General features: G+C 41.9%; 7 protein-coding genes across 13 annotated transcripts; 5 read left to right on the top strand and 2 right to left on the bottom strand.

Moving 5' to 3' along the window:
• Positions 1–11,707: 11,707 nt before the first annotated feature.
• ngfrb (nerve growth factor receptor b) lies at positions 11,708–40,427 on the bottom strand. The gene is made up of 6 exons (XM_076759029.1): positions 40,108–40,427; positions 36,271–36,412; positions 30,638–30,994; positions 18,683–18,920; positions 16,936–17,096; positions 11,708–16,010 (listed from the first exon to the last, which is right to left on the bottom strand). Exons 1-6 carry the CDS (start codon positions 40,141–40,143, stop codon positions 15,667–15,669), a joined length of 1,278 nt encoding a protein of 425 aa, XP_076615144.1. The 5' UTR covers positions 40,144–40,427; the 3' UTR covers positions 11,708–15,666.
• A 9,207-nt stretch (positions 40,428–49,634) lies between these two features.
• Positions 49,635–59,844, top strand: slc4a1b (solute carrier family 4 member 1b (Diego blood group)). Its single transcript, XM_076760738.1, has 18 exons — positions 49,635–49,703; positions 51,080–51,126; positions 52,050–52,230; positions 52,670–52,805; positions 53,640–53,712; positions 53,909–53,951; positions 54,104–54,288; positions 55,193–55,403; positions 55,524–55,727; positions 55,816–55,964; positions 56,047–56,241; positions 56,414–56,662; positions 56,774–56,863; positions 57,202–57,368; positions 57,458–57,699; positions 57,815–57,984; positions 58,347–58,520; positions 59,001–59,844. Exons 3-18 carry the CDS (start codon positions 52,074–52,076, stop codon positions 59,079–59,081), a joined length of 2,526 nt encoding a protein of 841 aa, XP_076616853.1. The 5' UTR covers positions 49,635–49,703; positions 51,080–51,126; positions 52,050–52,073; the 3' UTR covers positions 59,082–59,844.
• A 460-nt stretch (positions 59,845–60,304) lies between these two features.
• LOC143339189 (nucleolar transcription factor 1-A-like) lies at positions 60,305–65,594 on the top strand. Of its 4 annotated transcripts, none has more exons than XM_076760286.1 (17): positions 60,309–60,466; positions 60,570–60,637; positions 60,793–60,968; positions 61,182–61,259; positions 61,683–61,838; positions 61,941–62,008; positions 62,112–62,190; positions 62,403–62,440; positions 62,905–63,046; positions 63,186–63,227; positions 63,310–63,369; positions 63,483–63,532; positions 63,640–63,829; positions 63,923–63,970; positions 64,069–64,125; positions 64,409–64,477; positions 64,565–65,594. In XM_076760286.1, exons 2-17 carry the CDS (start codon positions 60,604–60,606, stop codon positions 64,604–64,606), a joined length of 1,329 nt encoding a protein of 442 aa, XP_076616401.1. In that variant the 5' UTR covers positions 60,309–60,466; positions 60,570–60,603; the 3' UTR covers positions 64,607–65,594. The 4 variants fall into 4 exon arrangements, with proteins under 4 accessions (XP_076616400.1, XP_076616401.1, XP_076616399.1 ...); XM_076760284.1 differs by having other exon boundaries at positions 62,400–62,440; XM_076760285.1 differs by having other exon boundaries at positions 60,305–60,637; positions 64,565–65,521.
• Positions 65,595–65,623: 29 nt separating this feature from the next.
• Positions 65,624–69,583, top strand: atxn7l3b (ataxin 7 like 3b). The gene is made up of 9 exons (XM_076760283.1): positions 65,624–65,884; positions 66,393–66,439; positions 66,554–66,677; positions 66,790–66,922; positions 67,170–67,341; positions 67,683–67,783; positions 67,881–67,903; positions 68,017–68,062; positions 68,591–69,583. Exons 3-9 carry the CDS (start codon positions 66,627–66,629, stop codon positions 68,668–68,670), a joined length of 606 nt encoding a protein of 201 aa, XP_076616398.1. The 5' UTR covers positions 65,624–65,884; positions 66,393–66,439; positions 66,554–66,626; the 3' UTR covers positions 68,671–69,583.
• Positions 69,584–70,509: 926 nt separating this feature from the next.
• On the top strand, positions 70,510–80,702 carry smarcd2 (SWI/SNF related BAF chromatin remodeling complex subunit D2). Its single transcript, XM_076760783.1, has 13 exons — positions 70,510–71,079; positions 72,860–73,062; positions 74,609–74,651; positions 74,754–74,876; positions 75,525–75,644; positions 76,405–76,500; positions 77,041–77,142; positions 77,239–77,400; positions 77,903–78,000; positions 78,231–78,366; positions 78,490–78,612; positions 79,174–79,275; positions 79,356–80,702. The coding sequence occupies exons 1-13, from the start codon at positions 70,927–70,929 to the stop codon at positions 79,407–79,409; spliced, it is 1,515 nt and encodes a 504-aa protein (XP_076616898.1). The 5' UTR covers positions 70,510–70,926; the 3' UTR covers positions 79,410–80,702.
• Positions 80,703–81,247: 545 nt separating this feature from the next.
• Positions 81,248–85,422, top strand: psmc5 (proteasome 26S subunit, ATPase 5). Of its 3 annotated transcripts, XM_076759138.1 has the most exons (12): positions 81,248–81,318; positions 82,110–82,181; positions 82,282–82,351; positions 82,451–82,548; positions 82,635–82,691; positions 82,909–83,139; positions 83,506–83,632; positions 83,745–83,935; positions 84,611–84,709; positions 84,796–84,906; positions 85,001–85,087; positions 85,253–85,422. In XM_076759138.1, exons 1-12 carry the CDS (start codon positions 81,295–81,297, stop codon positions 85,304–85,306), a joined length of 1,221 nt encoding a protein of 406 aa, XP_076615253.1. In that variant the 5' UTR covers positions 81,248–81,294; the 3' UTR covers positions 85,307–85,422. The 3 variants fall into 3 exon arrangements, with proteins under 3 accessions (XP_076615253.1, XP_076615251.1, XP_076615252.1); XM_076759136.1 differs by having other exon boundaries at positions 84,796–85,087; XM_076759137.1 differs by lacking the exon at positions 85,253–85,422 and having other exon boundaries at positions 84,796–85,184.
• Positions 85,420–104,724, bottom strand: LOC143338606 (MAGUK p55 subfamily member 3-like). Of its 2 annotated transcripts, XM_076759134.1 has the most exons (20): positions 104,515–104,724; positions 95,954–96,106; positions 95,106–95,224; positions 94,855–94,932; positions 94,627–94,707; positions 94,019–94,156; positions 92,893–92,974; positions 92,274–92,359; positions 92,091–92,165; positions 91,083–91,279; positions 90,897–90,961; positions 90,314–90,331; positions 90,019–90,060; positions 88,662–88,727; positions 88,265–88,423; positions 88,049–88,129; positions 87,222–87,315; positions 86,953–87,061; positions 86,321–86,440; positions 85,420–86,208 (listed from the first exon to the last, which is right to left on the bottom strand). In XM_076759134.1, the coding sequence occupies exons 2-20, from the start codon at positions 95,988–95,990 to the stop codon at positions 86,029–86,031; spliced, it is 1,827 nt and encodes a 608-aa protein (XP_076615249.1). In that variant the 5' UTR covers positions 95,991–96,106; positions 104,515–104,724; the 3' UTR covers positions 85,420–86,028. The 2 variants fall into 2 exon arrangements, with proteins under 2 accessions (XP_076615249.1, XP_076615250.1); XM_076759135.1 differs by lacking the exon at positions 88,662–88,727 and having other exon boundaries at positions 104,515–104,706.
• Positions 104,725–105,660: the final 936 nt, after the last annotated feature.

The raw sequence follows: 105,660 nt of genomic DNA, 5'->3' as shown, positions 1-105,660 counted from the left end.
TGGCAAGTATGAAGTACTTTTATTGCTTTGTGTCATTTTGACTAAATTTTCTCATTATGGTTTTGTTTTCTGTAGTTGTGTCTCTGCAAATTACTAAAGAGCAGGAGACAGGTAATCATGGTGGAGATGAACTGGGAAAGCACCTGTCAGTTCTTTGCTGCCTGAACAGAAATCCTTTACTGGAAAGATTTTTTCCTTTGCATAGTTTGTTTTTCTTATTGTTCACGAGGCCTTTTGTTTTGATAGGACCTTTCTTGATGTAGACATATCCGGCCATCTACTATTTCTGTCCAGAGTAATTAGATTTCCCTGGTGAATTCTATACTCCTGAGAAGGCGGGACGGTCGGGGGACTGTAGCTGCAATCCTAGAAGTCATGAAATTGACTCAGCAGACCATGTGTGAAAAATCAGCACTTTGTAAAGTGAAATATACGGACCGTGAATTTCGTTCATGCTGTGCTCTTTATGGATTTACTGTGACATCTTTACTGTCCTGAAAATTACTTCTCACAAGAGTGAAATTCATGCTTTTTAATATTGTGTATCTAGTGTACCTACAGTCTTATGTGTGTGTCTCTTTCTTGTAACATTATTATGTCCCATTAAAACTGAAATAAAACCAAAAAATCTAATCATATCTTATCAGCCCCTCTTCCCAGCTATGGGTAAAATAGCTATTACGTTATTTGTATGTGGTCATGCTTATTCATCAATTAATTTCAGAAAAGTCCATTATGATAAAGATGCCATAATTGTGAATTATGTTGTCTGTGACATGCTGTTTCCATCAGCCTTCCATTTGAAATATTAGATCAGAGGTTTACCAGAGGGCTTCCTCTTGCCATCTGGTTCTGCTGTCACCCTGCTTCCTTTAGTCGCTTAATAAGCTTCTTGGCGTTTTGCTTTTTTGTGTGTCTGTCCTCTTCAGAAACGCTGTTGCCAAATGGCAGAAAGTGGTATATAAAATGGGCATCTCATTCATCAAGAAGCCCCCTGGCTGCTCTCACCTGTTTCATTTTTTCCGGTCCACGCTTCATGGTGCAACTTCAGGTAATGCGTTCAGATCACAGTTAAGATTCAGGCCTCAGCTGAGTAGCCTTAACTCTGGCTGCGGGAGTCTGATCACAAAATGTTGTTGGGACTTTCATTGAGATCTGCAAATTGACATTTTTGGAAATACACATTGAGAAGATCAGTGACTGTATGGTGAATATGAAGCTAGTGCCATGCAGCTCTTTAGCTTAGCTTAGCATGAAGAAAAGCAAAGTGTAAAAATGATTATTATTTTGCCTAAATATGAAGGAACAAATGTACATGTGCATTGAAAAAATCTGAAATCTCATTCCCAGTTTTCAGGTCATGTGGCCAGGCCAGATTACATGCACTTTTCTCAGTATTTTCAATTTACTTGAACTGCTTTTAGCTAATTTGCCTACATACTCTAATTAAGTTTATCTCAGGAATTAGAAGGCCAGAGGTTGAGGCAGTGAGTGATGGACTGAACAAAAGATAGAGACAACCCTCCTGTTTTCATTTTCCTCTGTGCCACCATATTCTCTTACCTCCACCCTGCTCCACCCCACCACCATCACGACTTCACTCCCTCCAACAGTGACCATGGGCTGTTTATCGACTGGCTTCTTCTTCCTGTTTGTGGTACTAAGAGGCTGAAATTAGATCTGCATCGCTGAGGATTTGAGATAAATTGGGCAGCGGATCGGTCCTAACTGAATTTTCTCTTGTTTTCTGAGGGGGAAGAGGACAGTTCCTCATGATGCAGCAGACAGGATAACACCAGATTGACACAGACAGGGATGGGGTGAAGGTAGGACTGTTGTATGCTGCAATTAATACACAGCAGTTGTGTATGCAGAAATTCACAAAGCATTTGTCATTATTTGCCATACATGTAGTCTGAACAGCTCATTGGGATGAGGATGTTCCCACTACTGCCAAGTTAGGGGTTGTCTACCTTTGGTCCATACTATGCAAGGTCTCCTCCTTGGGTGCATGCTATCCTCCCCTGTTGCTCCTAGGTTGGCCCAAATGGCTGTGATACACAGGGGTAATCAGCCGCTCCCATTACAACTCCCGGGGGAGGGGGGTTTGCTCCTTAGCTTCTTTGTATGGTTAGGAGTCGGGGTGTGGATCTCAGTCTTTTCACTATCCCACTTTGATCTGACTCCAGTCCCTGACAGCTGATACTGTAGGTGAACCTGACACTCGGCGCTGCCTCTGTACAAATCTGGAATGGGAAGAGGAGAACGGGTTTGAGAAGAGCAGGGCTGAATGCCAGACTATCTGTTGTTTTGTGTGCCAGACAGACACAATGACCCTCTTGGTTAAACTCAGCCCAAGAGGTCACATCCCAAACTGAAGAGGAGGAATGCCCTGAGGGTAAACAAGTGCCTCTTGATGGTTTTGTCACTTTCATCTCTTCACATGGGTGCATAAAATATGGACATGATGGTGATGTGTGATTGTGTACCAGCCTCTCTATAAGAAAAGGAGTCTTTTCCTTGAGGTGTGTAAATATTGTGGACAATATCAGGCCAATTTGTAAAAGCCAGAAGAGACAAATAAGAAGCATTTCTCCCTGGAGATTTTTCATAATCCAATGACAACTTCAGATATGTTTGATGGACAGACAAACAGACATACAGTCTGGGTCTATAAAATCTTTGTCTCAATCCGTGGAGAAGGGGAGGGTAAAGAGAATAATGGGAAATGTGGGAGAAAAGCAGAATAAAACATGATTTACTCAGACAACATATAAACCTGTATCAAGGCTTGTCTCACACTGCAATCTACTGTACGAACTAATGTGGATCTGTTCAAAATTAAGTTTAAGTGAGGCTCCCATGCAATAGGTCTGCTATGTTTGCTGTTCAAGTTCCAGGTTTAGTTCAGATCTTTGTTATCCCTTAAATTTGGTTTAAGGAATACTTACAACATACAAGAGGACATGGGGCATTGAACAGTTACAGCAAAAAGATGTTCATTAAAAGAACCAAACATTGGAATGATTAAGTACTGCTAAGCAGTGCAGTCAACAGCAAATCAACACATTATGACCGCACTTGGAACAAAGGAAAATTTAAACCTCTTGCTTTTATGCTTATGCAGCTGTATCTCTGCCCAGAAGGGAGAAGAGCAAATTCCTGTCTGGTCAGAGCTGGCCAAGATCAACTATGACTTCTGAAAAACTCGTCTGCCACAGATAGCCTCTAAAGAAAAGGCTGTCAAATCTAAATGCACAAGAAGTTCAGAAGATTTCAGAAGACATCTGTACAACAGAGAGAGAGCTTAGCATTTCCTAACTTTGTCCCGAATCTAATTTCTACAGTTCTATTCTCAGCTGTGTTTTTCCAGTTCTCCACAGGTGCTACAGATGGGCCCCAGCAGCATTAGCTGCAAAGCTCTGCTATTGGCTGAATGGTACTGAGCCATCAGCAATCCGAGCCTTCCTGAATTAAACTGAGAGAAAAGCCTTTTAAACAGTGGCTATCCCAAGATCTCTTGGGATACACAGGGGCGTTCAAAGACATTTGTTCCCTGTAGTTTTGTGTGACAAATCAGCTGTCTCTCAACCTTTCACACAGCAAGGTATGCGTTTGTCTGTATGTGTATGTGCCTAACCAAGCTTATCAAACGTCACTGAGGTGCTTTGGGTTGGACTTATGTTTTCTTAGAAATACTTAACAGCAGGCCTGCCACTCTCAATTCACAGGATCCCTAATGCAGTTTGCATACATCACAAACAGACAAGCTGCAACACATTCTGCCTCAGGTAAGCTCTAAAACTGATGTTGACCGATTGGGCCTCTGTCTGTCATCACAGACCGTGAACATACCAGAAGAATACATGGAAAGAACCTAGAAATGTACATCTGTGGGATTCTTCACCATGTTAGGTCACATTTAGGTCTTTGTAACCATCACATTTTTGAGTATTTTCACATCCTACTGGAAATTTTGTTACACTGAATGATTGCATGGTCCTCAGTTGGTTCAAATCTTTTTTTTTTATTTTTGCATCATTAGCGCATAGGCAGCAGGCCAGGAGAGTTGTTTTTAACCTTCCATAAGAGAGTTTGGCGTCTCTAGCACAATGCTTTCTTTATTCACAGGAAGCTATTAGAAAAACTCTTGTTTAACATGGTATCGGTGTCTTTATTACATAAAAAACACAGGGATGAAGTACCAGAACCCACGGGCTCTTTCTCTAGATGTCTAGATAGATGTGGGAAAGGTCCATGACATACTAGCAAGCTGTATTATCTTCTGCAGTACAATAATCTGCTCCCGTGTCCTCTTCCACATCCACAGTGCAACATTACATCACTCCTTTATTTAGAGGCCATATCAATGTGACATCATGAACATCACTCTATACCTGCATTCACCACAGAGACGGGTCGCTGGGATGAAACTCAAGCCTGTATATTATATGAGATGCAGAACATCAGTGCTTGTCCTTGGCTATTCTGAAGGCTAATCACATTTCATGAGGCTGAATATGGGGGCAGAGTTCCAGTTTCCTGTGTGCTCTGTGCAGAAAACACAGTCCAGTTAGCAAATATAGTGGACGTCTCACAAATAACGTCTCTCTGTTGGTTAGCATGTTTTGTGTGGGTGGCTGTGTTAATCTTAATGTTGGTGGGTGAGCCGAGGGATGAAATTTGACTTGACTTGACTTGTTTTGGCCGAGACTGGATTACCAAGAGGACTAAGAACATATAAATGTGTGTCAATACAGTCAAAGAAATAATGCACGAATTTGATTTCTTGCTAAGAATGAGCAGAGAATACCGATACCACTCTCATGCCTGCGCAGTAAATATGAACCTACCACCAGCAGTTAGCTCAGCCTGAAAAGAGGCTGATTTAAGGGTAAAAGCCGCCTGCCAGCACCTCTAAAGCTCACTAATGAACATGTCGAATCTCATTTCTCGTCTGAAAGTTTAAAAACAACACATTATGGTTTAGCGGGGAGTTATGCATGACTTTTTCTTGGCAAAACTTGCAGGCAGCAATTTATTTCCATTTACTTTACTGAGCCATTAAAATGACTCTGCAGAAACTTGCATGAAGTCAGAATGACAAACATATCACCAATAGTGTGAGACAAATGTAACATCTGAAGATAGGCGGCCACCGTGGCCACAATTCTAATGGCACATTGAATTCCCCAAGATTTTCTTCAGTCAGTTGCTTTAAAGACATCATCATTAGGCACCCTCATTAAGATCCAGTGGAATGGAACCACAGGCAGCAAAAAATGTGTGTGAGGTCCTTGTTTAACCTTTGTGATAGAAACACTGAAATATTTATGTGTGTTACTGGCCAAGCCTGTCCCTTCACAGAACAGTTCCTTTGTGAGTAACCTGCATCTGCAGTTACTACAGTCAACCAATAATTTAAGTTAAGGCCGTGTGTTGTGTTTGCTGCCACGGAAGAGAAAAAAAAACTCCTATTCTACGCCTATGCTACGATCGCCTTGTCCCATTCTTTACCGCAGAGTTGTCCCAGACTTAAAGCTAGTTTAACTATGAGCCAGAACCACAGGTCCCCCGACTGTGGGTCGAAGCCAGATATCTGGCAAGGCAACAGATGCAAGAATGTATAATGTCTGCAAATGTCAGTAGCACAGCAATATCGACCTACAGTTTGCATACATTAGCTAGCCACATAAGCTACTGGCCAGACCAGACCAAGTGCAATAAAGGGTGTATAGGCTGTAGCTAAAAGCTAAAAGATGCTTTTTAGTCCTTATAAACACTGCTTTTGTACTTTCCTTCTGAGATCTTACAGACGTGCTTGTGCTAGAGTACCTCTATTACCCCTCCATGATGTAATATGATTTTGTAATGACATCCCTGGAACATAAACAATGTTAAAATATAAAGCATTTCATGTTAAGTGGTTACAAGGTTTCAAAGGCAGTCTTCTTTGACAGCCGTTTGAAATGTACAGCTGGCTCAGGGTATCAGTGTCAGTCACACAGTGTGTTTGTACCTCTAGGTGCAGATCAGGCTTTGGAGGTATCTTCATTGTCTTTGTGCAATTGTTACTGTACTGTAGACCTTTTTTCTGTTGTGACATGAAGGCTCTGTCAGTTAAGGTGTCTCACTTGTCAGGTCGGGCGAACAAAAGAATCAAAGGGAGGAAGCACGTACAAAATATTTACATGAATGTGCGATGGAGCAGGTTAACGTTTTGCGCAATGTGTTCTGCCTGACTGTTGTTGTTATAGTGAGGGATGGATGGATTTCCTCTTTCAAAACAGGGTGAGATTCTTATGAATTCTTGTAAACATGACAAGGAGCAATGTGTAAACCGAGCCTGTTCTGCATGGCGGCTGAATACTTTCTGATTGCACAGCTGATGTGCATGTGCCAGACACCTGGTAAACAGACGGGATACATAAATAGAAACAGGGAACGTGAGGTTTTGCATCAAATGCCATTAAATCAGTAATGATTTAATGGCATTTCCCCCTGAACCACCCTCTGACAAACAAATAAATGCTTTCCTGTTCACCGCAAAGCCACAGCCTGGAATGCCTCACCAGTTAACGAGCTACCGAAAGACGCTGTGTGAATTGTGTGAATGTTCCTTATTTTGTCGCTTCCTACTAAACACATTAAAGCTTCATCATCGCTGAAAATGGAACAATTGTGGACAATAAAAGACTCTCCGTGGCACATTCCCGTCATTAAGCTTTAATCACCTGCTTTCAGGCTGCAGACAAATAGTTAACTGGATTGGAATGTACTTTTTACCCCATTTGTGATCAGTTTGAGGCCACTGTAAGGCCGGTTCTGTCTTATTTACATCACATGGCGGTGTAACAAAAGAAGCGAGACAGATGGAGAAAAGACTTTTCCAGGGAGGAATTAGAGAGAGACTCTCAATCATGCTGCACCATCTTTAAATAGGAGAGAGGAAAGGAGAGGAGGAGGAATTGTATAACAGACTGATGTGGAAGGAGGTGAAAAATTGCTCTATTATAGGCCTAATAGAATTTCCCTTGGCCCCAGAGGGAGGCAGAATGGACTCTCCCTCCATCCCACTTTGCCTCTCCATCCCCTTCATCCCACCATTTGCCCTGGCCAGAGATATAATTTCATCACTCTTCACTTAATTGTGTGCATCGCTGGCAGAGCCTCACTCTCTGTTCCAGCACACAGAGGCAGGTGGGAGAGGAGGAAGAGGAGCGGAATAATAGAACACAGTGGGAAACCACATCACTTCATTTTGATAGATGGACAGCTTGTAAGCGCGATGGGTTACGTGGTCCCCTCTGAGTAGCCATGTGTAAACACAGCAGAAAACACTGAGCGGGATCTCCCTGTGTCACGCACCAGATCATTCAGGATAGAGTGAAAGTAAAATATTGCGTTTGGCTTAATCAAACATGAAATACAGCTACCGTACCCATAAGACCAATAACACAATCCATGCAGACAGAATCATTGCCTTTGTTTATGACTGAAGGGAAAACAAAAGTGGACTGATGAATTAAGTGTGGACAAAAAGATAACATGAAAATTGAGTTTGCGTTGTTTTAGTTCATTGAAACAGATCAGATATCTTAAAGAAAAGTACAAATACTACACTGTGAAAATACTCCTGCATTCCAAACCTTACTTCTGTACAAGCATGCAATTATCAGCAAAATGTACTTAAAGTATTAAAAGTAAAAGTAAGTTAAAATAGTTCCTGTCAGTGTTTTTATATTACAGTACTTATGTTTGGGTTTTTTTGTTTTTTTTTTGATTAATAGAATTGCTGCTTTAATGTGTGCATTGCATTTTACTGTTGTAGCTGTTTAAGGTGGAGCTCATTTTAACTTCTATATATACTGTATATATATGTACTTTGACAAAGAGCAATGCATCACATTCTACTAGATCATCATGTTTGTAGCATCGTGTCAAGTAACATTGTAAGTTTTAAAACCGTGTAATAATGCTCCAGTGATTTAATAATGCATGTCCATAAAGCTGTGAGACAAAAAAGAAAGAAAGAAAGAAAGAAAGAAAGAAAGAAAGAAAGAAAGAAAGAAAGATGCTGACCTTTGTCTTCTGAGGAGATCAGTCACTGCTTCCCTGTGTGCCACTCTGGAACACCATTTTGCTACTTTCAAAGGTTGCACCTTCTGTTTGATCTCCTGTTAAAAGTCCTCCGTGACCAAAGAGAACACGTGTGCCATCGTCTGGAATGATCTGCTGACGTGCTACAGTCAGTCATAGATCATCATGAGCGTCAGCTGAGATCCTCAGAGAGACGCTCCTCTCTTGGTCATAAAGATGAAGATGCTCCTGACTTTTGACCCCAGTTACCTCAATGATTGCCTTTTTAAAAGAACACTGTGCTGACTTGCATGGTATGAGACACAAAAGGCACGGAGGTTGGAGGATATTTCTAGTATTTCAGGCTTCACTACTTTCAGGCTCAACACAATTCAACAAAACCTACTGCTTATAAAAACAAAAAAGTGGTGAAACACTGGGTGAGGGTTATATTCTGACACAACAAAGTCCAGTCTGTTAAAGGTTATCTTAGCTTAGCACAAAGATTGGAGACAGTCAAGTTGTTTGTAGGGATTAAGCAATAAGATATACAACAATGTGCTAAATAGGGAGATTTTGAAATGCAGGTAGAGTTAGTATCTGGACTTTTTAGCTTTGATATTTCCTGTTTTATTTTGTAGCCTTCCCTCTTGTGACATAGTTTACTTTACTTCCCGTGTTTTCCCACCCTTGTGATTGTATCATTGTGTTCACCTGCTTTCCTTGTTCCCTGGGGTTTCCTGTGATTTTTAGTGTTGTCCCTGGTTTCCCGGTTAATTAGTTAATTGTCGTGTTTCCCTGGAACTGCTCTCTTGTTTTTGGTGACGTTTTGACCTCACCTGCCTCACCCTCCTGCAAGTCCTTTGTTTCAGTTCCTGTTTTCTCAATGGCCACACATCTCAACAGGTAGGCAGATTTTGTTACCTTTGCTAACTGTTTCCCCCTGTTTCCAGTCTTTGTGCTAAGCTAAGCTAACCAGCTGCTGGGTGGTTTATATTTACCATGCAGACAGGAAAATTATATCAATCTTATTTATTTCAGAAGGCAAATAAGTGCGTTTCCCAAAAATGCAAACTATTGTGTTAAAGATAGATTGAATATTTAATTCTTGGTTTTGACTCAAAACTGGGATTTTGCACTGATGGAGTCTTGCTTTCATTTTAATTCTTCTGAGATCTGGAAGATGAACTTTCAGATTATTTTGTTGTGCTGTTTTTTTGTCCGCCACCAGTGGGAAGGTCTTGTCATGTCAAAGGTTTTACAACCTCTCATTTCTAGACAGTCCTGTGGGATCCTGTTTCCACGTCCTCACTTTATCCCATTGGTGATTTGTAAAGTAAATAGCATGTTATCCTGTGGCTGAGTCATTAAACTGACCATAACATGAGGTAAATTAACCGGCAGGGAGGGATATTAACAAACATCTACTTTTTCCCCATTCATATACTTGAATGGCAGAATTGCCACAATTTTCCTTTTTTTATTTTTTATTTCTTATAAACCGGTTTCTGTAGATAAGCAATAAAACGTTATCATTTATTTTGTTTCATATGTTTTATATTATCTTCTTTCTGTCAATGTCTTTTCCTTTTTTAAAGTGAACTGAGAAAAAAACTTATTTGATCAACCTAACTCTCTTTCACGTTGCTTTTCGTATTATTTCTTTCCACAATCTCAACAGAATAAAGGGCAACAGTGAAGCTCATGTTTTTAACATCAAATGTTAACCTTGCAGCAAAATTTAGGTAGCTTTCACATCCGTCTTTTTTTATGAATCACATTAAGGCAATCACTCAAGAAGTGCCTCTGTAGGTTTTCATTAGGGGTTCACGATGATGTGAATTTTCTATTAACGCAAAAACAGTGATTAGAAGTGACTCCAGAGTCGATGGCTGGCGTCGCTCTGTGAAGACAACTCTGTTCAACGTGAAGCCAAAACTCAACTGGTCACCCAAACTCAACATGGCCTATCCTCTTTCACACCGCATGTCAGTCCTGCACACATGGTTCCCTTCACACATCAAACATTCCTCGCTAACGACTCACTGGAGGTTAGCAGCAGTTAGCTGGGGAATGTGTTTTCCATTTGAACGGTGGTTCACTTAGAAACTGATCTTGGGAACTAGGACCAGGTCAGAACATGTCGATGCCATTTCTGATCTGAATAAGTAGAAACAGGTCAGTCTGGAGTGAGCGTGTAGGCATGTTTAACATTATTGATAATTTACATCAAGTTTAATTGGACTGGGTCTGAGCAGGAAGTTTGTCTTCCTCATTATCGAGTCATTTCGAAAAGTTTGAGTGTATTTTAATTGGCAATAGTACAGACATTTATTTTTGGTGGTATATGCTATAATCTACTTTCATATTACATGTATAGTGGGTAGTAGGGTGGGTAGTGTGTGTGTATATATATATATATATATATATATATATATATTACTGCTGTATATTTCATATACTTTGCATTTAATATTATAAATTAAAACTATATGTGGCAAATACTTCTATTGTAATGTGGCTTTTTAGCTGTTTCCTCTTTATGCGGCTGTAATATAAATTTCTGAAGTCTTATATGAATTTCTGTGGACATCCATTAGAAATTTTCCAGGACAAAAACAAAAACATCAACTAATCCATCACAATATTTTCCCTCTTGTAATCCTACCACTGAGTTAAGTCCACAGTGACGTTAAAGTATGAAACCAGTGGGAACCAATGTGAGAACATGTGTCATTTCACGCACCATTACCTTGCCATGTCACTCACCAGAGTAAGGCTAATTGTGTTGACAGGCTGTTGGAATCTATTACTGTAGTATTGTGTTGCTGTTGCTCCACTGACCACACGCAATGCCATAATTCATGCAGTCAGTTTGACGAAGCTAAAGAGGAACTAGATCATCCGAGTTTGCCCTCTTTTCAGCCCCCTTTTCTGTTCAATCCCTCCTTGTGCTGCAATGGTTGAAGCTGTCGGTGGGCTAATCAGCGTGTCTCATTTGGCAGGGATTACATGTCAGAAGGACTTTAGTGGCCCTTGAGGAAAATGCGCAGGCTTGCTCCATCCTGAGGGCAAAATATGTAATAATTCAGGGCTGTTTCAAGACCAATGCCCACTGTGATTGTGTTGGAACATGCATATGTATGAAGCCCCAAAGTGTACAATAATAAATAAATAAATAAATAAATAAATAAGACATAAATAATCCAATGAATAAATTGTATAACACACATGAACCAATACATTGTCAAGCATATTGTTATGGGAAATGTTATTTCATCATCCTTATTTTCATAAGACATTTATTGGAGGTCATTTTTCATTATAGAAATTTTATAGAAAGTCCATTTTTATTTTACAATGGCATTTATTTATTTCCCGTTGGAGGACATTTTTTGTAAAGTGAGGTCTGGTCCGCACAACTTCAAAGGGCTGTTTGAAGGTTAAGACTTGGTTTTAAGGGTTATTTTAAAGTTAGGATTAGGTTAGGCTTAGTTGTGATGGTTAAGGGAATGCATTATGTCCTGAGGGTCCTCAATAGGACAGAGTGTGTGCGCGTGTGTCTTGAGATTGACCATACGTTCCTGTGGAGGCAAGTGTGTGCACTGTTGGAGAAATACAGAGGATGAATGGACTTGAGCTTTATTATTGGTTTTACTGCTTGTCTGACGTAGGAATTTAGCAAATTCACATTAAGAATAGTACAGTATATGTATTAGTATACAAGAAACATTCTGTATTTTTCACATCTGTACATTTCAGTCCGGGTGCACTGTCAGTCTTGTCATATCGGGGCTTTTATTTTTTAAAATAAACTTATCCTTTCCAGTCCCCCACCCCACCCCACCCCACCCCACTCTCAAAACCCAATCTGCACCGTTACTCAAGTACAATGTCATGACATTTTCACCTTCAGCTGGGTTTACTGTGCATGCAGTTCAAAGTTTGGTCACTTTGTCAATTAAATCTCTCATATCTGTGAAACTAAGTGAACACTATTAAAGGAAAAAGCCTCCAACTTCAGTCGTAGTTTCTGACAGGAGGACAAACTTTGAAGATAGTGAAAGGGCTTTCAGGGAAGGCCATTAATAAGTGTCACAATCCAAAGTAGAGATGGGGCCCTACAGTGTGTCAAGTGTCCTCTAACCAAGTAGCCAATAAGTAAAAAACCAGAACAGTCATATAGAAAACAATTTTAACGTTTCAGTTAGTCTGTCTATGTCACAACAGCAGATCTCACAGACTTCAAATCCTGCTGGTGTGATTTTGTCAGACATTCAGGACACATGGGAACTTGTATTTCTCTTTAAACTAAACAGGTTCCTTGAGTTCGAGTGTCAGCAGAAAAAATTATAATGGTTATACACTGTGCATTTAAACCAACAGTCTGACATTTTGGGAAATGTGCTTATTTGGTTGTGTTGCAGAGAGATAGATAAGAGATCAATACCTCTCCTATATCTGTCTGATAAATATACAGGCACAGTTAGCTTAGCCTAGAATAAAGAGCGGAAACAGGGGACTACAGCTAGCGTGGCTCTGTCCAAAGGAAACAAAATCCTACCAGCACCACATTATTTATGCTACTGGACAGAGCCAAGCTAGCATACATATTCAGGTACATAACCCCCTTTAACACTTTTAGCTCTTTTCTTCTTTTTTCACTCTTTATGCTAAGCTTAATGGCTATAGTTGTATATTTGTCAGACAGATATGAGAGCGGCATTGATCTTGTCATGTAATCTCAGCAAAAAAGAGAGAAATCAAATTATTTCCATGCAATTAATGCAAAGAGACTGACTTAGTATACAGGGCACTCAAATCATAGTGTGTAATGTTGTATATCTGAGTTTGGTGGCAGGTGGTGTTTATCTAATTGGACAGTTAGAGCAATTTCTGATAAGTCTGAAAGGTATTTTACATTTGTGTTGCCTATTCCTGTCCTGTCTTAATGATGCACTGCATTAATACACGTGATGCTGATTAATTTGCCAATTGCACCAGGTTCCTGACAAAGGCACCTTCCTTCCCTTTGCTCTTCTCACACTTTTAAACTTGGACAGCATTCATATATGGTAGTAACAATGTCCCATTCATATAGATATTGTACATTAGCGCCTTTGAGGCTTTAACTAAAACAAAAACTAGAAAATGACAAATTATTTACAAGTTAAAAAAAAAAACAACTAACGGAGATATACTTACAAAAACAGTTAAAAACAAAAAATGTACAACATCAGCGGACACCTGAAATAGTTCCCAGGCACTTGTGATGCAAAACAGACACATAATTACACATTTAAGTGCTACAATCTAGGACAAGAAGAGAACTATAATACCATTTACAGTTGTTATTTGGGAATTAAAATACAACTCTTGGAGTAGAGCGAGAGTACCTTCATTTAAAGTAACACTACGGCATGAAGCTCAGTGTGCTAGTAGTTAGTAACAATGTACAATCTGTGCCCAAGAGTGGCAGATGAAGTTGGTGATATAAGCAAGTTTAGCATCGTAAACTATTTGCTCCTTCAAATATTTTCCCATGAGCAAAAAGAAAGAAAACAAACATGTGCTGGGGTCCTCAGTTGGCAGCCTAATAACGTCAACATAATAAAATACTTGAACATGCTTTGACAAATTCAAACCAAATGGGTGCAACACAGCACAAATGCATGATTGCACTTAAACAAGCTGATTTATGCGAATGCAGATTCCTGGGTTTCACCTTTACATTTAAAGTAATCCAAAACTTTTCCGCTTTCCCTTGGTCTGAATTCATCCCACATCCTTTGACTTATGTCTCCACTGACTTGCCTTTTATCCAGAGGTCATTGTTGCAAACAATGAGGAAACAAGACACCCCTTTTCTTTATTCCTCTGGCCCGTTTCCCTCTCTTATTCACCCGTTTGAAGGATTGTCAGTCGCAAGAATCACCGCTTTGGATAAACACAGTGTCTCCTTTTGAACAACTACAGATTGTTCAGTTAATTCTACAGGGTGCAACAGTGAGTGTAATATTGATGTAACACAATCATTCAAGTTACCCTGAGAAACAAAACTAAAAAGATAGAAAACCCTGGATTTTTGTTCTGAATCCTGATTATTCTGTTTGTTTGTTTTTTTCTTGGAGACTCTGCACTTTCTGACAATGAGTTGCTAGTTTCTGCATGCTGTTTACTGTTATTTCACCATCTATAGCACACATTGCAAATTATATGGATTTTAAATTTACTTTATATCGGCTACTAGAGATTAAACAACATATGGTCCCCGCATGAGAGTGTTCCACACAGTATATGGCAGGATCTGAAGCTGTCTGTGTCTCCTACAGTGAATGAGAGTGTAAATGTAGATGTGATCTGTTTGTGTGTGTGTGTGTGTGTGTGTGTGTGCTTGTTTGTATAGTATATGCATGCATGGTTACATACTGTAGGCCTATGTGTGTATGTATGCACAGTATGTGTATATCTTTATTTGGTGTCTGCCTTTGTACATACAGTATACATCGTTGTTACTAGGTGACTTGAGTGCTACATCTTTCCCTTTTCTGGGTCAGTATGAAGCAGCCTGTGTGGGATCTCCTGTGTTATGCAGATCGGCCTGACCACATAGAATAGTGTCTCATGTTACCTCGGTCAATGACCTTCCCCACAGAGTCCAGCCAGCAGTTCTTATAGCACTAGTCTGCAGAAATCTCTCAAGACGAACCCGAAGGTGAGATAGAGTCCACGTGTGCTGCAGCTCAATGTCTCAAATCTAATACAAGTATTTAAAATAAGTGTAAATAGCTGGACGTAGCTTTTGTTTTTGCTGAAGGAGAATAAGTTCATTTGAAATGCGTCCACACATCCTTCCTCAGGTTGTCATATTCGTCAAAGATCCAGATACGCTGTGGTATGCAGGTGTCATCGGGTAGCGGTAACAGACATATGCCATTTGACAACTTAAATTCAAAAAACATGGCATGTCAATAATGTCACTTTTCAGGTACAGTCTGGAGACAGTTACTCCTCTTTGGTAGCACAGACGTGTAAAGTAACATTTGGAGATACAACACTGGCTTATGGACGCTGTGAGAAAAGGACACACTGACTAAGAATGAAGAGTAAGTTGTAGTTGTATCTGAACGAAAGAGCCAAGTATCCACGATAAATTCGGTTCGAAGGCCATTGCTGCTTCAGTGTTAAAGTCAAGACGGTGAGCTGAATGTGTGGAAAGGCTGGAATGATTCTAGACTATTTCCCTCCACATCGGCTTTACATGTGTGGATTTTAAAATGTGAAAATGACTGTTTAGAAGCACATCCTGATGGTTAAGTAAAGGCTTTTGGCTTCCTTTGACTGATTTGATTAGGTATGTTGATATTCATTTAAGCTTTTCTCTGATTTCCGGCATCTTCCTGTCTTATGCCTTTTTAAATAAACATGAAATAATTGTTCAGGATTCATATTTGATCAACACTGTGACTGCTGGCTCCACGAGGGAACAGCTTAAAGCATTCATAGCATGAATTATGTGGAATGAAGGAGACCATTGAAGAATATGAAGGTTAAGGTTCGGGTGTTTTGCTCACTGTTAAGCTTAATTCACACGACAGATGTGGCTGTCGGCTTTGCAGCGGTGGGGCTTAGCACCAGACTCTGGGCGATGTCATCGCGGTTGATCTTGCGCAGCGCCGTGCACAACGTGTCGATGCTGGCGCAGTCCTTGCTCGCCCAGTCAGACAGGAGCGCGCGGACGGGATGCTCTTCCTGCCGGAAGGTCGCGATCCGCTCCTCCTCGTATCCCAGGAGGCCTGCCAGGTTGCACCAGTCGCTGTCGTCCATGTGGTTGCAGTCGTCTCCTTCGCTGCCCCTGAATAGCAGCTTCTCTACTTTCTCTCTGGTGTGGAGAGGAAGGAGCAAACAAGGCTCCTCATCCATGGTGACAACTGCAGAGGGAGAAGTTCGGGTCATGTCATTATTTGGATTATATCATGTAGCTTTAAGTATATTTAGCTTGATGTGGTGTTGATGTAACACTAATTTCTCAATCATAATTCTCAGTATGATTACATTCATCTTGTCATACATATCTGAAGTCTTTTGTAAATGACTATTGGCTGCAATTACTTGGAAAAAGGAAGTGATGGAGTATATATTTCCTGCAGCAGTAACAATGGTTTGTTTGGAGTAAATAACCGGATGAGGAGAGACAGCCTCTCTGGCAGACAACTTCCATTACAGATAAAACCAAGGAAAAGATGCGCCTTTGGCCACGCTGTCGAAATGTCTCCACATACCACCTACTTATTACCGCTGTAAGACTGTTCAGACCTCAAGAGACAACTGCCAAGTACTGTTTTCTTCTGCTTGCACCACTTTGCGCGCTTCCTTTGCCATTATCTGGCCAAGCATGTGGTTTTAAAAGTCCTGAAGTCTCTCAAACTGGTTTGTCAGGGCAGGCCTGGAAACTGCCAGGAGCATGTGCTGCCAAAAAAAACACTGTCGCTCTGTCAGTGTTGTAATCCTTGTTTGCTGATTTGCTACAGTAACTTTGAAAGGCCATATTGAAGGTGGAGTTGATGAAGCCACCAGATGGTTCATTGCCAAGGGCAAAAAAATTCTTCTTCTTTTTTCTTTTTTTTTTTTTAAATGACACGGCGGGACAGTTGAGGGTGCAGTCTGTGTGTACATTCACAGAAACGCAAAACTCAATCAGACTTATTTGTGGATTAGTAGAAACACATTACCAGAGAAATCCAGCACCAGATAAACACGCCCCATTTAAGTGTGATAGTTTGATAAATGGGGGCTATTGTATTTCTTGGCGTTATGGGAGTGGCCTCTGTTTAGGTACAGGCATGAGTGTGTTACCTGTATGTGCCTGATTCTGGGCCTGCTGCTCCTGCAGACTTTGGCTGTCCACAGAAATGCCGCTGTCGCTGTGCAGCTTCTCTCCCTCAGGTGACGGCGTCTGGTTCTGGTTGGCTGTGCAGTTGTTGGCTCCTTGCTTGTTCTGCTTACAGCTGTTCCACCTGAAAGGAAAATGAGTCATAAGAAAAGGAAAAACTGAACTCCAGGAAAAAAAAAAGTATGGTAATTAATTAATTCTGTAAGCTTTGTTAAGGGACTGTCCTCCTAAGAGTTTGAATTCAAGTGAAACAGACCTCTAACTGCTGTAATAATGATGTCTTGAGCAAAAGAGTGAGTCAGTTAGCGTTATTATAGAGTGACAAAGTCCATATAGGAAGGAGTTCAGGGTGGATCACCAGGTCAACAAAACATTGGACTTCTAGCTTGTTTTTCCAATTCCAACCAACAGTCAACACTGATTTCTTTTACCCATGACCACAATCTTTGCTGAACTTTAATCAAGTCTTTATTATTGTAACCATGATGACGAAGGTCCCCTCGCCTTAATGGGACTCTTTGGTATTTTTCAACGTGGACCCTGTTTTCCCACGGTTTTGTGCTTAAGTGACTAATGCATTTCAGTGATTTTGGAAATTTCTGAAACCAAATCAGATGTGATAAATATCAGGAGAGGAGTGAGAGGGATGTCAGGCATCAGAGAAGCAGCAGGGCAAACATGTAAAGCCAGAATACTTCCACGTCTAACTCGGTGAATTAAGGGTTTATTTTGGCCAAACAAGGTTTTGTGAGTAAGTAAAATTAGTTTTTGCCAGTTGGGTGGATTTGGTGAGAACAATATGAAGGCTGTTGAAAAAAAAGAAAACCATTAGCCAAGTGTTGCCATCCATGAAAACATGACAATACAAATATTGAATAACTAATTAGGATATTAATATTCAAATGCCAGCAGTGACTGGTAGGTAAAACATCATCTATTATTCAGTGAGGCAGTTAAATGTTTAAAATGTTGCTGTTTCGGTGTTTGCCCGCGTCTGCTCTGATCTTTATTGAAGTCTTCGGATGCGGACTTGCAACACTTGCCCTACAACATAGTTGGATAAACATATTGTACATTCAAAATTGAACAGTTGTTGGCTGTCTGTGGAGGCACTGAGAGAGGAGCAAGGGTTTCAATATATGAGAAGAGAGTAAACAGACCATATTGTGGCCCACAGGACAGCAGAGTGCTCTCATCCAGAAAAGCAGCAGATGATTTCATTAAATATGAAGCTGCGGAAATTCAAAATCTGATTGGGTTTTGTTGTCCGTATGCATTTGTAATGAGTATCAGATCCCTGTCCCACTTCCCTTCAGCTGTTGACTTTGACATTTTTTTTAAATAAACTTTAGTCATACAAATGGAAAGGGACAGGGTGAAAAAGATGCAAACTGCAGACATCAAACCACCTGGCTGGTGCTTTGTGCCAGGGGTCTCAACCTGAGGGTCAGGCATACCCCTGAGGTCCAAAGATAAATCTAAAGGGTCACAAGATGAATTAAACTAAACTACACAATCACATCTTTTCTGCTTTTTTTCTTTTTGAACTATTAGGATACTTTCAGCTCTTCAGTCCTCTGAAATCCATCCAATGAAACAATATGAGATGTGAAAAGCAACTCAGACTTCCAATATTGTAATCCAGCAGTGGGTCATCAGGTGCCATGATTCATGGTTTTGTTCTATACTTCACCTGGTTTCTGTCCTCACCTCTTGAAGATGATGAAGGCCACGAGGCCAACCACAACTGCTGCCAGGATGGAGCAGTAGATGGGTATGAGTTTGTCATTCAGACCATCGTAGAGGCGCTCCTGGGAATCGCCGTTAGTGGTAGTGGTGGTGGTGGTGGTGGTGCTCTCTATAGGGACTTCTGGTGGGGGGCCATCTGGTGAAAAGTCATCATAGGGGGGCATGGAGAAGAGCGTGGGAGACACTGAAGGGTAGGTAACTGTGAAGGAGAGAAATTTTATGAGCATCCTGAATATGTTAAAACAAAGCAACAAAAGCTATTTACTCTGCATTCAAAGTTACTTAAACTTATTAGATTTTTTTGGCCACTTGATGACGGTAAAAACAAGCTATAAACACATCACTCTCTTTTTAGCTCTGTTTTTGGTCTCCACCAACTACTGAGGAAAATATCTGGCTCTTTAGCTGCAAAATGCTACATACCAGGTCATCGCTAACATTGCTAACAGCTTCAAGCTGTGGCTGGAAACAACACTGATCTGTGAGAATGAACCAAAACAGTAAAGTTGACGGTCGTGAAACCAAATAAATGATCTGAAAGATCATTAAAAGCTCCATAGAGCTGCAGAGTTGGGTGATCATCTTCTGTGTGTTTATCACTTTCAAATTACACATATTCAAGTTGTTGATTAGCGCAGCTTTCATTATTGCAGCCAGGCATCAGCTCAGAAAGATGTGATCTTTCCAGACGTCTGCAGCCCACTCCTCATCACTGCTGAAGGCAAGAGGATTGAGGCTGCATTAGCTACTATGAGCAAAATGAACCTGGTCCTCCAACCAAACTGGAGTTGCTATGCATACTGTTTTTTGGTGTATATTTGCGCTATTTTTTTCAAGTGTCTACTCAATATATAACTAAATCAAATGCTTCTCAAAGGCTTTACAATGGCACTCATCGGAGAAAAACTCCTCCAGGCCAAAGGATGCCCCACTATGAGCAGCAGCAGATGGAGAGACATGTTGTAGACTCTTTGCTACCCTGCAGGTCAGAATATTTTCAGCTTGAACATATGATTGGAAAATGGGGTCCAAGATTTAAATATGGCTACAAATATCTGCTTTTTTGTATCCATCCATCATAGCCAATATAACCATAAATTTCTCTTGTGCTGCAACACCCAGCACACACCCCCGCACACATTACATCCCACTTCACTCGGTCATTTCCCCTCCTCCCTAAGGACCCATTAATGAGGGAAAGAGCAAGTTTGTCCATCCAGTCCTGCCCACTTTCCTCCAACCATTAACGCCAAGCAGAGACGTTCGCTCCTCACCGCGGATGTGGAAACCTATCCTCGCCTGTCACTTACTTACAGTTATTCACATCATCAACAGGAAATCATCCCGTTGGTTTCCAAGGGCTCTAAATACCTCAGGAGAGCCGCTGAATGCGAGGCGGCCATTTTTCACTAATGAGGTGAAAACATTTTTAATGAGAGCTTACTCAGATGGATGCATGAGCTGCTGTGGGGCTTTTAGCTGAAGGAATTTTTGAGGATGTGATAAGTTGATAAGTACTTTATGGCAACACCAATATACCAAACATCCTATTAACTTATGATGCAGGATGTCCATCAATCTTAATCCTTGCTTTCAAAAGCCATTGATTTTTTTTTTTTTTACTAAGAACAAATGTTATGGCAATGATTGTTGTACTACTCTGAAGCCAAGCAGGGAATATGTTGCTATTTCACTGTGCCAGTTTTATTTGTGACATGTGGCAAGTTGTTTTGTGTGTGGCATTTTTAAGCATCAGTGCGAACCCAGCTTTACACTTTGACTGCCGGGTCAGTGAAGCCTCCTCCTGCTGGGTTCAATGAGCCATGTGCTCCGGTTCAGTGACCTCCAGGTGCTTTCAGCTCACTCAGCACACCATCACTTGCTCACAAGTGGCCGAACCACAAAGTCTCCTCACTTCACACCTTCTCCTTCCTACCTGTACTGACTTTTAAGAAAGTTAATTTATGTAGCACCTCACCAGACCTCTCTAACCTGTTTCTCATCTCTGCTTCAGGCAACCAGCTTGAGGCTACATGGGCCACCACTAGATTAACACACCTGAATCTTCAATTTAACTGGTTTTGAGAAGGAAGATGAATGCATGGAATAAAAGAGACAGTATCTCTGGTTCTGCTGCATCAATTTTGCTCTTTTTTCTTAAACTATCATTCATGAGAGATGTAATAGGGGTGCAATGCTAAATGGGCAGATTACTCTTGGTTAAAATACAGATATATTGAGCTAATGTTTGTGAATAAAGAGGCTAAGACACACAAAGCACATACAAACAAGCCTCTGGTGATGCACTGCAGCATATCATATTCCTTCCCGTCCTCTTCAACAGATAGATACACACCACCATTACCACCAAGGCTTGTCTGTCTTTCTCTACCCGACTGTTTTTGCCCCCCATCAACGCACACACACCCACACACTCGAAACCAGACACCATTCACTGACAGAAATCTTCTTTGTCCAGCACAAATGCACCCCCCTCTCCACCTCTTTATCCTTCAATCCTCTCTCTATCCATTTTACCGCTGGCTACACTTTTCCTCACTTCTATCAGGCATTTCCTTTTATGTCAGTCAGTCACACGTTCATTTGGACGGCGCTGTTTTTTTTAATCTCACTGGCTCTTTTTCATCTCCTCCTGAGCCTCTCCACTGATGGTAAACACAACATCATTGCTGTCCAACCTTCCTGGTTATATTGCTTTATTCTTTTTGTTCATTAACCATTTATCTCATCCATCCATCCTTCCCTTTACTCAACGTCTCTGCATCATTACTGTGCTCGCCCTCCCTCCCTCCCTCCATGATTAACAGTTAAAACAGGGCCCTAAGTGCCTTTACTGAACCACTAGCTCAACTTCTCACATTGGATGGTCTGGCCTCAGAGGGGAGTGACCTTCTCCTGCTGAGCTCAGCTTGTTTCCACTATGCAGAGAGCTCAGTGATTGCTGGACTGCTGCTCTTAGTCAGAGAGCAATCATGTTGAGACATTTTAATGATCAACTCAACAACGATTCCCTTACGGTGGACCCTTAAGTCATGAACTACTTGCATAATCCTTTTAAGAGGAGAAAAACTAAATGATCTAAATCCACGAAAGAAAGAATAAAAAAAATGTTAAATAAGTAATATAAGTTTTGGAGATGCATGGTTGACACAGACATTTTTTCCTCTATTTTTCATCTATATTTTCATAATTTATATCATGAATACTTGTGCTATATCTCATACAGCATATTCCTTATCAAGATGACAATGACACGTCCTGAAATGGTCTTCTGTAACGCTCTTTCCAGCATCAACACCCAAACAGGACACACTAAACCTCACAGATGGTATTCCCATTTTAAAATTACAGGAGTGCAACCTTGTAGGGTGTGAGTCCAATTCAAAGAACAAAAATGTTAGCGGTCAAAATGTGGCAAAAGCTTGTCATTAAAATCATAAAAACTGAGAGATGTGGAGCTGTCAAAATTACAGGTTCAGCCAACTGTAACCCCTGTCAACAAACCATTTATTGTCGTCATTGTTCAGCATTATTTGGTTGTTAGTGAAATTACTGGAATTTTCCTTCCGGCTTTGTCTGTTAATGATTAACTTGTGACTGGAAATCCGGGTGCATGTGTACTTACTAGCATTAGATGAGTAATTATATAGAAAGAACTCGCTGCTCTGCGCCCCCGCATATACAGTGTGTGTGTCATTTGTGTTCAAAGAGAGTGTTTGTGTGGGCCAGCAGCCACGCCTGAGTTTAACTCGTCATTCCAACCTCTTGCAAACAGACATGCAAACAGGTGTTGCCGCTGTTTCAACACCATATACTTTAAAGGCTGACTGTGGAGTTAAACAGAGAGGAAAGGAGGGGTTTCCGACACAAGCTGAGTTGTTTTTTTTTTTATTATATATCATTGCACCTGAGTACAGCCATGACTGCTGCCAAGACCTGCCTGACAAAACCTGATATCCTAGACATTTTTATTGTATTTTTTTTTATAGTATTCATGTTGCAACAACGAGCACATGTGAAGGAATAAATTAAGATAATTGAAGAATGCCGTCACCCCTGTTTTGTTGATCTGTTTTCAAAACTTATGTTTCACTATCTCCTCCCTCTTTCTCACACTTTCTCTGTTCTCCTTGAGCCCTCGGCTCGGGTCCTACCTCACATGACCCATCTCATTTTTCTGCCCACGTGCACCAGACTGAACACACGCCGCTGAATGTGTATGCATGTTTCTGAATATCTACAGGGCGTGTGTGTGTGTGTGTGTGTGTGTGTGTGTGTGTGTGTGTGTGTGTGTGTGTGTGTGTGCGCCTGTTCTGCGGCAGAATGTGATCAGCACTCGTAGAGGTCAACCAGAGAAACCTGAGAGTGCAGAGGAGTAACTCCATCGCTTTTATCGACCGGGCCACATTCTCAGCATCTGTCCCCTCTCTCCACTCTCTCCAGCTTTCTCCATCTCTCTCTTTACTGCAGCTCCTGTGTGCTGCTCTCGTTGTCATCTATTTTCCGTTATACACTTCAGTTGTATACGGTGTTTTTGCTTAAATTCTGGGTGGCACTTTCTTACAAGACACCCTGTATGGCAGCTGTAACAAATGTCTTTATGAACGGTAAATAAATTCTTTAATAATGCTTCATAGATCAGTTATAAACCATTAATAAAATCATGTTTCAGGTTGCCAGGTTGTGGAAAAACACTTTGGCTGGTGTGTCTGCTTCTCATTTGGTAATAATGCAGCTGAATGCATGTATTAACAATACTATTAATGATTGTTAATCACAAATAAGTCAAAATAAATTCTCTGCAGCCCCTTTTTAGAATGTAAGTGGTAAGAAGTCAAGTCAGTCAAAGAGATTTTGCACAATCTGACACCTCGTAATTTTTCTTATTAATGGCTTAAATGTAACTAATCCATAAAATGTTCGTAAATGATTTATTAACCATTAACAAAGCCATTAGTTATAAAGTTTATAGTGGGTGCCTTATTAGAAAATGATACCAAATTTGTGCAAAACGTGCTACTGTTCTTCACAAACTGGTATACGTTTTTCTTTTTCAGAATCATATTTATTTTAAGACATATTAGTGCAAATAGACATATAGATATAAAGGCTAAATATTAAAGATAGTGAGCAAGTTTAAATAAGATCAGCCTATTAGTGTTATCATGAACATAACGTGGTTGCACTTACATACTGTATGCCAGCCACTTAACAATGCAATATAATATCTGGAATATTAGTGCCTGTGAAGAATTTTGAAACACATAAAAGTACAAAACCAGCTGTCGCTATGACAGAAATCATGCAGCAAATGAGCCAGCAACACAATACGGCATGAAATTCCCTTTCTGCCACAGTGTAGTAATTCAGCTCTAGAGCGCTATGACAGATAAAAAGACAAAAAACACTGACAGACTTGACTTGGCTTGGCAGACACACAATCCCCTCAGTACATACTGTAAATCATCGCAAGGACAAGACCTTGACTCCCCAAGCAGAGCTTCTGCCGATGAATGAACGGCACGAGCGAAAGCGCTAGTGTTGTGGTCACCCTTGGACCAGAATCGCCCACTCCTGCCAAATCACCTCCAAAAATTTCCCCTGGAATGTCGAGGGGTAAATTCCTGAGGGGTGGCAGGCGACTCAAGGAGACTGAGTCACGGCCACAAGGGGTCGATTCTTGTTTGGCAGCTGAGACTTTAAAGCTTCCTTCAGCTTTACAATGCCCATACTGTGTGGAGTCGGGAGCAAAAGGGTTAAAGCGAGAAGGTCAACTGCGGCCATAGAGCCCAAGTCAGTAGAGATATAAGTCAGGAGATGTGTAGAGACCAAGCTATTACCACACAATGAGTGACTGTGCAATACAAAGACAGTGAATTGTTTAGTCAGACTGGGATTTAGGGCTCTTCACAGCTATTGATATGGAAATGCTTTGGAAGCAGGAAATCAGAAATGTTGATGGCATTTTTCCCTTCATCGTTTTCCCCATTTGTCTCCATCTCTTTATCTGCCTGTCAGATGCTTGTTCAAATTGACCATTCATTAAGCCCCTCCCACAGACACTGATTGTCCAATCATAGCTGAGCAACCACATCTAAGCATGGCCAAAATTTGGAAATATCCACGTTGAAGTGGTGTGTACGGGGCTGTAGAAAAAGTTTATCCTTTCAAAAACCAAAAATACAAGACCAAAAGCTGAGTGATTTTTAAAATTCTGGCTTTGAAAAGAGTGAGAATAGAAGATGGCACCAATTTATAGAGCTAACAACCTAATTAGCGAGCTATCTACAACTGATCTAATCTGCCAGGGACAGTTGTCATTTCAGTGGATTAAACTGGCAATCGCTGCCCTAAAGTCAAAGTCTTCCTCAATCAATCAAGGACCCATTGTCTCAAAGGTTATTCTGCCTTTTATTTGGTAAATATGCCACTCTTATAATTTTAAACTGCATATGTGCCGTGATAGGACAGAAAGCACAGGGCAGCCGGGCTTCAACTGCACATGCATTCCTCTGTTGACACAAACCATGAAAAGTTTCATTCTCATATTCTTTTCCCCTCCTTCTCTCCGTCTATCCCTCCATGTTTTCTCTTCCTCCGTCTTTCTGTCTTGATTAACTTGAACTGGTCTGGCCCTGAGTGCTGTGCATGGGGCTGGTTAGCAGATTATGCTTTGTGATTTCTGGAGGGCAGCCTGTCAATCGTTAAGGTCAACCAAACTCAGGAAGGAAACGGCTCCCTCCTCCTACTCACCTATCAATTCAATAACCAAATGCACTTGGTCCAATCACCCTCCCCCCCTCTTGCTTCCTCTTAACCGCACCCACTCGACCTTCATCCTTCCAATATGCTGTCTCAGATTGGTAATGTTCAATAAGTCATCTTATTGATTTCAATCTGTGTGTAGGAGCATGAGTATCGGTGCCCGTCTGCATACATTTGGCTCTGTGTGTGTGACTCATATTTGGGTATTCCTGTAAACTTCCTTTTAGTGCGTGCGTGTGCATGAGTAATATAATTGCATGTGTGCCGCAAACCTCAACCTGTCGCCCCTGCTGCCACAGGACTAGAAACCTAAGCTTTGGGTGATATGTCAGCCCACATATGTGCAGTCAATCCTGGGTACAATCTCAGAGGAACGGGGTCGAAGAGTGAAAGCCTCTGTTCCCCACTGCCACTGAGTGCTCACAGCCAAAACCTCAGGCTGATACGAACAAGCAGAAAGCAACCTGTCGAACCCACGCGCTGCTCTTTCAGCTTTAACCTTGCTATGAAAGGGCCTTGTCACAGTGTGTTAGCATGGCTGGCCACTCCTATTGATAATGCATTTTCAGATAATCTCTCTCTAGGCTTGACAGGAGTTACCCTGTTAATAATCCTATTATTAGCCATTTACATGCCAGTTTCTTATCCAGCCTTGTCCTCTGTAAAGCCAACCCCTCAATAACTGATAGGATAGCTACCCTAACAGAGATTTTCTGCCTGTGTGGTATGACTCTGTGTGCATGGGACATAATAGGCTTTTGCAGGTGTAGAGGATATTTAGCTGGAAAGCAAATACATTGTCATGTCATTTTGCGACACTAGATACTTTAATTAACATTTACTCATATATACACATAATTTATAGGAGACAAGGTTGACCCATACAGTACTGGTTTGTCTTACCTGATGTATGACACAGTAGATGTCACTTAGAAGAGCCGTTAATAAGAACACTAATCAACTTCAGTTGTCTTCCGTTGTTGTGACCCCTGAGGGGATTATGGGGATTATGCCGTGTTGTTCAGTGCACATCCCCAGGGGGAAACTCATACCGCCTGATCTTCCCACAAAGACCTCCTCCACATACAAGCCTCCCATGACCTTCAACCTCTGACCGTGCTTGGCGGCCGGTAGAAGAGTGGAAGTCATATCACACTTCTTTAGATAATCATCTTGCCTTCAAACCCTCAACTCTGTGGGTCCAGCCTCACAAAGTCTGGTCAGTATCAGCATGTTTTACCATCAGAGAGAGAGTTTTTTTTCCTTGCAAGACTCAAAACAAACCACTAATCCCTTTGGAAGTGTGGAAGGAAATTGGATTTTCACCTCACATAACAGCTGAGCTTGTATCCACATAAAGGGATGCTGAATCATCACAAGTGAGAATTCACCTCTGGCCTAAACTCAAATATAATCTGAATAATAATAGCAGTTAATCCAAATTTCTCTCTAAAGGCAACCTACAGTATAGTCAAGGTGATGTTCTGATCCCTCCACTCTCGGTTCTCCAATGTCTCAAATTACGGCTTGTCTTTTGATGGGAAGTGGCCGTCTGTGTGTCCCTCCACCCTCCTGACCGTTCATCCTTCAGGCCTGTGTCGCCTGACTCCAAAATACTAATGGATATGGACGTCTGGCAGCTCTAAAGATTTGCAAATGCTGATAACGCTTGTGCTTCGGTAAAAAGATTACATTAGACATAAAGAGCCCATGATTGGGTTAACGTGGGGAATAACATATGATGATGAAGCCCATACACTGTGGGCAGCGAGCTGTCATGCCTGGAATCACAGCCAGTTCACATTCATCAAGAAGTACACTGCGTTAATTATCTATGGGAGGTTTTAGTATTGGAGTTCTGGCTCCTTATATCTTGATCTTGGATGAATCATCTCTCCAGCCACCAAACTTCTGTCTCTCAGACCTCAATGGAAGATGTTGAAACAGCAGTGGTAGAAAAACATGAGTGCATGTTGTGTCCACCTCTGCTCATCAAATAACCTTTCCTGTCTGTGTATTTCCGCTGGTTCTTATAAAGTTTGCATTAAACCACACATCATGTTTTAATCACTCTGTGCACGGCCAAAATGTACAATGTTTACTCATTACATATCCATCAATGAAGAAGTAAATACTTGACTACTCAACAGCAAATGTAACAGTTACACTTTGCACGACATTACTTTTACTTAGGCGCTTTCCAAGCCTCCCCTCTCACATGTCTAATTTTCTGTGTTGAACTGTGGTTTAACATACAGCTAGTCTTTTGAGAAAAGCTTCAGAAGCCACATTCCCACAATGAAGCTGTTCAAGCGAGCTCGTGCTTGAGTGTAGTCTTAGTGGCTAATATTAGAAAGTCATCTGAAAAAAGACAACTTTTCAGTTTCACCTTTGATTTGGTAGAGGTTAATGTCTTCATCATCTATACAGTATCTCCATCAAACACACAAACCAAACTCTCCCCAAACTGTCAAAGTAGTGGATCTTCACTGGGATTAGTAACTGTAGTGTAGTTAATGACACAATGTCAAAATGTAGGCTCATCCCTTCCACTACTAAGTACTGCATTCCTGGCCAACACTGGTGCTCACGCTAAACATTAAACACAAAACCAAAGGCCCGTTTTGTCCTTATATTCAAACAAGATGGCCTCGTCCACACAAATGTTGACAGAAAAGAGAAAGGCAGAATTACTTTTTTCATTTCCACTGTGAACCGAAAGCGAGAGGAAAAAGGAACAGGCCTATGGACATGCAGAGGATGCGGATAATATGCCCTCTGTTTTACAGCAAAGTTCAGATTTATTAATATCACAGCAAACTCTCAGTGAAGACTGCAACATGTAAAATGCTGTTACAGTAATATCAAAACAAGTTCACCACGGTTTGTTATGGTGATGGCAGCCATAACTGACATGCATCTACTTGTCCAGCAGCCGGATCATTGATCATTCAAGCAATGAATCTTGCATCACAATCCTCCCATTCTCAGTGGTGGATGAGGTTTTCAGATCATTTACTTAAGTAAAAGTAATAAAACCACAATGAGAAATACACCACTACAAGTTAACGTCCTGCATTCAAAGCTGTACTTAGGTAAAAGTATGTATTAGAAGTAAAATGTACTTAAAGTAAAAGTTTTTCCTTTTAGTTTTTCCTTTTTATGAGATCAGAAAAGCAGCCTGTTTTCAGCTGTGATCCTGTATTTTACAGCTAATCAAAGGGGGTATGAAATAGTTTATTTAGCTCAAGAAGTAGAAGGATTTTCTCTACCCAAAAAGAAACACTTCATCCATTGGTTTGTCAGAAACACTCAAATTCAAAGTCAGCATATTTGCAGATAATTACTTTCCACTGAACAGTTGTAATCTGAAAAGAAACTAGTAACTAAAACTGTCAGACAAATATAGTGCCTTAAAAAGTAGTCCACTTTCCTCCAGGATGTAGTGGAGTAGAAGTATAGAGTTGCATAAAAGTACAACTACCCTGAATTTGTACTTTAGTACAGTAGTTGAGTAAATGTAATTAGTTACATTCCATTAATGCTGATTCTTCAGTCTGGGTGTTGGTGACATACTGGGGCTTTAAATCAGGTTTGATCTGTTCAGTGTTTGTTCAGCTCAAGCAGCCGACTTTCACTGATGTCTACAAGATCACGACCTCAACGTCTTTCAATGACACAATTCCACCGGTGTGGCTTAAGTTCAGAACTCAAAGCATAACATAAAAATAATCAAAGCAGAAGAAAATGTCACATAAATATATGGAGGACAAATCTTTAATAGTCTCACTGTCTGTTGTATTCATTACTAGCTCCTTCAAGTAGCCCCATGGGCTAAACTGAAAGCCCTCGCAGGCCAAATGGGATCATGGGAGAGGCACAAAAGCCTCCCTTAAGCCTGAGACTTGCTCTGTCTTCAGCACTGTGATAACAACATCCTTCAAACCGCTGCCCTAAAAGACCGTCCGGCTGATCAACAGAATCCTTTTATTGTCATTTCACAAAAGCGTTGATTTAATCTATGAGGCATCAGGTCATTGGAATGAGCAGTGACTGCAGTCATAAGGAATTCATGATTTGAAGTGTGATACCCACAGGGTGCAATGATATAAAAGAAATTCAGAACCCCGTTCAGAGATATGACCTCCTTCTAAACCCTCAACATAGAAAGAGTGTGGTCTTTGTATCTGTGGAAGGGATGAGCCTGTGAAGACAATGAGACCAGCTTCAGCGTGGCATTTAGGTCGATTGGCCAACAATGTGCACAATGTCGTACTGAGATGATCTGATTATATGGCTGACAATGTGGATGTCCAGCACATCGCACTGTCCGGGCAGTGCTGTACAGCGAATATGTGCCCACATGGATTCTATTGAGGCCACTGTGACCCCGGGCCATACACCCCATCATTCAACTTTACTGGCTCAGCACAGACGTTCACGATAAACTTGCCAAGTGTTTAGATAGGATCGTCCCGCAGCCATTTGCTAAAAAGCTGAAAAATAAATCTCCGAACAAGTGAATTAATTGTCTCTTTAAAAGAAGAGGGTCACTTTTTTTCCCTTCTCAGAGTAAAACAATCTCATGAATGCCTCGCCTCACAAGAAGTTTAGCGTTTTAAGTGTGTCAAGCTTAATAGTCCATTATTTATGAGCCAAACTGCAAAAAGAAAAGCTGCTGAAAAAACAGATATATTAGAGATATCCATCAATATCTGCTGTCACTTCAATACAGTGGAATGAATTAAACTTAGTGTGGCACTGAAACATGACATCAGTGATGTGCCTCAGAAACAGCGTCCTTGTTACTCTAGAAAATGCACCAACAGCAGTGTGAGAGGGGTTTGTCAGTCATATCGCATCCTTGTTTTTTGTTCCATGTTGGGTATAAATGGCAGCAAATGCATGTGAGAAACAGTAAATGAACCTCTAAAGCTCAAAGAAACACTGGACTTTCTTACCTGATTTAGGCAAGAAGATTGATGTAACTGTCAAGTCTGTACAGTAAATATGAGGGTATGTATTTCCCATACATAGCAAGCCGAATTCACGTGTGTAAACATGTCCATACAAGAACACTGTGACGTGATGTACACTTCACAATGAACCTGTGGGCAATCATAGTCTTACCTTGACAAATGGTGTCAGTGATAGAGGTGCAGGGATGTAATGTTTCCCCCTCATCACAGGTGGTGCAGGGGATGCAGGGCTCCCGAGAACTTTCCTGGTCTGAGTAAGTGTCCCCGTTGCACTCCTCGCACACCGTGTCGTGGTCAAAGTCACAGCTGTACAGCATGCCCTGGCCTTCAGGACATTTGGTGCAGGGTTCACACCGCTGTGACAGCTCATTCAGAAAGAAGCCATAGTTGCACACACAGGTGGCATCGTTGGAGTCCGTGCAGGGCGCCTTCATGCGGCGCAGACCTGTGCACACTGTGCAGGGCTGGCATTTCTCTGTGTGACTGAAGTTTTCTGAGAAGGTTTCACCTGAGAGGAGAAGGCAGAAAAGGGACAACTTTGTTATCTTTAGCTATTCATAGCCACTCAAGAGCATTCACAGGATATGCACAATACTGGCTGGATCTCCACCGTTCGAAACAAAAAGTCAGAAGCAAGAAATCAGTTCTTCTTTTTCGATTTGATCTTTAGATATCTAAAGTATCTTTTGGCTGACAAATTTACATACATCACATATTTTCCTCAAACGTTTTGCATACCTGAAAAATTTCCTAGGACAGATAAATCCGCAGAGGACACAATCAATATTGCATATTTTATGGAATTGTATTTCGGCTGGATAGAGAACTGGGAAACATACTAAATTATGCAACAGACCTATTTGTAAGAGCAGCTTGTGTGTGTGTGTGTGTGTGTGTGTGTGTGTGTGTGTGAGTGAAAGACTGTGAAAGTATGACCTCAAAAGCTATCACACACTATGTCTAAACTGTTGACAGGCTTATTCCTTATAACACGCATTTTATTTAATTTGAGGTGATGTAAAGTCGAGCTGGAATGAATAATCGATTACTTCATTGATAGAAAAATCATCAGCATCACTATGCCAATAATTGCCGAAATCTTTTAGTCCTTCTGGCAGCGATAATGGCAAATATTCTCTAGTTACAACTCTCAGTATGATCTTGGTTCTTAAGACATTGTTGTGCCAATTTTTCTGTATTTTGTTACATTTCATAGACTAAACGATTAATCCAGTAACTCAATGTTACTGACTCAATGTTGGCACTTCCACATTGGCTTCATTTTACCTGGAAGTTCCCCCCTGGCAGCCATGTGTGAGTCGTGTTGCTCATGCATCTGTGTGGCTGCTCTAAGCTGCTAACATGGGCAGCGAAATGAAAAGCAAGCGGTTCCACCCTGCACACACACTCCTCACACAGGCCGTGCGTCCCAGGTGTGAGTTACTGCACCTTATTAAAAGCTCTTACTATAACTGTGTTCTCCAGATCTCATCGTTGTGTTCCTGTCTCAGTCTGTCTGCTGAGGCGCCGCTTTGAGATTCCTTTGCCTACACTAAAGTGGTGCTGCAACCATTGATATTAATAATCTGTTGATTATTTTCTCAACTGATTTGTCTGCAAAATATAAAATTGTGAAACATGTCCATCATAACTTTGCAGAGCCTAAAGTGTCTTCATCCAGCTTGTTTTGTCCACTCAACAGTCCAAAACCTAAACATATTCAATATATTTTCATAGAAGAAAAAGAAAATCTCTAAATTTTTACATTTCACACACTGGTATAAGAGAATGTTTGGGATTTTGTCTTAAATAGATCTTAATTTGTCTACTCTAACAGAATTAATCTATTATCAAAATGTTGCAGATTCATATCTATTTAAGCTCTAAACTTAATTAAACTGAACTAAACTGCGTGTAGGAGACAGGGGGTTGTAGACCCTTTGCAGCTCACTGCCTCACAGCATATCAAGTTTTCAGTCTGCGTCGCTGGCCCACCAACCTCGGCGAAAGCTCTGATGATGCAGAGATTAAAACAGAGATGAGGAGAGATATCCACTGAGACAAGTGGGCAGACGGCAGGAAAACAGAGACTGTGTCATTTGAGATGGATTGTGTGCAGTTTTGTCCTAAATTGGTGGTGTCAAATGTGGCCTTTCACATTTTTGCTTAATTATGTCTTCAGGAAGGGCACAATCTATCGTCCCTGCCTCATATGTGGGCCTGTCGGTGGCCAGTCATACGCTGTTGTCCCTCCACCATTACCCCATTATCTCCTGCAACACCCTCCCTCTCCTCAAACAGACACACACACTCAGACTCTCCTCTCCCCCTCCTCCCCATGAGTGCTCTCAGAGCCATTATCATAATGCCATGCATCAATAATGCAAGTCAGTACATTAATAACGCTAGCCTGCAGCATGGAGGAGGGGGGCTGAAGGAGGGGGGAGGTGATGGAGGTGGAGGGAGGCGGGGGTGCAGACGGTCTTTTCCTGGCTCAGCATATCATGTCATAACAGTACTTTCGCCTCTAGTCTAACATTCAATCCTTCGCTTTGTTTTTGACACCCATAAAAGGACTCCTGACTTTAGCCGCTCAGTGTGTGTGTGCGTGCGTGCGTGCGTGCGTGCGTGCGTGCGTGCGTGCGTGCGTGCGTGCGTGCGTGTTGGGTGCATGTGTGGGAGTTTTTTGTGTCTGCTTCCGTGTGCGTGGTTAAAAATGTGTTTTCCTGGACATGTTTGTACGTGTGTGTGTGTGTGTGTGTGTGTGTGCGTGTGTGTGTTTGTGTCTGAACCATTAACTGCTGGCTGAGAAGTTCGCCTTGTCTCCATTCCAGCTGTACAGCTGTGATCTCTCTGTTTCATCTCCACTCATCTGTTCATTCATCCAAACTCCTCCATGTGTTTCGGCTGGCCGTCCTCTTCTGCACATCAGCCAGGCCCCTGCTAACTATCTGTACTAAATGAAGCCTGAATGCTGTTTGGAAACCACAGTCTGTATCTTTATAAGTGGATGCTTGTGCACATTAGGTGCTATTAACTGTGGGCTACATGCCTGAAACAACACACGTAAAGACATACTGTATGGGAGTTGATGTTGAAAGAAAATTATTAAGAAAGATTTTCATAGATGAAATGTTTCTGTTGCCTGAGTTTTTGTTTGCACCTCAAAGGAACAAAATGAGTGTAGGTCAAATAAATATTTCTGTGTTTATAGTCTATGAAATAGATGTTAAAACAATAATCTTTTGGTAAAAAGTTCAAACCAGGACACTGAGAATCTCCAGCAATTGACTGTTTTAGCTGTAGCTGGCTAGTATAAACTAATGCTGATGCTAAAACTCTGTCAGAGGGTTGAAAACTCTGTACAGCTGATTTTTTAATGTTTCCGGATAATCTGACTTAAAACTATAATGCTATAAAGGGTATATTTATCACGCACTTGACAGCTACATACATAATATGCACAGTACATACATTAAAACATAATATGCTAAAGGTGCATGAGTGTAAAATACCCCAAATTCAGCACGGTATGAAATGCCTTTGCAGTAACGCTGGGTCAGCTTACCACGGTAGGTAGTAAGCTAGTTAGCCAAAAATGCTAATATTTGCAGCTAACTTTAGAAGAAGAAAGCACAATTTTTAATCAATTCTTTACACTTGTGCTAATTATTTTTTGCTTTTGGAGACGGTAAAAACAAAAACACAAAAACACATGGTTGCTAAGCCATGATTGGACAATCACTGTTTCAGGGCGGGTTTTAACAGATGGTCAACAGGTAGGAGAATAAATAACCCACTGATGGCTGAGACATCAAAACAAGTTGTTGTTAAAATGCCTCTGCAAACACACACACAGACACACGAACTTCAGCTCGATCAGCCTGCATTAGTGATCTAATCGATATGTTTGATGTGTTCTTAAAATATCATTATGATGTTATATGATAGAGAGCTATCTACGTTGCATTGCTCTTTTTCCATGAGTCAGAGCAGAGCCTGTCTGGCCTTATGGCAGTTTTGAGAGCCTGTCACAGTCTGTGTTTGTTCATGTCTGAACAGAACAAGCATGGTGAGAGTGAACATTATCACACTGAAAACCTGCACGTTGTGCAACAGAAAGCAGCAACCTCGGAGACTCAGCTGGTGTCGTTAATTAAAATCATTGCGAGCCTAAAACATCACGTTTTCACAGAAAATAATGCATCATAAGAAGTCCATGGCTTAATGTTATTATACGAGGCAACATTATGTTTTAAGATGTATAGAAGACTTATAAGTCTTCATCTGAAACACTTATAAAAACATACATCAAAACCAAAAAGCCCTGCAAAAAATGCACAAGTAAATCATTTTCTCCATGTCCACATTCTCTGTGACTTCTCCCATGACCTTAAGTCTGAATCATCTTCTGAACGTGGGGCTCCTTGGCTCATGGTTTGCCATCCTTCACTGACCCATGGAGGTTTACAGCTACTTCCTAGCCTGGACGCAGGATAGCCAGAGAATTTATACAAGGAAAACTCTGGGAACAGCATAGGAACTGGCTGTGGACCAACCCTGCTCTCTGCAGGCTCAAGCCGACCTTTGACCTTGATAGAGTTACAAAAAGCCTTGAATGTGTTAAATTTATTTTCCCAACACTCAAGCAGAAATTTACCTCCCACACATGACCTTAAATATCCTCCTGAGCCCTTCAGTCCTCAGTCATGTTTACCAAATCAAAGTCTACACTTCTTACTTCTTAATCACTGTGACATAACAACTTGTCTGATGCTCTAAATATCTTCCACTGCAGTTTTCTGTCCGCAACAACATTTGGATCTGCTCCCACTGTTGTATCCTCTCAACATCAATGTCCTCATAAAGTCTTGCAGTCCAACACAGCTTCTCTCCCTAAATGGTCAGGGCCATGAGGAGGGCAGTGATGCTGGAACACAGTTAGGTTCTTTACTCCCTAACATGCAGCTGAATCAGTGTAAGACTTTACATTTAGGCTATAATCTGCAGAGTATTTGTTTATGGTTTTCAAATGCAGTGTCGAGTACCCATTATTTTTCTTCAGAAGTAACCTTTCCTCAGATCCAAACTGATTGTTAAGGTCCATTATGTCCTGTATTCTAACAAACTGTTGAAATCAATTGAATTTAGAGGACCAAAGTTATCAGCTGAATGCATCTCATACGCTAGCCTGACTGTAGACTAGTGTTTAGAGTCCTGAGTCATAACTTCAACAAATACAACTTCTACTATGAGATGAAAGAAAATAGCATGTCGTACTAAAACAAGATGTTTGCCAAAAACTACAGAAACCATCATCGTCCAGATTTATCTACTGTTTTATAGGTCAGCAACACAATTTTGGATCCTACTTAAACATTGTTGTAATTTATGACCCTGCATACTTAGGCCTTCTGTAACTCAAATAGTCCAAAACCATGAACCATGTGTGTTCTCCAGGGACAGTAAGTACAGTAGAGGATTTGTGCGAGGAGGACATAACTTACAGAGAGAATGTCACAGTGATAACCATTTAATGCTTTTTGCATCTGATGGAACACTAAATCAGTAGCGCTGGACAACACATCAAAACCAGAACTGAGCGCATGACATGACGTGCATGTCTCTGTGTCACTATCTCTGCATCAAGGCATGTCATCGACACGGCTCGTTCAGCAGTGTTCAAATGCACGCGTGCTTTTGTGTAGTTCTGCATGATTGTTTTCTATTATGAAACGTGTGTTTGCACATAACAATCATACAGCTGTTTTTTGTGTTACTCACTGTCAAGGCAGGGGGCGCAGACAGTCTGTGTGGCTCCACATGGCTTGACGACGCCCTCGCCGGGCTGGCACTGCACGCAGCATTCTCCACTGGTCGTATACTGGGCCGACGAACAATCCTCCTGATTGGCCAGAGCTCCAACCTGGCAATCAGCAGAGAGATTACTCAAAGAGGGACAAACAAAGCAGCATTTAAATTCAGCAGTACCCTTAATAATAATATACTCCCACACACAAAAATGACTTTTTTTTATTTATAAAGTCTAGTATTGTGCAATGTGAGCACTTCAGCCGCAGAGTGTTTTTCTTTTATTTTCATTATTTCCAGGGGCCCGAAAGAGGTTAAAAAAAAAAAAAAAAACCATCCAGTATTTCATAAGAAAAAGCAACAGCAAGACAGGCAAAATAAACAATAGTCTGAGAGATTTTTTTCTCTTCCCTTTCATCATACTGCATCCCCTTACATTTATTTTGGAACCACTGATTCCCAGCCTAGAAGTCAGGACCTTGCCACAGGCTGAGATATAAATCTAAGGGGTTGTGCACTGATCAGCGTTATGGAGAAGAAGAAATAGCAGCAAAACCGTCCATTGTGCAGCTTCTTTCTCTATTTCCTGTGTTCTGATGAAAATAAGAAATAGCTTTTCCTTATCAGGCTTCTAAAAGTGTTCAAATGAAACTATCTAAGGAGGAAAAATCGCTCTTTGGCTGAACTGCTTACAAATCGTTCATGCATGGGATCTGTAATGTAAGCCTGCACTGATAAGTTGCTATGCTGCTCTTATCTACAGCTCTTACCTGAAGACCCTCTTCAGCATTAAACCTTAATTCTAATCCTGCATCAAATGTGTGCAATTTAAAAGTGGGCCTACATCTAAATTCACAGATACAGTATCAAGCACACACAAAATCACAAAGTCAGACCAGGTAAATCTGGATTATGTCTGCTCTGCATTCCTCAAACAGTAAGCTGTTGAGTGCTTTATCTTTTTGGCCGTTGGCAGGTGAAGATGTACACACTTGCATGCTCACGCCTGGGCGTGGATGTCAGACTCTGTGTTTGGCCTTTGAGTTTGTGTGACCTTTTACATTATATCACAGTAAATCTTAGCCTCCTCGCACCGGGTCTTTTTTTTTAATCTTCTGCACACCTTAATCCCCAAAGCGAACCTTGAAAAAAGCAGTGATTGCCCTCTGACACCGAGCCGGAGGAGAAATCTGTCTTTCATTCGCTCCAGATACATGAGGAGTGATTGTTTTTAGGCCATCATTTATGAGGGTGAAGTAAAAAACAACTGTCTGCAGGCAGACAAGCTACAGATCAGAGGGCAAAAGACGGCAATATCTTGTTTTGATCCCGCATCTCATTTTAAAAAGTAGCTGCGGTGAGATTTTAAAGCATATTACAGCTTCCTCCAAACACATGAGCAACATGTGAGTCATTTTACTCTTCGGTGATTTGGATATTGTTTGAGGTTCACTTCTTCCAGCTGAACGTTGCGTAAGGAGCCATACGCTGCACAAATAAGAAAGTTTTGAGTGTGTGTGTGTGTGTGTGTGTGTGTGTGTGTGTGTGTGTGTGTGTGTGCATGCTGAGGGGTGCATTAGTGTGAAGGAGGTACGCTCAACATAAATTGTCATGTGCCAGGATTCAGGTGTGTGTGGAATGCTGCTGACAGGAGAAGAGAGCTTTAAAAAAACATCCAAGTGCCCCCTCAGGCACCTCTGAGTCAGCTCACACACACACACACACACACACACACACACGTCTCCCTGTTGCCCTTGATGGTGTCACGACCCATTCACCTCCAAGTCTATTCAGTTATCAGCGTTGTCAATGATCAAGAATGTATCTTTGGCTTTGTGGGGAGACTTCTGGCTTGCCTGATAATAGCTAAACATTTCGCAGTTTCGTAAGAGTTTCGGGAAAGAGAAAGAAAAAGAAAAGTTGACATTGAGATATGACTGTGCAGCAATTAAATGTTTCACTCTCTGCCTTCAGGACAGCAGTGACGTTTCTCTCTTTCTTCACCACAACGCACCTCCACCTCACACACTTTCTATGCAACAAGCATTCAGTTAAAGATGAATCACTCACGTGCTCACACCTCTCCTGCTTCCTGACCTGCCCCCTTATATATTGTGCACACCCACTGGCACGCATGCATTTGCACACACGAGCATAAACAACCTCATATGTGAACAAACCTGCTCCGAAATGTCTGACTGACACTTCTGAAATGACTCCAACTGTTCTTGTGTTTGCCTGGTACTTATTTTTTCTTTTGACCCCATTCTAGCTCCGGGTGTGGGTGCAACACCAGAACGTCTCACAGACCGAAAACTGACATTCGAGTGCATCACTAATGACTGCTGAGCTGTGCATGCAGATGAATTAATGGGTAATGTGATTTGAGCAAATAGCTTGTGGAATGAAACGAAAGGATGCGCCGCACTTAGCAAGTTGTAGCTCGACTTGCACGTTTCCTGTAATTGGTTTTTAGACGGGGGCTTGGGGGTTGCACTCTTCAACTTCTGTCAGACGATCTCCCTGGAGCAAAAAAAGCAAGTTGATCACACACTCAGCAGCAAACAGAAGCATCTGGACACATAACTTCAGAGCACCAACCAATCTTACTAATGCTCCAGTCAATTTTCAGTTGGAGGCACTTAACCTCTGGACCTCAGCTGTCAGCGCTTGTTAAGCTATTAGCGTGCCCACTATACCAGCCTTCCAATAAGCTGGGCCTAATTTAAATCCAGGCATGGATCCTGAACTGCTGTGAGAACACGGGTGGCAAAGACACTACAGCTGATGCCCTCCAAAACAACGCTGAATCATCACCTCCTTACAAAGTGAGAGGAAGAGACAGACAGAGAAGAAGAAGAGAATGATGTGGGGTGGAAGGAGGAGAGGAGCAGTGAAGGTGGGAGGTGGTTGAGGCTGTATCAATATTGCATGCGCTGAGCCAGCAGAGGATGCATACCCATCAGTGGGAGCAGCTGTCAGGTATCAGTGATGCAGCCCTGTTTTTAAACCAGGACCTTGACAAGCCCATAGAACTGACCATGTCCTGTCAGACTGAAGACACTGGAAAATAAATTTCCTTCCTGAGCCTACATGGCCTCGAGGGAGTTAGAGATAAATCAGGGAGATTGTGAGCTGTGGCTCCATGCATCCTCTCAAGATTTCTGCTGTTGATTTCTGCTAATGGAGCAAAAAAAAAAAAAAAAAAAAAAAAAAAAAAACAGTAAATTCTTATCAGTTAACGCGCAGTTTACTGGCGAGCTCCTCCGCAAAGACCACTGCCACACTGTCCTGCAGGCTGTGGGGCCACATGTAACTGAGAAGGGTGGAACTACACATCCAGCAAGCGGAGCTGTAAAGTGTCAACCTGAACGGCTGCTGCATACATCCGCTGTGCTTCACATTGACACGCTGAGGACAGGACAGGTGCAAGGACACGGATTCTTAAGTTCCACACCTCAAGGATCTATTGCAGATATTTGAACAACTAACACACCAAAAGGATATCAAACTCGTGAAGATTTAATATGTCGTAAAGTAAGTTGAAGGCATTACATTTCACTTCGACGCAAGGAAAAGCCTGTAGCTTTAAGGTTTTTTCCTTTGAGAAGTTTCCTGTCAAAGGGTGATGGCTGCTAAAGGCTGGAAGAAAATCTGTGGAAAGTTTCCCTCAAACTCAGACAACAGCAGTAACGATCCTCTATTTTGGCTGTGCGCATTTACGCAGGTGCTGGCGCACTGGAAGATTTCTCCATGTTGAGTTTGTGGCGATCATTTAATGCACACTTTGACTGTGCAGGAGCTACTCACCACGCCAAGTAACACTGCTATGAAAGCGGAATTCATCCTTTATCTCCTTTGTATCTTCCCAGAGGGGTCAGTGGGATCGGATGCAGCGCAGCAGGATGCGGGTCTCAGTGACTTCGAGGTGAAATAAACTCGGCTGTCATCGCCGCGTCCGTGCGCTTCTTCTGAGTTTACTTCAAGAAAAACGAACTCTCCAAGGAACTCTCCGCCACCAGGTGTGTGCCGCGGCGGGTAAGCACTCAATCCAGGAGCTGTGGCTGCAGACAGAATCCAATCAGTGAGTAAACTCGCTGAAATTGACCCATTGGATGTTCTGCTCTGTGCGCTTTTCTCCTACTGGGCTCATATGTCAGATGCGCTCAGCTCAACGGCTTCAGGGAAGGAGCCATCTCCCTCCCTCTCCACGCCCACTACACACACACACACACACACACACACACACACACACACACACACACACGCCTGCTCTCTCCCTAACAGCTTCAAGCACTGGGATGTTCTTGCTGAGTCGGGCAAAGCAACCACCTTAAATTTGTATCACCTGACAAATTAAGTCTTGTGTAAATCGTCCATTTCGGATGCGGTTTACAGACCAGTGCCAACTGAATGAAAGACTCACTGCAACCAAGACATCTGATCAAATGTCATTTTTCTCCAGCTTTTACTGTCTCCAGCTTTTGAGCAACTTCAAAAACGGAGATCCATCAGATTCTTTATTGTCCATTTCTGCCTGGTGACTTTGGCTGAATCCCATTTCACCCCTTGGCCCTCCCCCTTGGCCCTACCCCTCCGTTTTGCGCGTTCACGTGGAGGGGTAGGGGTGTCCCAATTCCCATTATGACGGAGGGGTAGGGGGAAGTGGTAGGGCTATGTACCCCTCCAAATGGAGATTTTTCCGAGGCACACTCCAAACGGAGGGGTACGACAGATTTCCCAGAATGCCGTGCAAGACCGGCAAGATGGCTGCTTCCGCAACTAATGAAGTCCACAAATAAGTATTTTCTCCATGAATAAAGTTTTAAAATGTACGAAATCCACTTTATTGTCTATTTTAACGTTGTTTCAATGTGTAGTGGTCATTTTCCTCGTAAAAAATCCCGCGAAAAAAATCGATAGTAGTCGAGGCTTCAGTTACGTGGTTACCGTTGCCAGGCTGAATGCCACTAGCGGTGCTCTGTGGGCAGCCCTGATGAAAATCTCTCAACGATCCACCAGCATTCCCAGGCGTCGAAGGCGTCTCTTCTTTCATTCCTCCGACTAGCAGCAGACAACCGTAAAAAGATTGCAATAGCCCACGCAACAGAGATTACCACAGCAGCAGACGGCATGATTCCTCGAGATCTCCGGCAAACACTTGTCGCATCTGCCTACGTAAGAGGCAGCGGCGACTACTGATGACGTATGCGATTGTCGAAGGGGTGTCCCAATTCGGAGGGGTTGACTTTCGGCCCTACCCCTTGGCACTAGGTTTCAAGGGGCAAGGGACAAGGGGTAGGGCTAAGGGGTAGGGGTAGAAAAGAGAAATGGGATTCAGCCTTTGTCTCCCAGAAGTGTTGGAGTGACCTGGTTCGACTGCCTATCAGTGCCTGAAGACATGCAGACATCAACACCGACAGTGTGAATGCACCTTTAACCTAGTAATCTGAGATCCACACAAGTTTACGTTCACTTAATATTTTCAGCAGCGTGCATGCAAGAACTGAATCACAAACGAACTTGGATTAAGAGTTTGATGTTACTGTCCACCCTATGTTAAATGGAATTTGTCTGTAGGAGTGAAGTCAACTCACAGGAAAACACTGCTGCCTTTATGCATAAGAAGAGGCAACCTGCTGTTGGATTAGGCTGACACCTGAGGCCAAATGTTGGCCAGAAATAAACCTGGGAGCACATCAAGTTCCACTTCAGGTCATGACAATACATGGGACACACTGAACAGCAGTGTGTTACATGCAGAAGAGCAGCAAGTTGATTTTAACAACTGACAAAGTTGTTTGTTAGGTTTGAGATCTGTCATGTTGGTGCACGGTCTTCACAAACTGAATTTCCCTGCAGCAAAGAGAAATGCTCTTGTATCTCTCTGTCTCTTTCTTTGAATAGAGTTCACTGTAATTGTTGTGTTACAGCTCAAACACCTGATATGTTCAAGCGCACGAAACTAGTCAGGGCAGAATGCTTCCTGGCATGATATTACAGCCCATTAAAGAGCATAATTTATTTTCATTAAAACATGCTCTACTTGTTGTCTCAGTAATGTTTCAGCAGTTGGAGCACAGTGGGGTATAGTTGAGTGTAATTTCTTTGTGAAAATATCCAAGGAAACGTATAGTAATATGACAGTGTTTGCGTTCTTAACCTACAGCAGCTGATGCTCTCATTGTTTTATTATAAAAAGGGTTAATAATTGGTCTTGAGCTCACTAAGGAGATTCATGTTTTGTGTAAAATGGCTTATAGTAAAGGTGAAAGTTGCAATATCATGTTTTCTGACACAGGTTTTAAATTCCCTCAAAAATGTCCGTATTTCTTTACTAAGTTCTCCACGTTCACTAACATTATCCAACGATACCTTCCAAAAATAAAAAACATCCTAACATCCAGTTTAACTTGTCTTTCAAACATGGCAGATGTTTATTTGTCTGTGCAGGCTCATCTCTACTGTGAAAGACTTAAAACATGCCTGACCTTCACACACATGTGTATGTGTTTTGAAGATTTAGGAGTTGCATTTCTACATGTATCATCTGAACGAGGCAGTGATTCATATAGACCACATAAGGGCTGAGGGCAGTGGGGACATGGGGGCAGGAGAGAGAGGAAGCTGGGTTGTTATGCATGGATAAATAATGTATGAATGTATAGAGTAAGAGAGAGAGAAAGAGAGATTATTCCATCTGAAATCACTCTTTAAAAACACTGCGTTTAGATGGTGGTGGGGGGGGGGCGAGGGGGGGGGTGCTTTAGTGTTCGGTGGAAGAATAAAAAAACATGCAGAGATTTCACTGAAATGTGGATGTGAAAACAAAACTGTATCTTTTTTCGCCACATGCACACAGATGCAAGCACATGGACACAAAGACACACACTGACCATCTGCCACCAGTGAGAGGACAGAGGATGGGTGGTCCAGGAGACGTTCACTGTCCCATCTCAAGTTCCGAGAAAAGGATTCTGTTCCAGGTGGCCGGTCCTGTGGAAAAACGTGTGTGTGTGTGTGTGTCTGTGTCTGTGTGTGCATGTGTGTGGGTGTGTGCTAGCATACATCTACGTACACCTCAGACTTGGTCAGCTCTTCATACTTGTTCAGGTCCCATGTTTACATTTCATGATAATATCTCCCGTGTGCTTATATATATTCATCTTCAACATGTGACAGTTGTTTTTCAGGTTTTTTTTTGTTTTTTTTTACCAACGCTGGCCTGAAGAGGAGACCACCTGTCACTCACACAGCAGCGGCAACAGAGGAGCACAAACAGCACGGGCAACGTGATCCACAGTCTGCTTGTGAGCTTTCCTTCTAATGCACTGTAATAGATGGAGAGGCATCACATGACTGGCCAAGTAAGCCTTTAAATTACTCTGAGAGCACTCACACCAATAACTGGCATGAGAGTGATATCATGTTGTGTTTAGAGAGAACCTTTAGAGCACTGCAGTGCCGGCGGTGCATTCCTGTTATGTAGTGTGTTTGGTAAACAACAAGTTCAACGAAGTGGCATCATCATGTGCAATAAAGGTTTGGCCTGGTGAGCTGGTGCAGATATCCTTCAGTTCGTCGTGCGCCTGTTGGATCAAAGATTGGGTTCATTTTGCGCGGTGCCAGAGTCGGGCCAGATGGCAACAAACCCCGCTTCTTCCCGTGGGAGTCCCTCATCTGCGCTTTATTGATCTGATCCCCCTTTTTCTCTCTCTTTACTGTACATCCACCCCTCCGTCCTCTGTTCACGAGCTGCCACATCTCTCGGACAAAACCGTAAAAAACGTTTTGCCACAAAGCATTTTTATTCAACATTTCGAATCGGATGGAGAATCTGTGTCTCGATGAATATGAAGGAAAACCATTCATCTGTTTTCTTTACCCATTCATCCTGAGTCACAGGGTTACTTCATTGCTGCTTTGTGTAATCAGATGAGATGTTTAACCTTTTCTTGGACATTTAACCGGGTCCAGAAACGTACTGAAAAGAAACTGACGACACAAATACGCTTCAACGCACAAATACTAATCACCAAAAACAAACATGTGATGCTCTGAGGTTCCCTTCACTGAAAGCTGTCATTTCTAAATGTCGCTATTACCGTGAGCTTTTCTCGCTTCCCTCCAAAACTATGAATGAATGAATGAATGAATGAATGAATGCGTCTCCCCTGTTGAAGAACTTGTAGCATGACCTTTCAACTGTGACCTGACCTGAACCTAGCAAGCTCCACTGTCGACGACACGGTTAAGGCGTGTGTGCCTATGCCGATATTGTACATCCAGTTATGTCTGCCCTTCCATTTAACATGATGTCCACGTGTTTGTGTAGAACATGTTTGCTTGCCCCCTCTGGATCAATAATAAAAGTATTGATTTCAATGGGGGTTTTTTTTTTCTTCTCTGTCGACGTTCAGCAGACACTGAAGGGACTTTTTTGGTTGGGGGGCGGGGGGGTGAACAGGCCTTTGTATTGATCAGATGTGGGCAGACACAGTTCGGTTTAACACACGGGGGTAAAAATGAGCCTCAGGCTGTTGACGGTCAATGCAGCCCATTATGCATTCAGAGACACACAGATCTGGCTGATGTGAAGCGAGTACATGCACTCACAGACACAATATTAACGTGCTGAATCCAGACACGGAATCACAGAGGTGCAGATGCTTTGTGTTGTACTGTTGCACTTTTCATGGTCGAAGCTATTAAACACATAAAGAGCACGTACCACAAAATGACACTGACTTAGAAGAAATTGACCAACTGAGCCCTTGATCTCGACTAGTTTAATATACTGATCGAATTGGTTCGTTCTTTTGGCTCAAGTGGCTCTTTTCCTCAAACTGTACAATCCAATCCAGTACAACAGCTCTGCCGTGAATTCTGCTTTTACGGAGCTGTTTGTTATTGAGATCGTGGTGGGTGGTGGTGCTGTACTGGAACGCATTATGATGAGAAGTGTTCTGGCCTTCTCATGTATGGAAATGGGAGGACAAGATATAAAAAACACCTGTCAATATAATGCAGTTCAGTCCAACAACACTGTAAACCGCAACCACAATGATAAACATGAAGCTAAATTAACCCCTCTCTGATGATGTCAATCAAAACTGAGCATTATTATTTTTGTCAAGGCAGAATTTATGGCAGAGCTGATTGCAGTACACTGGACACCTGAAGTGGCCGGTGGGTCTATGTTCTAACTTGTTTCCAGGATGGACTCTCCTCAAAAATGCGGCTTCTCTTCTTTGAGGAAGAGAGTTTATGTCCAGGCAGTGGTGGAGGAAGTATTCAGTTCAGGACCACGACTAATGAATAATTCTGGATTAATCTGCTGATTATGTTCTCCATAAATTGTAGATTCAAAAGCAGAAGATCCTCTCATTTTGCACCATGAAATTGCATTTTTACACGAAAAGCTATGATCACCAAAACAGCCTATTCATTTTCTGTAAATCAGTTCAAATCGAATGACTTCATATGTGAAAAGTAGAACGTTTCCCCCTGAAATGTAGTGGAGTAGAAGTTTAAAGAAAAGAAAAGACTGCATGAAAATACTTAAAATTTGTACTTAAATGAAGATGAAGATGCTGTTTTAATTGGAAAGTTGGTAAAAACGTATGCAGGGAAATCAAAGGGGGAAATTAAACAAACACTAAAGGACTTTTTCCACGAGGTGTCTCATCACGATGCATCTGAGAGGTAAAAACATCTCAACTGGATCACTCAAGAATGAACAACTCAACTCAGTAACATATTTGCCTGTACATGAAAGTGAGGAATCAGCATCTTGTGTGTCTCACTGATATCAGTTAGCGCTCACTGATGAAGACGATGCTGTGGCTAAAACAATGCTGCCCCCTGCTGAGCTGAAGACCATCAAGCAGTCAGAGATCACATCTGTTCAGAGACACAGTTCAACACAACTGTATGTGCATCAAACTTATGCATCTTCTTCTACATAATAGTAACAAAGCATGTGCTGTAACCTTCTAGCAATTACGTTTGCGAACAGCTAATTTTAATTCTTAATTATGATGCGGTGACATTGCATTGCAACCAAAAATGAAATCAGTATGGTCTACTAACATTTCCTCATTATGTTAACAGAAAACATAATTCGGTCTCCATCATATTTCCCTCAAAATCTATTCACTGTTGATAATCAAGTGTATATAAAGGTCATTTCTGGGATAACACACTTTAGAAGGGCATGTCATTAATGGTTAATAAATCATTTATTCATCATTTCAAGGGTTTGTAAAGCAGCTTTTGAGTTGCCAGGTTGTAAAAGGAAAATCCTTTTGATCAGTGTCTGTCCTCCTCCAGCATGCAGCATTTCTGATAAGCCTTCAAATTTGTAGTCATGAAGCAACCCCCATTTCACAAAGGCTATATATAATGTAATTTATCATTATATCTATGCTGTATGTATGATGTTTTTATGGATATTATGTGCCGTGCACAGCGTGTATCGTGTGTATCGAGGATGTAACTGAACGTTTACTTTAGTTCTTGTGGCTTCTGAGTTGATATTGTTGTGTCTATTGTTCTAATCTGTCTGTGTTCATGTTTATATGTTGAAAAGCATCCTAAAAATACTGTTAACATTTTCTTTTAAATTACACGTTATGTAAAATGATTCCTCAGAGCGTTCATCAGCATGTCCCAAAGTAGAGCACTTGAGTCAGAGGAATCACTTTGCACTCGTGGTTTTACCTTCTTTTTTCTTTTCTTTTTTTTCCTTTTGGGTTCATTTTTGTGCTCAGTGCATTCAGTAGATAAAGCCTCTCCCTCTTTGCTGCTGTCACTACATTCTCAAAATAACCCTGTGAGTTGTCATATCAGCACCATGCACACAACAACAACGACAACTGTAGCGTCTCTGGCTCAAACCTAAGTGCCAAATCTCTTCTTCTGAATTATTATATATTTGATTTAGCCAGCGCCACTAATGCCTTTTGCATTAAGCTCATCAAACTAAAAAAAAACTAACAAATATTGATCTCATGGAGGCGATTGAGTCTCACTGAGAGAGTGTTTGTGTATCTATCATTTATATGAAGGAGCAAGCTTTCATCCTTAACACCACCTGCACAAACACTGGAAGCCCATCCTCCACAAAACACATAAAACGTGTGTTAAAGCTTCGCCATCACTGTTTCTACATGATTTTTAACAATAACTTTCACGACTCTGTTTTTGTGATTGAGAACTTCTACCTGTGGCCCCTTGCTGGGTGCGGTTGGGGGGGTCGAAGGAGGGGTCATTTTCAGTCGAATAGCCCCTTGTGTGATCCAGATGTGGATGGCTGATAGCATCCTTGCACCCCTGGACAGCTTTTATCTCGCTCCTGTCCGAGTGAGGGGAGGGTGGGTTACTGGTGTTGGAGCCTCCGAGTGTTAGAGTCCCTTTGAAACACTGTTCTGAGGTCAGTTTATACTGACTCATGAGCATGCCGACCGCTCATCAGTGGGTTACATTCAGTTTTGACAAGGAGCTCCTTAGGGTGTGCATCTTTCTACTGCTGTGGGTCCTGGTGTCTCAACTGTGAGCACAAAGTGAACTGAGCAACATCTGGACAAACTCTCCACAGGTAAAACTTCATTTATTTATATCACACAGAAATCATTTGTCAAATGAGACCTTCAATGCAGACAGCACCAAAAATACTGAGTTTCATTATTATTATATGTCAGGTTACTGATTATAACCATATATATACCATATAATCAATAGATAAAATCCTGCTCATGGAACTAATGATGCATCACAGCTGATAGGCTGCTGCTGGTATCCTCTATTTACAGTTTATACAGTTTCCATACATGTATACTAAATACTTAAGTTGCTGAATGCTGCATTTGTTGAATAACACAGCGTATATGGGTGAGTAAATACATCTCATTTCCTGTTATGACTCAACTGCACTGGAGTAAATTAAATTTTATGTTGTCAAATATTACAAACGAGGTCAACAAATTGAGACTGGTGAAATATGCAGGTGCATATGTTGCAGCAGCTGTGAAGTACACATGGATAACAGAGTGTTAAAGCAGTCCAACACATTTAAACACCGTCATGTCTGACTCTGACTCTTTTCAGTGTTTCTGGAGAGGGATAACTGCTCTGTGTTACAGGTAACTGTCATCACTGCTGACTTATCAACAGTGAAGGACTTGGTTGTACAATGGCCTCTGACCAGTCGCTCAGGACTGTGAGTGGAAGCACAAACACACACACACACACACACACACACACACACACACACACTGCCCAGACAGAGATCCTTTTAGATTTTAGTACCTTATTGTGCAGTGTACTTCAAACTAAAATAAAAATAATAATAAAGAGAGTCGAATTTATTTCTCTTTTCTTCTAAAATAGCCATTTTTTTTACAAAAGCCTTGTTCCCCATAGTTCAGTTTTCTTCCTCTGTACCTACATTTAAGTAGTATCAAGCACCTTATTAGTACCTCATTCAAACAACACGACTGCTTTGTAAATCACAGGCTGTATTTGGAAGTGTTGCCATATTATTTTATTTTAGTCTTTTATTTGCTCAGTCTATTCATTTCACGTGCTCAGGCTGTATCCCTGGAATGATCAGTCTTGGTTGCACATACTGTATGTGCATATTGTTCTGTTACTGATAAAAGAAAGTCATCCAACTTAATGAGAGTACAGTATTACATTGCTTCAATAAAACTTTAATGAATGAAACATGCAAATTAAGGTTTCAATGTGATTAAATGTGGTACCATGCGTTGTTGTTTTTTTTATCAAACAGAGCAAAAATGAACAGGACTGCTCCATTTACGTCCCTTTCAGTGGGTGAGTCACCTTAACTCAGCTTTTTTCAATGCCAAACTCTGATGTATGGTCGACTAATTGTCATGTCTCAGGCCTCAGTTTCAGGCGATGGACAGATATGAGATCATCACCACCTTAAAGGGAGAGGAGGAAGATGAAAAGAAAGCCGACTTCATCCAAAGTGTCACTCTCTGGCCTGGCGGTGTTGAAGGTGAGCTGGCAGGCCCGGCAGTGTAATCCAAGCCTTTGTTGTCCTCCAAACACAGACATTAAATGTGATAAGATGCTGGTTGGATAATGACACAGTGCGACTGGTTTTCTGCTCATACCGAGCCACTGTATTTACTATCAATATTATGGGCAAGACCAGAACACCTCACTCTGCTGGATGTGTGTTTCAGAGAGAATTAGAGCGTGCATGTCCACTTGTGTGTGTGTGCATGCATATATTAGTCCCACCCATTATCAACATACACACACATACACACGGAGGCAGCTTTAAAGAGGTGGTGTTTATAAAGTCACGCTTTTTTGCCATTCTGGGGTCAGTCGCTTGTCACTGCTGTCGGCTTGGCGAGTGCCTGCAGGAGGTAAGTGTCACCTTTTCTGCCACAGCTATCAATGGTAGCTGTGCAAAAATAAACTTGTAGCAACTTTGTAGCATGGGAACAGAGCACTGCACACATTTTTGTCTTATGGTCAATGCTGCAGTTGGGTGATTTTCAAAGTGCCTCAGTTTTATTGAAGTTATGTCAGAGCTACAAAGCTCTGCAAACTTTTTACAACAAAGTAAGTCCCAGAATGCAATGGAGATTTCAGATTTCATGCTTTAATAATGTGTAAAACTAAGGGGGAATTTAATATTCATTACAAAATGCATAAAGGAGACTCTCAGCACCTCAAGTCAGGGGTTGACCAGTCAGAAGAACTGATCAAAGCTTGCAGCCATCTTCAAGAGAGCAGGTCCAGTTTGATTGATGATGAGCGTGTGTGTCAGTTTGATGCTGCAGCTGCAACTAAAAGAAGGGCTGACACACACAAATCACATAATGTGAAAGAACAAAAATGCTTGAACTTGCAAAGGAGATTTTGTTGGGCAGTCATATTTTCTTAAGGATTGAAAGCTAATAGTTAATAAGTAGCATCTTCCTATATGCATAACGACATTGAAAAAAAAAAGATTTTTTTGCATTTTTGCATTTTGAAAGATCTGGAAATGTGCATTTTGCTGAAAGTGTTCATCTGTGTTAGGTGCAGAAACGTATTTGGATGCAAAACCAAACTGATAAATTGGTATTGATAATCTTGATAATTCCAAGCAGACACTTAGCACTTAATAGAAATTCGTAAAGATACATCTGCAGACATGCACCACGCTGCACGAACACCTACTCACATGATATAATTGTACATACAAGAACGTGCAAATTTGCACCAGCTGATTTGCACACACACACACACACACACACACGCACGCACGCACACACACGGACGGATGGACTGTAGACAGTGTCTAGTCTGTCTAATCTGAATCTTCCACCCCTTTGCTCAGCTGTGTTTTGGAAATAAATAATTCTGTTGTCACAGACAACTTCAGTGCCCCGGTCCAATCTGAGATAAAATGGACACTCTGGTGATATCTTACATAAGACCGAAGTCATCCGCTATCAACCTGAATCTGTATTTCCTGTACAATTTATGTCTTTATTATTCATTCCGCTCATTCTTTACCGCTTTCTAGCAAAACTTTGAACAAGCAAAGTCAAGATGAACCTCATTATTTTTTAACAAATGCACCCAAACACACACACACTTTATTCAAACTATAAAATGTGTATGAAAGTGAATTCAGCGATGAAATGGGGAACAAATTCTTAGCTCATGTTATTCACTGTGCTAATGGAAACAATGTGTTGGTGGTGAAAAACAGAGTGGTCTTTAATTGGGTCCATTGTGTCTGTTCCAGCTGGCTGGAACATCAACACCAACGCCAACCCCAGTGCAGAGTGTCAGGTAAAGGACACACACACACACACACTCACACACACACACACACTCACACGCTCTGTATCTCCACTCCAGGCACACGACATATATTGACAGTCCAAACATGTCCAGGACGAGCCCTTGGTCATGTCCACACCGGAAACGAGCAGTGGCCCAGAGCCTGGAGCCTGCTGGTTGTTGAAGCAGAACAGCCACCATGTTTACCTTATAGACACAAAGTTTCACCTGGACAACACCTTTGCACATTATTCTAATCCATGTCCACAATGCTGCTGCCAAGAAAATGACAGAGATGACAGCCCTTTCCAGTATTGAATCTATTCTTTACAATGAATTCCATTTTTAATATTGTCTTTTTATTTTATTCATTTTCTTCTACTGCCTCGCTGCCTCAATGTTTTAGCAAATTTCACATGTTTTCCTATGTTTTGCTTTGTTGTTTTTACTAAAAAAGCACTTTCTAACTGTGTTTAGACACATGTTTTTAAGTGTAACTATCGATACATCAGAATATTAGCAGACGTGGTGATAATATTCACCAAGACTGCTGCTGAAAACAACACTGACATACTCATACGTACATTAAAAAAAGCTGATCATGACCTCTAAAGTTCAGTTGAAGCTAATAAGAGGCTCCAACAGACTGTGTCAGTCAGATCAAGGGACTATCTATCAAAATTACAGTCATTTAGTATCAAATTCTGGTCCTCCCATCCTTCACTCAGAGCGACACACACTGACAGGTAGGAAGTAACCAGTGAAACCACAGCTGTTCACCACATGCTCGCTTGTGGGAGGTGCGAGCTTGATTCGTCCACCTGCCTCGTCCAGATTTTCACTCTCCGTCTGGCAGACACAAGCATGTTCATGTCCCACGTTCATGTCCGTATCAGCCGGTGTTTACCACTGTGTCTTCTGTGTGCCATCAGAGGTACGTGGAGCTGAGGGAGCTAATGAAGGACCAGAAGCAGCAGACCTACTGGCAGGAGACGGGCCGATGGGGGGGCTACGAGGAGAGCTTCGACCCCCAGTCTGGGGTGTGGGGGTCCTCGCACATCTCCTACCTCACCTTCAAGAGCCTCATCCAGCTGCGCCGCACCATGAACACAGGTCAGCGAGGAAAATCAATGAAAACATGAGCATGTATCATTTTCAGCAGTGGAGAGTAATCAAGTATGTTTACTCAAGTAATGTACTTAAGTATATTTTTGATGTGCTTTAATTGAGTAATTCCATTTTATGCTATATTATACTCCACTGCTTTATGAGGGACATATTGTATGTTTTACTCCACATGTACCTGACACCTTTAGTTACTTTGTAAATTTAGAATATTATTATAAAGTATGAGCAACACTATGTTATGAGGCATTATCATTGATGATAGTATAGTCAAACTTAGCCAAACCTGTACCAGCTGCGACAGCTACGTGGTGTTTACACATTGATGCATCCCTCTATTAGCTCTCTAGCTCTCATTTTGTCTGAAACTCCTCTCAATCCACACCCACACTCCTCTTCGTGATCGCCTCCGACTCCTTTCCAACAGGTGTGATGATATTCGACTGTGAAGAGCGGACCCTGGCCACCATCGCCGAGAAGATGGTCAACGAGATGGTGAACAAGAAGGAGATCAGAGCTGGAGACCGGGAAGGAGTGCTCAAATCTCTGCTTCAAAACCGCAGGTATGCCCCAAGACATCATCCAGTGGTGACTCAAACATAAATGACCTACATTTAGGCTTTTAGCTGCAAGTGAGACGGGAACGTTTCAGTTTCTTGCTCAGAGAAAGCTGAACACGTAGCTGTTGTGAAGACCAAACCTGTCATTATGAAGCACCGTCTCTGACCGCCAAACCATTCTACCTGCCTGTTTAAGTCTTTATTGCACGTGACCAGTGTGTACTGCAGTTACTTCAGGTCACTCCAAAAGGCTATATACAGTGTACTACACAGTACTGTGTTTTCAATCTTTTGTTCAATAAGATGAGAAATCTAAATGCAATCTTCGAGTTGCCCAACTTTCAAGATTTTTTTAGCATAGAAACCGGAGGCAGTGGACCCAGCTAGCCTGCCTCTGTCCAAGGATAACAAAATCTGGAAGCTGGCCCAGCCAAGAAATGGTTCCACGTAAAACTGTGAATTGTTATTTTTACACTTCAGTTTTTGTTCCGATTAAACAAACAGGATATAATGTGGAGTTAGAAAGCTTTAGAGCTGCTGGTGGTCAGATTTTGTTGCCTTTGGAGGGAGCCAGGCCAGCTGTTTCCCCTTACTGAGACATGTTGCTGGCATCAAATTCACAATAAGCATATATTTACAAAAATCAATGGTGAGCTAAAGTGTGAAATATAGTCCATGTTATTTCAAACTGGCCTCATCTTATTCAAAACGAAAATTCACCCGCTCCTCATCTGATATCTAATCATCTATTATGTTGAATGATAGCTGTGAATAGTCTGCTTGTCTGTCATCGCAGCCACAAACAGCCAATGACACAATACTGTTTTTTCCCCCCAGCCAATCAGACGACCCAGAGAGACAAGCCCTGTCTGATGGGATGGACCTGCAGAAGTTCTCAGTGAAGGAAAGAGTGAGTGTCAGTGATAGCAGTGATAATAAAGGTCAAAATGACACTTTGTTTGTTTTTCTTTTGTTCCTCATTTCTCCTTTTTGGATTAATCGATGTTTCAAATTTCTGCACATATTGTTTATTTGCGTGTTTATTGGATCTTAGTCAGTTTTAAGGGCTGTGACACACTTGATCTGCTCATTCTGTGTCCCTTTAGATGGATGAATCTGACCGTGTAGAGGCCTCCATGGTGCTAGTAGGTAAGCCATTGTTTGCATTGTTTTCATTAGGATCTGAAGTACAGTGTGTGTGTGTGTGTGTGTGTGTGTGTGTGTGTGTTTTGGTTTGTTTCCGCCCATTGTCTATGCATGAGTTTATCTATGAATCTAATATTTCTGTCACTTTGATCCAGGAGCCTTGGACTTTCTGGAGAGACCCACAGTCGCGTTTGTGCGTCTGAAGGAATCGGTGGCGCTCGACTCTGCCTTGGAGGCCCCGGTGCCGGTACGCTTCGTCTTTGTTCTGGTGGGCCCCAGCAAGACTGACGTGGACTATCACGAGACTGGCCGTGCTATGGCAGCACTGATGGCTGATAAAGTGAGTTAATTTACACTTTATAAAGACCTAAAGTGTGCGAGCAGGGACACATTAACAGAACTTATAATCAGTTGAAGATGACTTTTAAAGATGTTGATGGGCAGCCGAGTGACAATATTACATTAACTGCGCATTATTGTTTTACATCTCCATGTTCAAGTCTTAAGCCAAGTCGTTCATTCAAGTGCTCACAGAGTCCAAACTGAGTCTCGAATCCTCTTTAGTGGAGTCCAGCAGCTAGTTAAAATAACCCATGTTAAAGCAGCAAACACATTAGGGCTTCTAAACAGACTTACAACTGAAGAACATGACAAATCTGTGAACAGCTCAGCATTTCAGTTAATCTCTATAAACAGATATCTGCACATGAATGCAGACAAAATAAAAAAAAAAAGCTAATAAAAACCTAAATCATTGTCATATGACAGCTCATGGGTTCCAAAATTGCCAATGTGTTCAGCCTCTTTTGCTCTCCACACAGACTCTTTACCTGCATGCAACCAAACTTGTTGAAACATGATTGGTTAATACTACACAGACTACACACAGAAAGCAGAACCACAGATACCAAAATCTTGTCCCTTTGCCGACTGATTCTGCCTTCATATGCATATATGTGATTTTAGAGATTAACTACTCCCTATCAATGTCAGCTACAGTGTTATGTTCAGGTTTAGATGCAGGCCATTTTGTAACCAAAATGATCATAGTTACCAGTATATGAAGTCACACCTGAGTCTAGTTTCAGGCCTCAAGTACTAAAAGGCCATGATAAACATACAGTCATCTCATAATTTACATGCAGAATTTATTGATAGTATGAAATAGGTATGTACGCCTTGTCCAATGCTCCTTGATGCTGCCATGTACTGTCTGAAAATCCCCTCCACCATCTCCATCCCAGGTGTTCAATCAGGCAGCGTTTCAGGCAAAGACCGCCCGTGAGCTGACAGACGCTGTCTCCGACTTCATGGACTGCAGCATCGTCATCCCGCCCACTGAGATCCAGAACGAAGCGATGCTCTCTTCGATCATCAGCTTTCAGAAGAAACTGCTGCAGGACAGGTTCCAGGCCTCCAGTCCCACGCCACGCCTGGACTCCAAGCCTCGCAGGGGTGAGCGCTACCAAAACTACAGCACCAGTCGTAGAGCATGAACAAACCAATTATTTGCTGCAATGGTTTTCGATTATTAATTCATACAATTCACATTGGATAAAAATTGTTTTCCCCAAGTTTCCATCTCTACTGGGTCTGCACCTGAAGACCCCCTGTCCCGCACTGGTCGACCATTTGGTGGCATGATTCGAGACATAAAGAGGCGCTACCAGTACTACAAGAGCGACATCACAGATGCTCTTAACGCACAGGTCCTTGCTGCTGTCATCTTCATCTACTTTGCCGCCCTTTCTCCAGCCATCACCTTCGGAGGACTGCTGGGTATGTGTGCATATTTGTTTGACATGATATTGGTGTTGCAAGGGATAGATTATATAATAATATTTTACTATCATTGTTGCCGCTACAGCTGATAAAGTGGACAACATGATGGGCGTCCCAGAGCTCCTCATCTCCACCAGCATTCAGGGGATCATCTTCTGCTTCGTCGCAGCTCAGCCCGTCCTGGTGATTGGGTTCTCAGGTCCTCTGTTAGTGTTTGAGGAGGCTTTCTTTGCTGTAAGTTATATCCATATCTTGGGGAACTGTAGTTTCTTGTGATCCCACTGTGCTCAACTCATCTCCTGTTTGCTTCGTTCAGTTCTGCAAGTCTCAGGACATTGAGTACATTGTGGGCAGAGTGTGGGTTGGAGTGTGGCTGGTCATCATTGTGGTGGTCGTCGTGGCCTTTGAGGGCAGCTTCCTGGTGCGTTTCATCTCCCGCTTCACCCAGGAAATCTTCTCCATCCTCATCTCCCTCATCTTCATCTATGAAACCTTTGCCAAGCTAGGGAGGGTAAAACCTTCTTCATTCATTTCACACATTTCATCTCTCCAAATGAAATAGACTCCATTTACACTTGGTATTAAAGTGAGATAATACCAGGTGTAAATGGGGTATTAATGACTATGATTAAAGTCATGTTCCTCACGGCGAGATTATAATCTTTCTTCATCTTTCTCTTTAGATATTCAAGGCCCATCCACTGATTCTGAATTACGATCACCTGAATTCAACTCTAGAAAATCCCTGGCACCCGAGGGTGGAAGAGACGATCCTGTATGACAATGCTACCGGCAACACGACTGTCATCATCAACACTATCAAATCACCTTACCCCAACACAGCCCTGCTCTCCATGTGCCTCATGTTGGGCTGCTTTTTTATTGCTTTCTTCCTGCGGCAGTTCAAGAACGGCACTTTTCTTCCTGGAAAGGTGAATTGGCGGCAATGGTGGAGTCCTAGACTGTTTCAGTCATAGAAGGTCATTTATGTTATTAATTAAATTTTAGACAAGTTTGTTTAAATTGTGATCTATGCTTACCAGATCAGGCGTTTGATTGGTGACTTTGGCGTGCCTATTTCCATTTTCCTCATGATTGTCGTGGACTACACTATTCAGGACACCTACACTCAGGTTGGTCTGTGAGTCCAAGCTTCCAAGTCCAGTTTATGTGCTGAAAACATGCAGAAATCAGCTAAAGGTCAAAGGATAGGCTTTCTCCCCTGCAGCTCAATATAGAAACACAAAGAAAGAATTTTAGACTTAACTTTAGGAGATATTCACTTGATTTGATTTCACGTATGTTTCTGAAAAATGTGAGCAAAGCAAGGAATGTGGATTTTTGTTTATTGAAAGTGCTCTATGGTGGGTAATGGCCAGTTTGAGCAGTCCATACCCTATTGTTTGAAGACTTAAAACACTCACTAAAGTGGCCAGATTTTATTAAAAACTTGTGTCTTTACCTTTTACAGAAACTAGTTGTTCCCAAAGGTCTCATGGTTTCCAACCCGGCCAAGAGGGGCTGGCTTATCAACCCCTTCGGAGAGCACAGGCCTTTCCCTGTGTGGCTGATGTTTGCATGCTGCGTCCCAGCCTTGCTCGTCTTCATTCTGATCTTTCTGGAGTCTCAGATCACAACGTGAGTCAACAAATCATCTGAATTATCAACCTCAGAAAGCATGTCCTGGCTTTGACCAAATTTGATTCATATGTTGCACCTGTTAACAGTCTGATTGTGAGCAAACCTGAGAGGAAGATGGTCAAAGGCTCCGGGTTCCACTTTGACCTGCTGGTTTTAGTCGGCATGGGAGGGGTCGGTGCAATATTCGGTGTGCCATGGCTCAGCGCTGCCACGGTGCGATCTGTCACTCACGCCAACGCCCTCACCGTCATGAGCAAAGGACCAAAACCAGTGATTGAGAAGGTGATGGAGCAGAGGATCAGTGGCATTCTGGTGGCGTTGCTTGTTGGTAGGTGGTGTCTAATCCTTCAGTCTTAATCTATCTTTTCTATGACTACATGTCTAGAAATCTGCAGGTTTGTCATTAAAGCACACCCTTTATCCAAACACCTATTTGTCACAAGGTCTGTCAATTCTGATGGAGCCGATCCTGAAGATGATTCCAATGTCGGCCTTGTTTGGGATCTTTCTCTACATGGGCGTCACCTCACTCAACGGCATCCAGCTGTGGGATCGGATGCTACTTCTGCTCATCCCTAAGAAATACCACCCTGATGAACCGTACGCCACCAGAGTAAGAGTCCCATGATTACACGATAACTAACATGCTTCAGAAAAGGGATCATGAGATGCTATGATGTTAAATTCAATTCAATTCAATTCAGTAAATGATGTCTTGCTCCATCCCAGCCAATTACAAAGGCAAAATGCTGCTTTCACATGAATGCATGATGATGAATGCATCAAACCAGGACTCATGCTTGTATTTTCAGAGTGTAGTATTAGTACTTTTTCTTAAGTAAAGGATCTGAATGCTTCCTCCACCACTGTTTCACTCATATCATGACACATATGTTGAAGCCTCTAAATCACATCACAAGCCAGAAAGTGTTCGGTCATGTCTATGTGACTAATATTTCTACCTGTTGCCTGCAGGTGAGCACAGGACGAATGCACTTGTTCACGGCCATCCAGATAGTGTGCCTTGCAGTCTTGTGGATTATCAAGTCCAGTCCGGTGTCCCTTGCACTTCCCTTCATACTCATCCTCACCATCCCTCTACGCATGTTCATGACCGGCCGTCTCTTCACTGAACTGGAAATGAAATGTGTAAGTGGTTCTCTCATATTATTTCCATAAAGTAACTGCAGATGTAAGCAGCACTTTTAGGAATATATGGAAAGCTGAGCCTGTGAACTTTAGCTAAGTCTATAATAAACCTTCCAGACTGGATGCAGTCCACGAGACCGTTTGATTGGAGCCTGAATGCAATGCACACACAGCAGTTGATATCATGTCAATGCATCATGGCAACTCCTTCAGGCATTTGGCCAGAGATTTCAGGAGATGAGAAGTAAACAAAAGGAACATCTTTGCCATTTAATGTGCAACCAGCTGATGTGCTTAATGTGAAATCATCAAGCTGCAAAGAAACAACCTGCAAAGACTCAATTCTGAGTGACAGGCCCAAACCTGGAAAACCAGCTGCGAGTAACATCATCGTGTGTGTGTGTGTGTGTGTGTGTGTGTGTGTGTGTGTGTGTGTGTGTGTGTGTGTGTTAAACACTAACTTTTCTGTGTCTGTTTTAGTTGGATGCTGATGATGCCAAAGTGACATTCGAGGAGGAGCCGGGGCAAGATGTGTACTTTGAATCTCAGATGCCATTGTAGACGTCTTCTATGACAGCTGCCAGCAACATTTTATTTTAAGAAAAATATGTTTATTTTATATATGGCTCAAATGAATGTTTCATCTACCTAGGAGCACAAACATGTTCTGAGTGTTTTTTCAAAGGAAATGCAGACATAGGTTTATCTTTATGGTGAAAACTGTCTTGTTTAAAACATTCCTGAAGAGTTTTCAGCAATCACTCAGGTGAATTCTTTGCATCATGTTGTTTTGTTTCTGATAGCTTGTGCTTTATACACCACTGAAGCTGGGAGTATTCATAAAACACTGACATGTTTTTACAAAAAAGAAGGACAAAAAATGCAAAAGCTTTTTAAAGTATTCAGAATACAAGAAATCAAAAAAAAATAAAAATAAAAACTTCTTCAGTCAAAAATGGAGAGGCTGAATGGTGAGTGGAAAATATTGTAGTGCTGGAAGCCAAAGTTGTATGTTTTTCCAAGCAACCGCACATTGAATGTAACGCAACATGTGCCACTTAAGTTATTGTCGTATTCACTTTTTTGATGCAACTAAAATCCATACTCTGAATTAAATAATGCATGACTTACAAGGCAATGATGACAGACAAGTGTAGATGTTTCATCAAGAATGATCAACCAAGTAACACTGGAGAGCAAAGAACAACACAACAATGCAAGGAGAGAGAAAAAGTTGAATTTTTGTGTGTGTTGTTAAGATTTACACTGTGTGTTTTGTTGCTGTCTTCTTGCCTTTTCTCTATAAATAATAAAAACTACCTCCCAAAAGACCCATCAGCTTCATCGAGTGTGATGATTACTCCTCCCTTTGGTAGGTGTGTATTAATGAACAATATGCCAGGGACGCCCCACAAAAATCTTTACACAGCCTTTTCAACAAATGTAGGACTGCAGTACAGTAATGTCCAAACAATGAACAGGTGCATTAAAACTCTAAATGACTGCTAAAAAAAAAAAAAAAAAAAAAAGAGATTAACAAATCGAGGCAAGAATGAAGGTTTAAAGTGTACTGAATCTATATCATTCATATTTTCTGTAATTTATGAAGATACATATGATGTAGTGCCATGATTCAACGCCCTCCGGTTCAATAGGTGGCGCTTTGCCACCTCAATGCTGATCTGCGAAGCTTGGCAGCCACCAATAGACACACAGAAGAAGAAGAGTAAGCTCATTGGCTATTTTCTGGCTCTTTTGGATGACGTTCGTCTTTGAGAGTACCTGATTGGTAGCGAAGATCCGCCTCGCAAGCATGGAGGTAGTGTGCATGTCGGACCAAAAAATAACTGTGGTGTTTTTGTTCAGCTGACATAAGTAACGCAAACAATGGGAGTTTATCAATATATCGTGAAGTTAAATATCACTAGCTCCTTGTTAATCTCTTGGTAAGTAAACTACAGCTAAGCTCGATATGTTAGCTAACTAGCTAATGTTCAGTTTCTGGGAGTCGCATGGATTGAGCTGAACCTCTGCCCGGTTTGCATCCAGCTAACAGATCGAGGAGACACATTTGTTTGGGAAAATGAGTGGAGATGAAACTGGCACTGAAGAATCTGGTGGGTACTATTAAATAATTGGTTTTGCGTATTATTTGCCATCTGATGTTAAACCCTGATAATATCTAAGTTAAATCACACATAAAAGTAGCTGGATATCCTTTGATTGGCTCTAAAGATTGACTGTCTTTTGTGTCCCTTTGCTGTGACCACAGGTTGGACCAAGGCAAACCTCCAGAAGCTTCTTGCTGCAATGAAAACCAGCATCCCAGAACGAGACAGAATGAACGCATATACCAAAGGACTGAAAGCTGTGGACTGGAAGAAGGTGGCTTTTCCTCCTTTCTCTCCTGAAGCATGTCAAGCAAAGTGGACAGAGATGTTGCAGAAGGTGAGTTTCACCATACGTCCCACTCAGTAGCTCTTCTGGGGCTTTTTAATCATATCATGCAACACACTTCAACATATGATGGTGCCCAGTTGTCATTGAGCTGTCAGTTAAGAATTCCTAAATAAACATGTTACTGTATTTCTGTATTTGTGGATAGGGTAAACAGTCTTGCATGTTTTGCTTATTTAGCATAATGTCCTTGTTCTTGCTCAGATGCGCAAGACTCGCTCCCTCACAGAGCTCATCATTGAAGCTGAAGGTGCCATTTCCAATCCTGTCAGGACCAAGAAGGTAAGCACATCTCCATGTTGTCAATGTTGTTTAGCTCTTTACTAGCTTGCTGAGCTAATTGAGTGTAATCTGGCAGCATGTGAAACAATCTAGTCACAGATTTCGTCGCTCAGCTCTAACTCCGTTGTTGGGTCTCAAGTTGCCAATTGGCTGTAATAACCGACACGTGGAAGAGGAAGTCTTGGCCCAGTTATCTGTTATCCAGGTATCCGCTGGATACACGGGAAGCCCTGAAACTGTCATTAGACAATAGCTGATGGCGTCCAAGATTGGTTGCATAGCGTTATGAGGTGTGTTGCTTTGTTGATTATGCATGCAGTCCGTGGAGCACTCACCTGCACCACAGAGATAGAAATTTGGATGTATTGCATCCAGTAATACCGCATGTTTCACTCTCAGTTAAAAAGTAATTTTTCTCTGCAGGTCCACCCAGCACTCCCGAAGAGACCCAGCCCTCCAAATGCCATCTTTTATGAGGAGAACAGGGCCAAGTTTCATGAGAAGTACCCACAAATGAGGAGCCGAAAGCTGTTCGGGCTGTTGATCAAGAAGTACAAGGAGCTTCCAGATGAAGAGAAGGTACAGTTAGCGAGTGGCTGCTGCTGCAAAAACAGCCCTACTTCACGTCTGGTTTTGCCTGTGGCCTCAAATTTTAAATGACAAATTACCGACTTTTTCCAGGCTAAATATGTGAAGAAGCACCAACTTGCATCTGCAGAATACAACAGACGGATGCTGGAGTTCAGACAGTAAATGAATACATTTTATTTAATACCATACCACATGAACACGTGGACATTTGGACCAGGCTGCCCATGGTGATTCAGTGTCAAGCTATCTTTTGCTTTTTAGGAAAAAATATCATGGATCCCCCAAAAATGAGAGCAGGAAGAACCGAAAGAGGAAGAGCAACTCTGCAGGCACACAAGATGTAAGTGATGGTCACATCAGCCACTCCTAGTGTACTGTTTGTACAGTTAGCTTGGTTTATTCTTTTTTTCCTCAAAAATACCTATTGATATAATACTCATATGATTTAGTACAGTTCTTATGAGAGTAGTTCTTTGGAAGGGAACATAACACTGATGGCAAGTTTCTAAATCTTAATTATCTTCAAACTGATGTGTGACCTCTCTAAAGCAGGGTGAAGATGCAGATGGCTTGCCTCCCAAGCCTCCTACGTAAGCCACACACACACACACACACACACACACACACACACACACACACACACAGGTTGCAGGTTGTTTCTTTGCAGCTTGATGATTTCACGTTAAGCACATCAGCTGGTTGCACATTAAACAGCAAAGATGTTTGTTTAGTTTTCATGTCCTGAAACCTCTCACCAAATGCCTGAAGGAGTTGCCATGATGCATTGACATGATATCAACCGCTGCGTGTGCGTTGCATTCAGGCCCTGATCAAACGGTCTTGCGGACTGCATCCGGTCTGGAAGCCTTATTATAGACTTAGCTAAAGTTCATAGGCTTTAGCTTTGTCGTAGTTGTTAATCGCCTGTTATGTGTTAGCTTTGGGTAAATGAACTAAACCAACTTAAGATAACAAATATGCAAGTAGTAAACTCACTAATAGCTCACAGTGTGTGCGTGTGCGTGTGTGTCTGTGTCTGTGTCTGTGTCTTTAGCAATGGCTATAATCTGTTCTGCAAAGAACAACTGCCGTCCATGACAGGTGTCTCGAGAAATTCCTTTGTGAGTGTGTGGGCCCAGCGTTGGCGAGATTTGACTGACAGACAGAGGGGCGAGTACAACAAGCAATGCAGAGAAGTATGAACACACACTCACGCACACAAACTGATTCACATAGACAGCACTACAAAAAAATACTTTTTCCATCAACTGCTGCAGCACAAGACTGCAAGTAAGATCAACGTGTTGGGTTACATGCTGTGCTCATTTCTTCCAGTTGAAGAGTCAGTACTCGATCAAGCTGAATGAATATCTAACGGTGAGTCGTTTAAAAGACTACACGTGCAGCGCTGAGCCGATGCTGACAGGCTTAATGTGACGCTGGTGTTTGTGTTCATCAGACTTTGGGTGAGGAGGAGCAGCGGCGGATCTTTGATAAGCATGGCATCAAAAGACTGAAGGTGAGAGGAAACACATGTGGGGAATGTGTGCTGTAACTGTGCGCTCTTTGCATCAAAATACTCCATTGGATTGATCTCCTCTTTGAACAATGAGTTTTGCCCTTAACATGCAGGCCAGTCAAAAAGAAGGGACGTTTCAAGGCGAGCCGAAGACGCCATCACAGTGAGCATTACCACTGAACAATATCTGAGCCACGGCATTAAGTCACATGAAATCCTCGGTGGTCTATCTGAAGACAAACTTGTGACTGGATTTCTCTTCACTTGCAGATGTGGTAAAGACATTTTCTACAAAGATCAGATGAAACTTCTGAAGGAGAAATGTCCAAACTCAAGGAAGCGCTTGATAAAGGTCAACCAAATATGGAAAGACCTCTCCAAAAAGGAGAAGGGATGCTACAGAGAGAAAGCAAATAAAAACATTCTAAAATACTCGATGGAGCTGCAGAAGTGGTTTAAGGTATAAAGAATCCTCAGCTCCTAATGCTCTAAAAAAAAACTACAGTGTTTAACAGAAGGGGCCTTAAAATGTGTCACTTTTTGCATTTTTCAGACATTGACTCCAGCAGAGCAGGAAGCCTATCAGACACGTCACCCCAGTGTAAACACTTACAAAACATTCCCATTTGTTCCCTTTTTTTTTTTTTTTTTTTGCTAACCTTTATTCTAAGATGATTGTCTGTTGTTGTCTCTTTGCAGAGATGTCAACATCTGGATGCCAAACAAATGACAAATGAAAACTTGTACAGACCATCAGTAAGTTGAAGTGAACACACAATGCACTCTTCTTACAAAAACATTCATGATGTGACCAATGCAAATTATTCAAGGTTTACTCGTGACTCTTCAGATTCACCAGATTTATGCTAATTAATAGATAGTCAACGGTACAAAGTCAGTTCATAGTTTTGGGTTAACTTTGTAATTTATGTCCGGAAGGAATAAAATGATAATTCACAGAATGATAGAAATACTCCATATGCTGCGCTGAGGGTTGGAAAGTTCTCTTTTCAGTCCACATGTATTGTATAACACGCAGGATTCAGAAGATGAAGACATTGAGGACAACAGCAGTGATGAAGAGGAGGAGAATTTGGGCTGGGAAGAGGTTCGGTTGCTAAAATAAATGGGTTTTTCTTTTGTATTTTCGCAACTGTGCATCCATCTGTTATAAATGTCAACTGTTGGTCCACAGGAGGAGGAAGAAGGAGATGACATCACGTTTGAGATGTATTAGATGGACAGCAGAAGTGCCTCACACACGTATCAAGTTTCAGAGCTGGATTCTGGATTTGAGACGCTGGACAGATGCTGCAATGCCGGACTTTAATGTTTGGCTGGAACGTTGCTGCCACCAGAACTCTTCTGCATTGTGCCACAGCCAAGCCTGGATTACAAAGTGCCCTTTGACCCCAGCCCCCCAGGGACCACACAAGCCTCAGGTTACCTGTATGTGGAAATGGGTTTAGCATGGGGACATACACCACGACAGCATAATACACTGATGAGCTGAGGGCCTTAAAGCACCTGAACACCTGTATTTCTCTTTAATATTAGAGATTCCTGACTGTAATCATTACATTGTGTTTTATATAACAGTTTAACAGTCAAAATGGACTTAATCTGCTCTGGCCGCGTTGTGTGTTCATTGCTCAAATTTATGAAACAGGTTTTCAGGGACCTAAAGGTGGGTTCTGCTTTCTTACCTCATTTTGAGACCCTGCGTCCGATCCCTCTGCAGAAGTCCTGTTTGAAGCCCTTGGTTATTTCATCTTATGTTGTGTTTACATGTTGTGTATTCCGAAATTAGTTTGTTGAAATGAGCCCACAGCAAACCTGGCTCTATTTAATAATCTGCCTCAGGGTCACTGCTCATAACGGACAGTGGCACGACATAATGCATCAGAGGAAGTTTAGAAGTCACCCTTTGCGAATGAAGGACAACAAAGACACTGTTTTGTATCATGACTCCACTTTTTCTTTCTTCCACGTGACATCATGTATGTAGAAAGTCAGAGAAAACAGCGCGAGAAGAGGATTTTACTGATATTGTTGAATGTAAAAAATGTTTTACGGGATTATCATCTGTTTTTGTTTTAAGTGAGAGGGAAAATAAATGAATTGACCTGATCAAGCATTGATCTCATGGTTTTAAATCCTTGCACACTGGATTGTTTGTAAATCTTAGATAGAAGAAACCTTTCTAATAAACATGTAAAGATGTGATTCAACTTGGATTTTCTCGTGTAAAGTTAAAATAACAAAGCTCAAACCAGTCCCGGGTGGAAAAAAATACGCTGCTTTATAATGACAACAACAGAGCCAAACAAAAGGCCGTTTTAACCCTACATTTCACGGGGTAACACGCAGTCACATGCTGGCCTGGATGAGACACTGCTGGAGTTGACTGAAGCCCCGGCGCTGCTGCAAAGGAAGCGATCGGCGAGAAGTCGTGCATCGATCGATTGCTACTGTCTGATCTCTGTGATGTAAAAATGGATGCCTGCCGAAACAGGTAAATAAACACAATTAGCGATATGCTCAGTCGTGATTGCGGTTTTCCCTGTGGATAGGCTTTATGCTGGGGCGCACGGGTGGTTTTTGTCTCCTTCGGGGTTTGGACGAGGCGGTGAGAGGCGAACAGCCGCAGTGCAGCAGCAGTGTTGGGTTCGGGGACGAGCCTCGCTGTAGTCAAATCAAATTCTTCAACCATTCAATCAGCGACAAATGCGTTAACGTTGTTTGTATTTACTCAGCCTAGCCTGCTTCATTTGACATGTTTAGCTCCTGCTTTGGCCGCTGTTGACCTGGAGGTTTCGTGTGCCGCCTCTCATGTAACCTCTTGGCATGTTCGCTCCCTCCAGCCTATTCATAGCCACGCTCTTTGTTTTCTTCAGCAAGGTTTTGGCTAAGCTACCCTCATTAGACAGTAATGCTCGGACCGGCTGGGTGGTGCTTTGAAAACCGAGCTCACGTCATGTTTGGCACGGACGCAAAGCTCTTCTGTTTTGTGTTATTCGCAGGTTATAAGCGTGGGAAGCGTCTCCCCGGCGGTGATCAACGTGCAGTTGTAAGTAGCTGCATCACATGCAAGGCGTCAAGTGTTCGCCTCTGACTCCATTCATGGGTTAAACAGCATTTCAATGCCTCTGTGGTGCTAACTGTGTTTTCCCTCCTGCTGCAGCCCTGTTTTGGCCGATGCTTGCTGCGCTACAGCATGACCACAGCAGTGTCGGCTCATCTGGTAGTTCTGGCAAATGAAAATGGAGGAGGTTTCAATGTCCAGCCTGGACAACAGCAAGCTGGAGGTACAGTAGAGCACGGCCACAGTGTGATAACAGCACATGTGGCTTTGGAAATGCACATTACATCTGCAGACAGTGGCCTGACTTGTGTCTCTCTGTGGGCCTTCCCTGCCAGGGCCTAGCGCAGGACATCCTGTCTGACCTGGTGGAGGATGCATGCCTGGGTCTTTGCTTTGAGGTCCACCGGGCCGTCAAGCAGGGCTATTTTTTCCTGGATGACACGGACCAAGAGAGCATGAGGGACTTTGGTGAGCACAAAGTCTTTCTATCTCTCCAGTGAAATAAAGCTGCCCACACTTTATTGCCTCAGGGTTGTGAAAATTCCATTTTTTTTGTGCAAATTGATGACTCAAGATGACCAAAGGCATTTCAACAGTACATCCAGGCAATAAAATCTCTAAAGCAGCCATAGCTTTGTGTATTTTGAGCTATATGACTGTTCAGCGTAACTATATGATAAAGCAGATCCATCAATCAGCTGCTTTGCATTTCCAGAAATCGTGGACCAGCCGGGATTGGACGTGTTCGGCCAGGTGTACAACCAGTGGAAGAACAAGGAGTGTGTATGTCCCAACTGCAGCCGAAGCATTGCTGCATCACGCTTTGCCCCACACCTGGAGAAATGCCTGGGGATGGGCCGCAACAGCAGCCGCATAGCCAACCGCAGGTAATACCCGGAGAGATCTGTAAGCCAGTGTGAGCGTAAAGCATGTTTGCTTCGCTGAGCTGGAATCTGACTGTACTGTACTGATGCACAGCTCTGCCTTTGTCCCGTCAGCTCATTCATCCTCTTATTATGAGCGTGATAATCAATGCACATATCCAGTATTCACGTTGTGAGAAGTTATCCTCCCTTTTCATGTGTTTCACAGAACAAGTGATAGAAAACAAATCTTAGTGAGTAGTTTGAGGTCAGCAAGTATTTGTTTTATAATCCAGCTGTTATTTGCAGTGAGTAATGTTGAGTCATTGTGAGTGTGTCACGCCTTCTTCTTCCGTCTGTTGCAGAATAGTCACCGGTAACAACACCAACAACAAGTCTGAGAGTGACCAAGAGGATAACGACGACGTCAATGATAATGACTGGTCTTACGGGGCAGAAAAGAAAGGTGATGCACTGGAGCTGCTTTTTGTAGCGATGCTTGAATGTTGATCATATGTGAAATTACTGCAATCTGAAAGTATGTCTTCTTTTTTTTTTTACAGCAAAGAAAAGGAAATCTGATAAGGTACTTTTTATTTTCATTGTAAAAGCCATAATGACAAATACAACAATCCTGCAGAACACTGTTTTTCCATCCCCATCATTTATTGATTGTTTTTTTTTCTTTTCCCACCGCAGAATCCAAACTCACCCAGAAGATCCAAATCATTCAAGCATAAGAACAGTAAGTGGAAAGAAGTCCGTTGTACTTCTTCTTCATAGCATCTCCACATTTGTGTGATTCAAATACTCATCACTGCTCAGCTTTAAGGAAACCGGACCTGTTCAGACGTAGTGCAGCAGGAAATAGTTAAAATCCCAACACATCTGGAACATGTGTTAGCTCATGTAGTGCTGACAGCTTCATGCTTGTATTAGATTAATGCAGAGTTAAAACATGATGAGCTCAGAGGTTTTATTCCATTAAAGGAGATTATTTAATTAAATTGCTGTATTGCTGCTGATAAGACACTTTCATTTAAATGGGTTGCTGCTCAATTAGTTTCTCGTGGCTGAGAAGACCCCCTTCCGCACCAGAGTTCAGACACCGACCCCATTCATAAATTCATGTCTAGATGGGGGTTTGGTTCATTCCTGTCAGTATCGTTCTGAATATCTGCCTCCTCCATTTGGCCTGAGAGGGATGATGAGGTGAAGTAAATAAATCACTGTAATCGTCTGGTAACATCCAGCCTTCTGTTTGTCCCCGTAGACATGATGGGTCCCAGGCGTCGCATGGACAACCAGGAAAGCCCGCGCATGCTGATGAAAGACGAGGCATTCCCTCAATAACACACTCAGCCACAAACACACATTCTCTTACCATCGTGTGTGCACATACACACAAACGCAACACACGCGGGAAGACCAACAACACTTCACCCTTGGTTCTTTATGTTGTGAAATCAATGGACGTGGATGTTATAGGTGACATTTATGGCGTTTTGCTGCTTTGCAGAAGCAGTCCAGACCTCCCACTGTATACTTGACTGATTTTTTTTTTTTTTTTTCCACAAAATGATCGTACCAACACTCTTTTTTTTGTGTAGTTAATTTTGTTTCAGAATTTTTTCTGCTGGTGCCCAAAATAATGAATATCATGATATATACGATTTCACAGCACACAGGTAGATACTGGTGTAATTCATCAGTGGCCAAACAGAGGCAGGCAGTGTTAAGAGTGAAAGTGTGCACATACAGGATGGTCTTTCTTTAAAAATACAGACGTGAATAGCCATTAGGTGTACTTATATTTCCTCACCTTTTAAAATCTCATCCTTTGAAAGAAAAAATAATGTCAAAGACAATCATTGCTAATGGTTTGTCTTTTTTATTTTCACATTCACTGTCAGGCTCGTCGTTCTCCAGTTGAATAACAATAACAGTGTGTGTGTGAGAGAGAGGCGACTCACAGTTTGTCATTCACCTGTGGAAACTTGTTTTAAAAATGTTCAGTCGGTGAACCTCTAATTGTACAAGCAGGCATTTGCTGCAGAAAGCAGGTTTGTTTTGTTTCATTTTTGGTGGATAGATCAGCTTGTTTTCTAGCATTCAAAAATGTCTTTGTATCATGTGTTTACATTGTAAAGGGTTACATATATCCTTGGTGTGAAGTGATAGTGTAAATATTCCAATAGTTGAATTGCTGCTATCATGGCTCAGTTTGTTTCATCTGTCTAACATAATAAATGATTTGTTACCTGTCGATATGGCTCATGTTAACTTGGAACTGGCACTGGATAACCCTCAGTAACTACCAGTAAAGGCCAGATGACCAGCAGGGGAGGCTGTTCATCGAAGGAAGAGCTCTGGAGCTGTCTCAGTTTTGGTTATTTTAATACACCTATCGTATGAGACATTAAGTGTTGCTTTGTGAAAGGTTTTTTTTTCAGTCATGTACTACTGTAGATCTCAGAAAACTGAGTGATGGTAAACGCAACAAAGGTCACAGAGTTGGTGATTTTCATCGTTGTTCTACATTAACTTCTCAGAATTCAAAACTGCCACTTATGCTGCCTTCATGTGCTCATCCTAAACTCCGACACCTCAGCTCCGATACAGTTGCGTGTGTAGGTCATAGGACTGGTTGAGTGGGCTTGACATTTAAACCTTTATGTCAGGGGTCCTTCATGGTTAAGCATAAGGCATGCTGAAAAATAATGTGTCTGAGCTAAATCATACGATAAGGTCAGTATTATCTAAAGATCTGTAACAAAAAACAAACCTTTCTTGAACAGCTATATGTAGTGCAACCATTGGTGGAAAGGGCATTTACTGAAGTACACTTATAAGGCGCTTGCACTTTGGTATTTAAATTCTATGCTTTGTACTCTACTATATTTATTTGACAGCTGTTCTTAGTAGTTTGCTTTCAGCTCATTTCTATACATTCAACAGATATTGCATTAATAATTAGTGTAAGACAGAAAAATTAGGAAGAATGTATTCATTCAGGAAAAATACGAATTTTAATGAAATACACAACTTAAAAAAACGTGATTTCAGGAAAAGCATAATTTTAACGTGTTCTCGCCATTTAAGATTAGGCGAAGGTAGCCGTTACTGTGCGGCCAAAGTCGTACCATAAAAATTTCCGATACCGCTGAAGGCAACATTTTGCGTTGAGCGTGAAGGCAGTTATAAGAATACTTGGTATCGCTTTAGACATTCTGGTTTTGGGTCGGGGGGCATCATGTTTTCCATTAGCCTCACAGTCAAATAGCTGATAGCAATACTAAGACTTAAGAACAAGGGAAGGAGATGACGAACAACAGCCACCACTCGGCGTCCAGAAAACAAGCAGTTGTGGGCAGAAGCAAATCCCGGAACTTGAAACGATAGGAGACGAGCTAACGTTAGCTAGCTTTTTGTTGACAGTGCGCTGGCTGTCAAACCCGAACGCGACCTCATTTAAAGTAGCTGTGGTTAGCTAGCTAGCTGCTTTCCGACTTGGACCGGTGACGTTCATTTAGTAGCTTGTTAGACTTGTAGTCGGACCGACATTTGTAAGACGTTTCCGTCACTTTTAACCACTTGTGGATCCAGAAGATGGCATCAAGAGGAGGCTTCACGGGTCCGCCGATGAATCCGAATGTGCACCCCATGAGTGTTGGGCATGCTGCGGGCATGAGGATGCCAGGCATGCCTCAACCTCCGGCGGGATACCCCCGCAGCATGAGCAGCGCTCCCCAGTACCCCCAGGTTGGTTTTCTGCTCAAATTTTCTTTATTAAATAGAGAAACTTGGCACCGAGCAAAAAGTGAGGGAAGAGTAACGTTATCTGACTGAAGTTGATTTTCCCGTGACTTCTTTGAAGTTAAGTTATAACTTCACCACTTGCCTTAAAGAGTAAACGCAGTCCTAAATTTGGGGTTTAAACTAAACTAAGCATCCAGGTGAAGACTATCACCTGGCAGACACCAAAGTAAGAAAAACCTTTAAGCGCATTATTCTTAAAATGTGAAGGTGTGGACTGTACTTCCGCATTTGAAAAAGGTATGTCATTACCGCCACCAGTAAGTGGAGTGTAACGTTTTTAACATGGCTTTTACAGTGATCAGTGTATACTCTTTCAGTATTTGGATGTTTAATTAAAATTGGTCTCTCAGAACAATAATTTTTGTGCGGGTGTGAAGGAGAAAATCACGTGGCTGCCGCTTCGCTGCCCTGTCAGTTAGCTTGAAAACAAAAGTAAGTTTATCATCACCACCATCTGTCAGAGCTAAACCTGCATATGTTCCCCCAGTTTTGCCTCCATCTGCAGCTTCATGTGGCCTTTATGCACTATTGCAGTTTACTCATGTTTGTCACTTTGAGGCCATGTGGGTCTGAATACTTGTGCTGCTTTCAAAGGAGAGACCAAAGTAAGTGGCACATATTGTTGGTGAAACAGTTAAATTGTTTGTTTTGTTTTTTTTTTTTTCAGACTATAACTGCACTGTAAAACAAGAGAACTATTGAAACATCAAGAAAATACCTGTTAAAAACACACCCACAAAATAAAGCATGAGAATTAAAAGCTTTTGGTCGGATTCACCGCATGTTTAAATTGATGTTTACCACATTATCCAATCTGCACATATTGTGCATTTACACCAAACGTTCCTTTCCACTGCCTGACTTGTTATTTATGCTGACTCAGACCAGTACTGTAATTTACGTCACACACAATAAGTATGCCTCTGCACACTGCTCTTTATACACACCATGCATGAAATATTCTAAAAAAAATTGAGTAGGCTGGTATTCAGGAGGATTCCAGTTATGTAAATCATGTAATCATGTAGAGACAGAGAAACAAACAAAGTAACCTCTACCAACCTCCACCCTCTGCTCTGGTGTGGTAGAAATTTCCCCCACTCATATCAGAAGGAGAAAATATAATTCAGCCAATAAGGTATGACGTCCTAAAGTATGTTAATGAAATAAATATTACAATGTAAAGTGGAGTACTAGGATAGGAGCACAGGAGGAAACATTTCAATACTAATTCACGAGCCATGGGGCTGTAGTGACAGTGGTAAGGCCAGAGAAGAGCCGGCACTCTTTCATGAGTTACTGGTTTCCTCCTTATGCTATACAAGACCTTTCAGGTGTGCTGTATGGTGTTGATTCATTTGACCATTGCCTCTGTGAAGCAGGAATGAACACATACCATTTTACATTGATGAGACCATATTTTATCACTGTCAGACATTAATCATCTGCAGAAACAGTCTCTGTCCTCCATCTCATTGTCTTTATATAATCTTTTTGGCTTCAATTCTCATATCAAAATCACTGTTACATTGGGAGCATAAACCAATACAAGAACATATTGCCAAAGCAAACATTCTTATTTTTATAACCACACTTTATTTAAAAGTAGTGAGTACCAGAAATGAAAAGGTGCACAGGTCCGGAGAAAGAACCCCAGCAGTGTGTTTTCAGTAGATTCTTATGAACCTGAAATCATGGCTTCGGCTTCTCCTCTTTTCTTTAGCGCTCGGGGATGCCACCCAACAGAATGGGGGGCCCCTTGGGTTCAATGGGGGGTCAGCTGCCTGGTCCTTCTTACGGTGGTGGGAACATGCCCATGCGGCCAGGCATGGGGCCTCCAAGCATGGACGCCTCGAGGAAGCGGTTCCTTCATCAGCATCAGCAGCAGCAGCAGCAGCAGGAGGCACTGGGAGGCCTGCGACGAGGGTAAACCGTGGAGAAGTGAGAGTGTTGGTGTGAGAGAGGAGGAGGAGGAGAGGGACAGGAATAATGCCAAGGTTCATTGACAAAGAAAGCCTGGGGCCAAATCAGGGAATAGCACTGCCTGAGGTTTTGACTTAACTGTCATATAAATGAGGCCTCAACTGGCAGTCATGTTCATTGTTCATTGGCTGCTGATTCTTTTCTCAATTAATCAAAAGAAAAGTACAAATTTGCAGTTTCCCAGAGGCCAAGGTGACATTTGACAACAGTCCAAAAGCAATGATATAAAGCGATGATATAAAAGAGAATCCTCACGTTTGACTAAAACAAACAACTGGTGTAGAGACGTGGCCAGTTCAGATCATTAGATATCTTTATTGTACCATCATGTTGTTGCTTTTTATGATATAATGATAGTGGAAAAGTGTTCATGAGGATCCAGAAAACGTCTGCTGTGTGTAAGAGGAACGTCTCATTATGAAAGATGGTGTTTTTTTTTCCTTCTTATTCACAACACGATTTATCCAAACAGGATTACTTCAAGGGCCTTACCGGTCACGTTTCCCTCAGCCAGGACAAAAACTACAGCAGGAGTGGTTTACTTTTTTTTAATCGGTGTACTTAAAAGATGCTAAATGATCATAATTACATCCGTTGGGAAATGTAACACCATAGTCGGCATATAAAAAATTCAGCAGCTAATTTTACCGGTTGCGGCTCATTAACAATAGAACAACACCTCTTTTAATTCAGGGTGTGTTTTTCTCTCTGCAGCCTGTTTGTAAAGTTTACTGTACTGATAAAAGCACAGCTCGGATCACGCAGACACGAGGATAAGAGTATCTCATGACTGACCTAGTGGGTATTTTTGAACATCAAACACGCTCATGAATGTGGTGAGGCTTGATGCGAGGCAGCATTTACAGTTTCTTCCACAATGACGCTCTTGTCTTTAAAGGTTTATTCCATAACAGCATTGTCAGTACAGGAGGATTAGTGAGCCGCAGGGTGAGAGGCAGCCTCCTAAATGTACATTAAAGAGCTTGGAGTTAAATTTAGACATAATGAGGGGCATCTGTGTAACTTCATTAAAGAAACAAAACAGCTTTCATGAAGTCTGTAGCAATGATAAGTGGGAGCTTGAGGAGCTCATTCTTGGGAGTTAATGAAGAGATGGCTCCGGCCAAGATTTTGTTATCGCTCTGTGAAGATTTCACAGATGATTTATAATCGAAGCAAGAGTATGAGGTCTTTCTATTAATCATGCATGTGTTAGTTTGCGGTCAGTTCTTTGTAAATTGATTAATGACAATCTAAAAGGGCAATTTCTAAGTGATGAGCACACAGTACAGTATGTCCTTGTTTAACCAAGCAGTATTTGGATAGGATAGGATAGCCAGTGGATCCTCTGTATTTTAAAAGGAAGCATATGGCTAATGTGGTCGATTCGTGTGTGTGTGTGCGTGTGTGTGTTTTTTTTTCTTTGGCAAATGACTATATAGTACTCAGGAAGTCATCTTGTATTTATTATCTTTTCTGTGTGATTTAGGGCAAAAAGACGCAAGATGGCTGACAAGGTTCTCCCACAGAGGGTACGCAATGTTTGACCCCCTGAATCATACTTTAGATGGATCCAGTTTGATTGCTGTTGGCTGTATTCCCCCATTATTCATGTCCTGCTGTTGGCTGTCTAGATCCGAGACCTGGTCCCAGAGTCCCAGGCCTACATGGATCTCTTGGCCTTTGAGAGGAAACTGGATCAGACCATCGCCAGAAAGCGTATGGAGATTCAGGAAGCCATCAAGAAGCCCATTATGGTATCTTTTCATGATTAGTGCCTTGTCAGATTTTTAGATAATGAGAGGATGTATTGAGATAACGTTCTGGCTTTATCAGGCGCTGTCACAACAGAAGAGAAAGTGGTGCAGTGCCGCCAAACAAACTCACATTGTTTTAATAAAGAAGTTGGTAAGAAGACGTAATCGCCGCCCTGATCTGATTTTATGCTGCGCACAGCGCGCAGAGTTTCCCACTGTCCTCAGGCAATCTTTTGCTGGGGGGTTGGAGGTGTGCGGCCTTTCAGAACTCACATCAGTGACAAATGTCTTTCCTGTTTCCTGTGATGTCTTCACAATAAAAGCCACTCCGTGTTTCGTAGAAGCAGGAAATGTTCATTTTGCATTAGCAGTAACTTCATACAGCTCTGATGTGGCTGTAGGAGAGTGAAATGGTCAACGGAGAGGCTGATATGAAGTCAATACAGTGAGCCTGCATTAGCTGGAATGGCGGACTCTGCCACTAACAATGAAAACTAACATATAGAAGAAGAAGACTGTAAATGGGTTGATTTGCTGGCCATAAATAATCCAAAGCGGAATCTGATTCTACATTGTCATGCTTCATTTTTTTTTTTTTGTCTTTACTGGAACTCTTCACATATCTGCTTGTTCCTCTCTATGACACAGCAAAAACGCAAGCTCAGGATCTACATTTCTAACACGTACAGCCCCAGCAAGCCTGAGGGCGAGGAGGCGGAGAAGGTGTCCTCATGGGAACTGAGAGTGGAGGGCAAACTTCTGGAGGAAGTAAGTGAATAACACCCACATCACCTCTGCATCTCCTCGCTGTGTTTTGCCATCGTCCCAGTGTGGTCGGACTCTGGAGTATTTCAGCCTGTTATTGTGTTGCTGAAAGCTTCAGTCACTCAGCTCTGGTTGGCCTGTGTCCTTGGCTCAGACCACGCAACCAGATGTGTGTTTACAGCTCTCCTCACTCCACCCCACAACTCCTAACACACACACACACACACACACACACACACACACACACGCACGCACGCACGCACGCACGCACGCACACACACACACACACATAAGCTCATGTTCTCTTTTGAAACAAGGAATTGAAACCACTGGCCGTTACATACCATGAGCTGACATGCCTCCCCTCCCTCCATCCAATTCCAGCTCAACTCATTGTGTCATCTGGGGCCACATGAAGGAGGATTTTTCATTTTTTTTTCTTCTGCTAATTTTTCCCCTGGCTCGTTGGTTTTAGGCATGCGTAGGAGTGTTGCATGGAGTAACAGAAAAAAGAAAATGGATGCGAGGGGAGCGGAGAAAGGGGTCATGTTGTGCAAACAGACTTTGTCGGGGCTGGGGAGAGGGCGGGGGGTGAAACAGCTTTTTCTAGTTGTCTACAGTTAAGTGCTTTCACCACCCCCGGTGTGGTCAGAGCTAAACAATGCAGCTGCACAGACTGACACAGCACAACAAGGAGCTGTAGATAGATAGCGATCTGGTTCCTCTGTCTTTTCACACTCTTTCATGCACTCCGTGTTCCCAGCCTGGCAAGCAAAAGAAGAAGTTCTCATCTTTCTTCAAAAGCCTGGTGATCGAGCTTGATAAGGAGCTCTATGGACCTGACAACCACTTAGTGGAGGTACGACATCATTAGAAAGGCATGACATCATTAGAAAGGCATCTCTTGCAACCACCTCGGAACATTTTAGGCACACGGACACTAAAATGCTCTGAGACTGCTGTCGGCTCCCCAGCCACAGTACATTGTGAGCCCGGGTCCGAAAGTGGAGTTCAGCTGGAATCAGTAGAAATGCTGGAACCAATCATGTCTGAACTTGTTTGACAGTAAGAGCTTTTCAATCTGTAAGAAAGCTCGCCATGTGTAGTCCAACCTGCTGTGGCTTCATCCCACATATAGGATTCAACCAGCCCTTTATAAATGTCAGTGTAACATGTTTTGAGAGTCTCACACATGAAAATAAATGGCTAAAGCAAGTATTTATGGTAATAGACCCCTCATGATTGCACCATTTAATAAAACTGCCACTTAAACTGCATCATCTGGGAGCATTTATGTGTACGTGTGTAATGCTTTATTTCATTAACATCTTTCACTTTAGATGATGGCTCTAACAAATGGAAAAATAATTTGCTCTTCTGACTTCATTTAATCTTTCAGTGGCACAGAATGCCCACCACTCAGGAGACCGATGGTTTCCAGGTCAAAAGGCCCGGCGATGTGAACGTTAAATGCACCCTTCTGCTCATGCTCGACCACCAGGTACCGCCCGTTTGCTCAGTTACCGTCTTTGTTGTACGCCTTGCTCACCCTTTTCAACCTTGACTTTCTTTGCCCCGGTGCTTTTTTTTGTCCCAGCCCCCTCAGTACAAACTGGACCCGCGGTTGGCTCGTCTGCTGGGTGTGCACACACAGACGCGGGCCAGCATCATGCAAGCTCTTTGGCTCTACATCAAGAACAACAAGCTGCAGGATAGTCATGAGAAGGAGTACATCAACTGCAACCGCTACTTCAGACAGGTAATGGAACGGTTTCAAGCAGCAGGATACGAGATCTCCACTGAATGCACACGTTTCAAAGTGCTGCTTTGATAGTAGAAAGTGCTTAAAGATCATTTTGTCTTTGTATTCTGTCAAACGTGCAGAGTTTTTTTTTCAGAATCCCTCAAACTATCTAATAACTAATTCATACACCTAGTATAGAGAGCAATACTGTAATTTATGTAGCGCGCAGGGCTTACCATGATTTGTAATTTAAGGGCATGCATTATTAATTTTGAGAATAAATGTCTGCATGTAATTACCTGATTTGTTCTCTAAATTAATAATTCACACGGTTGAATTAATCATTCATGTCTTTGGATCTGTACAAGGTACACATTGACTGTATAGGACTTCAAGTGTGTAGAGGATATTCATGTGTTGTGTTGGGTTTTTAACGTTTGTGGAAAGACCGAGTGACAACTAAACTTTACTTTTGGCGTGTGAAATTTGTTCTGTTTTCAAACTAAATGCTGTGCAGATCTTCGGCTGTCCTCGCATGAGGTTCTCTGAGATTCCCATGAAACTGGCGGGCCTGCTGCAGCACCCTGACCCCATCATTATCAATCACATGATCAGGTAGGGGAGTGTGGATTGTTATCCTCTTTCTGTGTTTGTGTTCTTCAAGGGTTGCTTATAATCGTTCAGTTTCAGCCACAGTGCGTTTATATAAGCAGCGGATTTTATGTCCTTATCTTTATGATTCATTCCTAGTCTGCTCTTACAAGTTTGCGTCAACATCATCTCTTCCTCCCTGATTACAGCCCAACTTGAACTCTGCTGTCTGTCTGTCTGTCTCCTCTGAGCAGTGTGGACCCCACAGACCAGAAGAAGACAGCCTGCTATGACATCGATGTGGAGGTGGACGATCCACTGAAGGGCCAAATGAACAGTTTCCTGTCCTCCACAACCAACCAACAGGAGATTGCTGCACTGGAGATGAAGGTGAGGCCTCTCTGTCAACCACAAATGGCTGCACCTCACTGTTCTTTAGGGTAATGGCAATAAAAGGAAAAAAAAATACATTTTGTTTGGTCAAAAAGTCTTATGTGGTTGTATTCACTGCAGATACATGAGACGATCGAGTACATCAACCAGCTGAAGACTGAGAGAGACTTCATGCTGAGCTTCAGCAACAATCCACAGGACTTCATCCAGGACTGGCTCAAGTCTCAAAGCCGAGACCTGAAGGTAAACGTTTGCTCTCCTGCACTAACTTACTGTACCCGTTTCACCACTGGAGTCTTTATAGGATGTCAAACTAAAGTACGTGTTAAGTGTCTGTAAGGTTGAACTGTGGTTTCTTATTGTTAACTTTCTTCTCCACTTTTTTATGGCTGTTGTATCTTAAAGACAACCCTGTGAAATATTTGTTTTTGTTCACATCTTCTGTACAGTCAGTTGTTTGGTTTTATTCAAGAATGCTTTTGGCGCATTTTTTCAGTTGAAAACAATCATTGTCCAACATATTTTCATTTCAGTTGCCCTAAAATACAGCTATTTTCTATGAAATGGTAATATGTGGCCAGTTCTCCTTGGCAAATCAACAGCTTGCAAAGACCATAATTCATTCAATGACAAGAGTTTGGTCATTTTACAGCATTGTTTGCTCACATTAAATGACCAGACTTCAATGCCTGGACAAACCGCACTTGCCAATTGAACCAATATTCCATCAGACCTCTCCCCAAGCTTTCTGTATTCATGAAATAGTGGTTCCTCATATTCAGTGATACATTTCTTTTCCACCAGTTGATGACGGATGTGACTGGAAACCCAGAGGAGGAGAGGAGGACTGAGTTCTACCAGGCACCCTGGGTACCAGAGGCAGTGGGCAGATACGTTTACTCCAAAGTGAGGAAAGACTCAGCCTAATGCACTCCGTAGATTGTTTTTAGTTTCAACATGCATTGACATTCCTTCTTGTGTTTCAGGTGCAGCAGAGAAGACAAGAGTTGGAGCAGGTGCTGGGTATCCGACTCACTTAAAGACATACACCAGAGGTCACAGCCAACTTGAGCTAATTGTAGCTTAAATGTTCACAAAGCCATCGTCAGTGACATGGTGTGATGAACCAGCTTCTGAGAGGGATACATATCTTCTCTGTCCCAGAGATAATAGTTCTAAAAATCTACAAAGTGTATGGGACCAAAGTGGTGATTAACGCGTCCTTAATAATATGTTTGCCTTGCATTTGTCTGTCATTTCGAGCCTGTTCAAATAATCTTTGCCTTGTTCTGCAATATGTTTTTTTGTATGGTACAATATGCTTAAACCACGTTAAGCATCGGTGCTGTCTTGGTGTTTTTCACCATGCTGTGTGCTATTTTGAAAGGGTGTCTGTTTACCTTCGCCTTTGAAAGCCATAATCGTTAGAAAGCAACAATACCTGATGTCTGGTAACATCTCAATAAAACAAAAATCGGGGAGAATGGTGGAATTAATTTCATGGCACACTGTTGATCCGTGCTCAAACATTTTACAACAGAAATATATATTTTCTTTCAATAATGCATTTGGTAAATATGGATTATATTCTACAAACATGTATGTACGCTTGAGACGTCTTATGACTTGGATTCAGGAGGAGCCGATGAAAAGCTTTTTATCACAATAATTTGACATGTTTAGGTGCTGGTTTGTTTTTTATATTGGTGGATATGTCATTTGAAATGAAACCTTTCTTTACCGTGTAAGAAAGCAGAATTTCCAGGAAAACTCTACTTTGTGAAAAGACTGAGCTCCTTTTTTTGTACAAGGACAATATGTGTCCAGCTGTAAGTGTGCAGCTTTTTGTGTATTTCTTGAATGTTTACATGCCATTTTCATTTATTATTGGGGTTTTTCATTGTTTTAATTCCAGGAAGGGGAATTGTGGCAGGCTGTTTGGATTGAAGGATCCATACCTCCCAAGAAGGTTAACTGGTGTTAATAAAATCAGAATGCAGTTGTAGCACGTCAGCTAAACAATGCACCAAATAGTTGTGTACAGTTTCTAGTTTCATGAGTTAAACTTGTCATTGAAATGCTATTTTGTTACAGTTTTGCATGAGATGATCTGAATTTCTTGAAAACATTCCATGTTAACAGATATTGTTGTGCCAAAATTTGTTTTGTGAAGAAGGCACTTAAAATTTGAGAAATGTTGTGTGTACAAATATTTTTTGTACAGTCTCTTTGTAAAATGTCTGCATGTTGTGTATCAATCAAAGGCCTTTATCTTTTATACAATTTGGAGGATTTTTTTTTTTTTTTTTACAATAAATATACTTAAAAATGTTTGTTTTACTGTATTTTTTCACAATATAGACCCCATTACTAAAAAGAATCCTATTTTATGTAAAATATTGCCCATAGTGGTATAATTTATGATAAAAGGCTTACATTCATACTCTTTACTGTACAGCCTCAGCTCTATGATAAAAGTGGAGTCTTGCTATGAGCCTGCATGTTAGGGCTGGTCGAAGAGCTCCTGGTGTCGTTGAAAGCAGCACTTTCAACAGGTATGGCTGGTCTTACTTGTCCTTAACTTATTAGATGTGTTTCCTCAGATAACGGCCAAAACAAATACAGCCTGCTCTCAAAGTATCAGTTTCTAAGGGCACAGTGATACAAAACGAGGATGTGGCCAAAGATTAACACTCACTTAAAATGTTGATATGTGTTTGTTGCTGTGCTCAATTGGCATTACAAGGTCTTGTGATAGTTACATGAAAGCTAAAACCAGCACATTTTCCGGCTGGGAAAGAAAAATAATGTGTAATTCGTGAACAAGGACGGTAGGTGGCGATGTGCGGATGTAATTTATGGAGATACCCGAAGAAGAAGTCTTCCGGAAATACGACTGCTCAAGCGGAAGCAGAAAATTTCAACATGGAGGTTGACGGTATTGATCATGTAGGTGTATTTTTTCTGCTGTTTTGTTGGTTTTATTGGTGTATTATCAAAGAAAAGTTACTATTGAGCGTTGAGTTGAAAAGCTTCTTTAAATCAGTGAGATTGAATTATTGTGCGACTGTGTTGTTAATAGTGAAATGTCACTTCATTCAAAACAATAACTGTATAGTATGCTGCCGGTTTGCTGTCTCATTGTAGCTAACCTAGCTAAGCTAAGGCTCACTGTGAATTGTCACTGAATGACTAGCAACGGTATGTCGGCGACTGTCCCCTCTGTTTTTGCATTAAGAATATACATCGGGTGATAAATACTACTTGAGATCATAATTCGTGTGAGAATTGCGAAGAGTGACCTCATCTAACTGTTATCCTAGTGTGAGTTAGCAGTTAGCTAAAGATAACGCTAGCTTTTGTTAATGTTTGTCAAGCTAGTAAAATAAATTGGTTGGGTAGTTACAGATATGGGGAGGCAAGTAACGTTGAGTTTGAGCCACTTCATTATTGTGTTGTTGCACAGGATGGTTTTTGGTAATGGTATTTTGCCGACCTTAAGTACCTCAATTGTGTCTACGCTTTAGTTTTAGGTAAAATCCAGGCACGATGTGTTGCCAGTCAGTGTTCACAGAAATTCATTATATTTGTGTTGTAAACGTAATTTAGCATTGTTTCGAAAGGAATTAATAAATACCTGAAAATTACTCGACAGGAATTGATCAATTGTTAAAATTATCATTTATCCATACGACATTGGAACTCTGGTAAAGTGTGACTGTTTTTTTTTTCTTTGACAGATGGAGATGGGGGAGAGTAAAGGTGGTTCAGGTCTCCGGCAATACTACTTGTCTAAGATAGAAGAGCTGCAGGTAAGCAAATAATATATATGCAAACTTTCAGCTAGTAATTTGTGTTGGGTTGCATAGCTTTTGCTTTGCTGTCCATCCTGAACTGCTGTTTTCTCAACAGTTGACGGTGAACGATAAGAGCCAGAATCTCCGACGTCTGCAGGCACAGAGGAATGAGCTCAATGCCAAAGGTACGCTGTTTTTCATTACCGCATCGCTTTCGATCATATAAAGCCTTGAAACTTTCCCTGTGGGTGGACATATTAAAATTCCATTTTTTTGGCTTTCAGTGCGTCTCCTTCGTGAGGAGCTGCAGTTATTACAGGAGCAGGGGTCCTATGTAGGAGAAGTAGTTCGGGTCATGGACAAAAAGAAAGTGCTGGTCAAGGTATGCTATGTACTTGTACTTTGTAGTGCATTGTACTTTTGAATACAAGTTCAGTTTTAATTAACACATCTCCTCGTCATTTTCAGGTGCATCCGGAAGGAAAATTTGTCGTGGATGTGGACAAGAACATTGACATCAATGACGTTAGTATTGTAGTTGTTGTAATCTTAATAATGGTTGCAAGGAAGGGTACTTGAATAAGTTTCACATTGTTATATTTATAATAACCAAACAGCACTCTTGTAAAACAAACATTATGCCTTTCAATTGTAACCACCGTAGCACAAGACGGAATAATAAATCAAGTCATATTTGCTCCTCTGTGCAGTCAGTAGCTAAGACTTGTCATTTATGCTCTAGGTGACTCCAAATTGCCGTGTGGCTCTGCGTAATGACAGCTACACCCTGCACAAGATCCTGCCCAACAAGGTGGACCCTCTGGTCTCCCTTATGATGGTGGAGAAGGTGCCGGACTCCACCTATGAAATGATTGGTGGCCTGGATAAGCAGATAAAGGAGATCAAGGAAGTGATTGAGCTGCCTGTCAAGCACCCAGAGCTGTTTGAGGCTTTAGGCATTGCACAGCCCAAGGTGGGTGATTGACAAGAGAACTGTCTCTTTTCTTGCCTGAGGTCAGAGAATTGGGTTCAGGGTCAGATGCAGAAGTGTGCTCCTGAAGCTGATTGAGACATTACAGCAAGCCTTATATGGTTGCAAACTGGAACACAAACCACTGCCTTTCAGATAAAGTGTCAAATTTGAATAACTGGAAAAGTTTTGTCATTGTCGCTTCAATAGTGACTGAGATTAAAGATAGTTAATAATATTATTAATTATCAGATTGTTGCTGAATAGTTTTGTGACAATCAGCTAAATGTTGCAGCTCTGGTCACAGGTGGTCTTCACCCATCAGTGCACAGATGGTTCTGATTTCTGTTCTGCTGTGAATGTGTGCAGGGTGTGCTGCTGTATGGTCCCCCGGGTACAGGGAAGACCCTGCTGGCCAGAGCTGTGGCCCACCACACGGACTGTACCTTCATCAGGGTGTCCGGCTCTGAGCTGGTCCAGAAGTTCATCGGAGAAGGTGAACTCTTCTGTCTCTTCTTATTGCAACAATCAAATTTATTTCTGTTCTTGATTAATTTTTTTAAAACTATCTGGTTGCATAACCCTGATTCCTGCCTCTCTTGCACCAGGTGCCCGTATGGTGCGCGAGCTGTTCGTCATGGCTAGAGAACACGCCCCCTCCATCATCTTCATGGACGAGATCGACTCCATTGGGTCGTCTCGCCTGGAGGGTGGCTCAGGTGGTGACAGTGAGGTGCAGAGGACAATGTTGGAGCTGCTCAATCAGCTGGATGGTTTCGAGGCCACAAAGAACATCAAGGTATCCCACACTCCTTGAAATAGTTCCATTTGTATTTTGTTGTTTAATCACAGGGACATTTTACATATTTACTGAGCCAGTTAAGAGTGCCCTGGTATGTATTTCATGCTTAAATGTAGGTTTATTGTGTGAATACTTTAACTCTCCCATGTATCATCTTTGAACAGTAAATAATGAATTGACACATTATAATATAGTTAGATGTACATTTTTAGGTGTTTATTATGTTTTCAATGATTAAACAAGGCTTGTATTAGAGGCAGGCCTGTTATTTCTATATTTTAGTGTTTGTGGGTTTGTTGAATTTCCTGCGTCATGCTGTTAACACAAACTCAACACGTCCTGTATCCCAAAGCCCTCATTTCTCAACCAGGCTTTTATTGTGAAACGTGCAGGAACATGTTGCAGAAAAGTCAATGTCATGCCAGGTTCCCTTCCACTTGAAATGTAGCTACTGCCATCTTGTGGTGCATGTACGTTACTACAAAATACAGTTTTGCTGAGACATTAACACACATACACCCACAGAGACTGAAACTGAACAGCACAGGATCTGAAACAGCAGGACTACATTGTTAAATGTATTAATTTGAAGAGATAGAGCTGAACATGATGCCTTATTGATATGCACAAAGTGACAACCTTTTAATTTGACTAAAATTTACTTTCTCTCAGGTCATTATGGCTACCAACCGTATTGACATCTTGGACTCTGCCCTGCTCAGGCCAGGCAGGATCGACAGGAAGATTGAGTTTCCCCCTCCAAATGAAGAGGTACAAACTTATACAATATAAACCAACTTGTTCATTCTGAGTTTTGTTTTCGTGTGTCTAAGGATATCTTAAATCTGCACCAACAGGCCCGTCTGGACATCCTGAAGATCCACTCCAGGAAGATGAACCTGACACGTGGCATTAATCTGAGGAAGATTGCAGAGCTGATGCCTGGAGCTTCTGGTGCTGAGGTTAAGGTGAGAAATGGTCCGCTAAATGGTATCAGTTGGGTGGTAAATGAAGGGAGCACACAGCTGGACTTACATTTTTTTGTGTGTGTTTTTTTTTTAGGGTGTTTGCACAGAGGCGGGTATGTATGCCTTGAGAGAAAGGAGAGTTCACGTCACCCAGGAGGACTTTGAGATGGCTGTGGCAAAGGTTTGTGTAACTGCCTTCTTTATTGTCTCAAAATGATTTAAACATGAAGTTCAGGTCCACCTCACATCTTCCTGTAGGAGAACGAAGCTAATCCCTCACCTCATATTTTTTAATGGGATGTTTCTCCCAGCGCCTTCGTATTAAGACTTATTGTTCCCCTCACAGGTGATGCAGAAAGACAGTGAGAAGAACATGTCGATCAAGAAGCTGTGGAAGTAAAAGGCCTTGTGTATTCTTGCAGTGCAAACACAAATGTATATTTTCCTCCTTTTGTTTATGGTTTGGTTTATAATTGTTACATAACTCGTTCTAAAGTAAATGGTTTCCCCAAATAAAAGTGGATGCTTCACGCGTTTTATTTCTCAGTGATTTATCCTCAAACAGTGCCAACACATTAAATCAACATGTTTTACTTATTTCAGACTGTTAAGTCAGGTAGCAGTAATATAAGTACAGTCTCCCGCATGAGCCGATGGTCCGCAGATCTATTCTTTCATTTTACAATTATACGTTTTGTAAATGCTAGATATGGCACTTCACATTGTAGCTGCTATTACAGTAGACGTTTCACATAACTGATCATACAGAGTGCAGATCTTTGAGTACAGCTTGCTTTAGGAGCTTTGTCCTACATGCATGTGCTACATACCTGTCAGAGCTGTTACGCTGCCATTGCACAGTTTAGATACACAGGATGTCATTTTACACCGAAGAATCTAAAACAAAGGCTTGACGTTCAGACTGATGAAGAAAGCTTTCAGTCGTTTTATGATACCGATTTAACTTGGCCAACTATCACAAGCCTGTGTTTGTGGAATGGTTAGTATGGCAGTAAACACTGGATCACTCCAACACTCAGAAGGCTTCCTGCAGTTTTATCTGTCCACACACGCACACGTCGTCCACGGATCCAACTTGAACCAGTCAGTCAGTGAAGCAGGTTAGCTCCTCAGCCAGGACACAGGCACCCACTGAGGCTCCATCTGCACCCTCTCCAGTACGACCTGGAGCTCAGCTAAGGCACTGGCTGGGTCCTCCTTCACCAAGATGTAGTCCACCCAATGGCCGTAGCACTCGTCCATCCGCTCAGCTGACTGTTTCATTTCCTGTAGGTCGTCCTCCTAGTCAGCACAAGGAAGGACAGAGGTTGATTGAGAGCAACATGCAGGTGAAAAAAAAAAGGTTTGTGGAAGTATTCAAGTTTCCTGTGGACAGTGTTTTCATGTAACGCACCGTGACGCCTACGCTGAGTGAGGAAGAGGAGCCGAGTGGTTTCCTTTGACTGTCATAGATGCGTGGCTTTACAAAGATGACATACGGTTTGAATTCAGCGGTACGCAGAGTCTTCAGCACCTGAATGTGGGGGGAAAAATGTTGTTAAATGTTAAGTCATGTGTTTGCACTATCAATACTCTTTATGTAACACCCTAAGTGCCTCCTAGACGTGGAGTTCACAAAATCTAATGAGTCTTTAAACATCGCACACATTCACAAACATTAAACAACAAAAGAACCACAAGTGAGGAAGAAAAACCAGGTGACATAAAAGCCAATAAGGCTTGAGTTACTTGAGTCTTTAAGCACCTTTCCGTTCACATTGAACTAAATTATCTGCATTGTTGATGGATTCCAAACTTGGTCATGCTTTAAAAATGTGACAAGTCAAATCTTATATCTAATTGAACGGTCAGATTAGTGATGCTAAAACCTGGAACACATGGCTGCTGTTCTACAATAACTCAGGGAAAGTCAGGGTCTTTATTGAGATATTAATCTCTGTGACAATATGAAACAAAGGTGACAATTTAGATCAGCAAACAACAAAAACAAAAAAACAACAACAACAAAGAAATTTAGACACTAACCTCTGGTTGCACATCCACCAGACAGGCCTTCTTTTGATCCAAAATTCGGTGAATGGACTCCATGCTGGTGCCATACAGATTATCTTTATATTCCCCGTATTCAATAAATCTGCAGAAACACAGCACCATCATGAATTAGAAATTAATGTGCACTGACTGAACAGAGGCCTTAATTAAATTTCCTCTTGATAGCCTGCATTCTTCACCATACAGTTACACTTTGTCGCACTTCATTGCTTGGTTCGAAAGATGAAGTGTCCAATACTCACTTGCCATTCTGGATGTCGGCCTCGAAAGCAGCTTTGTTGATGAAGTGGTACTCGACTCCTTCTCTCTCGTGACACTTTCTGGCTCGAGTGGTGTCTTCGGGCCATGTGTTCGAGCCCAGTCAGCAGGACGAGACGGTGGGAAGAGAAGATAATAAACTGAGCGCTTCTATGTTTTGTGGGCAACATTTTATAACAAGGTTACAAAACACACGCATAGCTAATGCATGAGTCATGATGATTTAACACCCATGCATTTGATCAGCCTCGCTGAGAGCAGCACAGTGCGTGTTCTCGTTGAGATACGAAGCTGTTTTTGTCAGTCTCGGGTCTAAAATTAGCTTTTTCATGTAACCGAGTTCAGCTAATTTGATGGCATATAAATGATTTTTTTTTTTTTTTACTGTGAATTCACATTCATTTATTAATCGATGATCCATTACCTAATCACATAGTGACGACAGGAAGTCATGATGCAGGCTGTATTAAATCAGGCATTACTTCAGTTTGTGTTTGTACCTTATATCACTACATTTAATCAGAAACTAGCGATCAACAAAACATCTAATCCCTCTGAAATGCAAGAAAAGAGCAAGGGTGGTGCAAATGTTGCCACATCGTAGCTAATTAGCTTTGGCATAGTTTTTCATACAAACTTCCACTGGATGAAGTCCAACGGTCATCAATTTAAATCCTAGAGCTACGAACAGGTGCTCAGGTGAAAGCTACAGCGTCTTTACAGAAAAAAATCTTCATCCCTAGCACAAGGCATATGAGATGTAAGGCCAAAGAAAACATCAAAAAAAAAAAACTTAATAAGCAAAACTTACGAGGCACAGCCAAACCATAACGCAGAGGATTTTCAGCAATCACCTTCTGTTTGAGCTCAGTGATTCGAGCTCCCAGGGAACCTGTGACCACAAAATAAACAGTCAGACAAGGTGATCATCAGAACGAGACTCAAAAGGAGAAATACTCTCAGTAATGCTCATAAGAGATGTGTTTACGAGCTTCTTCAGTGTCACTGAACCCCACAGTGAACGTACCGATCAGGACTATGAGACGAGGCCGTTCGCCAGGGCGGGGCAGATACTGTGTCACTTCTTCATAAATCAGGAACTCTGTGTGATTGGCATCTGGAGTTTGAGGTTCTCCTGGTGAGCACGGACGATCTTTCCTGAGGCGGAAACTTCTGCGCAGGCCGGCTGTGGTGAAAGACATGCAAAGGTAAGAAGGGCAGCGATCCACATCCTAAAACCCTCTCAAAGTCTATTTCAGACCACACTGTCACTTTGACACCTTCACCTTGAGAAACCTAAGTTATAAGCATAATGAAGAGCAAACAGACTATTGCATCAATTCAGTTTCTCCATGATTAAAATAATATCCTATGTCACACATCACACAACACAGAACAACACCATTAGAAATCAGTAAGAGTACCTGAGTAAAAATCCCATGAGAAAGCATGGCCACAGAAGGCAGGGGCTGTCTTACTCTTGGGAGAAACTACAGCTCATATTAGACCATTTATTCAGCCAGCTTAAATCTCATCAACAGAACAGACGCTTGCAAGCCATGCATGCCGTGTCTACCTCTTCACTAAACACAAGCGAAGCACCGTCAGCGTGTGGCGTGAGGACAGGCCGTTTGTGAAGCACAATGAGGCAAATGAGCTGCCACGAAGGCGCTGTGAGAAGGTCTGAGGCTGCAGCAGACTGCACAAACAGCCCGCCAGAGTCCACAAGTTCACACACACAAAGCTTTGAGCTTCTTTATACAAAGCCAGGGCATGAAGACACCCACAACAAACACACGGCCACTTATCGATCCTGTTTCACAATGAGGGACAACATCAGAGGTTCAGCTATTTTCAACCGCAATAGTTTTCACATCATTGTCCATCAAACTGGTCAATTAAAAACAAAAATCCACCATTGTTTCACTGTAGAGGTGCTTTTGCATTGCTTGTTAATGCTGCTTACCAAGTTTAACGTCAGTTTAATTCATGATTCATGTCTTTATTTTGCAGAAAGCTGACAGTCATGAAGCAGCTGTGTAAGAAAAGACTGTGGCTCTGTGAGGCTGCAGCTAGCATTAGCTCAAAGCACCATTGTGCCCAGTGCTAGCAGGCCCACACAATGTAACTCTTCAGCTTTGTTTAGCAAGTTAGCATGCTAGAAAGTATAAAATTTTGAGCTAATGATGGTGCTGGAGAAAAAGTTGGGGGATCACTCCTCTGGGGACTTCTAAACTCTTAAATACCAATGCTGTATTCATGCTATACCTCATACAATGGAGTGAGTCATTCTGTTAACTCATGACTTCATTCATTTTGCACTAAGCATGCCGAAAAGACTAATGAAGTAATGAAGCAACCACTTAACACATCTTTATAACAGTGTGTCTATGTGTGTAAGACTTGTCTGTGTGATGGAGTAAGATGTGAAAATAAGGTCCAGGTTAAAACGGCTGTGGTATCGCTTTCAGGCACACAGAAGCACGGCCACGTTAAGTCAGTAAGAGCAGCCAGGAAGCCTGATGAACAGCGTGGTGAGATTGTTAACCGAGACGTGAAGACATCAGTAGATCAGGTCAGGTGTGGCGGAACAAACAGATCTTTTCCGTGAACGGTTTTCTGAGGTGAGGCAGATTTTAAGCAGACACCTGTCCTAACCACTCCATCTGAACCACAGCTGGACAAAGCACTCCACGAGAAAACCTCTGGATTAACACACAGACTGAGCAGAAATGAGATGTTGCAGTGATTAGTACGAGCTCATTGATCGAGCCTCCTCACCTATGTCCTTTCCATTGAGAGCACCCTCACTGTCACAGTCTTCTGTGGGACGACATGCAGGAAGAGAAGACAGGGTAAGAGGAGGGAGGACAGGTTCAGGTTAAATGCAGTAACTACTAAGAGTTTGGGGGTACCAAGGCAAACAAAAGGGCGGTGTGGAGGAAAACCATCATTTGTGTTTTTTTTTTCTCTTTAGATTGAGGTGGGATGATAGAATTTCATTTAGAAATTCTGACCATGATCACATGGAGGCCATGCAGGGATGAATTTCTAACATGAGGGTTTGTCCACGTACCTCTCTCAGCACGATCATCTGACGTTAGCAATGCAAGGAATAACACAAAGCATCACTATAGAGGGTGACAGAGCATTACACCTGCTGCACTGTGACGTTACCACTGTCCTGCTCCTCGAGTACATGATGACGTACATTTAAACTGCTGAAGCACATTGTAAAACTTTACGACTGTGTTGCAAATGTGTCTGTATCTGAAGCTTATCTGCTTCACTCCATCTACATGTCCTATGTCGTTTATATAGCTTGACCTTAAAGCATGAAGTTCAGCGTTCATGCAGGTAGGAGTGGATCCAAGAAAAGAACGACCTCCACCACCACCTGGTGTTTTTCAAACCACTTTGTTTCATTCTACTGTTAAATTGGATTAGGAAACGAAACAGTGGATTACGTATTTTTGTATTTAGAGATTGACCTCCAGATCCCCTGTTCTCTTTCCATAATCTCTCTTTCTGTGTCTCCTTGTCTAGATGAGATTGAGCCAATACGACCTGTGTCTGTAGACCTAAGCCTCTCGTACATTTAAAGTTACACTGCAGGTTATGGGAGACAAGTTTTGATTGCAGACGTGACTTGGGCTTACATGTAGGAGCTTTGGGGGACACGGGGGTGGGGAACGAACCCATTTTCATCCTGTATCTCAGGCGCCTGGGAAAAACAAAAGCAATGGAGGAAAGATTTATTTTTGATCTGACAAAGGCAGACATTTTTTAAATCTTACACTTTGAACATAACGTATTGATTTGACAGCAGGGTTGATGCCGACTACCTCTCCTGGAACTGCGTAGAGGGAATGAGAGCAGCGCGCAAGTTACAGTCACGCATCCTCTTGGCCTGCCACCAGGTGGCGTCCTCCTGGCTGACGACCTGAAGAATGTCCCCCCTCTTAAAGGGAAGTCCCGCCTCTTGGCACGGCGTGGCCTTGTCCTCATAGGGCGTGTAGTCAAACAAAGCGCGGAGGTAAACCTTTAGAGCAGGAATATTCTGTTAGCAAAGTTTGATATTTGGGGAAATATGCTAATATTGGCTTTCTTGCAGAGAGTGAGATGAGGTGATTGATACAACTGTCCGTTAAATATAAAGCTAGAGAAGTTAGCTTAGCTTAGCTAGCCTGGCTCTTCACTGCTCCCAGTCAACATAACTTGTTGAATTTCCTCTCCCACTATGTTTCCTTAGAAATGCCTCTCTGATGGTCCAAAAGCTTCAGAAGCCCCCTCCCATCACACCTTTCCAACTCTGGATTGGAGGGAGCTCCGTCCAATCATTTCTGCAACTTTCTGCAACAGACAATCTGATATTCACGCTTCACACTGGGCGTGAGGAAGGAGGCAGGGTTTGAACTTCTCTCTCTGGCTCTCTTTTTTCTTTCATTTTTCATGTGAACAGCCGATGAATGTCTCCCAGGAGTGACTGTCTGAAAATCTGCTCTGATCGATGACCTGGCCCTGAGAGGTGCTGGTAGGTGGACTGTGTTGCCTTTTCTTCCCGTCTCCAGTCTTTATGCTCAGACAGTCGACTGCAGGCTGTAGCCTTATCCTGAATGGACGGATGTGAGAGTCGTATCAATCGTCTAATCTAAGTCTCAGCAAGAAAGCAAGTAAGTATTTCCCTAAATGTCGCATCCATGAATGCATTTATCAAGAAATCAATTCTGCTGCTTCTAATGAGACTGTCAGTGGGAGTTGCTGCAAGTCAATGATAAGAAAATTATTAAAAACATCAATCAATAAAAGACATTTTGCGACTGGTACGATGCTGCAGACAGAGGGGCCCTCACCCTGCTTTCCTTAAGCTTGTCTTCTTCTGCAACAGCTGGAATAATTTTCAGTGTGATGGAGCCTTGTGACTGGGACTGATGAAAGACATTAGAGCAGCAGCGTCATCCTCTGCATCCACAGTAATCATCAGGGAATAATCATTCAGTATCTCAACTAGTGTGATGCTTTTTTATCCCCTTTACCAGAATCTGACTGATTTCATCTGGCCTTTTGTGGGTTATCAGGTTTCCATTGACCTCGCGGAGCTCGTCCCCTACGTGCACCAGACCTGGAAAAACACACACACACACACAGACACACCGACTGAAAACAAGCCTACCAGTCAAGGAAAATACAGCAGAGGAGAACCCCGGCGTGTGCAGTACCACAGTGTTTTTAGTGTATGAGGCGCTGTTATGGAAATAAAAAAAAAAAATAAAAATTCTGTTGGCACAAAGTCGATAACATCTCCATGGCAACAGCCAGGAGTAACCCTTGTTTGTAATCTCAAAATATGCAATCTCGTGGCAGTAATCTCAAGGATTTGATCTCTGTAAACAGTTGAGGGGGTTACACAACGTAATCTCCTCACTTCTCTGTCTGTGTGTGAGCAGAGATAAGAAAGTCCTGTTGGGAGGGAAGTTCCTAATCGACATCAAAGTGGAACAGAGAGGATTTCACTTTGCTTCTGTAGTCAAGATGATTTCTTATGGCACTTTGCTGCAGCCGAGCTGTGATTTTATCTTATTTCTTCCACTGAAGTAATCTAAAAAAAACTGTATTACTGGTCTTATTATTTGTGTGAGCACTGGTTTGTCTCACCGCTGCGGTCAGCTGCTCCTCCCCTCATGATTCTGGCTACAATCACGGCACCTGTCGCCTCGTCTCTCCGGATAGTTGCTCCCTGGAAAAAGGGCAACAATAAAATTTGCAAACACATAATTAAGCTTCAGTGGAGATACTGATACTTGATCATCAAGTATCTCATCTCTGGAAATGCCTTAAAGTCCCTGGTTCTTCATGCTCTTGCTAATAATCACAAGGTTAAATTTCTTACATACATTTCTTTGACATTTCAGGGGTTTCAGCTCCATCCATTTCAGTAAATCCTTTAAAGTCAAAGGAACAGTTCAACATTTTGGAAATACATGTAATAGATTTTTTGTTCTGTAGAAATAAGAATATCGATACCACTCTCATGTCTGTACCCTAAATATGAACCTACAGCCAGGACATGGTCATCTTAGCTTAGCATAAAGACTAGAAACATGGGGAAACAGCTAGCTTGGCTCAGACCAAAGGTGGCAAAATCTGTCTCAGCAAAGATTAAACAAACATATCATTTGTTAATTGGGCACTTTAGAGGTTCTGGTACAGTTAGTTGATAAAGATTCTTCTGTTTATGTCAAGCTAAGCTGACCAGCTGCGACTGTAGCTTCAGCCTTACATTTGCAGCCATGAGCACTATTGATCTTCTCATCTGACTTTTAGCGAGAAAATGCGTATTTTTCCAAAATGTCAAACTATTTCTTTAGGGTTAGTTGGTCGTTTGGACAATATTTGATCTGCACATCCTGGAAAACAACTAACACATCATCAAGAGAGATGAGCGGTCCCACGAGTGAAAAGAAAACCATGATAATCCATCATATTCTCTCACTTTTGGATCAAACTGGGTTTTGATAGGCAGATATTTAGCAACATTATATATGCTTTTTGCTGCACACTGTGTCACTCAGGCAGTTAAAAACAAATCTATTGTTTGTCCTTTGCTTCAAGGATTTCCTTGAGAATGGATTTTTTTTTTAATAGCATCACACAGAGACACACATTGACGCCCTGGAGCTCTCTAAAGCTTCAAAGCTGCTCCATTAAAGTAAATGAAGTCTTAAAGCCTCACTGGAGGGCACAGCTGTTGAGGGAAGGGAGAGCTCTTATTTTGCCTCACCAGGGGCTCCTTGTTCTTTACCAGACGGACAATCTTGACCGACTCTTCCTCCAGGTCGTCATCCAGATCCTCCGGCAGTGGCGGCAGCACCGGGTCAAAGTTCTTCTGGGCCACGGTGTCGTGGGCTGACAGCACTGCCTTTACCAAACAATACACAGACACGTGCACAGATAGGTTAGATTTAAGAGCTTGACAACAACAACAACATAAAGAGAGCAAGAAAAAACAAATAATACTCCAAAGAAAAGCCATCAAAAGTGTGCTGTGTGGGCAGGGAGACACGAAACAAAGAAAAAAGGGAGAAAAAAAGAGAGTTCCGCTTTCACGGCCGTCATCTCTTCCCGCTCCCCAGAGAGCCAATAAACTGAAGGCAATCACTTGATAAGAGTAATTAAGCGGTCTGCACTGCGTCTAGGGGACAGGGGGAAGGGGTACAGACAGCTCTGACGCTGCCGTTATGTAACAGATGATCGACTTAGATGAAAATCAGAGCAGCTCATGGAGAAAGCACTGACATTAAAGAGAGCAGACCTCAGAAGGAATGAGAGGAGAGACACTGTCCTGCAGCTGTAAGACAAAGGAAACTAAACGTATATGCGTGAGTGTACCTTGAGGTGAGGAGTGCTCAGCAGGAGAAGCAGCTCTCGCTCATCGTCCTCCAGCGCTCCATTCTGAAGCTCCTCTGCCAGCTGACGATTTCAAGATCAAATATTTCAATACATCTCCTCAGAAAATTGCCTTTGCTAGATTACCAGAAATGTTTACTTGGTATTTGATTACAATATTATGTTCAGCTTTAGTTTGGCTTCGACATATTGAGGAAAGGCTGCACCTACATCCTCTGCCAGACAGGAGGCGCTGTGCAGAACAGGAGTTGGGCTGTGTTTCTCATACTGCCTCAGTTTGTCATGGATCTGTACAACAAATGGCACAAACATGCACAAAGACTGACTTAGCTTCACGACATTTGGTGTTTTTCAGAATGTGAAATCTGTAAAATACTAGATAAACATTTCATATTATTTGCAGCATTGCAGATTGTTCACAATCTCAAGTCGTCACTTCTACTCAGACATGTCTGCTGTACCTTCATGAGGTAACCAAGGCTCTTCTCACTGAAGACATCTTTGAGGAAGACCAGGTCCTCTTTATGGTTTGCATCAGGGTGGAGCTGAGAGGTGAGCAGGGCCAGAGTCTCATGCAGCCCTACACATCATCAAAAACAGGAGTTATGTGTTCATCGGCCATTCAAACACCCATTTTCTATCATGAGCTACAACCTAGATAACAAAAAAGATGCAATCAGAATGCAGCCATTTGCAAAAAAATGTGTTCACAAAGTGGTGAACCTCGCTCCATCCTCACCCAATCATGACACTATCACCTGTTACCAATGAACCTGTTTACCTGTGGAATGTTCCATATCCATTTGAACATGTTAGCTGTCTTTTTTTAGGAATTATAATAAGAACCAAATGCACTTTGATCTATTTTGATACCGTTTCATTAGACATCAGGTTGTCTTTTTTCCAAACACAAGGAAACAGCTGAATGTTGAGTGAACTGACATTCTAATCAAAGTCCTCCAGGCCCAAAGTCTTCCTGAAATCCAAAACATTTCCTCTTTTCAGTAGAAACTGTATGGCTTAGTTTAGTCCTCCAATATCTGCCTTTGCAAAGCTGTAACCGCCCTAAGTTCTGCCCCAGATTTCAATGAAACTAACTATCATTTGTTGTCAGCAGGTTGATGTCTGGGTACATCCAAAAAGACTAGTATGGCTCCCAAGTAAAGTCTGAGATGATAATGATCTTTTTGTCATGTACAATAAACTCCAGTAATGTCTGCTCGATATAAGCACTTGCATTAATTATAAGCATATATATAAAACATCAGAGGGAATGAACAAGTAAGTTCAAGCATATGTTTGGCTGTACCTGTGCTTGCAGACACGATGGGCATGGCTTCAATCATTCAGAGGAGGCAGGAGGGGGAGAACAGGGAGGGAGGGAACACAAAGCCGGTGAATTCCCTCCACTGGAGTCCTTCTGCTCCTCACGTGCGGCCAAGGTGAAAATTCGGGCACACAGCTGGGAATGGGAAGAAAAAACAACAACCCCACATTGTGATTCTTAGATTTGCATTATTTTTTGTTTCAGCTGGATTAATATGAAAGTAGCAGTGTGTTTTTATCTGCACCTCAGGATTAAAAATCAGCCAGTAGGTGCAACAAAAACTTAAGGGTTGTTGCTGCAAACATGGACCAATAATAGAGAGCGCAGTGAAGTCAGACAAATTAATTTCAGTGCCTTGGAGCTCACTTGGTAGAGCACATCATTTCTCTTTAAAATTACTGCTTAATGTAAACACATTTTAAAAAGGGCAAGCGGCCAGCCGTGCTTCGACAGTGATGAACACACTCATTACCCTGCTGAAGTTTCCATGTAAGTAATATCTGCTCTCATTACTGACAACTGTGTGACTGGCAAACTGGAGGAAAGTGACGTCAAACTGCACTGACCACTTTCGTCCAATAGGATCCTTCACCTCGTTTGTCACCATGGCAACCCCACAGTACCAACGTGTTTACACTTGCAGTGTCTCGCAGATTAGATTCATTAAATGCTATTTGAGTTGTGTCACATTATTCACTTTGCTAGTTTGGTGCAGTGAAGCATGTGGCCTCAATCTGGCATCATGATTACATTTTATTCATTCATTTTTTTTTCTCAGGTTTTCAAACTCATCTCCAAACGACAGATTTCTTACTACCTTGCACATTAGCTGCCAATGGAAATGTGTGGTTGAAACTTCCATTTGTGTTATGCCAATAACATCTATGCTGGTGGTAACTACAGCTGAGATTAGGCCACATAATCAAATGACAGAAAACATGGCAATTTTGGTAATGGGTTAATGGTTTCAGACAGGATCAAACGATATCGATCCAGGAAGCAGTGTGCATACAGTAAATGTATGTGCATAAGCAACAGTGCAGTTTCCTGACAATCCAGATCAAAATGGCTTAGTACACACAGCATATTCAGTATTCACATACAGATTAGCATTTACAGTAGATATCGTTCATTTATCAAGCTAAAATGCACGTGATCCTCTGGTTTTAGCTTCTAAATGTTTAGGATTCACAGTCTTCCTCATTATTATTAGTAAATTAAAAACCTTTGGGTATTAGACTGTCGGCTGGATAAACAGTGAAATGTGAAGGTGTCAGCTTTGGCTCTGAGAACCTGATGGATATTTTTTTGACTATTTTCTGGCATTTTATACACAAAAAAAAAAATCAATAATGAAAATAATAATAATATTTGAAGCCCTACCGGTACCAAGTGGTAAGCCTGAATACTAAAAAGCTTTCAGACACAGAAAAGCAGTCAGACTTTACCAGGATTCAAAATATTCTGACAAATGAACAATGAACTGCTGACAATGACTCTTGTACATTTTAATACTGAGTTACATTAAGTCATGCAGATTTTTCAACATCACCTTATTTTAAAGCACTTTTTTTCAAAGAGGAAACACAATTTGGCAGACAAATAGACATTTACCAATAAAAAGGTAGCTGATGTTATGTTCATATATGTTACAGGTTGAAGTGAGGAGGATGATGTACATTTTGCTCCTCAGCTGTCCTGACACAGTACTGCATTGGTTAGACTGCAGCCTGATCTTCAGTGATCCACGTTCTTAATTAACAGTCCCTGCAGTAAATGGTGTGAAGCAGCAGTATGTTCATCACCTGCTGTGTACCTGCTCCAACCTTACAACTGCTGGCTGTGTGGGAGGGAGGCTTGAGCACTAACAGACACATCTGTGGGAGGGTCGCAGTAATAAGATGCCAGGTGAACATAGTGTTTTGGAGTATGCTCAGTCTTCAACCTACACATATCCCTTTACTGTCTGCAGGCTGAAGGGCTTTGCAGCTGGCAGCAAGGTACTGAAACCTTCTGGTTGCATTCATGAAGGCAATTATTCTGTCACATCCAGCAGCAAGCATTAATTCTATCTAGATAAACAGACCAGACTATGATTAAGGATGTATGCCGTCCACTGTTAAATCCAATCCTCCCAGTTTGAGAGAAAAAAAGCTTCCGACAACTCTCCAAAAGGGAAATATTAAATGTTTGTATCCTAAAGTATACGTTCTCCGCCTACAGTGGACCAGAATTCATTGCGACCACCAGTTGCATCTGTATTTAGTCAAATATAATGATGTGTTCAATGGAAGTTTGTAATCTGAACAACCAGGAATGACACACAGATAATCTCTCTCCATCATGTTTTCAGGACAGGAAGCGGTGCTTCATTATTAGAAAAGGAAAAAATACAGATTCAAAAGAGATAAATACAGAGTATTTGGAAACAAATCAACACTTGCCTGGACGCCACTCTAGAGACACCAGACAAAACAAACAAAACAAAAGTCTGTGTTTTTCACTCTGGAAGCAACATTTCCTTTCAGAAGGAAACTACAACAACAATCCTGCAGCATTTTCTGGCTCATTGTTAAGACATCCACGATTATCACAAACACACACTTCACGTCCATAATCACAAGCCAGAAGCACCTGATCAGCATGCTAGCAACACAGCAAGCCGTCAAGCCCTCGTCAAATTTATTTACTGTTAAGACACATGAATGGAGACATCCATCAGCCCGAATAATTTAATGTTACTGCTGAATATATTTTCAGAAATCAGTTATACCCACAGGGATTTGCCTATGAATACAAGGCAGGAGAAATTGTACTTTGGTATCTTAAGAGTTTTTAAAAAACAATCACCACTTTTTCTTTCTGTCTTGTTCTGACAATTATAGCAAAACAGTGCTTTACAATTGTCTTGTGCTAATTCCTTGTCAAGTTCTGCCACTTACTGGTGACATTTTCCTCTGGTGGGCTGGAGAAAACACAGCTGCTGCCAAGGAAATTTCTAGTTTGGAAATAAACTGATTGAAGGCTGGATGGCATCGTGCCAAAGTGGCAATTAGAATAAATGGCCACAGCGCAAACAGTCCTTCATTTAGCGGGTGACAAGTGTTCATAAAGCTCAGGTTGGAGCCGTGTTTAAAATGTAATGCATTCAATTGTGTCTCAGAGTGCTGAGTGTTGAGTGTTGATGACAAAAAAAGCTTTTTAAGCTACTCTGAAAAGAGCTATTACATGTTTTAACTGACTGTCTGTTCCATGTTGCTGGTCTTTCAGCACCACATGGATACTGATGGCATTATTGGAAACATTTGATAATCAGATGATTTTCCATACAACCTACTGGAAGATAAACACCACGAAACATCTTCATTTCCTCCTTCAGCATTTGATATCATACTCTTTTTTCTTTTGATAGTACAGGTGAAGGGAGACAGGAAAGCAGGGGAGAAAGAGGGTCAAACCCGGGCCGCTGCAGTGAGGACCCAGCCTTGATGCGTGGTGCGTGCTCTACCAGGTTGAGTGAGCGAGACGCCCCTACTGCTTAAAGGAGTACTTTAAGATTTTAGGAAATACGACTATTTCCTTTCTTGCCGTCAAATGAGAAAAACGATACCACTCTCTTACCTGTACAGTAAATATGAAGTCAGATGTGAAACTAGATGCAGATTGTTAGCTTAGCTTAGCATAAACACTGGAAATGGGGGGCACTGCTAGCCTTCCCTACCAGCACCTCTGAAGCTCACTAATTAACACCTTATCTCTATTGTTCAGAGCCCCGCTACCTGATTCCCCCTCCTCCACTGTTGATGCAAAGGTAAACTAACCCTCTGTTTCATATTTACTGTACAGTCATGAGTGATATCAATCTTCTCAAAACATCAAACTAATCCTTTAATGTGCTGTATAATATCTTTTACTGCTGCGCTTAAGTAATCCACACATGCTAACGACAGACTAGCATCATCACTGTCTTGTAATTATATGTTGTCCATGCAGGATCACTGCTGGAGCATGACATGACCCTTGACCTCTCCACATGAGTGGCCCTCAATCAGGCATCGATAATAATACCAACAGATTGATTCAGTCTAATGCTGTACCACCAGCAGCCTGCCTGTCCCTTCATTCACTCACTCAGCAGGGCAGCAGCAAAGTAGCACTTTTAAAAAATCCATTCTGCACATTATCAGGTCAGACATGCAGGCCTGCAGTGCCAACTAGCATAAGGCATGGTGGTCATATTTATTCAGGTTTGTTTAATGCTTCGCTTCTCTGTCAGCAGGATACAGAGCCTGGATCTGTAGAATGACAATCCACAAAATATGAAGGGCAAACAGGTTGACAACAAAGGCAAAAGCAGGGTTTGATATTGCGGCCATTAGATCAGTCAAATTCATTTAATTTCACACCAAAATTACTTTCAAAGGGATAACACTGGGTTATTTTATTGCTAACAAATCCCATGAAAAGACAAAAACCAACAAAGTACTATAGCAAGATACATTTGAAACCGTTAAGCTTTGGACTGTAAAAAAAAAAAAAAAAGCCTAAAGATGGAGGCATTACAAAGTTTTTTCCTGTCAGCCTGAAAACATTCACCATTTTTCCTCAACCTCACTGCTTCTGCAAATGCCGCTCGCTACATCTGTAGGACAGACGTGTCCTCCAGCTATCTGTTGGCCATCACACAACCTCACTTCAATGAGAAAACTTGGTTGTAACAACAAAGCGAACAGTTCTGGGGTAAATCCTCTCGCTCCTCCTTTGTGTTTCCCTGCTCTCATTCAGCCCTCCTCCCTGCACACTTGGCCAGCGTTCCTGACCTTCTTTCCCTCCGTCTCATCCTCCCTCCATCCGACCCCCTCTTTCTAATTACAAGAGGCTGAGAAGTGCTTAAACCCGACATCTTTCTGAGTTTTTCTGCCTCTCACTTGCTGAGTCTATCGTCTAAATACTTAAGGTTCCCACCGGCCATATGGCGGTATTATCTATCCTCCTTGATTTAAGACGGCAGGGCTCGCGGCTGTGTGCATCACTCTGGATTTCAATGAATACAGTGAAGCAGATTAGAAAGGACTGGTAGATTAGAAGGGACACTGAATGGCAGCAAGGATGTAGCAGAGGCAACACTGGAAAGCATTTAGTTACCAATGCCAATACAGGTTGATAGGGAATGGATGTTTTCATCAAGGAGGAAGAACTCTACAGCAAACAAAAATGAATGCTGAGAGCGGGAGAAAGCAACAGTTTTAATATCTGATCATTTTTAAGTGATTTGTCCAATAACATGCAGGTTTCTGCTCTTCCAGTGTGAGGATTTGCAGCTTTTCTCTGTCTCATATCATTAAAAACTCAATCCCTTTGGGGGTTTTAGCCACGATAGCACTGCAGTTCTAGGTATGGTAGCATGTCAGTTAGTCATTCTCCACTTTTGTGCAGACTGAAATGTCTTTGACATTTGGTTCAGATGTCCACATCCCTGCTGATCCCCTGACTTTTCATCTTTTCCCTATACTTTGGTTTATGACTAAATACCTGCAAAACTAATGACATTCCCAACAGGCCCAGCTTTGGCTTACTGCTAATTAGCAAATGTTAGCATGCAAACACTAACCTAAGATGGTTAACATGGTAAACCTGCATCACAACATCAACATGTGTGCATTGTCAATGTAACGTTAGCATTTATTCCAAAACCATGTTGTGCCTCACAGAGCTGCTAGCACGGCTGCAGACTGGAAGACGCCATCTTGGGTTTAGGGAACTTGTGACTGAAGTTGTATAGAGTGACACCCCTATACTCCCTTTAGAGGAGGGTAATTGTCAATAATATAGGTTATCACTCAAATGAATTGGAAGAGCCATCAGTCGTCTGTGAGAATTTGCTGGCAGAAGAAAAAATATAAGGAAAACTTGACTTTAACTGTATGAGCAGGAATAAAAGATTTAGTGGATTTGCTTACTTTACTCGTCAACAATGAATTACTCATATTTTGTTGTGTCCACCTCTGAAGTTTTCTTTTTAATCACCATGTCTCAGTAACATTGGGGGCTTTGGGAGTTGCTCAAAGGGACTTCAACAGGCTGAGTGTGTGTATAATCATAATAAAAGCAGTTTAAGGTATTATAAAGCCAACTGTTTGACCTTGTGGTAATCACTTGATCTTGTTTACTACTACACCTCCTGAAAGCTCACTGGTGCTGTGATGTTTCTCATCTTATAAGGCTGTATAACCTGGCAGGTCTCCATGGCAACATAGTAAAGCTGTCAGCTGAGTGTTCTTCATTGTTTTGTCATTGGGTTTTAATATAATATCGTGTGTGTACTCGTGGCTTTCCCCCGGCTCCCGGCGCTCACGTGAGCGCGCTGGATCGTTTCATACTAACATGCTTCAGATGCTCTGTATCGCAGAGCACTGAGGTTTACGACTGACAGTAAAATCCCTTCTATGCTTGGACTGATTAGAGTTTTCCGCTGCTTAACTCTGCCTCTCCGGCTCTGCCTCCTCGTCATTTATCTTCACAAAACTTGACCGTGACGATATTATTCATCCCGCTGCTAAACCATACACAGGCACCATCTACAGTCAGTGCATTACTTTATTATATGTCATTTTGCTCAGAGAGCTTAACCTATGTGTCTGTCCTCTCCACACACACAAACATGCACGAACGCCACCTGTTTGCCAGACTCATTTGCTGTTGGACGGGTCCCGAGAGGGAGGCGGAGTGGGGCGAGGTCGCCGATACGCTGCTGATGCCATCTGCCCACCACTCTGCGTGTGTGTGTGTGTGTGTATGTGTGTGTGTCCCATTGATGCCACCCACATGGCTGATCTGACATATTTGGAGATGACAGATTTCATTCCAATATCCGTTTGGAAAAAAAAAAAAGAAGTGGCCTGTTGTACATTTCGCAGAGGTATTAAGATAATCTATAGCAACTCCACAAAAGATTTAAAGTGTGCTTCTCATTTCAAAGAATTTAATTATTTCTATTGTCTTTACAAAGTGGATTAAAGGTACTCTGTCTGCATCCCAAACAGGATCATTCAGTCTATGGAATGCCAGGAAATAGTGAAATAATACAAGGCAATGTCATTTGCTCAACCAGAAGTCCAAAACTCAAATGATATTAAGTTTAAAATGATATATGACAAAGAAAAGCGGCTCATCTGAGAAGCTTGAACCAGAGAATATTTGGCATTTTTCTCACTTTTCTGGCTCAAAAAATGACAAATAATAAATAACTCGCCAATTATTTTTCTGCAGATTGACGATTTGCTTCTGCTTTAATCCTAAAGTCAGTGTGTAGGATCCACATGGAGGAGAGGACTCTCTGTGTTCTATGCAAATCGGTATGCTCCCAACACAAGATGATAACTCCTGAATAGATCAGTCTGTCAGCCAAACACTAAATCTTTTATCTACGTGCAGCTAACCTTGAGATTTACTTCAGATTCATTTCAGTGTGGTAGGATAAAAAAAAAATGCTTGAAATAAACTTTAACACAAAAAAAGTAGTGCAGAGGAGGTCAGACAGCTTTTCAGAGGCTTAGAGGATGAACATCACTTCAGAACACCTTCAGCGTGCCCACTGACACTGCAGGAGAACAGAATCATTTCTAGCGTGGGGAGATTGAATTTGGCTTTGTGTCTGAGGTGAAGGAAAGCCAACCTTTGTGTGTCTCTTTCTCTCAGGAGCCAATTCCAGAATTTCAACAGCCCACAATAGGTTTTCGGGGCAGAGGAGGACCTTGACAAGATGGTTAATGAAGTGCCAGCTTGGCTGGTGGGGAGCCAAAGTTTAGAGGCTGCAAATAATGTCCTCTTCCCAGTCAAATAATTTGGCTGAATTACTTTAAAAAAACACAATATCTTCACCCAAAACATGACAAAAATAATGATGTAGGAAGACAAGTTCCTAGTCCAAGGCTTCCTCTTAACCTCTACACGGGTGCTCATTTTCCCTCAAGTCTTTGTTTACTAAACCCTGACCTTCATTGAATCTCTCTGACTCTCCTGAAAGCCAATGAAGCCATAAAACATAAAACCCCGTCCTGGCCTGCAGCAAAACCTGACCGGGTCACAGCTAAAGGCCCGTCCGTCCTGCCGACCCCCCTCACAAGAACTGCGCTGTCAATAGTGATCACCTTCTTCCTTTTAATTTACCAGAAGGGGAATGGTCATTTTCAGTCATTTAATTAGCTTAATGTAGTCTCTGATGATGTATGACCTCATGCAATATTATCTTCCCGGAGTTGTAATCAATCACAGGTGATACACACCCCTCATTAACATGCAGCACGCTCAGGCGTCTACTCAAACCTTAATTCATTAAACTGAAAAAAAAAAAAAAAAGCCTGAATAACAAAAAACATGTGCACAAAACAGATTTTTTTTTCTTTGCTCCGTGAAGATTTGTGTCCCTTAAGACTAACCTGACTGTGTCCCTGAAGCCATCACTTGGTCTCTTTGTCAGACAAACGAACAGCCGGAAAGAGACGCGCAGAGTTGAGTCGGTGCACGTTAGCAGGTATTCTTACCTTGTTGAGGTTCCCCTCAGCCTCCGCGTTCCTCTCTGAACCCGACACCGCTTCTGTTCCGCCACCAGCCTGCCTTCTTTTCCGCTCTCTGTCTTTCTTTCTCTCTGTCTTCAGCTGACGGCCACACACAAGGTTTTATTTCTCCGCTCCATCCAATCTACCGCTCAACGAGCCTCCCCTTCCCCCTCTGTCAGCTTGCTCTCGCGCTCCTTCGCTCTCTCTCTCTCTCTCTCTCTCTCTCTCTCTCTCTCTCTCTCTCTCTCTCTCTCTGCTGCATTCATGTGCACCTCGTAATCGCCATGATCCCAAATTCACAGATTTCAAAATGGCTAATGCTGCTGTCCTGTGTACATTGGACAGGTTTATTTGGCTTTTTGTTCCTAAAAACAATAAAGTACAGGATATAAAGTGTGACCTGCATTATTATGTAATCTTGTGACCCTGTACTTTGCTCGCTTGGTGGATATCCTCAAAAAATGTTGTGTATGCTGAGGGTAGGGCGGCAGATGTGATAGTGACAGGGATCCATAATATTCACACATTTACAGTAAATGTACAACATTTATGGAAGTGTATTTCTGCTGGGAAAAAAATAATAAGAATTATGACAGATATCCTCATGGTTTTCAACTGAAGAGCCTCAAAACTTTGGGATATTTGCCTTATCATGAGTATATCAATTTTATTTTTTACTGTTACGATCATTTTTCTGATTGTTCTTTTCCTGGATGTTCTTAACCTACGACAAAACCAATCCCCTTCTTTGGGGCTTTGACAATGGCGTCACACTTCACATACTAAACTACACGCATATATTTAGAAACATATCCTTGCAATAAATCAAGTTGTTGTTCCTTTTACTACATATTCTGATGTAAAAACAAAACTCTATTGCTAGAACCCTTGTGTTCACACCAAAACACCAATTTTTAGCCCGATTTCACTGAAGAACAATGAAATAATTAACTTCTTGGCCATTCAGGTATCATGGAAATCTCATTACTGGGTCAATCATAAGTGTTTGTACCATTTCTGACAGCTCCTGAAGGGAGCACAGCATGCACACATGCTGTAAGCCGCATGCCTCTCTGGTCCGCCCCTCTCAAATTCATCCATTGCTATTCATCCCCTCCCTCCATGTCTGAA

This window comes from Chaetodon auriga, chromosome 20 (assembly GCF_051107435.1).
Source record: "Chaetodon auriga isolate fChaAug3 chromosome 20, fChaAug3.hap1, whole genome shotgun sequence".
NCBI lineage: Eukaryota > Metazoa > Chordata > Actinopteri > Chaetodontiformes > Chaetodontidae > Chaetodon > Chaetodon auriga.
Note: the sequence above shows the minus strand (reverse complement) of the source record. Positions and strands in the feature narration are given on the sequence as shown.

What these genes read in the sequence shown, in the direction of transcription:
- ngfrb (XM_076759029.1), bottom strand. Translation starts at nt 40,143, where the DNA reads ATGAATTCCGCTTTCATAGCAGTGTTACTTGGCGTG. An exon ending in TAGCAGTGTTACTTGGCGTG is followed by an intron (nt 36,413 to 40,107) that starts GTGAGTAGCTCC and finishes GCTGATTGCCAG; the next exon opens with GTTGGAGCTCTGGCCAATCA. An exon ending in GCCTTCATCATCTTCAAGAG is followed by an intron (nt 17,097 to 18,682) that starts GTGAGGACAGAA and finishes TTTTCCTTTCAG; the next exon opens with GTGGAACAGCTGTAAGCAGA.
- slc4a1b (XM_076760738.1), top strand. Translation starts at nt 52,074, where the DNA reads ATGAAGGACCAGAAGCAGCAGACCTACTGGCAGGAGACGGGCCGATGG. An exon ending in GCACTTTTCTTCCTGGAAAG is followed by an intron (nt 56,663 to 56,773) that starts GTGAATTGGCGG and finishes TATGCTTACCAG; the next exon opens with ATCAGGCGTTTGATTGGTGA. An exon ending in CTGAACTGGAAATGAAATGT is followed by an intron (nt 58,521 to 59,000) that starts GTAAGTGGTTCT and finishes TGTCTGTTTTAG; the next exon opens with TTGGATGCTGATGATGCCAA.
- LOC143339189 (XM_076760284.1), top strand. Translation starts at nt 60,604, where the DNA reads ATGAGTGGAGATGAAACTGGCACTGAAGAATCTG. An exon ending in AGCTTCCAGATGAAGAGAAG is followed by an intron (nt 61,839 to 61,940) that starts GTACAGTTAGCG and finishes GACTTTTTCCAG; the next exon opens with GCTAAATATGTGAAGAAGCA. An exon ending in CGGATGCTGGAGTTCAGACA is followed by an intron (nt 62,009 to 62,111) that starts GTAAATGAATAC and finishes TTTGCTTTTTAG; the next exon opens with GAAAAAATATCATGGATCCC.
- atxn7l3b (XM_076760283.1), top strand. Translation starts at nt 66,627, where the DNA reads ATGAAAATGGAGGAGGTTTCAATGTCCAGCCTGGACAACAGCAAGCTG. An exon ending in AGAGAGCATGAGGGACTTTG is followed by an intron (nt 66,923 to 67,169) that starts GTGAGCACAAAG and finishes TTGCATTTCCAG; the next exon opens with AAATCGTGGACCAGCCGGGA. An exon ending in ATCATTCAAGCATAAGAACA is followed by an intron (nt 68,063 to 68,590) that starts GTAAGTGGAAAG and finishes TTGTCCCCGTAG; the next exon opens with ACATGATGGGTCCCAGGCGT.
- smarcd2 (XM_076760783.1), top strand. Translation starts at nt 70,927, where the DNA reads ATGGCATCAAGAGGAGGCTTCACGGGTCCGCCGATGAATCCGAATGTG. An exon ending in TGCTCATGCTCGACCACCAG is followed by an intron (nt 77,143 to 77,238) that starts GTACCGCCCGTT and finishes TTTTTGTCCCAG; the next exon opens with CCCCCTCAGTACAAACTGGA. An exon ending in TTGCTGCACTGGAGATGAAG is followed by an intron (nt 78,367 to 78,489) that starts GTGAGGCCTCTC and finishes TATTCACTGCAG; the next exon opens with ATACATGAGACGATCGAGTA.
- psmc5 (XM_076759136.1), top strand. Translation starts at nt 81,295, where the DNA reads ATGGAGGTTGACGGTATTGATCAT. An exon ending in AGGCCACAAAGAACATCAAG is followed by an intron (nt 83,936 to 84,610) that starts GTATCCCACACT and finishes ACTTTCTCTCAG; the next exon opens with GTCATTATGGCTACCAACCG. An exon ending in TTCCCCCTCCAAATGAAGAG is followed by an intron (nt 84,710 to 84,795) that starts GTACAAACTTAT and finishes CTGCACCAACAG; the next exon opens with GCCCGTCTGGACATCCTGAA.
- LOC143338606 (XM_076759134.1), bottom strand. Translation starts at nt 95,990, where the DNA reads ATGATTGAAGCCATGCCCATCGTGTCTGCAAGCACAG. An exon ending in TCTACGCAGTTCCAGGAGAG is followed by an intron (nt 90,962 to 91,082) that starts GTAGTCGGCATC and finishes TGTTTTTCCCAG; the next exon opens with GCGCCTGAGATACAGGATGA. An exon ending in CTCATGGGATTTTTACTCAG is followed by an intron (nt 88,424 to 88,661) that starts GTACTCTTACTG and finishes CTTTCACCACAG; the next exon opens with CCGGCCTGCGCAGAAGTTTC.